At 44.2% G+C, this 144,179-nt stretch overlaps 1 protein-coding gene across 1 annotated transcript; it reads left to right on the top strand.

Annotated features, from left to right (window-relative positions):
- The first annotated feature begins 44,697 nt into the window (after nucleotides 1-44,697).
- Nucleotides 44,698-91,789, top strand: LOC119459149 (boophilin-H2). The gene is made up of 4 exons (XM_049671193.1): nucleotides 44,698-44,751; nucleotides 47,291-47,479; nucleotides 87,885-87,938; nucleotides 91,534-91,789. Exons 1-4 carry the CDS (start codon nucleotides 44,709-44,711, stop codon nucleotides 91,722-91,724), a joined length of 477 nt encoding a protein of 158 aa, XP_049527150.1. The 5' UTR covers nucleotides 44,698-44,708; the 3' UTR covers nucleotides 91,725-91,789.
- The last annotated feature ends 52,390 nt before the right edge of the window (nucleotides 91,790-144,179 follow it).

Raw genomic sequence — 144,179 nt, 5'->3', positions numbered from 1 at the left:
AGTGCCTGTGACTTGACTAGCCACTGTCGTGTGCCTGACTGTACCCACCATGAAGGCCTACGTATTTCTGGCTCTCCTTAGCACCGCATATGGTGAGTTCCGAACCAGATTGATTGTATATATTGCCGTAAATTGTATGTAACAGGAAGTATAGTGCATATCGGAAACAACTATATGAAAACCTTTGAATGGCCTTTCACATTCACCTTCACATCGACTTTTGAGAAATCTATGTGGTTTTTATGAAAGGAAGCATAAGCAAGGGCTGACTACAATTTATTATTCAAGTTCATGCAAGACGAACCTTATGAGAACAGCGCTGTGCCGGTTGAATTATTTTTGGAAAGAGCATCTGGGTTTTTGTCAACTCTACGAAGCATAAATTTAATTAGAACCTGAATTTTTCACAAGACTAGCTGAAATTATGTAAGCTGCACCTGCTAGAATATTTTCAACGTACAGATCTGATGATAAATTTACAGCTTGCGCAAGATTGCTAAATATTTTTGTAATGTTGTGCAAAAGACCTGGTCATAAATAAGTTAGATGTATCAAACTGCGGCCATTTCGGCTGCTATTGCTGCATTATAAGGTGCAGTATAAAGAGTTTTGCAACATTTTCATTGTTGTGTTACAATGTTGTAAACTGGCTATTGTAGCTTTTATTATATTGAAATAAAAAATAAGACACCTATTGCATAAGTTCCCGAATTTTCTTGATAGAGTTACTAGATTTTCAATTTAAAATCCAACAAACGTCTTTAACATGTGAGCTGTGGTTGCCGAGAAAGACGATTTACTTGTTCGCATGCATTTATTCTGGAGCTCCGGATCTAAAAATTCTCCTAATGATGGTTGCCAAAGTTGTGGCGTTTGTTTACAAGTAGGTGAATAAATACAGCGAAATGAATCCCAATGTCTATAAGCTACCAAGCAACTACAGATAAATATAGCTATAGCAATAGAGGAATTTACTAATATATGCTCATACTGAATTAGAAGGGAAAACACTTATGTAACGGCTTATCGCTCAAAAATATACTTCAGTAAAGTCTTCAGTGCTTTTATTATATTATCACGCTGCAGTTATGGGGAAGAAAGAAACACCCCCAAAATTGTAGGTTAAGAATGTAAGTCTTTATTGCGCTGACTTGTACTCCAGAAAGACAAGCAAAAGTCAAACAAAAGCGATAATAGCGAGGAGAGTTGTCTGTAGGCGGATCAGAACGGATGGGTGAAGTATATTCGCTATTTATACATATCTCACCTTACATCATACGTACGCTCCTAAACACTGGAATGCAGAACCTTATCTGCGTCGCGCGCTCAATCAGATCAGACAAGATTCCAGAAATATTGAATACCGTAGGAGAGTCTTGCGCCTAACGATAACTTAATTGGTAGCGGTGACAATGTGGTGAAAAACAGTCACTCGAAGATAGTGATGGAATGTAGGCGTGACAATGCAATCTGGTTTATGAACACTATTTTCTAATATTTTGCCCAGTACAATGCGGTGTTATTAACATTTTTATATTTTGCATATTTTCCTTAAAATAAAACAATAAACGACCACAGTGTATATTAACGCTACTTTAGGGAGGAATACACGTGTTTCCTAAATTATAGTATAATTATGAAATGCTTTATATGAAAGTTGCTGAAGTTTTGGCATGTGATTGGAAGTAATCATGAAGCTAATACGTGCTAGCTGCAAGAAATATGAAATAAAGCCTTGATAAGGAATAGAGATGGTGGTTGTCCTTCGTTTTCATCATAGCTGACTTAAATTTCATTAAAAAATTCATTGCCCAATGTCTCAAAATGATTTACCTCGCTGTGTTATAGTGCTAATAGTAGGTAAGCGCGAAAACGTGGAGTTAATAAAACAGTACGAAACATAAACATCATATATGGACTCAGGGCATTGAAGTACTGGTACAAATTTGTTTGCTGACGGCCACATTACGAGACATGGAATGACAAGTTGACATTGCTAGATATATTCTTGGAATCTTAAAACACATATATTTGCTTCTGTTGTGAAACGAATATGGTCGCTATGCGGAAACTCCTTTGTTTGATAAACAATTCATTTTGGACAAAATAACCACATACTCCACAGAGCAGATGTCTAGTGTCGAACGTGAATAACGTTGGCTGTCGGTCTACTAAAGAAGCATTTAAACACCTCAGACAAACCAATCCCCATTGCACCATTTTCTATCACACATAAAGTAGATACACAAATTAGTGCCTATTTGCCCGTCTCTGTTCTTGGCAAATAATTCATACCTTAATATTTGTACAAAAATAATGATATTTTGATGTATCCTACGTAACACAGAATTAACCACGAAACAGCACACTACTATTGGGGTCACTGCGAATCTGCAAAACCTCTTCTTATGGAAAATGGCAGGGCGTACGTACTTATCAAAATGCTATGTCCGTAGCCACATAAGGATGAGCGCTTGCAAAAGCACTATATGTTATAGGGCTTCGGCTGCAGCAGCTGCTTTTTGTGAACACAGCAGGTCATAACATAACATAGCAGTCATAAATGGTCTCTAAATTTTACCTTCAAGTTCGCCTGCTCGAAAAAAAAACTGCCATCGCTTTGTTTCTTTCAGCGGCCGCAGATTTCAAGCTCCAATGTGCGGAGAAGGCCGACAGAGGTCCCTGCGAACTTGACCTGCCGAGGTGGTGGTACAACATGGATGCTGCAAGATGCGAGGTGTTCAACTACGGTGGCTGCGGCGGCAACGCTAACCTGTACAAGACGAAGCAGCACTGCGAGGAGACGTGCATGGATAAAAAACGTGAGTGTGCTAATCTGTCCACGTGCAAAGGGAAAAGCAGAGGAAATGTTGTGCAGGGTGGGAGGGGGGAAGGTGCAGGAAGTGTGAGGTTTGACCTAACGTATTTATCAGACAGGCGCCCTTGGGCTTCTTTTTCTTTCTTTTTTTGTTTTATCGAGCGCAAAATAAGTTGAGTACTTTTCCACGCGTACTCATGAAGGTAAGTATAAAAAGAAAGCTTTAGTGATTTCATCACCGGCGATATTTTGGGATACAAGGAAGCAGTTATTCGCTATAAATATTACTCCAAACACATTCTCGGGAGAATACTCAGAGGTGCTGCACCGTTCAAAAAACAATTTTACCAAGATATTTTTCACATCTTCCTCCCAGCGCTACTTAAAGTAATGGCTCTGGTGGATCAGAATAGGATGTTCACGAAATGTCCAACGAAGTAATGACCCATTAGGCTTATACTGCTTTCTTTCTTTATTATTTACAGTCCTAATAAAGGGGAAAATGTGGATACGAAGAGAACAGCTAACGCTTCTGGTGGGAACCAATCATACCCGGGAAACAATAGGACAAAGCTTCCTTGAGTTCTGCAATGCCGGCTTTTTGGATCCAACGAACGCTGAAATCCGTCAGCCGCTGGATGTCTATGAAATTTTATCTAAGGAAGGGTAGAATACAAAATGCGAGCCTTTCGATTCTGCCAAATTGCTGTGCGGCACGACATACGGTGAGAAGCTGGGGCGTCTACCACGCTTGCGCCAATTTTTCCTTCTCTATGATTACCTTCGTGAAGTGCTCGTAAAATACAAAAATCTGACGACACCTAACCACCTTTTCTTATAAGTAGTGCATGCGAAAGCATTAATGTCAAATTCAACGCCGCTGAGCGGTCCTTCGAGTTATGCGTTGCGAGTAATGCTCCATAGCGGTAAGTGCTGCCGGAGCCAGCAAGCAACAGTAAAGTCCTTATATAAGGAAAGTACCGCCACCCTTTGATAAACGCCGCTTCTCTCTCTCCTGTATCTCCGATTGGACGATGATAGCGCGCGCTTTACACTTCTTTATGTTCAGTTTTTTTTCCGCCGCAGAGCCATGGTGAAAGTCCTTTCGCAGGCAAAAAGTAAAGAAAAAAAGCAAGCGCTTTATTAGAAGAGGGTAAGAGTAGATGGCGGTACTTTTCTTTATTAGGGACTTTAGGCAACAGCAGCCTGCGACGCCACCGCCGCATGCCACCGACGTCCTGTGCTGCGGTAGACCGAGGAAGCAGCAGCGGCCACCAAGGCCGGCCGGCGCGCGCTGCAGCTAAGCCTAGCAGGGGTGAGAGAGGGAGATATATGGAGCGCGTGCCGGCTTCCAAGAATGACACTGTGGCACCCGCACGCGCGCGGCACGCGATTGCCTCGTCCACGACAACCCGTCTCACCCCGCGCCACTGCGTCGTCGTATGTGCTCCGTCGAGGCGGGCTGGTTACGTGGCGTCGCTGCGATGCACTCTCCCCTCATGCTACACCGTTTCGGTCGCCATGCAACGTCAAGGCGCGCCCGTGACGGGGAGTTGCAGCCAATGGGAATTTAAGTGCCGTTCCGCTGTTACAGACACCGGCTTTTTCGCTGAATGGGCCATTTGATGCCTTCGCATAAACAGTGAGCAATTAAACCAGTATACTCACTGTGCAGTTCCAAAATTAAGCAAACTTCTCAAGGTAGACATGTTTACTACGAGCTCGTCAGCCTGTGTAATGTCATTTATTTTCTTGGTTATGCCGTAAACGGCTCAGTTATACGTTTGGATTGATATTTAACGAAATCACTATCCTTTATTATTAAAAGGATAAACCGATATTCTTTCATAATCATACCAAGAAAACATCATTAGAAGTGGCCCTACTTTTGCAATATTGTAGTAACAACTCTGCTTGCACTCCTATTCCATTCTCTAAACAAAAACGTATTTGAAATTTCCTGGCATGGAACAGATAGGTATACGTGAGAAACTGTTGTGAGATTTTCGTGAATACTTTCTATTTGCGATGCCTAATGTTCTTATCAATTTGATAATTTCTTGTACATGCTCATGGTTACAATGTTTTCTGATGTGATACTACTGTTAATCTAACTGTAAAACTGAAGCAAATATGACCTTGATGCAAATGCGTAAAAGTTTCGCTGATAACAATAGCATCTTAAGTAGAGAAAACAAATAATTCGGGCTACTTCATCGCCATTTTTTTATGTCTTATTTCTTCACGCTACTTTGTGCAGTTAGCTTTAGTGGAGTAATTTCCTTGGCCGCCGTATTTCGATTCGCCATTCAAGACATAACGCAGCATTTCTATCGCTAGATGCTTTGCCCATCTTGCTCAATTCAGAAGCAGTCTACCGTACCTTCTGAATTCTCAGCCAAGCACCATTTTATCTGTTTGTCCTAAACACAGGCTAAAACAGTATTTACGACAAAATGGCTGTTGACGACAAAAGCTGCGACATTTGCGCCTAATATTTCAATTCATCGTTTTAAATATTCCAACATGCTGCTGATCATAAATTTTTAACCTGGGTTTTGAATTATTTGCAACTAACCAGTTTCGATATCTTGCAGCATTCTATTAATATCATGGATATTCTAACCTCAGCTGGCTGCAGTCCGAGAATGCACTGTGGGTTGAAGTGTCGTGTACTACCTATTATTTGTATTCGATTGACTGCAAATACTCGCGTTATAATTGCAACATTATTATAAATAATATTTTTGCTATTATATCTGTCGTTTATGTTTATCAAATATTGTTCGCTGTTAAACGTAGGAAAATGGGGCCGCAAAGAGGACTAAGCCACATACCAAGATTTGTACGGACTGTAGAACAGTATGAAACTAGCAAATGGAAGTCTGCCCGCCGTGGTGGCATACTACCTTTGGCGTAGCGATGCTAAGCTCGAGGCCGTGAGATGGAATCCTGGGCGCGGCGGCCGCATTTCGACGGGGGTGAAATGCGAGAACGCCCGTATACTGTGCATGGGGTGCCTGTTAAGGAATCCCTGGCCCTCCAAAATTTATCCAGCGTCCTCCGCTACGATTTTCCTCATATTCATATAGTAGTTTTGGCGGGTAAAACCCAAGAATTTAGTTTTGTATTGAAAGTGCAACACAAGCTTTCAGTTTCGTGGCCTTTAGCAGGCGTCTCAAAGAGTGTATTTTTTGCTCTTTTCCTCAGCTGCGCCCACAGTAGATGTGCCGGTCGAGGGAGTTACTCGAGAAATAGAGATGGGTAAGTTCGCACGTCCATATATAATATTTGCTGTGCACGATATTTGCTGCTTTACCTGCGCCTTTTCTGAATGTAACACGATTATATCGATGGCACCAACTCAGCGTTGTGACGAGACTAGAAAATTTGCATGTATAACTTGCTGTAAGCCTGTTTAAGACATAGGGAAGTACTGATCCCTCGGAGAGGAGCCTTGGTTGGGCAGTGAACGTAAATGTTCTGTTTATTCAAACTTAGAGGTGGCAACACACGACGTTCTGATTCTTTGAAGAGTGCTTGATTTCCTACTTTTGTACTTTTTGAAGAAATTCGCGATACAAGCTGCTCTGTGATCTGCTACAATATTTCAGGCCTAATGCTTAAGTAGCCTGTGTTTTTATACTTTCCCGTAGTGCGGCTTAAAACTAATTAGCGGTTGTGAGTGTTGGCGGATACTGGAATTTTATGTGATCATACCTAGGACGCAAAGTGTTAAATTTGAAAAGCTTCATTTGATTCGTTCATGATTCGTCAAATAAAACAATTCCTTGTTCCAGCAGGAACTAGGCGCATCCACTTTCGTTTGCATTAAACCTTACAAAGATTCTCAGGCAAGCTGAGAATCCAGTGCACATAAAACAACGTTCAATAATACGCTCAAGTGTAGCCTTGGCCAGAAAATTTCAGGTGTCCTCCTAGAGCTTTTGAAGAAAAATATTACATAAATTTTTTGTTCAAAAGCGCCTCAAACTTTCGTGTGACTCTGTGTTGAATGAAAAGCACTCATAGATTCTGATAGCTGAAAACCACTGATAGAATGAAGCCACTGATAGAATTTGAAAGAGCTACGCAAAGCTCGTGTCATAGGTGAAACAGAAATCTCGGGACAATATTAGCTAGTGCTTTTTAACTCTCTTCTTTCTCCAGTTTCTCCTTTATTTGTATCTCAATGTTGTTTGCCTGTTTAACCTCACTACCTTTCCTTCTCCATCTCTTCACTACACTGTTCGTCTGTAGAGAAGGTTCCGCTAAACACGATCAATAACAATGTTGCTAGCAGGCAGTCAAAACAAGTATCTGGCCTTGAAAAATCACTTCGGTATTGACCGCCTACTGGTAGCGTAAGCAGATCTAACGCTACCAACGCATATTAAAATAATTAAAAAGTGCAGAGATATAATGTTACAACTCCAAAAAGCTCACACCTATCGAATAATAACATCTCCTACAACAAAGTATTGTCGTCCCTAATTTGCATTCGCAGAACATACCGGTGTCTTCAGGAAACGTCTGGCGAAGGCGAAACACTTCTGAAAATGCAGTGTCCTTGTGTTTGTCAAGCAGAGCCTTGCGCTTTTCCACAAATTGTGGGTATTCTAACTAGTATTGTTTCACATCACCAGTCATCCGTGACTGACAGATTTATTCAAGCAGAAGCCTACTTACTACAGAGTATTTGCACGCGTTCATCGGGAACACTGGTTTGTTAACTCAAGCTACGACTGCCACCCTCGTCATCGTGTTCCTTCTGCCATGCTTGCAATCTTCAAATGGAGAGGAAGTGTGCTTATTCTCACTGTAATAAGATCGCACTCAAACAATGTTGAAAATAATCTTGTTTAGAGGGAGTAGGCTTAACCGTTTAGTCTTCACAAATGTAATTTTCAATATCACAAGCACATGACTTGCTATCACATCACGCGTCTGCGACGTAATCAAAAGAGCCCCAAACTTTGGAGCAGATATGGAGTGAAGTGTAAGATTAATAAAGTATTCACTTTTTTTAGATTTTTGATGTAATGATGATGTATAGTGTTTACTGGCGGAAGGGCCAATTATGGCAAAGAGCGCCAGTTAGATGTTTGGCGTATGCAATTGTGCAGGCTGTTTCAGCACACACTTTAAAAATGTTTGAAAATTGCCTGTGGCAGATACTACAATTCTTGCCCGGTAGCTGGTCTACTAGTAAAGGAGGAAATTATTTGCACAAGAAATCGAAATTCATAATCGACTAATTACCAAAAATAAAGGGGGTAAACGAAGCTTGCGGCAAGACATCACTGTCATGGGCGTTCCGGAACGCTTCATATGCCCTAAACTCGGGGTCGGCGGCTCTTCGCTGACGTTTCGCCTGTATTTTGCAAGCCCTCACGTTAGAATCACCACGTCAACGACACTCTCTTTCCCGGGCGAGTTCGCGCCGCTGTTGCTCAAACGCAGCCTGCTCCTCGGCGGAACGCACCACGCTTGGTATTCCCATCTGGGCGCCGAAACTGATTTGAGGCGAGGGAAGCCCGGCGGAGCCTACGCCAACCCCCTTTCCTTTCCCTGACCGTGATAGACCAAACGACCCTGATTGGTCGAGCGCGTCATGTGACCCGGCGCCGGCGCAGCTTGCACCGCACCTGCTCTACTCTGGGAGCGGAGCTGAAATATGAGGCCTCGGTATGAGCCGCACGTGGTTTATTTCTTTCCTTCTCTCTTTCTTTCTTCCTTCCTTGTTTTCTTTCTTTCATTCTTTTTTTCTTGTCCCTGGCTCATACCCGCATATCCAACGTGGGTATTCGCCACACGTGATTTTATAATCCTTAATCGTGACGTCACTAACGAGATTGTGATGTTATTATTAATGCATGATGTGTTAGTCATACATTCATACTTTTCCATGCCAATTTTAGTATATACCAAGTGAACTAGACGCGGGTTTTTCACAGCTTTTCGAAAGTGTTTTAGCGTGACACAAACAGCACCACCGCCGACAAATGTGAGGCAATACAAGCTTGGCTTGAATGAATAGATTCTAGGGGGTGAGACTGCAAGGCATATCCACATGAAAAGAATTGTGTGGATGACACCATTTACGAGATATGCGCGGTCAAACTTGGTGTAAATATGCACGGTCGTTCCACTTACTTTCTCCAGAAAACGTCATTTTATGCATTGAAACACAAAAGTAACTCGGCCTCTAACGCATTTCTCCGCAAAGTTCGCAAATTAATATTTTGAAATTGGTTTCATCCTGAGAATTCGTTAGAAGTGGATTCGCATTGCTACTCCCCGGCTAGAATTTGTCTAATTACAATGTGTGCGATAAGGTAATTAGTATAAAACTTATTAGTGAATTTATATTATTTGTCGATTATTCACTTCAATTTTTTGTACAAGTCAGGTCCGCCTCTTCGAGTAAACCAGCTCACGGACTTATTGTGCTCTCCGCCACTGGCAGTTAAAAATTTTTGAAAGTGTTCGTTCAAAGACACGGTATAGCTTCTGAAGGTAAGGTATGCAAAAAGTAGCGGGCACAATGTTACTACTAGTGAAGATTCACCGCCGTGTTTGTATGGTTTTATTAAATTTGCGATAGATTTGGCAGGTGATTGATGCTAACTCTAACGGTGTCTCTTTATCTTCTGTTAAGCGAGGTATTTGGAGGCGCGACATCTGACTTTTAGTACCGTGAGTACGTTTAGGATGGCAGATATCCATCGTGACCATGTTCACCGTTTGTTACAATTATAAAACGGTAACACCCGGCAGTTATTAATTCCTAGAATGTTCTATGCAGGGCATATTGAGAGCATGTGCCGCCTTCCGCCCCACCGTGGCCCATGCATGGGTAATTTGCAGCGATTCTACTATGACAACGAGAGGCAAAAGTGCCGCCCCTTTGTTTACGGAGGCTGCCAGAGCAATGGAAACAACTTCGAAACATACGTCAATTGCATGAGTGTTTGCAAGGGAAGCCTGTCGCCCTAGACAGAGCCACAACTGGTGAATGCATGTACGTGTGCTGATTTCTTGCAATAAAATTATTTTCGTAAAAAGTATTTGCTTCCTTTATAAACGTCAGTCAGAAGCGCAACCTTTCAGGCAACACGGGACAGCAAAAGGAAAACGAGCTGGGAAAACAAATATTGCGTGCCCGCGTTCTAAAATTCATAAATAAGGAGCAGCACAACTGCATTCAGCAATACGTTGCGTGGCAGATGTATTGTATTTTACCTCTTAGAGCTCACAGTGTTTCTGCTGCAAACCACAACAATCCAGCCGTTGCCCCCCACACGTCACGATGTTGAGCAGGGTCGTGGCTATACTGGTGTCCACGCTTTTATGCTACAATCTTATTTTTTTAGCTTTGGCTGGCCTACGATTCGAAAAACAAGGTACCCATGTGATATCTATATTAAGAAAGCAATGCTGTTGCAACTTTAAAATTTTCAGGTTTAATGACCCCAAATTGCATTAGCCAGTAGCTACAATTACTTCAGCCGAGATGCTCGCCCTTCTGAGCTTGCTCATATCAGCTGATCTGCGAGGTCAAAACATTTCTCGAGCGGCTCCGCGTGGTGAACATTTGTACTGCATGTCGCAGTTGAAAAGGGTACCTCATGCTGGGCACAAAGGATAAGATCGTAACTAAGAGTAGAGTGCCCATAATACTGCTAATTGGAGGTCGCAGGGAGAGAGAGGCTTTCCTCCTGCAGTCGACAAAAAATAGGCGGCTGCTGCTGCTGATGATGATGGTGATGACAAGAATCTCCATAATACACGCGTGCCAGAAAACTCGCGGTGTTAGAAAGAAAGTGTTTCAGGGAAGGAACAGTGGGAAAGCAAGGAAAGCAGCAGTGCGCCTTCTTGTGACGACAACCGGCATGCCACGATTGAATGTCTTCGCCTCTTCATTGCGCGATGAGCCCCTTAAGAAAGGCTGACGGCTTCCCTTGCAGGAGCCGAACTTTGTCGTGAAGTACAGAAAAGGATGCGAAAATCCCTGGAATGGTGGCCTCGAGGGTACCATTCCTTTTTGATGTAAAACGTTTTTAGCCGTTTTCAATCTCACTTAAGAAAAACTTCAAGGTATGATATCCGGAACGTTTTCACGGTAATCGCTGTGAAAAAGGAACGGGAGAAAAGCGAATACTAAAAAGGTCGCAGCGCTCTCAAAACCGAATAATGCTTGTTTCGACGTAGGCAGCAGCGTTTAAAGAGGAAGTCACATGAGCAGAAAATAAAAGGAAATATGCAAAGCAATGTTTCGGAAATCTCGCACGGTCATCAGCACAACATCTGCAGAGCGAATAATATATCGGAAATAACGAGACACTTAGGAAGGACTTAGAGATGAAATATCTTTTTCTGTCAGCGTAAAAATGACTAACACTTAAATTGGCACCAGAGTGGCAAATTAGCCTCCATTTTCGCGAGTTCCTATACTCCCCTACTTAACGATAATATTTCATTTTTCTTCTTTTCAAAAACAGTACACTCACATGACAGGAAGTTCGCACCTAGCCTAGAATACGTATTATTTTCAACAAACTCAACATGACGTTTTAATTATACATTGATGCATAATTCTTGCATAATTATTTCACACAAGGGCAATTCAATACAATAAGAAACACATTTTACATATTCCACAGAGTTATTTAGTGCTTTATACCACGACCACCTTTTGCCGGCCACTGAGAAACTTTTATACGAAGGCCAGAACAAATGCTACCTGACTTATTGGGAGAGGAAAATGCCACTTGTAGACCGTATTTCCATGTGTGATCCAATTTTTTACCGCGCACTTCGTCGCCGCCGTTTATCGCATTTTTTTGTAACGCGAAAATGCGCTAGCGATGACATATAATTCATACGTCCTGTTTTAGATAGAGTTATGCCTATGCTCAGAGATTATGGTAGCGTTTATGAATAAAGAACAAAAGATTTCGACCCAACACCCGACGTCCGCGCTTGCTACTTCCATCGCCGCCGAGTTCGATTCACTTGCGGGCGCCAGTTCACCCAATAATGTATTTCAGTTTATTGCTGGACTACAATCGCGCTCTACCTACCTGCACACCGCCACTATTAAGTGGTAATATCGCCCTTCAATATTTTCTAACCTTTGCGACAACTTATTCACGTATGAGATAACAACCATATTGTCTTTGGATGTCGACCAATAACGTCTAACCGATCAGCTGGGCTAGTCATCACCGCGCTCGCCTTCAGTTTTTTTTTTATTTTGCGACAAGCCGTTCAGATAAATTCCCGCCATGGTGTAGTGGCTATGGTGTAGTGCTGCGAAGCCCGAGTTCGCGAGATTAGATACCAGCCGCTCTGGCTGCATTTCGATGGGGTGAAATGCAAAAACACCCCTGCGCTGGGTAACGTCAAAGAAACCCAGGCGGTTAAATGTATTCTGGGCGTTTCATTACCGCGTACGTGCTTCATAATCATATCGTGGTTTTGGCTAGTAAAACAAAAGTATTTAATTTTTCTTCCACACTGGAGCGATAACACAGAACTTGTACGTTGCTGCTACATTAGTGGAACGAAGCCACAAGACTGGTAGGCAACGTATTACAAGTGAATCATTCCTTCTAATCAAAATATTTCTTGCTAACGTTGCAATTTAAATATTTGATTGGGAAAATAGTAGGTTTCTTAGAAGCGATGAGTTTCAAAGGACAAGACGTGTTGGATGGCGCCTGCCTCCTCGCCGAAGCAAGGAGCTTGAGCAGCTCCTCTTTTGTTCTAATAGCACGGACTAACACCTTCGCATGAAGTGTTCTAAAGTTTGCGCTTAATACCGTGCCGCCTGTCGAAATCACTTGCTGGTGGGCATCACATGCTTAAGGCCGATGAAATAAGTCTGCTGCGGTGACGTCCATCTTGCCATAGTTTAGAATAAAAATTACTGCAAACGGAAGGGCAGCGGCCACCGCTATCGGATCAGGGCAAATGCGGGACTTAATTTATGCATGAGCATGTGAGAGACCCTTCGTAAGACTGGCGTGTAGATTGCGTGTCAAGCGTAGACATGTACTTGAGAAGATTTGCCACCGCTTTTGTGCAGAAAATCATTACAACACGGATTTCTCAGACCATTAATGCGCGAACAAGAGTATTATGATCTAAGGGATTCAAAGAAAGCGTAGACAGCTGCTTTAAGCATTTGAGATATAACTGTTTATGTTGAGAAGAGGTTGAGTAAGACTGCAAGAAGAGGTTGAGTAAGACTTCATCGGTGCAGTAAGACTGCACCGATGAAGAAGAGGTAGAGGCGGCTCCAGCTGTGCCTTGTAATATGCAAGGTTACTGAAGCGTCAGGAAGGCTTCACTGCTAGGGTACGGACCGTGGGACACTTCACTTTATTTTTTTCCTTAAATTTATGAATATGCCCTCTCAAAATTTCTGTTGGCATTGAGTTGACTATTGCTTTGTGTTAAATGTTTGACTTTCCCCCATTTTGCGTTTCGTTTGACGCACATTTCAAACAGTCTAATGTGGCCCCTCTGGGTACGAGTCTTGTTTTGAGGCAACAACAACAACAACAGTATGCTGGGAGGTTATCCCAGCATACTGTTGTTGGGAGGTTATCCCAGCAAACCTAACCTCCCAAACATATTGGGAGGTTATCCGCCGTTCTCCCCTCAGTTGGGTTGTGGTATTTTTGCGAATGCTTGATTTCGTCGATGACTGCGCGCGAATACCATGTTAGGGGCTAGCTGACGACCTTATCCCTTGCGGAACAAGTCATTCAGTTGTTCTTTGCATAGGGCAGGTCATTCTCATGCATTTCGAACCAGGTGCGCGTGGTTCCTGTCAAACAAAATACCACATTGGCCAGCATAAGCATATCCTGCCACCTGTTCTGTTTGTTGACACGCTCATAACATGAGCGTGTCAACAAACAATATTCGACGTCCATGTTACCAGTGCCACAGAAGGTGCCTGGATCTTTTGGAAACGGCAAGATTTAATAAAATGGAAACAGCTTCTGCGCGGTAAGGGTTGGCACAGTGGGTGCTTCACTGGTCATCGCCGAGCGAGCAACACGGCTACCGTATCGAAGTTTCGTGCTTCGGTGATGGTGATGATCAGGCAGCGTACCCAGCGCCTCCATCAAAACGCTCTTTGTGGCCTCCACCAGCGCCATTGAAGAAGCGATCATATTTAGTAGAGCAAGCAAGGCACACAAAATGCTTCACGGCACCAATTTTTTGTGGGTTAGGTCTGATTCCGACACTGTTACCACGGTAACCACGCAGTGTGATTTCGCGGCGACCAAAAGGGCACTTGGATTAGTGTAGCATAAACCGGTGCGGCAGAACACTTGGACAAGGTCCGACAGGCACTGAATATGGCTGGGAAATGTGGCTGAAAAACAATAACGCCCTCTAGGTTATTGTAGGCTCTGAGGAGCGAATCCAGCATGCGCTCCAATGTCGCTGGCTCATTACATAGACCAAATGACATAACTTTAAACCGGTATAGCCCGTCAGGTGTTATAAATGCGGCTTCCTCACGGTTCATAGGATCCACGGCAACCTGCCAACAGCCACACCGCAGGTCGACGTACGAAAAATAGCTGGCTCCATGGACGCAGTCGAGGGCATCATGTATGCTTGGTAATGGATATGCCTTGTGTTCAAAAATAAGCTTCACAGAATTTTTAAAAATCGCCTGTGGCAGGTAGCATATTTCTTATTGTAGAGCTGGGTTCTTCGAACAGGCGGACATAAGTAGCACTAGAAATCGAAACACACATTCAACTACTTAACAAACATTTACTAATAAACGTCTTAGATAATTAAATTAAGAACCATATTGCAATTTACGAATTGTAGCCAGTGAGTTTTCAAGACGCGAGCACTTGAAATAAATTTCCAGGTTGACACCCGTTTCGAGATATTTCCCAAAGTGTGGGACGAAATGCATGGGCGTTCCAGTTACTTTAGTGCTTCAATGTATTAAACAGAATTTTGGCAAAATGTAAGTGGAGCAACAGTGCACTTTTACGGCGAGTTTGATGGCGCATTTCTCCAAACTGTTGTCATTCTGGAAGTTCATTCCAAGTGGATGCGTGTCTAAAGCCCCCCGCCTACAATTCGTAAATTGCAATATGTTTCATAAAGAAACCTAGAAACTGTCTTCGCTTCTAGGTTACCGGACATAATTAGTATATTTTTTTATTTGACATTCCCCAACAAAATTCTATAAACTGTCCTTGTTTCTTGGTTACTGGACATATTTAGTATATTTTTTATATTCGCCAACAAAATTCTATAGTAGCATGAGCTCTTAATTATTTTTCTTTTCTGCTACGTCCCACTATTTTTTAGCATTCCTTCAAGTCATCACAATGGCAAATGGCGACTCTTTTAAGTACACATATTGCTTGCAGAAGAGCAATGACAGAGAAATTGCCGAAGGCCACTTTTCTCCGTACTCGTTGTTGAAAATACTTTAAGGCCATGGTTTTGTCACGGATGTGTGTTTTTCTCATTCTGTTTTTGATAGGTGTTTCACTTTGTCATACCCGCTGTTGCCAATGATACCCCCACTGATGATAATCCCAATGGCTGTGTGCCGGAATTAGCGCGTTATGTATAAGCGCGACGTATAACCTTTAAGGATTCCGAATGAGTTTCTTTTATCAAAACATTTGTGATATTAGGTAGCCCTGATAGGCGAGGTTTGTACAAATGCTGCTCAATAAACTCAACTAAAGCATGTGAAATATGCGCGTGCAGGCTCGTTCTGTTCTTTTTACTGTCAGCCATGAGAAGGTAGAAGCGGATAACGAGGCCATGAGATGTCCTCTTTGATGAAAATGGCATCGGAGAATGGTGGGACATTTGCAACCCACTTTTTTTCTCGCATAAAAATGTTTTTAAGCTTTTCGACTTGACTTATCATAATCAATAACTCACTAAAATTACACTCGTAGCTCAGCGTCAGCCAAAAAACAACCTCTTCTTTTTTTCTTTGTGTCGACCAACAAGGAGAAGGAAAATAGGGAAAAATACGGGGACAATAGTCATAAAAGCGGTAGAATACTTAATTATTACCAATATAAACGTGATCCTCATCTATATGAATGAAATTAACGCTGCTTTTGTCCCCTTGGAAGCGTTAAGTACATGGTAAAAGACGACAATGCGCTTGAAATTTGATCCGTAATGTGAGCAATGTGACCACCAACCTAGGATCTAGTATGGCGCTTAGATATTGCACCTGCACGGCCTTGTTAAACTAATACCAGTAAACAAATGACAAGAGTAAGACAACCTTTAAAGTTATCTACTTCGTAAGTCTAATTTATTCAAAGCATGTGTCAACAAAGTTCACTCACTCACTCACTCACTCACTCACTCAAAGCATGTGCTCCTTAGCATGTTGCTCAGTGTCAGTGTACTTTCTTTTCACCCAAGATATTGTGAAAAACGGCTCTACATATATGTTTACACGATAACATCTTGAATTATCTAAAATAAAAGCGTTTCAGGAAAAGCTTTTTATTGCAAGAAATCAAACTACATCTCTGCGAGTTTGTTTTATCATCGCAAACTGCTGCACACTCTACGGGAGTAAACTTCCCTTACAAACTTTCATGCAATCGAAGTATGACTGAAAGTTGTTTCCATTGCTCTGGCAACCTCCATAGACAAAAGGGCGGCAGGATTCCGTCAGGTGGTTATAGTAGAATCGATGCATATTGGCGAGACATGGACCACGGTGCGGCGGACGGCGACACATTTCCTTAACCCGCACTGTGAGCAAAAGTACAAAAATGAATAACGCTGTGTCACTGCGTGAAAGTAATAAAGGTGTTATGGCAAGTATCTGTCACCATTCGTAAAACCTCTAATTTGGTAATAACTCGATTGTCAGCCCACGAGGCATACCATCTAAGGAGATCAATTAGGATCCTTAACAAGTATAAGCACTGGAGTTGGAATCGTGACTATTAGTGTAATCTAAAAACGGAAATATAATGTATACTTACGTAGAATATCGTAACGAACACCCAATATACTTTTTCATTTCTAGACTCCGTGTAACACGAAGTTTTCTTGCAGTCAGTTTTGTCGAAATTATTTAGTTTCACCGCGTCATTCATGTAAGAAATATTGATGCCAATTGATTACAAAGTATACCGAGGAGGTAATACTTTTATTTCGCTGGTACCCCGCAAAAATGAAAATGGCAAAAAACAGAATGTGACCAGATCGACGTAGAATGATATTCACACCATGCCGCCTTATCAAGTGCATTCGTGGACGTATTTGTTTTCTTAAATCCCCACAGAATTAGGTTCCAGCAGCAATGTTTGTGCGCACAAGATAATATGACAAAATTATTTTGACAAAGAAAAATTATGTGCTAAATTATTCAATCTTCAACCAACCGTAAATATTCATTTGGCACTAGCCGAAAAAACGATATCCCCGGTAGGTCTGGGGACAATTATGCATTTCTTTCGGGTGTGATTCGCCTTCAGTCTGCGAAGTGCTTATGCCTTCACACTCATCAAAATATGGTAAAATATCGATTTCTTTTTGTTCACGTATATACTTTTGTGCTTTTAAAGTAGTAGAAGCAGAAAACTTCACCTCTAGCTTGTCTGATCAGCTGGGACTACGCATATATATATATATATATATATATATATATATATTATATGTATGTATGTATGTATATATATATTATCATCTTCGACAACATGGCGATGACTTCAGTCAAGTAAAAACAGAGATTCAATATATTGAAGTAGTCTTAATGATGTAGCATTCAGGTTTTTGCAACAAGCTATCGAGAACCAGCTGCATTATAGAATTTATTCTCCACTTAGAAACGTTTATTTTCACAGAAGTGCCAGATTTCTTTTAATGTTTTTATGTACTCTACAAAGACAATATAGTCTCTGCGAATTTTCAAAGAACTTCCTCAATTGCTGGCAGCTTACGACAATAAAAATGCAGTTGCACCAATGAAGAAACAGAATTTCTCGTGCGGCCATATTTAAAAATGGACTTCCAGCAAAAATCTTACTGCTTCATGATGTGCTGTTTGGTTTCACCTTTTTAAGAATCTACTACTACTTCTACTACTTCCTACATACATTATTTAGTTTAGTAGTAGAAGGCGATATACGTGAATTTATTTGTCAGTTGTTTTATACGTTAACACGATTAAGAAATCTGCGCGAGAATATGACTTGCAATAGTGTGCATAAATGAACATTATTTTCATATAACTGTAGATACTGCAACGACACCATCAGCGATTGCTACAAATGTAGATGCGAATTTTTGCAGTTTTGACTCGATCACTGTGCATGCACATGTGCCTATTTCGTTCCTGAATAACAAATATCGGTAGCGTAGCTGTACTAAAACAAGCGATATGCATCCCGCAATCTGAAATGCACACATTTAAAATTCGATATAAGAAACTTAACCAGTGATGTAACATTCGTATATTGTTTCGAGAATAGTGGAAGACCATGCAACATGTGCCACAACCTGCTACCGAGAGTAGGTTACAAATAGTGGGAAGAGGCCACACATGATCAGGTCTACTCGACTTCTCTGCCTTTCCACGAAGTTCTGCTTGCTCCGTTCAATATGGCGCACTATTTTGCTAATTTTCTAGTCCCGCTCCAATATACTTGAGTGCAGTTTCCCTTCATGCGATGTTTGTGGATGCGCGTACTTCATATGCTAACTTCCATGCAAGAAAATCTGGAAATTTATCCACAGAGTTTAAGGGGGGGGGGTGCATGCCTCAAAAACGTTTTGCTGGCTAAACGACATTTACTATAGTTTGTGGTAGATAGACTTAACATAATATCATCAACACGAGCCTGAATTTTTTTCACGTAACCTAATGCAATTTTCCATTTAATGAATCATACTATCTGGAGCAAAATTCTTGGGCCTTTAACAAAAGTCCTCCATCAAATATCCTGTGCACTTCTACTACACTATACACGCATAAAGGAAGTCACGATTCATACAGAAGCAAGCAAATATCGTTACAGCCAATGTGGCTCTTGATCCCTCATTTCCCTCTAGTCTGCAATCTAAACCTGATGGGTACTCACCCTTTTCATTTGCACATGTATGCTCGCAAACTTCCTTCGTGTCATATCTGTTATGGTTTCCACCACAGCCGCCGTAGTTAAACTGCTCGCATTTTCTTGTTTTTGTGTTGAACCACCACCTTGGCAGGCTGAGGTTGCAGATCCCTCTGTCCGCATTCCCAGTGCATTGCAGTTCAACATTTAAAGCTGGATAAATACACAAAAAAGGTGAGTTTTCAATTAGTCCCCGTGAATGAATTCATCAATTCGGGCGTTTCTATAACGATTACATATTCAAGGTGATGTGTTCACAAGAACCATCATGTGTGGCGGGAGCCCAAATGGCGGTAAAATACCTGGAGTATTGCGTGGTCTCTGGTTACCAATTGTGCGCTTTATAGATGCTTAAAAATATAACTCAATTTCCGTATTCAGATAGCATGTTAAATAACAATTCGTCATGTCGTTTAAGTAAACGTGGCAGTCCCCAATACATGGATTTTGTGCAACCGATTTCCAATGCGACGAGGCGCTTATACGTTGTACACAGTAGCACAGCCACACTAACGGGATTCGACGTCATTCGTAGGAAAGCGCAAACACGCGAGGCAAATTTTATTTTGTGCGATTGCTATTTCCCGTTAACCCAGGAATTCTTTTAAGAGATGCCTACACAATTTTGTACGATAACCTAATGCATCAACAGCAAAAGCATTGATGAATGTTATGATATTTTAGGTTACATGCATCTTTAAACACTTCTGATTGGAATTCAGCTGCAGGTTTGAATAACGGGCGCAAAATGATTTAGTAAAATGAGTTGGAAGGTCTACCTATCGGTGTTCTTGCTCGGTTTGAGTATGTAGTTCTATCATTGTTTCGCGCAATGTGTTTCACCGGGAATAATTTCCAAGTGGCTCGATGGGTGCTTTTCGAGCCTGCTATAGACATGAAATAGTTGGCATTCTATATTTGACCCTTCTACAGCGAGATTTCGTATGGAGTTCATATTGTGTAAACTTGAAAAATCACTAAATACTTCAAAATCTTTAATCTGTTTAGTTGCTATACAAATATTATAATTTTGAAGATGCGAGAATAGCGCTGAAAATTCCACAAACAATATTGGATCCAGACCTGGTTGAAACACAGTGAAGAAATCGCTGGCTACGATCGCAATGACTTTGAGAACACTAATTAAATTATTGTTGTGAATGTAGACCAAATAAGCAATAATTAAAGAGCAAGGTCGCCTAGATCATTGGTCCTAGTACTGCTCGAAGCAGGATACTCTCGACCATAGAGTTAGTATACTAACTCTAGAGGAAAAGCTGGGCCAAAAAAGCGGGAAGCGCAAAGGCGCCGCCATATTGCTACGACTCATTTTTGCAGAACTAAAAATAGTCAGCATATTAAGCAAGAGCAAGCACTTACACGTAGAACGTAGGCACGGACAACGTTTGAAGTTGATTCCGTATATTTTTCAGAAACATTCGATGGCTATTTAGAAAAGTTTTGTGCAAAATTTAAGGTGCCGTAAATGATGCGTTTGCAGGCACCTTAACTAGATGGCGCTACCATACTGACGGAGGCTTGGAATCGCGTTGATTGCGCCCCTTATCTGAATAGCACCTCGTCGTCTGCGCCTGCGCGCCAGCATAGAGTAGCAACATGGCAGCGCCCTTGCGGTTCCCGATTTTAATACATGGGCACTATGGGCAGCTTTTCCACTAGAGTTGGTTCGATTAACTCTAAGCTCTCGACTTCATCGTTAGTCTCAATCAGGTTCCACAACTTCGTGAAGCTCATGAAGACAAATGATTTCACAATGAAAGTATGCTTTGTTCGTAAACTCCGTGCATGTTGCGGTGAAATTATCGTAGTATTTGTCAAGGGCAGTTTTTTCTCAGGAAAGTACAGATTACAGACTACAGATTGCAGTTGTCAGGGCCAGTTTTTTTTTCAGAAAAGTAAACATTACAGACAAACAAGTAAAAATCAACAGCATAGTGTTGTGGTAGAAATTAATGCAATGGCTGTAACTAAAAAACAAAACACTGTATGTACGTAGAAATCGAGCGAGAAAAGCACAGAATGAATATACTCAATCATTATGTGCTTACATTGGTCAATTTCTCCATTGTACGAAGGTATCTATCACGTATCTGTAGTTATTCAATAGATTCGATATTTTTGTGCACTATTTCACATATTCATAAACAATATCCTAGCCTCTTGAGCATTCCCCAAGGAAACGATTTGCTTTGTTGGCTGAAATAGCAATGAACGTCTAAATGAACATCAAAAGGAAATATAAACAACTTTTTTATATAAATGGCTTTTATAAGCACATTACTTCTAACGGCATGAATATTTCATACCATATAAGATCACAACTCACCACAAGCTGTGCTAAGGATCACCAGAAATACGTAGGCCTTCATGGTGGGAAATTTTGCCACACAAGTGTAGCTGGACTACTCGCAGGCGCCGTCTTTTATACCGTAAAGGGCAGTAGGGAGAAAAAAAAATGTGTGACAAGTATAATCTGTAACAATAAAGGGCTCATGATAAGAGAGCATCTCATAACCAAGTCTGTAGTGCAACCGCGACACAAAGGCAGAGATAAAAAAGTTCACACAATGTCAATGGCTCAGTAATCACAGTAAATCAAGATATGCCGCATTGTGTTCGGGTAATGGATTCGAGAAACTTGCCTACCTTTCGCATTCATAAAGATACAAAAAATGCAATTTTAGGGGTTGTTCCCAGCATGTCCAAATAATCAAGTTATTCTCCTGCACAGCGCAGTGGATTTTATCGAGAACAGTCCCATAAGCGTGAACTTTCAGAGTGAACCTCCTGCGCGACTGGGCATCGTGTCGCGAGGCTTAACTTCACAGACAGTGTGTCTCACGATGCAACTTCGATGGAGGCGAAATGCAAAAACGCCCGTGTGCTTGCGTTGTAGTGCACGTTAAAGAAGCCTAGGTGGTCCAAATTAATCCGGAGCCCTACACTACGGCGTGCCTTATAATCATAACTGGTTTTGGCACGTAAAGCCCCATAAAAAGAAGAAAGAAGTACTTCGTTTTATGGAACAAGTCCACTCTACCCTTGGGCACACCGACAGGAAGGCTGTCGATGCCAACCTTGATTACATTGCAAGATCAGAAAGATTTAGATGATAAAATCAGGGCCTAGGGTTCCGAAATACTTTGACAAATTTGATGACTAGCTGTTTATTACTTTTTTTAGTCTTCATTTATTTCTTTATTCACGTAATGTGATGTATTCCACCTATTCATTCTCTTATGCGTATACATTCTCAAATTTAGGTTTGCATTATTTTATAAATCTCCTTTCTCATTGTTATATCGAACTACGCGGTTCTTGGCCAATCTCCCAGAGTGGGTATGTGCCACTAATACCAAGGCTCTACATCTACATCTACATCCACTGATTATATAACCTGCTTCGTGATTATATCAGAAACAATGTTCGTTATACATGAAGGAAATATATTTTCTGGAGAATGAAGTGCTCCTATGGACCATATCAGCTCTAATATGTAAAGAAAATTGTCAGCGCTTCCACTCCGTGAAGATGGTTGACCAGCGAAGCTGAAACGTGCGGCCCCGGTGTGTGTAACCTCCTAATTTCTCAATTATGAGGTTACACACACGTTCGGCTGCCTCGGACAGAACGACGTCACTGTCTCGAGTTTAGCCGATGACATGGTTAGCAGCACTCGCCCGCCATTGCCGCTTGCGATTGTTCGTAATTAAATTGCTTCAAAATTAAATCCGTCCGTTACGTAAGACAATGAATGGTTCATACCCCCTTAAGCAATGGATCACATCCTTTAGACGCGGCCAGCCCATTATGACGACAGGAGTGAAATTCTACGCGCTGGAATGATGAGCAGCAACGGAGCCAGCTGTAGAAGAAGACGACGAATGCGGGAGCAGTGGCACGAGCGAGTGCCGAGCACGAGCACGAGCGCAACCCGAGTGGAGCCAACGAGCCAGCTGCGGAAGAAGACGACGACGCTCGAGCCAGTGCTGATGATGATAGTTCTCTGTGGACAGGCGACGGACAGACGCTTTTTTGTTTCGCCTAACAATATAAAGCTTCGCTTTAAAACAACAGTTGGTAATTGACGACCTTAAGGGGTCCTGAATCAATCACATTAGGCTTGGTAACAAAACGCATTCCGCGGGTGGCATACGCTGCCGTGAACATCGCAGCCAAATTTTGAAGTTGCAGGTGCCGCGCACGAAAGCGGAGCGCGAAGTCAAGTTTTCTCAAACGCTCTTTTTTCAACAGAAGCCTGCTCCTTAATATTTTCTTAATGCTTTATTTCGTAGTATAGTATATATCCATACGCGGCGGGCATTGGCTAATGGCTGACATCAATCAACAAGAGTGTTTCGATCAGATCGGTTCTTCTTACTGTTTCTGTGCATATATATTCACAAAGTTCAATAAACAGGCTGAAGTATGCGAAAATATCTTTTAAATTTTCGATAATAATTAAGAACTTTCGGGAGAAGCCGATTATCGACTGCTCAGTCTCTGCCACGGTCGCCAGCGTGGGAAATAATCTTTGGTCACCCTGCTTACGGGTATCGTAGCCATCGCGTCTCGAACCACGTGGGACTTAAGATCTGAGCACACGCACGTTTGCCGGCGTGCGCACACTCCTGGCCGCTCTTGCTTAGATGCCGTGGCCGACTTTGCTTCGTATTGAGCTATGGATAGCGCTTCGAAATGCGCAAGTTAGATGTGCCTACTATTTCTCTGTAAACTAGGCGCAAGAGAAAGCCGGTACGCACCTCGTAGCACAGCCAGACTGGAGAATATTAGCGCGAGCGCGCAATCAAGCCCCGTCGTGCACAAAGAAAACGCTGCGCATAAACGCACTACAGTTGAATGTAGCTGCACTCTGCTGCGTAGTGTTGATGGTGGCGGGACAAGAGGAGAGCTTTCTTTCCCGAAGACGGGTCTCCTTCCACAGCATCCAAAACTTTCCACGCTTTCAGACAACTTCAACTCTCGCCTAATAGCACGTGCGTCTCCAAGAGCAACAAGGCTTTGCGTTCGGGGAGCAACGCAACTGGCAACTCCGTTGAGCGACAGCACGCGCCCTGTGCATCGGCGTCGTTGTGTCTGCGCTAACGGGCCGACCACCATCAGCTATCAACCATCGACCACCGCGAAAAACAATAGAGAAAGCCAAAGAATGTTGTTGCCTTAAAAACAAACGCAGTTCAGATTCAAAAATTTCGGGGCGCACAGGCACCTTCTACTCACCCTCAAGCATCTTACACCTGCTTCGCAAGCAACGGCTTTTCGGTCTACAGCGTGACTTATTCATTGAGCGCCTTCCATGAAGCGTGGTTTAGGTGCTGCACGTGGCGCCCGACAACATCGCCCAGCTTCCAGGCCGAGTACTCGACTGCTCGTGGTCGTCGACAATCTCTGCCTTCGCTGGGCAGTTGCCAACACATTCACCAGACGATACGCAACTGTTACTCATCGATAGGCACGTCTACGAGCTAAAACCATCACCTGGGTACTCTAACACTCATGAACCAGCACGTCAACGTCGTTCCCCCACCTGCTGGTCATCCCCGCCCAGTTTCCGCGCCAGACCATCTACCAATACTTCTGGTACCACAGCTCTGGGACTGGACCACTACTTCTAGGATCGTACGTACATTTGCATCACCGCCCGCCTGTGTACACGGCCGTTCTCATGGGTGCAAAAGTAAAGCCGGTGCCTAGTGGCATTGATTGTACAACAATCTGCCCCCTCTACCTCAACGATCGCGCCAGCGGTCACCGTTTCCTAATAATATATACGAGAGTGGACTGCAACATGCGCCGTGCCTCCGTAGAGGATCGCTGCTTCCGACAGTCAGCCTCTCGACTTCAGGTGGTCAACAGTTCACCCAGTACTGCCACCGCTTTCTAACTATGAACCTTGTACTGCACCGCACCATCTGCTGACTCTTAATTGTTGCGGGCGCAAACTGGGCACCATCAGTTTGCACAAATTCATCGTAGATGATTTTGGGCGGCGCTCTACTGACGCAACCACACGCCTTTCAGTGAATGGATTGCTCTCCTACACCATCAGCAGGAAATTTAACATTTTTGATGACTTCAGCATTCGATGACATCTTTGCTGATTGCTCTGCGATAACATGACCTCACGCCAATGAAATTCAAAGCACAACATCTGACGCGCGAATACCTTGCCCGCACCACATACTTCTTCTTTCGTTGTTGGTATTCATGATCATTTTAATGGCATCATTGAAGGATAATTAGGCGCAATAAAATGGTCGACATGGTAAAGAGCGCGCTGGAACCGCAAGAAAGGCAGCCCTGCTATTGCGTCAGGAAAAAAAAGCCCTGGAACTACGTGGGTAACGTATTTCGAAGGATTGCAAATTGCTGCCGATACTGATACGAAAAGTCACGCCAAATCCTTACCATATAGCTATGATCCTTGCAGAAATGTGCTAGGTTGTACACAAATCGCATGCTTCCAAAATCACGCAATTACTATTGTTTATTCGTCATCATCATCATCAGCAGCTTATATTTATGCGCACTGCTGGACGAAGGCCTTTCCCTGCGATCTCTAATTACCCCTGTCTTCAGCTAGCTAATTCGAACTTGCGCCTGCAAATTTCTTAACTTCATCACAAAACCTAGTTTTCTGCCGTCATCGACTGCGCTTCCCTTCTCTTGTTATCCATTCTGTATCTCTATGGTCCACCGGTTATGCATTCAACGCATTACATGGCCTGCCCAGCTCCATTGGTTTCTCTCAATGGTAATTACAATATCAGCTATCCCTGTTTGCTCTCTAATCCACACCGCTCTCTTCCTGTCACTTCACGTTAGGCCTAACATTTTTCGTTTCGTCGCTCTTTGTGCGGTCCATAACTTGTCCTTGAACTTTTTAACACGAAAGTGTTTTATGCCGGGGTCCACCAAGACTTCACTGACGTATTTCCGTCACGGAAATACGTCATAGAACATAATACAAAGAAAGAAACCAGAAGAAAAAGTTCCACAAACATGCAAAATTTGGATATCGAACCCACGACCTCTCGGTCCGCGACGATAGATCGCCGAGCGTTTAACCCATTGCGCCACAAACGCATTTGCAGAGAGCTACACAGACGCGCCTTATATATCTAACACTCCTCCGTGTACCCGCGCTCTTGCTCGGGGCGGTGCCGCCGCCTACGAGCAGAAAAAGTTGTCGCAGTTTCACCTGAAAGGCGTAGCATCAATTGCGATAGCAAATTTGTAGAGAGCTATATGGAGTAATGATATTAGCTTTATCAGCTGTATAAACTTGGACATGCAGCAGCACCGGCAACACGCAGAACTGTTGTCGACGCCGTCGGCGTTTTGTCCGCGTTCGGTCAAAATGCGTGCGGCGTTGGTGACTGTTGCCGGAGCCTCTGATATAAATAGGCACTTGGTGCCGCAGCTAAACGTCGCCTCCCTTCCCTCCCCCCCCCCCCCCCCTCCCCCACGGCTTCTCGCGCGTCGGTAGAAGGCGCGTTTGCTCTACGTATATGGTGATTGTAAAGGAGGAAAGAGACGCCTACTTCTGCAGCCCTTAAGGGAGCACGGCGCAGAACGCGCGTTTGTTCTCCGCCGTGCGTTCATTCCCCGTAAAAGCGCGCGCCCCTCGAACTCTTTCACTCGCACATACAGCGTTCGGCGCGCGGCGCCGATTTCATCTCCATTGACGTCATACGGAACCTCACGGCGACGGCGACGGCAGAAATCTGCTTTTGAGTGTCCATATAATTGCTATCGCAATAAAAGAGAAGTACTGCATTATGACACTAACGCGCACCGACAGTGAACGCTTCGGTGGTCTCAGCACTACGACGCCTCGATGCCAGCATTCGAAGGGACGCTGGCATCAAGAAGCACTACCAACGCTACCTAGGTGGCGTTCACCGTACTCAGCACAGCGGAGCGTGGCCTCCGCAATTAGCTCTGAAATTGTTTCTGAAGTTGATCGCGGAGGCTGCAATTACGACGCGCTGTACGCGCTGATTTGACTCGGTGACGATTCAGTTACGTGCTTTGTCTTGCGCGTTGTATTAGTGTGTCAGTTACGTGCTTCGTCTTTCGCGTTGTGCTAGCGTGTGCAGCGTAGTGCAGCTTCCATATGCACGACGGTTGCTCATGGTCATCGACGTTGGTAGTCGTGATGGAGGAGACGTGCCACCAGGCGTCAGCGTGGGTGCATCAACGCCTAAGGGCGCTTTAGCCACAAAACACCAATAGACATTATATATCAATGTGCAATAAACATTACACTACTTCTGTGAAGACACGTTTCACTTTCGTGTTCTATACCGATTCCTATATAAGAGGGATCAACCACATTTTTTTTGGTAACCTCCAAGTTTCTGCCCCATATGTTAGAACCGGTAGAAGGCAATGATTGTGCACTTTTCTTTACGACGACAGTTGTAAGCTCCCATTCAGTGATGTTTATTACTTCATAGCAATAACACATGCTGAAGTATCTGGGAAATAGAACACGAAAAGGTTACGAAGCTAAGTAAGGTACTTTTAACTTAAGTGGTAATATGCCTAGAAAGAACAGATATAGCACCGATGACGTAAACAATGTGTCTTGCATAGTTGCAAAACCGATGGGTGTTTCCGGAACATTACCCCAGACATATTCTCCTGTTCTATATTCGTGTGCATATATAACAGGAATCGAATCTAGTTCGTGTCTATTTTGGAGAAATCATTACACAAAGTATGGCATAGAAAAATGAGCTTCAGTGCTACAAATATTTCAAGAGGAGAGTGTATATGCTGTAGAGAAAGCAGCATTGCCTTTATTTGAAAGCTGGTCTGAGCTAAACGGCTAAATTAAATGTGTTGAAGGTGAGAATAGCTAGCGGCGAGACTGCTGAACCGAAATTTAAGAACACCACACAGTCATTTAATTTTAAATTACCCTTGCAGTCTTAAAATAAATCAAGATGACAGTATACATTTGACGGAAATCGGGTGCTCTGAATCTTATAGACTTCAATGAAGCTTGTGGTGCACGTCAAGTATTGCGGAGATGTAACAGTGATGTATTATAATAACAAGTGGTTGAGAAGACTAGAGAAAATGCAGTGGAAGAGTGGAGCTTTATTGGTGGCTTGATGAGATTACGACATTGGAAGCATGGATTAGTCAGCTCATAAACTCCAGGCGCAAGCCACGATGACATTGAGGGAAATCCTTGCTTAAAGGGAACAAAAGGGCTAATGATGAGATCAAAATTAGTTGAAAACTATGATTAAATTGTCCCTATGTAGCATGACCCAAATATTTCCCACAGACAATAAAGTCAGTCGGTTGCGCACTTCTGATAAGTTCACCTCACTAGGCCGTTATACTCCCAGCTTTAAATTATCAATAGGCACAGCTATCTGAGCGAGATAACATGTTTCCCAGGTATTGCACCACGCTTCTAAAGGGCTGCAATGACTCTTGGAACTGATGCAAAAACGGCACTCTTCTATAGTGCATGAAATTGCACTACAGAGCACTTGGCGAAGATTGCTGCCAGCGCCTCGAATGGAGACAATGGTGGGAGGGATCCAGTATTTACTAAGGTCTATTGTTATCACAAGGTGCAAGACAAATCACCCCCACTGGGCCGTTGGCCTCAGCAGCCATATGATATCTTGTGACACAACAGCCACGACCACATGTGTGTTGGATCCTGGCGTGCTTAGCTGCGCGTGGCTTAGCTATTTCCGAGGAAAAAGGGATATTCGAGGTTTAACTGGTGCCGGGTATTTGTACCTTCGAGGCCTCACGGTGGAGGCAAAACACCCTTTCGCCTCGGCTTCACGCAGACATCACCCCGTATGGAATCATCTGGAGGAAATTGGTAGTCGCCCATTCCTGTCTGCCTCGTCGACCTTTCACTTTCATCTCTTCTTTACAACTTATCCTGTCTCCTCCTCCTTTTGTGTTATTTTCGAATTTTCTGGCGGCTAGGGTGAACCTTTTGTTGGATAAACATGAAAGCTTGGTGATGAAGTATTTGGTTATAGGGGCTGTGTACAGATGGTGTTTGCAGGCCTTGTGTACGCACAAATGGTGTTGGGCTCCGCGACTGGTGGCTGGCACCGCTGCCAAAATCATTAAAATGTATATGGTTTCCTCATTCCCTCAGATCTATGTTCCTCCTCTTGTAGACAGAGAGACCACCGAGAACCATTTAAATTTTTTTGTAAAGCACAAAGAAACGTTCTGATGCTTTAATATAATTCCTTATCAGAACACTGAGAGGACCGTTATAAAGATTTTACCCTTCAGTGTTGCTGAGCAGTTATGGACGAACTACCAGCAAAAAGTAATGATGTTGCAATTACAGTTCCCTGGAGCAGAAATGTAACCACGTTAGTTATGTTGACAAGTTGCAGCAAAGTAACATGTTACGGTCACTACTGCAAAATGACGTCGTTATTCTCTTCTTACCGTGAAAACAGTTTACGAAATCTAACAAAGGCAAACAATGTATTTTATTAGGCGGAAAATTCAGAATACGAGTGAAATAGTCAAGTTACATGCGTCATAAACGAAGGAGAAGGTACAACGCAAAGGCAAGGCTAACAGAAGTTTAAGAAGGTCTGTCTCAAACTTGTATTCCCTCATTTAGGTGGCGTTTTTGTTTACAAAACGTGTTTTGTTTACAAATTAAGTTGCTTCTCAAAGCTTTAAATGGAAAGTATTACCATCTTTGTAGTGAAGACGCCGTGTCATTTGCTAAATAGACGGTTGGCAGGTGCCCAGTACAGAATGACCGTGTTCCATGCGACGAACAACTTCTTTATGTTGGGGTACGTTGCCTGCTCGCTCAGGTCAACTCCCGGATGACTTAGACACTGGCGAATATCTGCATAGGACGGGGACGCTTGCGACAGCTGAAATATAAGTCGCCCTACCCGCTTGCTTGGTATGTACCAAACGCTTCAAGCCTATCGTACACTTCTTCGAGAAGGCCCAAGTTCGCGGCCCTTCGCTCTCCATCCTTCCAAGCTTTAATTTGTGGTGAACCGTTGGCGCAAGCGCCAAATCAGGGTCCTCAAGTATTCTTGCGAAAACGTGTGTTGACAAAGAGCGCAAAATTTTTTCCGCGCTATTCGAGTAATTAAAGTTTTAAATCATATAAGAGTGAAACATTTTGTATCGTAGGCAGTTACAACAGATATTTCGCTAGTCTATTAGAACACATGACTTCAGGTATTATATACTGTGCACCAGACCATCCCTAAGATAAACAAGGGTTTAGATCTTGAGAGTGCTGAAAGCGAGTCTGCTAGGGAGTATGACATGTGACCACCAGCAAACGACATAAACAGGCTTGGCTAGAGTACAGTAGTACATGAGTGGTTCGAGGGATCGCTGATACCACAGCAGGGAATGGAGTGATGGCGGCAAGGCGCCCAGGTACATATACCATTTTCCTTGGAAAACGTTCAGTGCTTTCGCTACTGCGTGCATCACCCAGAAAAATACGAATGGTCAGCACTGCTGCTGCCTTGAAGTGAAAGTGAATATCGTAAAATACTTTGCACTATTCAGCGATGAAGGTGAACCACTCGTGCTGTAGCTGCGTAAACGATCATCATCATCAGCAGCAGCAGCAGCCTATATTTATGTCCACTGCAGGACGAAGGCCTCTCCCTGCGATCTCCAATTACCATTGTCTTGCGCTAGCTGATTCCAACTTGCGCCTGCAAATTTCCTAACTTCATCACCCCACCAAGTTTTCTGCCGCCCTCGACTGCACTTCCCTTGGAAACGATAGGGAGTCGAATATTGCGCACTTCGCTGTTGACGTGCTCGATCTATGCTTACGCCTCCCATTTTAGGCGCTGTGCCGTTGCAAGAAGATGTCATCGTCTTTTTGTTACAAAGCGTTATCAGCGTATATCCGCCTTTCCTCTGGATTTTTTATTTCTTTGATAGAACGTCATTATTTATTTGTCTGCACCACTGAACAAGATAAGTAAGGAGAGGAATCATCCCACCGACGCCAGATCGGGCGAGCAGTGATCTAACGGCCTGCATATGGCGAGAAGGAAAGCGGTTTCCATTACCGCGCTCTAGATTGCACAAAGGTAATACAACGTCAATTCACACGGTCGCGAAGGCGAGGCTGAAATTCGGTTCCAAGCCAAGGAGCAGCGACATCAATTATGGTCGTGCCATTGAAGCGCGACTACATCTCTAGAGGCAAAACACTAGTTGCTTAAAATTATGCATCGAATACGTCTGCAATGGAAACATTTGAAAGAGTACAGACAATTTCATTCGGATTGGAAAATGGGAAGTGACAGGCTGTCTGCTTTCATCCATGAATAATTATGGATACGAAACTGTGAAGGCTTTCTGAAGTTTTCTCGTGGCGATGAATGCTGAGATGTGCCGAGATTGTATTACCGTATTTACCACTGCAATGTCGTAAACGCTCGTATGCGTAACAGTAAAGGCTATATATGTATAGTGTTAACATTATACGATTTGATCAATAACTTCATTTTCTAACTGCCTCTTCACTACATATTAAGTTTTAGCTATGTCGTCAATACTAGAGGAAATGTACAGGTGGCACGCGTGCTGTGTTAGTGAAGATTAAAGTGGTGTTTTTGTGAATTATTTCAATGTAATTCTGGTTTTATCTTAACACAAAAATAACAGATGTGTGTTGGTACTAAGAACACATGGATATGCTAGTTCGTTCAAAATCTGGGTGAACCTACTGCTATGAATTCATGGAAAACTCTCAGTGCTCATCAGTGTAATGCGCGCCTTTATAGAATAAGGTCTATAAATATACATGGGTGTACTCAGGTTAGATTGCGATGCGGCGTTGTGACGAATGTTCCCACTTACTACGTTTCATTTGATTTGTTGTGCTCAGTATATGCGATGTCATAGCGATGTAAGCTGGCGCAGTACACTAATTGGCGCAAAAAGCCTCAAACGGGAATTTTTTTTTCCGCCATGAAGTTCGCCCTGCAAAATGTAGATGGCGTTGCCGTACCTCCACATGCCGCCATTGTAGGACATATTGGCTTCTATGGCACATTCACTGCCGCCTTGGGTAATATTTGTTAGCCCTTGCGGTGCAGCGCAACCAGTGGTTTGCGCACATAACTCATAGTAACGAGCACGCCGCTTAACACTGTCTGCTCACCCAGTCAGTTACTCGCGCAAGGTTGTGCATCGAAGCCACGCACTAGTTTTGTTTGTCTAACGTCCACGACAGCAGTGATTTGGACGTGCTTCGGCAAGCGGCTGACGGAACGGACGCGCGAACACAAATCCCCTACCTCCGAGATGGTGCCGGTCCACCAAGCAATCTCGGGGCTCGAGTGGAGGTGACAATGTCTATAAACTTCCTGCGACAGATGGCTCGTCAGATGCGCCAGATTGCAGAGCACGGGGCGTGGCCTAATAGTGACATTATCTGACCGCAAGGCAGGGGGAAGTTTTCCTCCTCGGTCATCTTGCTTGTGGGCGCACCCGCAGGATTTTAGTCGGTGTAACGGAGTAACGTAGCCGTTACCCTATAAAAATACCACTGTTAAAGCTGCAAATTACTCGAATTGAAAAACGTACCCAGTTTCATTTAGAAATTACCCGACAATGTAGCTGTTTAGTGGTGACGGCTCATTAGTATCCAGTCAGTGCCCAAGGCTAAATGTCCCACTGACCCATCATTAGAAGACTGGCAAGAGCGGAACCTAATTCAAGCATCAATAAGAAAGGTCACATGTGGCAATAAAGAAATTTTTGCCAAGCATTTGACCCTCCCTTTGCATCGACTTAACGGCCAGAATCCCTTGAAACAGGCTACTCAAAGACAACCATACTGTAGATTTCGTTGCGCATGTAGTTGCTTCAACTGCCACTAATTCGGCCATAGCCCGCAAAGCTGCAGAAGGGCAAGCTGATGCGGCGCGTAAGAGGGCAAAGCTGCAACAAACTGTGGCATCAGCCCAGTTCACAAATAGAGCCACCATAGCTATTCCACCAGATTCTTTGTCGCTAGCATTAAGCACATGCTCTGCCTTCTCAGAAGCACCATTTAGCTACGGGCTGGTAGGCTCCAAGGAACTCCTCCCTCACAACACTCACACAGCTCCTAAAGGCGCGTGTGTAGAGACGGAGCGACGAGGCCTTCACGCCACTCTACGGATCCCGCGAAAAAAAGATAAAACCAGCATTACGGGACCCGGAATTATCTCTGTAAGCTTTGGACACACAAATATGACAGGTGCTTAAAGACCTCCTTCATTTTAGTCCATAGGTGCTGTGCGTTCAAAATACACGCCAGAAATCAACAAACAAACTTTGTCAGGCCAAATGACACTTCCCGCAAATACACCGGCGACGCTGTTGCCTTGTCGGGTGGGGTTGCCATGATAGTCGATGAAGGTGCAGCTTGTCGACAATTACATCGCTGAACGAGCCTTAAGGCAGTTGCCATCCGGACGTTGCTGTTTAATGAGCTATTTAGCATTAGCTGTCTGTACGTTCCTCCCAGCTATAGATTTTCCAGAACATTATTTGAAAATATTATCGACGAACGTCTCGAACTGTTCATAGTCGTAGTTGATTTAAATGCACATAGCGCTCTGTGGGAAGACTGGTTGCGATGCGAGAAGCCGCCGGGTAGACAACTTTCACTTCTAAATTTCATGCCTGCCCATTAACAGATAGCCAGCACTCTTTGGCGTTGGATATAGAACAATCCCTCTATGCATAGTTTCGATGCACTCATGTCGTTGGAATGGTATTAGAAATTCGTACTAATTCATGATAATCCGTTTGGATAATTTTGAGTTAAACAAAACGGAATGAATGCTTTCCACGCGTTTACCGATGGAAGCTTGACTCTCGTAACTGGCGACTGTTCCGTCAACTTGGATAATCCAGCCATGAGGGAATTGTTTCTTTTAAATGGTGCTGTAATGTACTTAACAGACTGTATAATCGACGCTACTGCGGAAAACATCGAAAAATCTCAGGGACAGTGTAACAAACGTCGCATCTCATGGTGGAACGAGGAATGTGGAAAAGCATGGGGAAATCAAAACAAAGTCTCGGGACTACTTTGTGAGCCTGCCAATTGTTGAAAACCTGATTAACATCAAACAAGTAAAGTAATAGGGCAGAAGAACACAAGGTATTTTGAAAAAGTATATCTTCAGTGTAACTTTTTACACCTACGAGAAGAGTGACACAGTGTGAATAATTTAAAAGGCCGCCAAACAGACCCTCTGTATTTAGTGACTAGCCAAGGCGACAGCCTGTAAGACCTGGATGACTTTCTGGGGGAACACATCATACCTCTCGCGCATCGTAGTACATGAAACTTTACTTCGTTTCAAAGAGCACGCAGAGCGAAAGCTCCTTGAACGCAAATGTGCACTAAATAAGGTATATAATTGTCCATTTCATATAGCTGATCATCAGGCGTCTCTCATTTGTTGCAAATCCGTACCAGGTGGCGACCACATTATCTATATAATACGGTAGGTATACAAGCTTGTTTTAGAAGTTTTATGGAAGAAAGAAAATGGTAAAGAGATGTATGCTAGAACGATAAGCATATATACCAAAACTGAGTTGATAAAGCAGTCTAGGTGAATATGTGTCATCGCGCGCTTTCAAAGTAGATGTCAATAAATCATAATCCTTTTTCTCCTCCTCCTCATCATCAAATGATGATGTTTACTGCAAAAATGAACACACTTTTGTCTCTCTTCAATGTCATGTGGGCTGCCGGGTACATTCCAACTCCTTATTATCAGTATTATCATCCCCATTCTTTCCCCGCAGGGGCGTCTGCGCAAGCAGGCGTTTGGTGTGTTGCGACACCACGGATCCGAGCACACGAGGGTTGGACCCTCCCACGTTTAACTAGCGTGGCTTAGCCGTATCCGGGGAAAAGGGGATCCTGGGGGTTGAGCCGATGCCGGGTGTTTGGACCTTTACGGCCCCTCGGCGGAGGCAACACACCTCTTTGGCCTTCGCTTCACGTAGACGGCACCCCCGGACTGACCCACCCGGGGGAAATCGGTAGTTGCCCTTCCCTGTCTCTCTCTCCCTCCAACCTTCGCCTTTCTCTCTCCCATTCAATCTTTCCTGTCCTCTCTTCATTTCCTATCACTTCCGACTTCGCGGGCAGCAAGGGTTAACCTTGTGCATTATATCCTGCCTTGGGTATATGTATTTGGTTATAGCGATGGCGTACAGTTGGCGTTTGCAGGACCTGTTCCTTACAGATTCTGCAGCGTCCCCTTGTCGGGCTCCATGGTGGGTGGCTGGCGCCACCGCCGAAACACATTCCACATATATGGATAACTCCTTTCCTGCACTTGCTGATCGCCGGCCGAAACGGGGGCGCACCGAAGTATTTCAATTTTTTGGTCACAAGACAGAGATTTTTCCACGATTTCACGTGATCCATAGTGAGAAGCCAGAGAAGAACGCAAGAGCTGCATCACCTTTTCTCGTTGCGAAATGCTTGACTGAAACCATAGGACCAGGCTACAAGGCTACAAAGTTGGCAAGTGGAGATCTCCTCCTGGAACTCCGCGACAAAAAACAACATGACAAGTTACATACCCTAGTGTCTTTTGGCGAAATACCAATTACAGTAACCCCGCACCGCACGATGAACACCACTCGTGGTGTAGTCTCAGATGATGATCTCATGGACCTAACCGAAGCTGAACTTCTAGAAGGCTGGAAAGATGAAAATGTGATCAATGTAAAACGAATTAAGATGAGGCGAGATGGCTAAGAGATCCAAACGAAACACATTATTCTCACATTCGGTACAAGTGTTCTGCCCGAGACCATAGAGACAGGATACATAAAGATCAGAGTGAGGCCCTACATTCCGAACCCTCTCCGTTGCTTTAAGTGTGAAAGATTTGGCCACAGTTCGCAGAACTGCCATGGCCGTCTGACCTGTGCGAAATGTGCCCACGAACATGCATCCGAATCCTGTGAAAACAAACTGCAATGTGTCAACTGCGATGGCGAGCATGCCGCCTACTCGCGGTCGTGCCCGTCGTAGAAGAAAGAGAAGGAAATAGTCACAGTAAAAGTCAAACAAAACATTTCATTTAAAGAGGCACGAAGGCAGGTGTCCCGCGTGCCAAAAACCAGCTTTGCCGATGTGACGCGCCAGGGGGCAGCGCCGCAGCGGCTTCCGGCTGCTGTCCGGCCCGCGCGTAGTGAGCCGGCGGTGAAGCCATCTGCCCCCTCGGCGGCTGCAGCTAGCCCTGCTCCGCCATCCCAGAAGGGGCCATCGACCTCCGGGCTGGTGGCCTCCAAGGTCTCGCCCCTCGAGACGAGGCCTTCACCGCGAACAAACCGCTCTCAAGAGCGGGTGTCCAGCGTGCCGCATGAGCCGATGGACACATCTTCAAGCCAGACGGCGCAGCCAGCGCCTAAGGAGCGGCGAGAATCTTTCGACCGCTCCAAAAAAAAAAAAAAGCCCGCATCACAGGGCCCGACAAGGGCTCTGTAGGTTAAGTTAGTGTTTTTACACGAGACACACAGCACAAACATTATCTACAACATGACCACACAGATACTACAGTGGAACGTCAGAGGACTACTTCGTAACCTCGACGACATCACAGAACTCATGCATAAATTTAATCCGAAGGTGCTGTGTGTCCAAGAAACATACTTAAAACCTACACAGTCCAACTTTCTAAAACAATACGCCATTTTCCGTAAAGATTGTGACAACGCTTCTGCCTTGTCCGGAGGTGTAGCCATAGTTGTAAATAAGTCTGTTGCTTGCCAACAGTTTGCCCTTCACACGCCTCTCGAGGCTGTATCTGTGCGAGCAATTTTATTCAACAAGCTTATAGCGATTTGCTCCATCTACATACAACCCAACCATCACCTCACTAAAACGGAATTTTACAGCCTCATCGACCAGCTCCCAGAGCCATACATTATCACTGGTGATTTTAATGCTCATCATACCCTTTGGGGAGACTCGCGATGCGACGCGAGAGGTCGACTCATTGAAAACTTCCTTGTTAACTCCGGTGCGTGCCTCTACAATAAGGAGGAACCAACATATTACAATATCCATCATAGTTCATATTCATCAATAGACCTGTCAATTGGCTCTGCCTCACTTTTCCTTGACTTAGAATGGCATGTAATTAAACACCCATGCGGAAGTGATCATTTCCCAGTAACCCTAAACTTAGTAACCGAACATGACTCTCTTCCCCATGTCCCTCGCTGGAAACTGTCCTCAGCTGACTGGGAATGCTTTAGGGAATCCACGTACTTATCACGAGATTTTATAAACAATTTTACTATAGATCATGCCGTATCATATTTTACTGCTTTTATCATTGACGCCGCTGAGAAGTTCATTCCTCAAACAAGTGGCACTTCATTCAAAAGACGGGTCCCCTGGTGGAATAACGATTGTAGACAGGCACGAAGGAGACAAAATAAAGCTTGGGGCAAACTACGTGAATGTCCTACGGCTGAAAACCTAATAGAATTTAAACATGTTAAATCTCAGGGAAGAAGGACGCGAAGACAGGCTAAGAGGGCAAGTTGGGAGAGGTTTCTCTCGGGTATCAATTCGTATACTCAAGAGGCAAAAGTATGGGACCGGCTAATGAGGCTAAAGGGAAAAGAAATTCATCCGTTGCCGCTAGTGAATGACGAAGCGAACAGCTTGGAAGACCAAGCTGACGCTCTTGGCGAACACTTCGAGCGCGTGTCTAGTTCAAATAATTATTCCGAGGCATTCCTAAAATACAAACAAATCGCAGAACGCAAGGCTATTGACCACAAATGCAGACAGAACGAACCCTATAACATGCCTTTTAACATCGCCGAATTGAGAGCCTCCTTGACTGCATGTCGGAGCTCTGCCCCTGGACCCGACAGGATCATGTACGACATGATTAAACACATTCACAGTGACACTCAAATAACACTACTCGCACTTTTCAATGTTATATTGGCTACCGGGTACCTACCTACTGCATGGAAAGAATCCCTTGTCGTTCCGATTTTGAAACAAGGTAAAGACCCCCCATTAGTAACAAGTTACCGCCCAATAGCCCTCACAAGCTGTATCTGCAAACTCTTTGAAAAATGATAAACCGTCGCCTTTTACACTTCCTTGAGTCAAACAAAATTCTTGATCCATATCAGTGCGGCTTCAGAGAAGGACGGTCTACAACCGACCATCTCGTGCCCATCGAAGCAAACATTCGTGATGCCTTCATACGCAAACAATACTTCTTGTCCGTGTTTCTCGATATGGAAAAGGCGTACGATACGACCTGGCGTTACGGAATCCTGCGCGATCTGTCGGCAATGGGCATCCGTGGTAATATGTTAACCATTATTGAAAGCTACCTACACAACCGCACATTCCGGGTTAAAATAGGTAATGCACTGTCGCGTCCATTTATACAAGAAACTGGTGTGCCCCAGGGAGGCGTGCTCAGTTGCACACTGTTTATCGTGAAGATGAACACACTTCGTGCCTCATTACCACCGGCTATTTTTTATTGTGTCTACGTGGACGATATACAAATGTGCTTCAAGTCCTGTAACCTGGCCGTGTGCGAGAGACAGGTACAGCAGGGGTTGAACAAAGTGTCTAAGTGGGCAGACGAAAACGGGTTCAAAGTTAACCCCCACAAAAGTTCTTGTGTTCTTTTCACAAGAAAGAGAGGCCTGATCCCAGATCCTTGTGTAGAATTGTGTGGACAGCAAATTCCTGTGAACAAAGACCACAAGTTTTTAGGCATCATACTTGACTCCAAGCTAACGTTCATTCCGCACATCAAATATCTCAAAGCAAAATGCCTAAAAACAATGAACCTAATGAAGATTGTATCTCATACAACATGGGGTAGCGACAGGAAGTGTCTATTGAACCTTTATAAGAGTCTGATTCGATCACGACTAGATTATGGCGCTGTAGTATATCATTCTGCCGCCCCAAGCGCACTAAAGATCCTAGATTCCGTTCACCATCTAGGTATCCGCCTGGCCACCGACGCTTTCAGAACAAGCCCTATTGAAAGCTTATACGTAGAATCGAATGAGTGGTCACTCCATCTGCAGAGAACATACATCAGCTTCACGTATTTCCTCAAGGTCCACTCTAATCATGAACATCCGTGTTATAAAACTGTTAACGATCTGTCATGTACTACACTTTTTCATAACCGACCATCTGTGAGACGTCCTTTCTCACTGCGCGTGAAGGAGCTTGGCGAAGAGATGGATGTCCCACTTCTTGAACACTGCCTAATGCCTCCAGGTAAGCTCTTACCGCCCTGGGAGTGGCAGGTGATAGAATGTGATATATCCTTTGTAGAGGTCACAAAGCATGCTCCTGAACTTGAAATCGCAATGCATTTCCGTGAATTCCAATCGAAATACTGTTGCTCTGAATTCTACACCGACGCGTCAAAGTCACATGCTGGCGTATCTTACGCGGCTGTCGGTCCATCTTTCTCTGAATCAGACGTATTGAACCGATATACAAGTATCTTCTCTGCAGAAGCCTATGCAGTACTGTGTGCGGTTAAACACATCAAGAAATTAAAACTACAGAAGGCAATAATATTCACGGACTCTTTAAGTGTCGTAAAGGCACTAATGTCTTTAAGGAAACACAAAAATCCTGTTTTTATTGAACTTTACTCATATTTGTACAATATCTACTCATCGGGTAGACAAGTGACAATATGCTGGGTTCCTGGTCATAGATCCATCGAAGGTAATGTGCTAGCAGACCAAATGGCCACATCAATTACACCTCAAGCTACTAATCTTAGCAGTACTATTGCCGTCGCAGATCTCAGGCCTTTGTTGCGAACGAAACTGCGAAGCCACTGGCAACGCATGTGGGACAGTGAAACAAATAATAAGCTCTACTTGCTTAAGCCACAGTTAGGTTTCTGGCCCTGTACAACTAAAACACGACGAACTGATGTCCTACTCTGCCGTCTCAGAATAGGACACACATATTGAACTCACAACTTTCTGTTGACTGGTAACGAGCCTCCAACCTGTGGTCGATGTGGTGAGAGGCTGACCGTCCTCCATGTCCTCCTGGAGTGCCGGGAAGCCGAAACAGAGAGAAGGAAACATTTTCCTCTTGCATACCGATACCATATCCCTATCCATCCCAATATGTTTCTTGGCAAAGAACCGATTTTTAATACCAAAGCAGTCCTAGGTTTCTTGAATGACGTGGTACTACATGTAATTAGCCCTAGATATTCGTAGCAGATCCTCCCGCCAGAGGATGCTGTTGCGATAGTGTTTAGTATAGCACATGCCTCCAGGCCTTTATGTTCAAGGGCTCTGTTGAGGCAATAGTGCTTCATGCCAATTTTCGCATCGGACATATTTTGGAAATAGTAATATTTATTTGCAATGCATATTCAATGTTCATAGCACACGCCATTAGTCATTCCCATAATCTTATTACCTGTAGATTTTATGCACTTTACAGCGACAATTTTAGGCCCCTTTACAGCCACGTCATATCCACCACTCGTAATCCATCGCATCAATTTAAACTCATTAACACTGGCCCGGCGCTCTTTGGCCATTATTGGCCCTTGCGCCGTTAAACCCCATATATCATCATCATCATCATCCCCATTCTTAAAGAAGTTAAGGACCCATCCTTAGCGAGAAGTTACAGGCCGATAGCTCTGACAAGCTCTTTGTGCAAAGTATTTGAAAACATAATAAATCGTCGTCTAATCATCTTCTGCAAACTAAAAAATTACTAAATAAATTCCAATGTGGCTTTAGAGAAAGTAGATGAAGAAATCACCCCCTTGTTCGCATTGCGGCTAACACTAGGGAACCATTCATGCGTAAACAGTTGTTTTTGCCACTATTTCTTGGCTTGGAGAACGTGTATGACACCACATAGCGTTATGGGACTCTACGTCAACGTTCTGAGGTGTGTGTCCGTGGCAACATTTTAACTATAATCGAAAGCTACTTGTCTAACTCTCCTATCCATGCAGTGGTTGGCCAAGCTTTGTACAGGTATTTCACCCAAGAAACTGTTGTTCCGCAAAACGGCATCCTTAGTTGTAGAGTCTTTAATGTGATAATGAGCTCTCTACGCACAACTTTTCCGCGCAGAATGTTCTCCTCGGTATCATCGACGTCGGGCCGATAAGTTGAAGTCGTGGAACCTTCCGATCTGCGGATGATGTGTCGAGCATATGGCTTAAATAGAGTAGGTAAATGGGCAGATGAAAACGGTTTATGTTTAGCCCACTGACAAGTACATGCGTTCTTTTCAAAAATAAGAGAGGAATAGTACAAGACGCTGCTATTCTCTCGCAGTATGTATCTCTAAGCACAGAACGCAAGTTTCTCGGCATCATATTGGACTCAGAAGTTAGATTCATTCCACATATTATTGTGCTAGAAATTATATGTAAGCTCCAAGCGCATTTTTTCCGTCGCCGTCATTGTCGCCGTGAAGTTCCGTATAAAGTCCAATGGTGACAAAACCGTCGCCGCGCGTCGTATGCTGTATGTACGAGTGAAAGCGTGCGAGGGCGAGTCGGCATCTTAATCTCGGGGAGTCGGCAGTCGGGGGAGTCGGCAGCTTAATCTAGCGCACGCGAGAGAGCAAGACGGCTGGAAGCGCGCGCGGTCCTTGTTTACGCGCGAGGTACGGGGAGGAGGCAACGTAGACGGTGTGGAATGTGCGTTCTGCTCTTGCTGCTGCTGCTGCTGCTCACGGAGATGCCGCACGGGTGCCTGTCTCGAAAGCGATCTGTGATGTGGCCGAAGTGTGCGACCGCGGGAGCTTTATCTTCAAAGCGATCTGCGATGGATACAAAGTGCATGTGCCGAGTGCCGGTAGCTTCGTTTGCGCTGTGCTTTCGACATTTAGTTTGTGTTGAAGCGAGAGCCAGCGCGAAGGTCAATTTGCTCGCTGCCGCTGGCGCGCTTTCACACTCCAGTGTTTTGACGAGTTTCCGCGGTGATCGAGCGAGATGTGTTCATGTTTACCTGTGCGTGCGTGACACCGTGCTTGTCTATTTAGTTAGTAAGCAAATATTTACAACCTTATACGGCCGCCGATAAAACTACTATCCTTAATTCGTATAGCTGTCTACTAATTTGCTATCGTAATCGATGCTTCGCCTTTCGGGCGAAACTGCGACTTGTTTTAATTCTTGAGGACTAAATACCTGAGGACAATGAACTTGTTGAAACTTCTATCCCCAAGGGTCGGTGGTTTGAAATGCCCTTTCAACGTCTACAGGAGCCCTGTTGGCTCATGTATGGAATACGGCTTGATAGTTCATCAGTCTACTGCACCCAGCTCTCCAGCTCTCCAAAGAATTTTATGTAACAATCACTCAAACTACCCCTCAACCAATGAAGTACAAAACAAAATTGCATTTGCCGGAGGAAATCGGGATATAAATCCGTGAGGTTGCCGAAGTAGTAATTCTACATAATTTTCTAATAGCTGCGAGATTTGCTGGGTAATTAGTCACAAAGTTAATGTACAGGACAGTGATGGCTCATAGCGAAATCATTATTCTCGCTTCATACATATGTAAAACGTCGTAGTTCAAGCTTCAATTCGAGAATTCTACACAGATAACGGATATAACTGTACTGTTTAGGACTACAAGGCGATCTTCAAATGTTGTAAGAATGCATTAGAAAGAACAAAAATGATACGAGCTCATTACCGGCAGCACAGGACCCGTGCGCACGTTTTTCAATTCAATTCAATATTGGAGTTTCACGTGCCATAGCCACCATATCAATACGAGGCACACCGTAGAAGGGGACGTGTGATTATTTTGACCCCCTAGGGTTCCATAACGTGCACCCAATGCACGGTAAAAGGGTGTTTGAGCGTTTACTTTAGAACACCATCGTTAACCACGTGCAGTACATTCGTCTTGTTCTAAAATACCATTTCTGTTCGTGAACCCTCGCTCAAGTTACGTATGCGCTCCTCTCATACCACAAGCAAAACTACACAAAACCACTGTCTTCAATTGACGTAGCACGACGATGTTCTCGCACTTTGAAATAATGCGCCGAACAAAGAAACTTGCCTTGGTAATAAATGCGAATGCATTATATAGAGTGTATCAGCCATAGTTTCCAAAAAATTTAAAAGGTTGCCTGTGCCAGATAGCACAATTGTAGTTTGGTCCGCTTGAAGAGGCCCACATTACGTGAAAACAAATTGAAATGCATAATCGACTAATTAACAAAAAACTACTATTATTTAACTAATTACCTCATGGCCCACCATACTGCAATTTACAAATTGTAGCCGTGGAGTTTGCCAGGCGGTTCCACTTGGAACGAATACTCTAGATGACACTAGTTTCGAGATTATAATTCCCGAACTTTGCGCAGAAATGCATTGTCATTTCAGGTATTTTCATGACAAAACGTCTCTTTGTGCATTGAAGCTCAAACCTAACTGGAACACAAAGTTCGGGCATTATTATCTCGAAAATGGTGTTATCCTGAGAATTCGTACCCAGTGCATTTATCTTACTAACTCTACGGCTAGAATTTGTAAATTGTACTATGGGCCATAAAGTAGGTATTGAAAAACCTAATTAGTAAATTTTTGTTAATTAGTCTTTTATGCGTTTCTATTTTTTTGCAAGTAATGACCGCCTCTTCGAGTAGACCAGTTTATAACCTGGAATAGTGCTATCTACGACAGGCAACCTTTAAAAATTTTGGAAAGTGTTTGCTGAAACTCCCTCTATGCCCAGTGAAGTTAAAAATCCGGCGTCCACCCGGCGTTAACATACGATGGCACCAAAACCCACGTGACGAATTATTCACCTCACGTTCCAATGACAAGTAAAACCAACCTGGCTCACTCCAAAAATTGACTTGACTCACCCCCAAAATTTGAGTGGCCAACCCCCAAAATTGTCTGTGCCCAATTGGAAAATTGAGCTCACCCACGTTCGAAACCAACCTGGCATTCTCCCAAAATTTACTTGGCCCACCCACAAAATTTACTTTACCCAATTCGGAAACTAAGTTGACCCACGTATAAAACCGACCTGGCCCACTTGCTCAATTGATTTGGCCCACTGCCAAATTTTGGGTGGCCCACCCTCAACACTGATTTTGCCCAATTCGAGCACATGACTATCACTGACTGTCACATCATTTGATGTGACAGAGTCATGTGATCAAGCGCCTGAAGTTGCAAGGTCGCCTGACCAAGTGATAACAATATGGGACAATGTCACATGACATGCACGTCGAAATAGCAGGGCCTCCGAGGATGCTTTCGCATTCGCACGTAAGGACGCTTAAGTGCCTTTGTAACTTCTGTTTCGTTATCAAAGCGACATGCTAGACACGTGTGAGAAATCTATTCGTGTGAAGAAACCCTGAAATATCTTGCTTATTCTCAATTAAGGACGTCGTATAATATCTTTCCATTGGTTACCCTGTCCCGTGGTTGCACAGCACACTTTATTATGAAGGGTTTCCTATCTTGGGCCCTTTATTCTCACAGATATCTCCCCTTGCGCGATTATTTCAACCTATTGTCTTTTAGCGTATAAAAGCCAGTGCCTGCGACTTGACTAGCCACTGTCGTGTGCCTGACTGTACCCACCATGAAGGCCTACGTATTTCTTGCTCTCCTTAGCACCGCATATGGTGAGTTCCGAACCAGACTGAATGTATATATTGTCGTAAAATGTATGTAACAGGAAGTATAGTGCATATCGGAAACAACTATATGAAAACCTTTGAATGGCCTTTCACATTCACCTTCACATCGACTTTTGAGAAATCTATGTGGTTTTTATAAAAGGAAGCATAAGCAAGGGCTGACTACAATTTATTAATCAAGTTCATGCAAGACGAATCTTATGAGAACAGCGCTGTGCCGGTTTGAATTATTTTTGGAAAGAGCCTCTGGGTTTTTGTCAACTCTACGAAGCATAGTTTTAATTAGAACCTGAATTTTTACAAGAGTAGCCGAAATTATGTAAACTGCACCTGCTAGAATATTTTCAACGTACAGATCTGATGATAAATTAACAGCTTGCGCAAGATTCTTAAATAGTTTTGTAATGTTGTGCAAAAGACCTGGTCATAAATAAGTTAGATGTATCAAACTGCGGCAATTTCGGCTCCTAGTGCTGCATTATAAGGTGCAGTATAAAGAGTTTTGCAACATTTTCATTGTTGTGTTACAATGTTGTAAACTGGATATTGTAGCTTTTATTATATTGAAATAAAAAATAAGACACCTATTGCATAAGTTCCCGAATTTTCTTGATAGAGTTACTAGATTTTCAATTTAAAATCCAACAAACGTCTTTAACATGTGAGCTGTGGTTGCCGAGAAAGACGATTTACTTGTTCGCATGCATTTATTCTGGAGCTCCGGATCTAAAATTCCTCCTAATGATGGTTGCCAAAGTTGTGGCGTTTGTTTACAAGTAGGTGAATAAATACAGCGAAATGAATCCCAATGTCTATAAGCTACCAAGCAACTACAGATAAATATAGCTATTGAAATAGTGTAATTTACTAATATATGCTCATACTGAATTAGAAGGGAAAACACTTATGTAACGGCTTATCGCTCAAAAATATACTTCAGGAAGTCTTCAGTGCTTTTATTATATTATCACGCTGCAGTTATGGGGAAGAAAAAAACACCCCCAAAATTGTAGGTTAAGAATGTAAGTCTTTATTGCGCGGACTTGTACTCCAGAAAGACAAGCAAAAGTCAAACAAAAGCGATAATAGCGAGGAGAGTTGTCGGTAGGCGGATCAGAACGGATGGGTGAAGTGCATTCGCTATTTATATATATCTCACCTTACATCATACGTACGCTCCTAAACACTGGAATGCAGAACCTTATCTGCGTCCCGCGCTCAATCAGATCAGACAAGATTCCAGAAATATTGAATACCGTAGGAGAGTCTTGCGCCTAACGATAACTTAATTGGTAGCGGTGACAATGTGGTGAAAAACAGTCACTTGAAGATAGTGAAGGAATGTAGGCGTGACAATGCAATCTGGTTTATGAACACTATTTCCTAATGTGTTGCCTAGTGCAATACGGTGTTCTTAACATTTCTATTTTTTTAATATATTCCTTAAAAGAAAAAAATAAACGACCACAATGTACATTAACGCTACTTTAGGGAGGAATACACGTGTTTTCTAAACTATAGTGTAATTATGAAATGCTTTATATGAAAGTTGCTGAAGTTTTGGCATCTGATTGGAAGTAATCATGAAGCTAATACGTGCTAGCTGCAAGAAATATGAAATAAAGCCTTGATAAGGAATGAGATGGCGGTTGTCCTTCGTTTTCATCATAGCTGACTTAAATTTCATTTAAAAAATTCATTGCCCAATGTCTCAAAATGATTTACCTCGCTGTGTTATAGTGCTAATAGTAGATAAGCGCGCAAACGTGTAGTTGAAAAAACAGTACGAAACATAAGCATCACGAGTGGACTCAGGGCATTGAAGTATTGGTACAATTTTGTTTACTGACGGTCACATTACCAGACATGTAATGACAAGTAGACATTGCTAGATATAATCTTGGAATTTTAAAACACAAATATTTATTTCTGTTGTGAAACGAATATGGCCGCTTTGCGGAAACACCTTTGTTTGATAAACAATTTATTTTGGACAAAATAACCAAGTGCTCTACTGAGCAGATGTCTAGTGTCGAACGTGAATAACGTTGGCTGTCGGTCTACTAAAGAAGCATTTAAACACCTCAGACAAACCAATCCCCATTGCACCATTTTCTATCACACATAAAGTTGATACACAAATTAGTGCCTATTTGCACGTATCTGTTCTTGGCAAATAATTCATACCTTAATATTTGTACACAAATAATGATATTTTGATGTATCCTACGTAACACAGAATTAACCACGAAACAGCATACTACTATTGGGGCCACTGCGAATGTGCAAAACCTCTTCTTATGGAAAATGGAAGGGCGTACGTACTTATCAAAATGCTATGTCCGTAGCCACATAAGGATGAGCGCTTACAAAAGCACTATATGTTATAGGGCTTCGGCTGCAGCAGCTGCTTTTTGTGAACACAGCAGGTCATAACATAACATAGCAGTCATAAATGGTCTCTAAATTTTACCTTCAAGTTCGCCTGCTCGAAAAAAAACTGCCATCGCTTTGTTTCTTTCAGCGGCCGCAGATTTCAAGCTCCAATGTGCGGAGAAGGCCGACAGAGGTCCCTGCGAACTTGACCTGCCGAGGTGGTGGTACAACATGGATGCTGCAAGATGCGAGGTGTTCAACTACGGTGGCTGCGGCGGCAACGCTAACCTGTACAAGACGAAGCAGCACTGCGAGGAGACGTGCATGGATAAAAAACGTGAGTGTGCTAATCTGTCCACGTGCAAAGGGAAAAGCAGAGGAAATGTTGTGCAGGGTGGGAGGGGGGAAGGTGCAGGAAGTGTGAGGTTTGACCTAACGTATTTATCAGACAGGCGCCCTTGGGCTTTCTTTTTCTTTTTTGGTTCTCTCGGGCGCAAAATGAGTTGAGTACTTTTCCACGCGTAATCACGGACGTGAGTATAAAAAGAAAGCTTTAGTGATTTCATCACCGGCGATATTTTGGGGTACAAGGAAGCAGTTATTCGCTATAAATATTACTCCAAACACATTCTCGGGAGAATACTCAGAGGTGCTGCACCGTTCAAAAAACAATTTTACCAAGATATTTTTGACATCTTCCTCCCAGCGCTACTTAAAGTAATGGCTCTGGTGGATCAGAATAGGATGTTCACGAAATGTCCAACGAAGTAATGACCCATTAGGCTTATATTGCTTTTTTCTTTATTATTTACAGTCCTAATATAGGGGAAAAGTGGATGCGAAGAGAACAGCTATCGCTTCTGGTGGGAACCAATCATACCCGGGAAACAATAGGACAAAGCTTCCTTGAGTGCTGCAATGCCGGCTTTTTGGATCCAACGAACGCTGAAATCCGTCAGCCGCTGGATGTCTATGAAATTTTATCTAAGGAAGGGTAGAATACAAAATGCGAGCCTTTCGATGCTGCCAAATTGCTGCGCGGCACGACATACGGTGAGAAGCTGGGGCGTCTACCACGCTTGCGCCAATTTTTCCTTCTCTATGATTACCTTCGTGAAGTGCTCGTAAAATACAAAAATCTGACGACACCCAACCACCTTTTCTTATAAGTAGTGAATGCAAAAGCATTAATGTCAAATTCAACGCCGCTGAGCGGTCCTTCGAGTTATGCGTTGGAGTAATGCTCCATAGCGGTAAGTGCTGCCGGAGCCGGCAAGCAACAGTACAGGCCGTATATAACGAAAGTACCGCCATCCTTTGATAAACGCCGCTTCTCTCTCTCCTGTATCTCCGATTGGACGATGATAGCGCGCGCTTTTCACTTCTTAATATTTAGTATTTTTTTGCGCCGCAGAGCCATGGTGAAAGTCCTTTCGCAAGCAAAAAGTAAAGAAAAAAAAGCAAGCGCTTTATTAGAGGAGGGTAAGAGTAGATGGCGGTACTTTTCTTTAATAGGGACTTTAGACAACAGCAGCCTGCGGGGCCGCCGCCGCATGCCACCGACGTCCTGTGCGGCGGTAGACCGAGGAAGCAGCAGCGGCCAACAAGGCCGGCCGGCGCGCGCTGCAGCTAAGCCTAGCAGGGGTGAGAGAGGGAGATATATGGAGCGCGTGCCGGCTTCCAAGAGTGAGACTGTGGCACCCGCACGCGCGCGTCACCCGATTGCCTCATCCACGACAACCCGTCGCACCCCGCGCCACCGCGTCGTCGTATCTGCTCCGTCGAGGCGGGCTGGTGACGTGGCGTCGCGGCGATGCACTCTCCCCTCACACAATACCGTTTCCGCCGCTATGCAACGTCGAGGCGCGCTCGTGACGGGGTGTTGCAGCCAATGGGAATTTAAGTGCCGTTCCGCTGTTACAGACACCGGATTTTTAGCTGAATGGGCCATTTGATGCTTTCGCATTAACAGTGAACAATTAAACCCGTATACACACTTTGCAGTTCCAAAATTAAGCAAACTTCTCGAGGTAGACATGTTTACTACGAGCTCGTCAGCCTGTGTAATGTCATTTCCTTTCTTGGTTATGCCGCAAACGGCTCAGTTATACCTTTGGATTGATATTTAACGAAATCACTATCCTTTATTATTAAAAGGATAAACCGATATTCTTTTATAATCATACCAAGAAAACATCATTAGAAGTGGCCCTACTTTTGCAATATTGTAGTAACAACTCTGCTTGCACTTCTATTCCACTCTCTAAAGAAAAACGTCTTTGAAATTTCCTGGCATGGAACAGATAGGTATACGTGTGAAACTGTTGTGAGATTTTCGTGAATACTTTCTATTTGCGATGCTTAATCTTCTTATCAATTTGATAATTTCTTGTACGTGCTCATGGTTACAATGTTGTCTGATGTGATACCACTGTTAATCTAACTGTAAAACTGAAGCAAATATGACCTTAATGCAAATGCTTAAAAGTTTCGCTGATAACATTAGCATCTTAAGTAGAGAAAATAAATAATTCGGGCTACTTCATCGCCTTTTTTTGATGTCTTATTTCTTCACGCTACTTTGTGCAGTTAGCTTTAGTGCAGTAATTTCCTTGGCCGCCGTATTTCGATTGGCCATTCAAGACATAACGCAGCATTTCTATCGCTAGATGCTTTGCCCACCTTGCTCAATTCAGAAGCAGTCTACCGTACCCTGTGAATTCTCAGCCGAGCCCCATTTTATCTGATTGCCCTGAACACACGCTAAAACAGTATTTACGACAAAATGACTGCTCAAGTTCGCTGCGACATTTGCGCCTAGTATTTCAATTCATCGTTTTCAATTGTTCCAAACATGCTGCTGATCATAAATTTTAACCTGGGTTTTGAATTATTCGCAACTAACCATTTTCGATATCTTGCAGCATTATATTAATATCATGGATATTCTAACCTCAGCTGGCTGCAGTCCGAGAATGCACTGTGGCTTGAAGTGGTGTGTACTACCTATTATTTGTATTCGATTGACATGGAAATACTCACGCTATAATTGCTACATTATTATAAATAGCATTTTTGTTATTATATCTGTCGTTTTTGTTTATCAAATATTGCTCGCTGTTAAACAGTAGGAAAATGGAGCCGCGAAGAGGACTACCAGCGATAAGCCACATACGAAGATTTTTACGAACTGTAGAACAGTATGAAACTAGCAAATGGAATTCCACCCGCCGTGGTGGCATAGTACCTTTGGCGTAGCCATGCTAAGCCCGAGGCCGTGAGGTGAAATCCTGGGCGCGGCGGCCGCATTTCGACGGGGGTGAAATGCGAGAACGCCCGTATACTGTGCATGGGGTGCCTGTTAAGGAATCCCTAACCCTCCAAAATTTATCCAGCGTCCTCCGCTACGATTTTCCTCATATTCATATAGTAGTTTTGGCGGGTAAAACCCAAGAATTTAGTTTTGTATTGAAAGTGCAACACAAGCTTTTCAGTTTCGTGGCCTTTAGCAGGCGTCTCAAAGAGTGTATTTTTTGCTCTTTTCCTCAGCTGCGCCCACAGTAGATGTGCCAGTCGAGGGAGTTACTCGAGAAATAGAGATGGGTAAGTTCGCACGTCCATTTATAATATTTGCTGCGCGCGATATTTGCTGCTTTACCTGGGCCTTTTTTGAATGTAACACGATTATATCGATGACACCAACTCGGCGTTGGGACGAGACCAGAAAATTTGCATGTATAACTTGCTGTAAGCCTTTTTAAGACATAGGGAAGTACTGATCCCTCGGAGAGGAGCCTTGGTTGGGCAGTGAACGTAAATGTTCTGTTTATTCAAACTTATAGGTGGCAACACACGACGTTCTTATTCTTTAAAGAGTGCTTGATCTCCTACTTTTGTACTTTTTAAAGAAATTCGCGATACAAGCTGCTCTGCCATCTGCTACAATATTTCAGGCCTAATGCTTAAGTACCCTGTGTTTTTATACTTTCCCGTAGTGCGGCTTAAAACTAATTAGCGGTTGTGAGTGTTGGCGGATACTGGAATTTTATGTGATCATACCTAGGACTCAGAGTGTTAAATTTGAAAAGCTTCATTTGATTCGTTCATGATTCTTCAAGGAAGAAAACAATTCCTTGTTCCAGCAGGAACTATGCACATCCACTTACGTTTGCATTAAACCTTACAAAGATTCTCAGGGAAGCTGAGAATCCAGTGCACATAAAACAACGTTCAATAATACGCTCAAGTGTACCCTTGGCCAGAAAATTCCAGGTGTCCTCCTAGAGCTTTTGAAGAAAAATATTTAAACTTTTTGTTCGAAAGCGCCTGAAACTTTCGTGTGACTCCGTGTTGAATGAAAACCACTCATAGATTCAATAGCTGTTTGCTGAAAACGATTGATAGAATGAAGCCACTGATAGAATTTCAAAGAGCTAGGCAAAGCTCGTGTCATAGGTGAAACAGAAATCTCGGGACAATATTAGCTAGTGCTATTCAACTCTCTTCTTTCTCCAGTTTCTCCTTTATTTGTATCTCAATGTTGTTTGCCTGTTTAACCTCACTACCTTTCCTTCTCCATCTCTTCACTACACTGTTCGTCTGTACGGAAGGTTCTGCTAAACACGATCAATAACAATCTTGCTAGCAGGCAGTCAAAACAAGTATCTGGCCTGGCAAAATCATTTCGGTATTGACCGCCTACTGGTAGCCTAAGCAGATCTAACGCTACCAACACATATCGAAATAATTATAAAGAGCAGAGATATAATGTTACCACTCCAAAAAGCTCACACCTATCGAATAATAACATCTCCTACAACCAAGTATTGTCGTCCTTAATTTGCATTCGCAGAACATACCGGTGTCTTCAGGAAACGTCTGGCGAAGGCGAAACACTTCTGAAAATGCAGTGTCCTTGTGTTTGTCAAGCAGAGCCTTGCGCTTTTCCACAAATTGTGGGTATTCTAACTAGTATTGTTTCACATTACCAGTCATCCGTGACTGACAGATTTATTCAAGCAGAAGCCTACTTACTACAGAGTATTTGCACGCGTTCATCGGGAACACTGGTTTGTTAACTCAAGCTACGACTGCCACCCTCGTCATCGTGTTCCTTCTGCCATGCTTGCAATATTCAAATGGAGAGGAAGTGTGCTTATTCTCACTGTAATAAGATCGCCCTCAAACAATGTTGAAAATAATCTTGTTTAGAGGGAGTAGGCTTAACCGTTTAGTCTTCACAAATGTAATTTTCAATATCACAAGCACATGACTTGCTATCACATCACGCGTCTGAGACGTAATCAAAAGAGCCCCAAACTTTGGAGCAGATATGGAGTTAAGTGTAAGATTAATAAAGTATTCACTTTTTTAGATTTTTGATGTAATGATGATGTATAGTGTTTACTGGCGTAAGGGCCAATTATGGCCAAAGAGCTCCAATTAGATGTTTAGCGTATGCAATTGTGCAGGCTGTTTCAGCACACACTTTAAAAATGTTTGAAAATTGCCTGTGGCAGATACTACAATTCTTGCCCGATAGCTGGTCTACTAGTAGAGGAGGAAATTATTTGCACAAGAAATCGAAATTCAAAATCGACTAATTAACAAAAATAACTAATTAGGTTTTTAATAAATACGGTATGTATATTGCAAAAATCACCAGGTTTCCCCTGTCGAGAAAAGGGGGTAAGCGAAGCTTGTGGCAAGACATCACTGTCATGGGCGTTCCGCTTCATATGCCCTAAACTCGGGGTCGGCGGCTCTTCGCTGACGTTTGGCCTCAACATCCCACTCCCGCAAATCGGGGTCCGCAGCTCTTCGCTGACGTTTCGCCTGTGTTTTGCAAGCCCTCACGTTAGAATCGCCACGTCAACGACACTCTCTTTCCCGGGCGAGTTCGCGCCGCTGTTGCTCAAACGCAGCCTGCTCCTCGGCGGAACGCACCACGCTTGGCATTCCCATCTGGGCGCCGAAACTCATTTGAGGCGAGGGAAGCCCGGCGGAGCCCACGCCAACCCCCTTTGCTTTCCCTGACCGTGATAGACCAAACGACCCTGATTGGTCGAGCGCGTCATGTGACCCGGCGCGGCGCAGCTTTCACCGCACCTGCTCTACTCTGGGAGCGGAGCTGAAATATGAGGCCTCGGTATGAGCCGCACGTGGTTTATTTCTTTCCTTCTCTCTTTCTTTCTTCCTTCCTTGTTTTCCTTCTTTCATTCTTTTTTTCTTGTCCCTGGCTCATACCCCCGTATCCAACGTGGGTATGCGCCACACGTGATTTTATAATCCTTAATCCTTAATCCGTAACTAACGAGATTGTGATGTTATTATTAATGCATGATGTGTTAGTCATACATTCATACTCTTCCATGCCAATTTTAGAATATACCAAGTGAACTAGACGCGGGTTTTTCACAGGTTTTCGAAAGGGTTTTAGCGTGACACAAACAGCACCACCGCCGACAAATGTGAGGCAATACAAGCTTGGCTTGAATGAATAGATTCTAGGGGGTGAGACTGCAAGGCATATCGACATGAAAAGAATTGTGTGGATGACACCATTTACGAGATATGCGCGGTCAAACTTGGGGTAAATATGCACTGTCGTTCCACTTACTTTCTCCAGAAAAGGTCATTTTATGCAATGAAACACAAAAGTAACTCGGCCTTTCACGCATTTCTCCGCAAAGTTCGCAAATTAATATTTTGAAATTGGTTTCATCCTGAGAATTCGTTAGAAGTGGATCCGCATTGCTACTCCGCGGCTAGAATTTGTCTAATTACAATGTGTGCGATAAGGTAATTAGTAAAAAACTTATTAGTGAATTTATATTATTTGTCGATTATTCACTTCAATTTTTTGTACAAGTCAGGTCCGCCTCTTCGAGTAAACCAGCTCCCGGACTTATTGTGCTCTCCGCCACTGGCAGTTAAATGTTTTTGAAAGTGTTCGTTCAAAGACACGGTATAGCTTCTGAAGGTAAGGTATGCAAAAAGTAGCGGGCACAATGTTACTACTAGTGAAGATTCACCGCCGTGTTTGTATGGTTTTATTAAATTTGCGATAGATTTGGCAGGTGATTGATGCTAACTCTAACGGTGTCTCTTTATCTTCTGTTAAGCGAGGTATTTGGAGGCGCGACATCTGATTTTTAGTACCGTGAGTACGTTTAGGATGGCAGATATCCATCGTGACCATGTTCACCGTTTGTTACTATTATAAAACTGTAACACCCGGCAGTTATTAATTCCTAGAATGTTCTATGCAGGGCATATTGAGAGCATGTGCCGCCTTCCGCCCCACCGTGGCCCATGCATGGGTAATTTGCAGCGATTCTACTATGACAACGAGAGGCAAAAGTGCCGCCCCTTTGTTTACGGAGGCTGCCAGAGCAATGGAAACAACTTCGAATCATACGTCAATTGCATGAGTGTTTGCAAGGGAAGCCTGTCGCCCTAGACAGAGCCACAACTGGTGAATGCATGTACGTGTGCTGATTTCTTGCAATAAAATTATTTTCGTAAAAAGTATTTGCTTCCTTTATAAACGTCAGTCAGAAGCGCAACCTTTCAGGCAACACGGGACAGCAAAAGGAAAACGAGCTGGGAAAAACAAATATTGTGTGCCCGCGTTCTAAAATTCATAAATAAAGAGCAGCACAACTGCATTCAGCAATACGTTGCGTGGCATATGTATTGTATTTTACCTCTTAGAGCTCGCAGTGTTTTTGCTGCAAACCACAACAACCCAGCCGTTTCCCACCACACGTCACGATGTTGAGCAGGGTCGTGGCTATACTGGTGTCCACGCTTTTATGCTACGATCTTATTTTTTTAGCTTTGGCTGGCCTACGATTCGAAAAACAAGGTACCCATGTGATATCTATATTAAGAAAGCAATGCTGTTGCAACTTTAGAATTTTCAGGTTTAACGACCCCAAATTGCATTAGCCAGTAGCTACAATTACTTCAGCGGAGATGCTCGCCCTTCTGAGCTTGCTCATATCAGCTGATCTGCGAGGTCAAAACATTTCTCGAGCGGCTCCGCGTGGTGAACATTTGTACTGCATGTCGCAGTTGGAAAGGGTACCTCACGCTGGGCATAAAGGATAAGATCGTTACTAAGACTAGAGCGCCCATAATACTGCTAATTGTAGGTCGCTGGGAGAGAGAGGCTTTCCTCCTGCAGTCGACAAAAAATAGGCGGCTGCTGCTGCTGATGATGATGGTGATGACAAGAATCTCCATAATACACGCGTGCCAGAAAACTCGCGGTGTTAGAAAGAAAGTGTTTCAGGGAAGGAACAGTGGGAAAGCAAGGAAAGCAGCAGTGCGCCTTCTTGTGACGACAACCGGCATGCCACGATTGAATGTCTTCACCTCTTCATTGCGCGATGAGCCCCTTAAGAAAGGCTGACGGCTTCCCTTGCAGGAGCCGAACGTTGTCGTGAAGTACAGAAAAGGATGCGAAAATCCCTGGAATGATGGCCTCGATGGTACCATTCCTTTTTGATGTAAAACGTTTTTAGCCGTTTTCAATCTCACTTAAGAAAAACTTCAAGGTATGATATCCGGAACGTTTTCACGGTAATCGCTGCGCAAAAGGAACGGGGACAAAAGCGAATAATAAAAAGGACGCAGCGCTCTCAAAACCGAATAATGCTTGTTTCGACGTAGGCACCAGCGTTTAAAGAGGAAGTCACATGAGCAGAAAATAAAAGGAAATATGCAAAGCAATGTTTCGGAAATCTCGCACGGTCATCAGCACAACACAGAGCGAATAATATATCGGAAATAACGAGACACTTAGGAAGGACTTAGAGATGAAATATCTTTTTCTGTCAGCGTAAAAATGGCTAACACATAAATTGGCACCCGAGTGGCAAATTAGGAAGCCCTCCATTTTCGCGAGTTCCTATACTCCCCTTCTTAAAGATAATATTTCATTTTTCTTCTTTTCAAAAACTGTACACTCACATGACAGGAAGTTCGCACCTAGCCTAGAATATGTATTATTTTCAACAAATACAACATGACGTTTTAATTACACATTGATGCATAATTGTTGCATAATTATTTCACACAAGGGCAATTCAATACAATAAGAAACACATTTTACATATTCCACAGAGTTATTTAGTGCTTTATACCACGACCACCTTTTGCCGACCACTGAGCAACTTTTATACGAAGGCCAGAACAAATGCTACCTGACTTATTGGGAGAGGGAAATGCCACTTGTAGACCGTATTTCCATGTGTGATCCAATTTTTTACCGCGCACTTCGTCGCCGCCTTTAATCGCATTTTTTTGTAACCCGACAATGCGCTAGCGATGACATAGAATTCATACGTCCTGTTTTAGATAGAGTTATGCCTATGCTCAGAGATTATGGTAGCGTTTATGAATAAAGAACAAAAGAATTCGACCCAACACCCGACGTCCGCGCTTGCTACTTCCATCGCCGCCGAGTTCGATTCACTTGCGGGTGCCAGTTCACCCAATAATGTATTTCAGTTTATTGCTGGACTACACTCGCGCTCTACCTACCTGCGCACAGCCACTATTAAGTGGTAATATCGCCCTTCAATATTTTCGAACCTTTGCGACAACTTATTCGCGTATGAGATAACAACCATATTGTCTTTGGATGTCGACCAATAACGTCTAACCGATCAGCTGGGCTAGTCATCACCGCGCTCGCCTTCAGTTTTTTTTTTATTTTGCGACAAGCCGTTCAGATAAATTCCCGCCATGGTGTAGTGGCTATGGTGTAGTGCTGCGAAGCCTGAGAGCGCGAGATTAGATACCAGCCGCTCTGGCCGCATTTCGATGGGGCGAAATGCAAAAACACCCCTGCGCTGGGTAACGTCAAAGAAACCCAGGCGGTTAAATGTATTCTGGGCGTTTCATTACCGCGTACGTGCTTCATAATCATATCGTGGTTTTGGCTAGTAAAACAAAAGTATTTAATTTTTCTTCCACACACAGGAGCGATAACACAGAACTTGTACGTTGCTGCTACATTTGTGGAACCAAGCCACAAGACTGGTAGGCAACGTATTACAAGTGAATCATTCCTTGTAATCAATTACATTTCTTGCTAACGTTGCAATTTGAATATTTGATTGGGAAAATAGTAGGTTTCTTAGAAGCGATGAGTTTCAAAGGACAAGACGTGTTGGATGGCGCCTGCATCCTCGCCGAAGCAAGGAGCTTGAGCAGCTCCTCTTTTGTTCTAATAGCACGGACTAACACCTTCGCATGAAGTGCTCTAGAGTTTGCGCTTAATACCGTGCCGCCTGTCGAAATCACTTGCTGGTGGGCATCACATGCTTAAGGCCGATGAAATACGTCTGCGGTGACGTCCATCTTGCCATAGTTTAGAATAAAAATTACTGCAAACGGAAGGGCAGCGGCCACCGCTATCGGATCAGGGCAAATGCGGGACTTAATTTATGCATGAGCATGTGAGAGACCCTTCGTAAGACTGGCGTGTAGATTGCGTGTCAAGCGTAGACATGTACTTGAGAAGAGTTGCCACCGCTTTTGTGCAGAAATGCATTACAACACGGATTTCTCGCAGCATTAATGCGCGAACAAGAGTATTATGATCTAAGGGATTCAAACAAAGCGTAGACAGCTGCTTTAAGCATTTGAGATATAACTGTTTATGTTGAGAAGAGGTTGAGTAAGACTGCAAGAATAGGCCGGTACCGATGAAGAAGAGGTAGAGGCGGCTCCAGCTGTGCCTTGCAATATGCAAGTTTACTGAAGCGTCAGGAAGGCTTCACTGCTAGGGTACGGACCGTGGGACACTTCACTTTATTTTTTTTCTTAAATTTATGAATATGCCCTCTCAAAATTTCTGTTGGCATTGAGTTGACTATTGCTTTGTGTTAGATGTTTGACTTTCCCCCATTTTGCGTTTCGTTTGACGCACATTTCAAACAATCTAATGTGGCCCCTGTGGGTACGAGCCTTGTTTTCAGGCAACAACAACAACAACAGTATGCTCTACTTGAGAGCACGCGAAACATATTGGGAGGTTATCCGCCGTTCTCCCCTCAGTTGGGTTGTGGTATTTTTGCGAATGCTTGATTTCATCGATGACTGCGCGCGAATACCATGTTCTTTCTTAGGGGCTAGCTGACGACCTTATCCCTTGCGGAACAAGTCATTGAGTTGTTCTTTGCATAGGGCAGGTCGTTCTCATGCATTTCGAACCAGGTGCGCGTGGTTCCTGTCAAACAAAATACCACATTGGCCAGCATAAGCGTATCCTGCCACCTGTTCTGTTTGTTGACACACTCATAACATGAGATGGAATATTCGACGTCCATGTCACCAGTGCCACAGAAGGTGCCTGGATCTTTTTGAAACGGCAAGATTTAAGAAAATGGAAACAGCTTCTGCGCAGTAAGTTGTGGCACAGTGGGTGCTTCACTGGTCATCGCCGAGCGAGCAACACGGCTACCGTATCGAAGTTTCGTGCTTCGGTGATGGTGATGATCAGGCAGCGTACCCAGCGCCTCCACCAAAACGCTCTTTGTGGCCTCCACCAGCGCCATTGAAGAAGCGTGCATATTTAGTAGAGCAAGCAAGGCACAGAAAAATGCTTCACGGCACCAATTTTTTGTGGGTTAGGTCGGATTCCGACACTGTTACCACGGTAACCAAGCAGTGTGATTTCGCGGCGACCAAAAGGGCACTTGGATTAGTGTAGCATAAACCGGTGCGGCAGAACACTTGGAGAATGTCCGACAGGCACTGAATATGGCTGGGAAATGTGGCTGAAAAACAACAACGCCCTCTAGGTTATTGTAGGCTTTGAGGAGCGAATCCAGCATGCGCTCCAATGTCGCTGGCACATTACATAGACCAAATGACATAACTTTAAACTGGTATAGCCCGTCAGGTGTTATAAATGCGGCTTCCTCACGGTTCATAGGATCCACGGCAACCTGCCAACAGCCACACCGCAGGTCGACGTACGAAAAATAGCTGGCTCCATGGACGCAGTCGAGGGCATCATGTATGCTTGGTAATGGATATGCCGGGTATTCAAAATTAAGCTTCACAGAATTTTTTAAAATCGCGTGTGTCAGGTAGCATATTTCTTATTGTAGAGCTGGGTTCTTCGAACAGGCGGACATAAGTAGCACTAGAAATCGAAACACACATTCAACTACTTAACAAACATTTACTAATAAACGTCTTAGATAATTAAATTAAGAACCATATTGCAATTTACGAATTGTAGCCAGTGAGTTTTCAAGACGCAAGCACTTGAAATAAATTTCCAGGTTGACACCCGTTTCGAGATATTTCCCAAAGTGTGGGACGAAATGCATGGGCGTTCCAGTTACTTTAGTGCTTCAATGTATTAAACAGAATTTTGGCAAAATGTAAGTGGAGCAACAGTGCACTTTTACGGCGAGTTTGATGGCGCATATCTCCAAACTGTTGTCATTCTGGAAGTTCATTCCAAGTGGATGCGTGTCGCAAGCCCCCCGCCTACAATTCGTAAATTGCAATATGTTTCATAAAGAAACCTAGAAACTGTCTTCGCTTCTAGGTTACCGGACATATTTAGTATATTTTTTATTTGATATTCCCCAACAAAATTCTATAAACTGTCCTTGTTTCTAGGTTACTGGACATATTTAGTATATTTTTTTATATTCGCCAACAAAATTCTATAGTAGCATGAGCTGTTAATTATTTTTCATTTCTGCTACGTCCCACTATTTTTTAGCATTCCTTGAAGTCATCACAATGGCAAATGGCGACTCAATTTAAGTACACATATTGCTTGCAGAAGAGCAATGACAGAGAAATTGCCGAAGGCCACTTTTCTCCGTACTCGTTGTTGAAAATACTTTAAGGCCATGGTTTTGTCACGGATGTGTGTTTTTCTCATTCTGTTTTTGATAGGTGTTTCACTTTGTCATACCCGCTGTTGCCAATGATACCCCCACTGATGATAATCCCAATGGCTGTGTGCCGGAATTAGCGCGTTATGTATAAGCGCGACGTATAACCTTTAAGGATTCCGAATGAGTTTCTTTTATCAAAACATTTGTGATATTAGGTAGCCCTAATAGGCGAGGTTTGTACAAAGGCTGCTCAATAAACTCAACTAAAGCATGTGAAATATGCGCGTGCAGGCTCGTTCTGTTCTTTTTACTGTCAGCCATGAGAAGGTAGAAGCGGATAACGAGGCCATGAGATGTCCTCTTTGATGAAAATGGCCTCGGAGAATGGTGGGACATGTGCAACCCACTTTTTTCTCGCATAAAAATGTTTTTAGGCTTTTCGACTTGACTTATCATAATCAATAGCTCACTAAAATTACACTCGTAGCTCAGCGTCAGCCCAAAAACAACCTCTTCTTTTTTTCTTTGTGTCGACCAACAAGGAGAAGGAAATAGGGGAAAATACGGGGACAATAGTCATAAAAGCGGTAGAATACGTCGTTATTATAGAATATAAACGTGATCCTCATCTATACGAATGAAATAACGCTGCTTTTGTCCCCTTGGAAGCGTTAAATACATGGTAAAAGACGACAATGCGCTTGAAATTTGAACCGTAATGTGAGCAATGTGACCACCAACCTAGGATCTAGTATGGCGCTTAGATATTGCACCTGCACGGCCTTGTTAAACTAATACCAGTAAAAAAATGGCAAGAGTAAGACAACCTTTAAAGTTATCTACTTCGTACATCTAATTTATTCAAAGCATGTACTTAGCATGTTGCTCAGTGTCAGTGTACTTTCTTTTCACCCAAGATATTGTGAAAAACGGCTCTACATGTATGTTTACACGATAACATCTTGAATTATCTGAAATAAAAGCGTTTCAGGAATAGATTTTTATTGCAAGAAATGAAACTACATCTCTGCGAGTTTAGTTTTATCATCGCAAACTGCTGCACACTCTACGGGAGTAAACTTCCCTTACAAACTTTCATGCAATCGAAGTATGACTGAAAGTTGTTTCCATTGCTCTGGCAACCTCCATAGACAAAAGGGCGGCAGGATTCCGTCAGGTGGTTATAGTAGAATCGATGCATATTGGCGAGACATGGACCACGGTGCGGCGGACGGCGACACATTTCCTCAACCCGCACTGTGAGCAAAAGTACAAAAATGGATAACGCTGTGTCACTGCGTGAAAGTAATAAAGGTGTTATGGCAAGTATCTGTCACCATTCGTAAAACCTCTAATTTGGTAATAACTCGATTGTCAGCCCACGAGGCATACCATCTAAGGAGATCAATTAGGATCCTTAACAAGTATAAGCACTGGAGTTGGAATCGTGACTATTAGTGTAATCTAAAAACGGAAATATAATGTATACTTACGTAGAATATCGTAACGAACACCCAATATACTTTTTCATTTCTAGACTCCGTGTAACATGAAGTTTTCTTGCAGTCAGTTTGTAGAAATTATTTAGTTTCACCGCGTCATTCATGCAAGAAGTATTGATGCCAATTGATTACCAAGTATACCGAGGAGGTAATACTTTTATTTCTCTGGTACCCCGCAAAAATGAAAATGCCAAAAAACAGAATGTGACCAGATCGACGTAGAATGATATTCACACCATGCCGCCTTATCAAGTGCATTCGTGGACATATTTGTTTTCTTAAATCCCCACAGAATTAGGTTCCAGCAGCAATGTTTGTGCGCACAAGATAATATGACAAAATTATTTTGACAAAGAAAAATTACGTGCTAAATTATTCAATCTTCAACCAACCGTAAATATTCATTTGGCACTAGCCGAAAAAACGATATCCCCGGTAGGTCTGGGGACAATTATGCATTTCTATCGGGTGTGATTCGCCTTCAGTTTGCGAAGTGGTTATGCCTTCACACTCATCAAAATATGGTAAAATATCGATTTCTTTTTGTTCACGTATATACTTTTGTGCTTTTAAAGTAGTAGAAGTAGAAAACTTCACCTCTAGCTTGTCTGATCAGCTGGGACTAGGCATTTATATATATATATATATATATATATATATATATATATATATATATTATCATCTTCGACAACATGGCGATGACTTCAGTCAAGTAAAAACAGAGATTCAATATATTGAAGTAGTCTTAATGATGTAGCATTCAGGTTTTTGCAACACGCTATCGAGAACCAGCTGCATAATAGAATTTATTCTCCACTTAGAAACGTTTATTTTCACAGAAGTGCCAGATTTCTTTTAATGTTTTTATGTACTCTACAAAGTCAATATAGTCTCTGCGAATTTTGAAAGAACTTCGTCAATTACTGGCAGCTTACGACAATAAAAATGCAGTTGCACCAATGAAGAAACAGAATTTCTCGTGCGACCACATTTAAAAATGGACTTCCAGCAAAAATCTTACTGCTTCATGATGTGCTGTTTGGTTTCACCTTTTTAAGAATCTACTAGACTGCCCCCTAACCCACGCCCTACATACATTATGTAGTTTAGTAGTAGAAGGCGATATACGTGAATTTATTTGTCAGTTGTTTTATACGTTAACACGATTAAGAAATGTGCGCGAGAATATGCCTTGCAATAGTGTGCATAAATGAACATTATTTTATATAACTGTAGATACTGCAACGACACCATCAGCGATTGCTACAAATGTAGATGCGAATTTTCGCAGTTTTGGCTCGATCACTGTGCATGCACATGTGCCTATTTCGTTCCTGAATAACAAATATCGGTAGCGTAGCTGTACCAAAACAAGCGATATGCATCCCGCAATCTGAAATGCACACATTTAAAATTCGATATAAGAAACTTAACCAGTGATGTAATATTCGTATATTGTTTCGAGAAGAGTGGAAGACCTGCAACATGTGCCACAATATGCTACAGAGAGTAGGTTACAAATAGTGGCAAGAGGCCACACAAATCAGGTCTCCTCGACTTATGTGTCTTTCCACGAAGTTCTGCTTGCTCCGTTCAATATGGCGCACTATTTTGCTAATTTTCTAGTCCCGCTCCAATATACTTGAGTGCAGTTTCCCTTCATGCGATGTTAGTGGATGCGCGTACTTCATATGCTAACTTTAATGCAAGAAAATCTGGAAATTTATCCACAGAGTTTAAGGGGGGCGCATGCCTCAATAACGTTTTGCTGGCTCAACGACATTTACTATAGTTTGTGGTAGATAGACTAAACATAATATCATCAACACGAGCCTGAATTTTTTTCACGTAACCTAATGCAATTTTCCATTTAATTAATCATACTATCTGGAGCAAAATTCTTGGGCCTTTAACAAAAGTCCTCCATCAAATATCCTGTGCACTTCTACTACACTATACACGCATAAAAGAAGTCACGATTCATACAGAAGCAAGCAAATATCGTTACAGCCAATGTGGCTCTTGATCCCTCATTTCCCTGTAGTCTGCAATCTAAACCTGATGGGTACTCACCCTTTTCATTTGCACATGTATGCTCGCAGACTTCCTTCGTGTCATATCTGTTATGGTTTCCACCACAGCCGCCGTAGTTAAACTGCTCACATTTTCCTGTTTTTGTGTTGAACCACCACCTTGGCAGGCTGAGGTTGCAGATCCCTCTGTCCGCATTCCCAGCGCATTGCTGTTCAACATTTAAAGCTGGATAAATACACAAAAAAGGTGAGTTTTCAATTAGTCCCCGTGAATGAATTAATCAATTCGGGCGTTTCTATAACGATTACATATTCAAGGTGATGTGTTCACAAGAACCATCATGTGTGGCGGGAGCCCAAATGGCGGTAAAGTACCTGGAGTATTGCGTGGGCTCCGGTTACCAATTGTGCGCTTTATAGATGCTTAAAAAATATAACTCAATTTCCGTATTCAGATAGCATGTTAAATAACAATTCGGCATGTCGTTTAAGTAAACGTGGCAGTCCGCAATACATGGATTTGGTGCAACCGATTTCCAATGCGACGAGGCGCTTATACGTTGTACACAGTAGCACAGCCACACTAACGGGATTCGACGTCATTCGTAGTAAAGCGCAAACACACGAGGCAAATTTTATTTTATGCGATTGCTATTTACCGTTAACCCATGAATTCTTTTAGGAGATGTCTACACAATTTTGTACGATAACTTAATGCATCAACAAAGAAAAGCATTGATGAATGTTATGATATTTTAGGTTACATGCATCTTTAAACACTTCTGATTGGAATTCAGCTGCAGGTTTGAATAACGGGCGCAAAATGATTTAGTAAAATGAGTTGGAAGGTCTGCCAATCGGTGTTCTTGCTCGGTTTGAGTATGTCGTTCTATGTAGCGCATACTCTTCTATCATTGTTTCGCGCAATGTGTTTCTCCGGGAATAATTTCCAAGTGGCTCGATGGGTGCTTTTCAAGCCTGCTATAGACATGAAATAGTTGGCATTCTCAAATTTGACCCTTCTACAGCGAGATTTGGTATGGAGTTCATATTTTGTAAACTTGAAAAATCACTAAATAATTCAAAATCCTTAATCTGTTTAGTTGCTATACAAATATTATAATTTTGAAGATGCGAGAAATGCGCTGAAAATTCCACAAAAACTATTGGATCCAGACCTGGTTGAAACACAGTGAAGAAATCGCTGGCTACGATCGCAATGACTTTGAGAACACTAATTAAATTATTGTTGTGATTGTAGACCAAATAAGCAATAATTAAAGAGCAAGGTCGCCTATATCATTGGTCCTAGTACTGCTCGAAGCAGGATACTCTCGACCATGTAGTTAGTATACTAACTCTAGAGGAAAAGCTGGGCCACAAAAGCGGGAAGCGCAAAGGCGCCGCCATGTTGCTACGACTCATTTTTGCTGCACTAAAAATATTCAATATATTATATGCAAGAGCTAGCACTTACACGTAGCACGTAGGCACGCACAACGTTTAAAGTTAATTCCTTATATTTTTCAGAAACATTCGATGGCTATTTAGAAAAGCTTTATGCAAAATTTAAGGTGCCTAAAAGGATGCGTTTGCAGGCAGCTTAACTAGATGGCGCTACCGTGCTGACGGAGGCTTGGAATCGCGTTGATTGCGCGCCTCATCTGAATCGCACCTCGTCGTCTGCGCCTGCGCGCCAGCATAGGGTAGCAACATGGCAGCGCCATTGCAGTTCCAGATTTCAATACATGGGCGCTATGGAGAGCTTTTCCTCTAGAGTTGGTTCGAATAAATTCTAAGCTTTCGACTTCATAGTTAGTCTCAATCAGGTTCCACAACTTCGTGAAGCTCATGAAGACAAATGATTTCACAATGAAAGTATGCTTTGTTCGTAAACTCCATGCATGTTGCGGTTAAATAATCGTAGTATTTGTCAATGCCAGTTTTCTTCTCAGGAAAGTACAGATTACAGACTACAGATTGCAGTTGTCAGGGCAATAATTGTCAGGGCTAGTTTTTTTTTCAGAAATGTAAACATTACAAACACGTAAAAATCAATACCATAGTGTGATGGTAGAAATTAATGCAATGGCTGCAACTAAAAAACAAAACACTGTATGTACGTAGAAATCGAGCGAGAAAAGCACTGAATGAACTTTCTCAATCATTATGTGCTTACATTGGTCAATTTCTCCATTGTACGAAGCTATCTATCACGTATCTGTAGTTATTCAACAGATTCGATATTTTGTGCACTATTTCACATATTCATAAATAATATCCTAGCCTCTTGAGCATTCCGGGAACCAAGGAAACGATGTGCTTTGTTGCCTGAAATAGCAATGAACGTCTAATGAACGTCAAGCAGAAATTAAACAACTTTTTTATATAAATGGCTTTTATAAGCACAGTACTTCTAACGGCATGAATATTTTATACCATATAAGATCACAACTCACCACAAGCAGTGCTAAGGATCACCAGAAATACGTAGACCTTCATGGTGGGAAATTTTGCCACACAAGTGTAGCTGGACTACTCGCAGGCGCCGTCTTTTATACAGTAAAGTACAGCAGGGAGAAAAAAATGTGTGACAAGTACAATCTGTAACAATAAAGGGCTCAAGATAAGATAACATCTCATAACCAAGTCTGTAGTGCAACCGAGACACAAAGGCAGAGATAAAAAGGTTGACACAATGTCAATGGCTAAGTAATCACAGTAAATCAACATATGTTGCACTGTGTTCGGGTAATCGGATTCCAGAAACTTGCCTAACTTTCGCATTCATAAAGAAACGAAAAAAAATTACAATTTTCTTTGGGTTGTTCCCAGCATGTCCAAGTGTGTGAAAATGGTGGGGTTATTAAACGCACCACATCAACGTCAGAGGCGGCATCGCAGTGATCACTTGCCAGAGTTGTGTACTTATATTTGTCTACAGCAGACAGATGCGTTCGTATACACATCATTACCTCAGTGAATTCTTCTTCACAATCTACTGGAATTTCAAAAGACAAACTTATTACATATGCGCTACGAAGGTCTTTTGACAGCCATTACATAATAATTGTGACTTTGCCGCCTTAAGGGTAGCTGGCGTTATTCCTACAATAACCAAGTTGTTCTCCTACACGGCGTAGTGGATTTTATCGAGAACAGTCGCATAAGCGTGAACTTTCAGAATGAACCTCCTGCGTGACTGGGCATCGTGTCGCGAGCCTTAACTTCACAGATACAAGTGTGTCTCACGATGCTACTTCGATGGAGGCGAAATGCAAAAACGCCCGTGTGCTTGCGTTGTAGTGCACGTTAAAGAGCCCCAGGTGGTCCAAATTAATCCGGAGCCCTACACTACGGCGTGCCTCATAATCAGAACTGGTTTTGGCACGTAAAGCCCCAGAAAGAAGAAAGAAGTACTTCGTTTTATGGAACAAGTTCACTCTGGTACAGCGACAGGAAGGTTCTCGATGCTATCCAGGATTACATTGCAGGATCAGAAAGATTTAGGTGATAAAATCAGGGCTTTGGGTTCAAAAATATTTTGACAAATTTGATGACTAGCTGTTTATTTCTTTTCTTTAGTCTTCATTTATTCCTTTATTCTATTCAAGTAATGTGATATATTCCACCTATGCATTCTCATACGCGTATACATTCCCAAATTTAGGTTTGGATTATTTTATAAATCTCCTTTCGCATTGTTATATCGAACTACCCGGTTCTTGGCCAATCCCCAGAGTGGGTATGTGCCACTAACACCGATGCTCTACATCTACATCTACATCCACTGATTGTATAACCTGCTTCGTGATTAAATGACAAACAATGTTCGTTATACATGAAGGAAATATATTTTCTGGGGAATGAAGTGCTCCTATGGACCATAGCAGCTCTAATATGTAAAGAAAATTGTCGGCCCTTCCACTCCGTGAAGATGGTTGACCAGCGAAGCTGAAACGTGCAGCCCCGGTGTGTGTAACCTCATAATTTCTCAGTTATGAGGTTACACACACGTTCAGCTGCCTCGGAGAGAACGACGTCACTGTCTCGAGTTTGGCCGATGGCATGGTTAGCAGCATTCGCCCGCCATTGCCGCTTGCGATTGTTCGAAATTAAATTGCTTAAAAATTAAATCCGTCCGTTACGTAAGACAATGAATGGTTCATACCCCCTTAAGCAATGGATCATATCCTGTAGACGCGGCCTGCCGATTATGACGACAGAAGTGAAATTCTACACGCTGGAATGATGAGCGGCAACGGAGCCAGCTGTAGAAGAAGACGACGAACGCGGGAGCAGTGGCACGAGCGAGTGCCGAGCACGAGCACGAGCGCAACCCGACTGGCACCAACGAGCCAGCTGCGGAAGAAGACGACGACGCTCGAGCCAGTGCTGATGATGATAGTTCTCTGTGGACAGGCGACGGACAGACGCTTTTTCGTTTCGCCTAACAATATAAAGCTTCGCTTTAAAACAACAGTTGGTAATTGACGACCTCAAGGGGTCCTGAATCAATCACATTAGGATTGGCAACAAAACGCATTCAGCGGGGGCATACGCTGCTGTGAACATCGCAGCCAAGTTTTGAAGTTGCAGGTGCCGCGTGGGGCACGAAAGCGGAGCGCGAAGTCAAGTTTTCTCAAACACTCTTTTTTCAACAGAAGCCTGCTCCTTAATATTTTCTCAATGCTTTATTTCGTAGTATAGTATATTTCCATACGCGGCTGGCATTGGCTAATGGCTGACATCAATCAACAAGAGTGTTTCGATCAGTGCGGTTCTTCTCACTGTTTCTGTGAGAAACAGACTCACTATTCACAATAAACAGGCTGAAATAAGCGAAAATATCTTTTAAGATTTCGATAATAATTAAGAACTTTCGGGAGAAGCCGACTATCTCCTGCTCAGTCTCTGCCACGGTCGCCAGCGTAGGAAGTAATCTTTGGTCACCCTGCTTACGGGTATCGTAGGCATCGGGTCTGGAACCACGCGGGACTTAAGATCTGAGCACACGCACGTTTGGCGGCACTCGCACACTCCTGGCCGCTCTTGCTTAGATGCCTTGGCCGACTTCGTTTCGTATTGAGCTATGGATACCACTTCGAAATGCGCAAGTTAGATGTGGCTACTATTTCTCTGTAAACATGGCGCAGGAGAAAGCCGGTATGCACCACGTAGCACGGCCACACTGGAGCATATTAGCGCGAGCGCGTAATCAAGCCCTGTCGTGCACAAAGAAAACGCTGCGCATATACGCACTACAGTTGAATGTAGCTGCACTCTACTGCGTAGTGTTGATGGCGGCGGGAGAAGAGGAGAGCTTTCTTTCCCGAAGACGGGTCTCCTTCCACAGCATCCAAAACTGTCTACGCTTTCAGACAACTTCAGCTCTCGCATAACAGCACGTGCGCCTCTAAGAGCAACAAGGCTTTGCGTTCGGGGAGCCACGCAACCGGCAACTCCGTTGAGCGACAGCACGCACCCTGTGCATCGGCGTCGTTGTGTCTGCGCTAACAGGCCGACCACCATCAGCTATCAACCATAGGCCACCGCGAAAAACAATCGAGAAAGCCAAAGAATGTTGTTGCCTTAAAAACAAACGCAGTTCAGATTCAAAAATTGCGGGGCGAACCAGCACCTTCTACTCATCCTCACGCATCTTACACCTGCTTCGCAAGCAACGGCTTCTCGGTCTACAGCGTGACTTATTTATTTATCGCCTTCCATAAAGCGTGGTTTTGGTGCTGCACGTGGCGCCCGACAACATCGCCAAGCTTGCAGGCCGAGTACTCGACTGCTAGTGCTCGTCGACAATCTCTGCCTTCGCTGGGCCGTTGCCAACACATTCACCAGACGATACGCAACTGTTACTCATCGATAGGCACGTCTACGAGCTAAAACCATCACCTGGGTGCTCTAACACTCATTAACCAGCACATCGCCGTCGTTCCCCCACCTGCCGGTCATCCCCGCCCAGTTTCCGCGCTAGAACATCTACCAATACTTCTGGTACCACAGCTGCGGGACTGGACCCCTACTTCTAGCATCGTACCATTGCATCACTGTCCACCTGTGCACGCGGCCGTTCTCATGGGTGCAAAAGTAATGGCGGCGCCTAGCGCCACTGATTGTACAACAATCTGCCTCCTCTATCTCAAGGATCGCGCCAGCGGTCACCGTTTCCTAATAATATTTTACGAGAGTGGACTGCAATATGCGCCAGGCCTCCTTAGGGGATCGCTGCTTCCGACAGTCAGCCTCTCCACTTCAGGTGGCCAACATTTCACCTAGTACTGCCACCGCTTTCTAACTAGGAACCTTGTGCTGCACCGCACCATCTGCTGACTCTTAATTGTTGCGGGTGCAAAACTGGCCTCCATCAGTGCAGAGTTCCTTTCTTTGCTGATTTGGGCGGCGCTCTACTGAGGTAAACACACGCCTTTCAGTGAATGGATCGCTCTCCTACACCATCAACAGGAAATTGAACATTTTTGATGACTTCAGCATTCGATGAGATCTTTGCTGATTGCTCTGCGATAACATGACATCGCACGAGCCAATGAAATGCAAAGCACAACATCTGACGCGCGAATACCTTGCCCGGACCACATTCTTCTTTCGGTGTTGATACTCATGATCATTTTAATGGCAACATTTAAGGATAATTAGGCGCAATAAAATGGTCGACATGGTACAGAGCGCGCTGGGACCCCAAGAAAGGTAGCCCTGCAATTGCGTCAAAATCAAAAAGCCCTGGAACTACGTGGGTAACGGATTTCGAAGCATTGCATGCTGCTGCAGATGCTGATACGAAAAGTCACGCTAAATGCTTACCATATAGCTATGATCCCTGAGGAAATGTGCTAGGTTGTACACAAATGACATGCTTCCAAAATCACGCAATTCCTATTGTTTATTCGTCATCATCAGCATCAGCAGCGTATATTTATGTCCACTGCTGGAAGAAGGCGATCTGTAATTACCCCTGTCTTCCGCTAGCTAATTCCAACTTGCGCCTGTAAATTTCTTAACTTCATCACCCCACCTAGTTTTCTGCCGTTGTCGACTGCGCTTCCCTTCTCTTGTTATCCATTCTGTAACTCTATGGTCTACCGCTTATGCATTCAACGTATTACTTGGCCTGCCCAGCTCCATTTGTTTCTCTTAATGTCAATTAGAACATCAGCTCTCATTTGATCTCTAATCCACACCGCTCTCTTCCTGTCACTTCACGTTAGGCCTAACATTTTCGTTTCGTCGCTCTTTGTGCGGTCCATAACTTGTTCTTTAGCTTTTTTCGTAACCTCCAAGTTTCTGCCCCATATGTTAGAACCGGTAGAATGCAATGATTGTACACTTTTCTTTTCAACGACAGTTGTAAGCTCCCATTCAGTGATTGTTTATTACTTCATAGCAATGGCACATGCTGAAGCAGCTGGGAAATAGAACACGAAAAGGTTACGAAGCTAAGTAAGGTACTTTTAAGCTTCAGTGATAATATGCCTAGAAAGAAAAGATACAGCACCGATGACGTAAACAATGTGTCTTGCATAGTTGCAAAGCCGATGGATGTTTCCGGAACATTACCCCAGACATTTTCTCCTGTTCTATATTAGTGCGCATTTCAACCAGGAATCGAATCTAGTTCGTGTCTATTTTGGAAAAATCATTGCACAAAGTACGGCTTACAAAAATGAGCTTCAGTGCTACAAATCTTTTCAAGAGGAGAGTATATATGCTGTAAAAAGAAAGCAGCATTGCCTTTATTTGAAAGCTAGTCTGAGCTAAAGGGCTAAAGAAAATATGTTGATGGTGAGAATAACTCGGGGCGAGACTGCTGAACCGAAGTATCAGAACGCCACACAGTCATTTAATTTTAAATTACCCTTGGAGTAGTAAAATAAATCAAGACGACAGTATACATTTGACGGAAATCGGGTGCTGTGAATCTTGGAGACTTCGACGAAGCTTGTGGTGCACGTCATGTATTGCCTAGATGTAACAGTGGTGTATTACAATAACATTGTGGTTGGGAAGACTAGAGAAAATGCAGTGGAAGAGTGGAGCTTTATTGGTGGCCTGATGGGATTAGGACATTGGAAGCATGGATTAGTCAGCTCGTAAACATCACGGCTTGCGCCGTGATGACATTGAGGGCAATCCTTGCTTAAAAGGAACAAATGGGCTAATGATGACATCCAAATTATTTGAAAACTACGATTACATTGGCCCTATGTAGCATGACCCAAATATTTCCCACAATTGGGCTAATAATGAGATCGAAATTAGTTGAAGACTATGATTAAATTGGCACCACGTTGCGTGACACAAATATTTCCCACAGACAATAAAGTCAGTCGGTTGCGCACATCTGATAACTTCATCTCACTAAGCCGCCACACTCCCAGCATAAAATAATCAATAGGCACAGGTAGCTGAGCGAGATAACATGTTTCCCAGCTATTGCACCACGCTTCGAAACGGCTGCAATGACTCTTGAAACGGCTGCAAAAACGGTACTCTTCTATAGTGCATGAAATTGCACTACAGAGCACTTGGCGAAGATTGCTGCCAGCACCTCGAATGGAGATAATGGTGGGAGGGATACAGCAATTACTAAGGTCTATTGTTATCACAAGATGCAAGACAAGATCACCCCACAGAGGACGTTGGCCTCAGCAGCAATAGGATGTCTTGTGACACCACAGCCACGACCACATGTGTGTTGGATCCTCGCGTGCTTAGCTGCGCGTGGCTTAGTCATTTCCGAGGAAAAGGGGATATTGGAGGTTTAACTGATGCCGGGTATTTGTACCTTCGAGGCCTCACGGTGGAGGCAAAACACCCTTTCGCCTCGGCTTCACGCAGACATCACCCCGTAATGGAATCATCTGTAGGAAATTGGTAGTCGCCCATTCCTGTCTGCCTCGTCGACCTTTCATCTCTTCTTTACAACCTATCCTGTCTCCTCCTCTTGTTTTATTTTCGAATTTCCTGGCGGCTAGGGTGAACCTTTTGTTGGATAAACATGCAAGATTGGTGATAAAGTATTTGGTTATAGGGGCTGTGCACAGATGGTGTTTGCAGGCCTTGTGTACGCACAAATGGTACTGGGCTCCGCGACGGGTGGCTGGCACAGCTGCCAAAATCATTTAAATGTATAATATGGTTTCCTCATTCCCCCAGCTCTATGTTCCTCCTCTTACAGACACAGAGACCACCGAGAACCATTTCAATTTTTTTTCTAAAGCACAAAGAAACGTTCTGATGCTTTCATGTAATTCCTTATCAGAACACTGAGAGGACCGTTATAAAGATTTTACCCTTCAGTGTTGCTGAGCAGTTATGGACGAACTACCAGCAAAAAGTAATGATGTTGCAATTACAGTTCCCTGGAGCAGAAATGTAACCACGTTAGTTATGTTGACAAGTTGCAGCAAAGTAACATGTTACGGTCACTACCGCAAAATGACGTCGTTATTCTCTTCTTACCGTGAAAACAGTTTATGAAGTCTAACAAAGGCAAACAATGTACTTTATTACGCGGAAAATTCAGAATACGAGTGAAATAGTCAAGTTACATGCGTCAAAAACGAAGGACAAGGTACAACGCAAAGGCAACGCTAACAGAAGTTTAAAAAGGTGTGTCTCAAACTTGTATTTCCTCATTTAGGTGGCGTTTTTGTTTACAAAACGTGTTGAGTGTAAAATAAGTTGCTTCTCAAAGCTTTAAACTGGGAGTTTTACCATCTTTATAGTGAAGACGCCGTGTCATTTGCTAAATAGAGGTTTGGCAGGTGCGCAGTACAGAATGCCCGTGTTCCATGCGACGAGCAACTTCTTTATGTTGGGGTACGTTGCCTGCTCGCTCAGGTCAACTCCCGGATGACTTAGACACTGGCGAATATCCGTATACGTCGAAGACGCTTGCGGCAGCTGAAATATAAGTCGCCCTATGCGCTTGCTTGGTACGTACCAAACGCTTCAAGGCTATCGCACACTTCTTCGAGCAGGCCTAAGTTCGCGGCCCTTCGCTCTCAATCCTTCCAAGCTTTAATTTGTGATGAAACGTTGGCGCAAGCGCCAAATGAGGGCCCTCAAGTATTCTTGCGAAAACGTGTGTTGACAAAGACCGCAAAAATGTTTTCACGCTATTCGAGCCATTAAATTTATAAATTATGTAAGAGTGAAACATTTTGTATCGTGGGGAGTCTTCTTCTTTCTGGGGTTTTACGAGCCAAAACCAGTTCTGATTATGAGGCACGCCGTAGTGGAGGGCTCCGGATTAATTTCGACCACCTGGGGTTCTTTAACGTGCACTACAACGCAAGTACACGGGCGTTTTTGCATTTCGCCTCCATCGAAATGCGGCCGCCGCGGCCGGGATTCTACCCCGCGATCTCGTGCTCAGCAGCGCAACGCCTTAGCTGACTAAGCCACCGCGGCGGGTATCGTGGGGAGTTACAACAGATATTTCGCTAGTCTATTAGAATACATCTCTTCAGGTATTAGTTATATACTGTGCACCAGACCATCCCTAAGATATACAAGGGTTTAGATCTTGAGAGTGCTGAAAGCGAGTCTGCTAGGGAGTACGACATGTGACCGCCAGCAAACGACATAAACAGCCTTGGCTAGAGTACAGTAGTACATGAGTGGTGCGAGGGATCGCTGATACCATAGCAGGGAGTGGAGTCATGGCGGCAGGACGCCCAGGTACATATACTGTTTTCCTTGGAAAACGTTCAGTGATTTAGCTACTGCGTGCATCACCCAGAAAAATACGAATGGTCAGCACTGAAGTGAAAGTAAATATCGTAAAATACTTTGCAGTATTCAGCGATAAGGGTGAACAGCTCGTGCTGTTGCTTTGGAAACGATCATTATCATCAGCAGAAGCAGCCTATATTTATGTCCACTGCAGGACGAAGGCCACTCCCTGCGATCTCCAATTACCCTTGTCTTGCGCTAGCTGATCCCAACTTGCGCCTGCAAATTTCCTAACTTCATCACCCCACCTGCCGCCCTCGACTACGCTTCCCTTGGAAACGATAGGGAGTCGAATATTGCGCACTTCGCTGTTCACGTGCTCGAGCTATGCTTACGCCTCCCATTTTAGGCGCTGTGCCATTCCAAGAAGATGTCATCGTCTTTCTGTTAGAAAGCGTTATCGGCGTTATCCGCCTTTCCTCTGGCTTTTTTATTTCTTTGCTAGAACGTCATTATTTATTGGACGGCACCACTGAGCAAGATAAGTAAGGAGAGGAATCATCCCACCGACGCCAGATTGGGCGAGCAGTGATCTAGCGTCCTGCATATGGCGAGAAGGAAAGCGGTTGCTATTACCGTGCTCTAGATTGCACAAAGGTAATACAAAGTCAATTCACACGGTCGCGAAGGCGAGGCTGAAATTCGGTTCCAAGCCAATGAGCAGCGACATCAATTATGGTCGTGCCATTGAAGCGCGACTACATCTCGAGAGGCAAAACACTAGTTGTTTAATATTATGCATCGAATACGTCTCCAATGGAAACATTTGAAAGAGTACAGACAATTTCATTCGATTTGGAAAATGGGAAGTGACAGGTTGTATGCTTCCATACATGAATAATTCGGAATACGAAACTCTGCAGTCTTTCTGAAGTTTGCTCGTGGCGATGAGTGCTGAGATGTGCCGAGATTGTATTACCGTATTTAACACTGCAATGTCGTCAAAACTCTCGTATGCGTAACAGTAAAGGCTATATATGTATAGTGTTAACATAATACGATTTGATCAATAACCTCATTTTCTAACTGCCTGTTCATTAGATATTAAGTTTTAGCTATGTCGTCAATACTAGAGGAAATGTAGAGGTGGCACGCTTGCTGTGTCAGTGAAGATTAAAGTGGGGTTTTTGTGAATTATTTCAATGAAATTCTGGTTTTACCTTAACACCAAAATAAGATGTGTGTTGGTACTAAAAACACATGGATATGCTAGTTCGTTCAAAATATGGGTGAACCTATTGTTATGAATTCATGGAAAACTCTCAATGCTCATCAGTGTAATGCGTGCCGTTAAAGAATAAGGTCTATGAATATACATGTGTGTACTCATGTTAGATTGCGATGCGGCTTTGTGACGAATGTTCTCACTTACTACGCTTCATTTGAATTGTTGTGCTCAGTATATGCGATGTCATAGCGATGTAATGTGAGCTGGCGCAGTAGACTAATTGGCGCAAAAAGCCTCGAATGGGGAATTTTTTTCCGCCGTGAAGTTGGCCCCACGAAATGTAGATGGCGTTGCCGTACCTCCACAAGCCGCCATTGTAGGACATATTGGCTTCTATGGCACATGCACTGCCACCCTAGGTAATCTTGGTTCATCCTAGCGGTGCAGCGCAACCAGCGGTTTGCGTACTTGACACATAGTAACGAGCACGCCACTGAACATTGTCTGCTCACCGAGTCAGTTACTCGCGCAAAGTATTGCATCGAAGCCACGCACTAGTTTTGCTTGTCGAACGTCCATGACAGCAGTGGTTTGGGCGTGCTTCGGTACGCGGCTGACGGAACGGACGCGCGAACACAAAGCCCCTGCCTCCGAGATGGTGCCGGTCCACCATGCAATCTCGGGGCTAGAGTGGAGGCGACAATGTCTTTAACTGCCTGCAACAGATGGCTCATCAGATACGCCAGATTGCAGAGCATGGGGCGTGGCCTATTCGTGACATTATCTGACCGCAAGGCAGGGGGAAGTTTCCTCTCCTCGGTCATCTTGCTTGTGGGCGCACCCTAAGGATTTTAGTCACTGTAACAGCGTAACGTTGCCGTTACCGTATAAAAATACCACTGTTAAATCTGCAAATTACTCGAATTGAAAAAGTACCCAGTTTCATTTAGAAATTACCCGACAATGTAGCTGTTTAGTGGTGACGGCTTATTAGTATCCAGTCAGTGCCCAAGACTAGCTAAATGTCCCACTGACCCATCATTAGAAGACTAGCAAGAGTTCAGCCTAATTCAAGCATCAATAAGAAAGGTCATATGCGGCAATAAAGAAATTTTTGCCAAGCATTTGAACCTCCCTTTGCATCGAGTGAACGGCCATAATCCCTTGAAACAGGGTACTCAAAGACAACTAGACTGTACATTTCGTTGCGCATGTAGTTGCTTCAACTGCCACAGATTCGGCCATAGCCCGCAAAGCTGCAGAAGGGCAAGCTGATGCGGCGCGTAAGAGGGCAAAGTCGCAAAAAACTCTAGCATCTGCCTGGTTCACAAACGGAGACACCATAGCTATTCAACCAGATTCTTTGTCGCTAGCATTAAGCATTGCTCCGCCTTCTCAGAAGAACCCTTGAGCTACGGGCTGGTAGGCTCCAAGGAACTCCTCCCTCACGACACACACACAGCTCCCAAAGGAGGGTGTACAGTTCCTACTCAGACGGAGCGACGAGGCGTTCACGCCACTCTACAGATCCCGCAAAAAAGGGTAAAAACAGTATTACGGGGCCCGGAATTTTCTCTGTAAGCTTTATATGGACACACAAATATGACAGGTGCCTACAGACCTCCTTCGTTTTAGTCCATAGGTGCTGTAAGCTCAGGAGACACGCCAGAAATAAACAAAGACAAACTTTGTCAGGCCAAATGCCACTTCCCGCAAATACACCGGCGACGCTGTTGCCTTGTCGGGTGGGGTTGCCTGATAATCGTGAAGGTGCAGCCTGTCGACAATTACATCGCTGAACGAGCCTTGACGCAGTTGCCTTCCCAACGCTGCTGTTTAATGAGCTATTTAGAATTAGTTGTTTATACCTTCCTCCCAGCTACAGACTTTCCAGAACATTATTATAAAATATTACCGACGAACTTCTCAAACTCTTTATAGTCGTAGGAGATTTAAATGCACATAGCGCTCTGTGGGAAGACTGGTTGCGATGCGAGAAGCCCCCCGGTAGACAACTTTCTCTTCTTCTAAATTTCATGCCTGCCCAATAACAAAGAGCCAGCTTCTTTGGCGTTGCATGCAGAACAATCCCACTATGCATAGTTTCGATGCACTCCTATCGTTGAGTGTTATTAGAAATTCCTGATAATCCGTTCGGGTAACTTTGAGTGAAACAATACGGGAATTCTAGATTCCCCGCGTTTACCGATGGAAGGTTGACTCATGTAACTGGCAATGGTTCCAAGAACTTGGATAATCCAGCCGTGAGGACATTGTTTCTTTTAAATGCTACTGTAATGTACTTAACAGGCTGTATAATTGACGCTACTACGGAAAACACTGAAACATTTCAGGGACAGTGTAACAAACGTCGCATGTCATGGTGCAACGACGAATGTAAAAAGCATGGGGAAATTAAAACAAAGACGGGGGACTACTTTTAGAGCCTCCCAATCGTTGAAAACCTTATTAACATCAAACAAGTAAAGTCACAGGGAAGAAGAACACAAGGAGTCTTGGAAAAGTATACTTCAGTGTAATTTTTTTACACTAACGAGAAGAGTGAAACAGTGTGAATAATTTAAAAGGCCGCCAAGCAGACCCTCTGTATTTACTGACTAGTCAAGGCGACAGCCTGTAAGACACGGATGACTTTCTGGGGGAACACATCATACCTCTTGCGCATTGTACTCAATGAAACTTTACTTCGGTTCAAAGAGCATGCAGAGCGAAAGCTCCTTGAACGCAAATGTGGACTAAATAAGGTATATAATGGTCCATTTCATTTAGCTGATCATCAGGCTTCTCTCATTTGTTTCAAATCCGTACCAGGTGGCGACCATATTATCTATGTAATTCTGCAGGTATACAAGCTTGTTTTAGAAGTTTTATGGAAGAGAGAAAATTTTAAAGAGATGTATGCTAGACCGATAAGCATATATACCAAAACTGAGTTAATAAAGCAGTCCAGGTGAATATTTGTCACCGCGCCCTTTCAAAGTAGATGTCAATAAATCATAATTCCTTTTCTCCTCCTTCTCATCATCAAATGATGTTTACTGCAAAAATGAAAGCAATGGTATGTGGGCTGCCTTTTCAAGGTCATGTGGGCTGCCGGGTACATTCCAACTCCTTAGAAAGAAGCTATTATCATCCCTATTCTTAAAGAAGTTAAGGACCCATCCTTAGTCATAAGTTACAGGCCGATAGCTCTGACAAGCTCTATGTGCAAAATATTTTAAAACATGATAAATCGTCGTGTAATCATCTTCTAGAAACTAACAAATTACTAAATAACTTCCAATGTGGCTTTGGAGATAGTAGATGAAGAAATCACCACCTTGGCTGCTTGCGGCTAGCACTGGGGATGCATTCATGCGTAAACAGTTGTTTTTGTCACTTTTTCTTGGCTTGCAGAAAGTGTATGACACCACATAGCGTTATGGGATTCTACGTGAACCTTCTGCGCTGTGTGTCCGTGGCAACATGTTAACTATAATCGAAAGCTACTTGTCTAACTGTACTTTTGGTGCAGTGGTTGGTGAAGCTTTGTCCAGGTATTTCACCCAAGAAACTGTTCCGCCAAACGGCATCCTTAGTTGTAGAGTCTTCACGGTAAAAATGAGCTCTCTACGCAAGACTATTCCGCGCAGAATGTTCTCCTCGGTATCATCGACGTCGGGCCGATAAGTTTAAGTCGTGCAACCTGGCTATCTGCGGACGATGTGTCGAGCATACGGCTTAAATACGTAGAGTAGGTAAATGGGCAGATGAAAACGGTTTCATGTTGAGCGCACTGATAAGTACATGCGTTCTTTTCACAAATAAGAGAGCAATAGTACAAGACGCTGCTATTGAGCTCTCTCGCAGTATATATCTCTAAGCACAGCACATAAGTTTCTCGGCATCATATTGGACTCAAAAGTTACATTCATTCCGCATATTTGTGCGATAGAAACTATATATGGACACTCCAAGCGCATTTTTGCCGTTGCCGTCGTCGTCGCCGTGAGTTTCCGTATAAAGTCCAATGGCGATAAAACCACCGCCGCGCGTCGTACGCTGTGTGTGCGAGTGAAAGCGTGCGAGGGTGAGCGGCAGCCGCAGCTTAGTCTCGCGCACGCGAGAGAGGAAGGCGGCCGGAAGCACGCTTTCCTCGTTCACGCGCGAGGCACGGCGAGGAGGTGGCGTAGACGATGTGGAATGTGCGTTCTGCTCTTGCTGCTGCTGCTCACGGAGATGCCGCGCGGGTGCCTGTCTCGAAAGCGATCTGCGATGTGGCCGAAGTGTGCGACCGCGGGCGCGTTATCTTCAAAGTGATCTGCGATGGGTACAAAGTGCATGTGGCGAGTGGCAGTAGCTTCGTATGCGCTGTGCTTTCGACGTTTAGTTCGCGTTGAAGCGAGAACCAGCGCTAAGGTCAATTTGCTCGCTGCCTCTAGCGCGCACACACACCCCAGCGTTTTGACGAGTTTCCGCGGTGATCGAGCGAGATGTGGTCGTGTTGACCTGTGCGCGCGTGACACCGTGCTTGTCTATTTAATTAACCAGTGAATATTTACAACCTTATACGACCGTCGATAAAACTTCTATTCTTATACTTCCTATAGCTGTCTACTAATTTGCTATCGCACTCTAGCTTCGCCTTTTGGGCGAAGCTGCGACATGTTTAAATTCTTGAGGACCAAACGCCTGAGGACAATGAACTTATTGAAACCTTTATCCCCATGCGTCGGTAACACGAAATGCCCTTTCAACTTCGAAAGGAACCCGGTTGGTTCACGTCTGAAATACAGCGCGATAGTTCATCAGTCTACGGCACCCAGCTCTAACGATGGTGGACCCTATTTGCTATTAGGCCTATTCATATCGCGACCAAGTGCATCCATCTTACTAACTCCACTGTTAGAATTTGTAAATTGTAATATGGGCCATAAAAACTTAATTAGCAAATTTTTGTTAATTAGTTGATTATGCGTTTCAATTTTCTTGCAAGTAATGATCGCCTCTAGTAGACCAGCTGATGAACTAGAATAGTGCTATGTACCACAGGCAACCTTTAAAATTTTTTGAAAGTGTTCACTGAAACACCCTGTATGCCCAACGAAGCGGGAAATCCGGTGTAAACCCGGCATTAACATACAATGGCACCAGAACACACATGACCAATTAATGACGTCATGTTTCAAGTAAAACCGACCTGGCCCACTTCTAAAATTGATTTGACTCACCCCCAAATTTTGGATGGCCAACCCCCAAAATTGGCTTTGCCCAATCGGAAAATTGCGTTGACCCACGTTCGAAACCAACCTGGCCTACTCCCAAAATTTACTTTCCCCAGCCCCAAAATTTACTTTACCCAATTCGGAAATTAAGTTGACCCACGTACAAAACTGACCTGGCCCACTCCCAAAATTCATTTGGCCCACCGCCAAATTTTGGGTGACACACCCTCAAGATTGATTTTGCCCAATTCGAGCACATGACCAAAAGATGGCGTGATGTGACAGAGTCATGTGATCAAGTAAGAACCATAAGTTGCAAGGTCGCCTGACCAAGTGATGACGTTATGTGACAATGTCATGTGAGATTCACGTCGAAATAGTAGGGACGTCGACATAGTCTGCACTCCCAGGATACTTTCACATTCGCATGTAAGGACACTTAAGTGCCCCCGTAACATCTTTTATATGCTAGACACGTGTGAGAAATCTATTCGTGTGAATAAACCTTGAGGTATCTTGCTTATTATTAATTAAGGACGTCATAATATCTTTCCATTGATTACCCTGTCTCGTGGTTGCACAGCATACTCCATTATGAAAGGTTCTCGTATCTTGGGCCCTTTATTCTCACAGATATCTCCCCTTGCGCGATTATTTCAACCTATTGTCTTTTAGCGTATAAAAGCCAGTGCCTGCGACTTGACTAGCCACTGTCGTGTGCCTGACTGTACCCACCATGAAGGCCTACGTATTTCTTGCTCTCCTTAGCACCGCATATGGTGAGTTCCGAACCAGACTGAATGTATATATTGCCGTAAAATGTATGTAACAGCAAGAATGGTGCATATCAGAAACAACTATATGAAAACCTTTGAATGGCCTTTCACGTTCACCATCACATCGACCTTTGAGAGGACTATGTGGTTTTCATAAAAGGAAGCATAAGCAACGGCCGATTCCAATTTCCGAATCAAGTTCATGAAAAACGAAGAAATAATCTTATCAGAACAGCAGTGGACCGGTTTGAATTACTTTTGGAAAAACAATCTTGATATTTGTCAAGTCTACGAAGCATAATTTTATTTAGAACCTGAATTTTTCACTAGAGGAGCCACTATTATGTAAATTGCACCTGCTAGAATATTTTCATCGTACAGATGTGATGATAAATTTACAGCTTGCACAAGATTGTTAAATAGTTTCGTAATATTGTACAAAATACCTGGTCATAAAAGAGTTCGATCGTATCAATCTGCCCCAATTTCGGCTGCTATTGCTGCAACATTAGGTGCATTATAAAGAATTTTGCTACATTTCCTTGTGTTACAATGTTGTAAACTGGATATTCGAGCTTTTATTATATTGAAATAAAAATTAAGAAACCTATTGCATAAATTTCCAAATTTACTTGATAGGGTTACTAGATTTCGATGGAGGCGAAATGCAAAAAAGCGTGTGCTTGCGTTGTAGTGCACGTTAAAAAACCCCAGGTGGTCAAAATTAAGCCGGAGCCCTCCATTACGACGTGCCTCATAATCAAAACTGGTTTTGGTACGTAAAACCCCAGAAAGAAGTAGGATAACTAGATTTTCAATTTAAAATCCAACAAACGTGATCAACATTTGAGCTGTGGTTGCCGAGAAAGACGATTTACTTGTTCGCATGCATTTAGTCAGGAGCTCCGGATCTAAAAATTCCTCGTCATGAGGGTTGCCAAAGTTGTGGCATTTGTTTACAAGTAGGTGAATAACTACAGCGAAATGCATCTCAATGTCTATAAGCTACCAAGCAACTACAGATAAATATAGCGAATGCAATAGAGGCATTTACTATGCTCATACTGAATTAGTGGGGAAACACTTATATAACAATTTTTTCGCTCAAAAATATAGTTCAGGAACGTATTCAGTGCTGGTAATATATTATCACGTTCCCTTGAAGGGGAAGAAGAAAACACTCCGAAAATTGGAGGTTATAAAGGAAAATCTTTATTGCGCGAACTTGTACTCCAGAAAGACAAGCAAAATCAAACAATTACGATAGTGGCGAGTAGAGTTCTCAGTCTGCGAATCTGAACAGACGGGTGAAATGCATTCGCTGTTTATACATATCTCACCGCACACCATACGTACGCTCTTAAACAGAGGAATGCAGAACCATATCTGTGTCGCGCGCTCAATCAGATCAGACGAGATTCCAGAAATATTGATTACCGTAGGAGCGTCCTTTGCTTAACAATAACTTAATTGATCGCGGTGATAATGTGGTGAAAGACAGTCACTCGAAGGTAGTGAAGTAATGTAGGCGTGACAATGTAATCTAATTTATGATCACGATTTCCTAATCTTTTCCACAGTGCAATGCGGTGTTAATTAACATTTTTGTTGTTTTTGCATATTTTCGTTAATAAAAAACAATAAACGGCCACAAAGTATAACAGTACTTTAGGGAGAAACACACCTGTTTCTGAAAGTATAGTATAATTATAAAACGCTTTATATCAAAGTTGCTGAAATTTTAGCATTCGAATGGAAGTAATCATGAAGCTAATACGTGCTAGCTGCAAGAAATATGAAATCAAGCCTTTTATAAGCTATAGAGATGGCTACTGTCCTTCGTTTTCATCATAGCTGACTTAAATTTCTATAAAAATTCTTTGACCAATGTCTTTAAAATGATTTATCTCGTTGTGATATAGTGCGAATAGTACATAAGCGCGCAAGCGTGGAGTTGATAAAACAGTACGAACATAGACATCAGAGGTGGACTCAGGGCATTGATGTATTGCTACAATTTTGTTTACTGACGGCTACTGACAAGTTGACATTGCTAGATATATTATTAGAATTTTAAAGCACTTATATGTTTATTTATGTTGTGAGACGAATATGGACGCTATGCTGAAACTCCTTTATTTCATAAAAAAATTATGTTGGCCAAAACAACCACGTGCTATATTGAGCAGATGTCTAGCGTCGAACGCGAATAACGTGGGTTGTCGGTCTACTAAAAAAGCATTTCAACACCTCAGAAAATCCAAGCTCCAGCGCACTATTTTCTATCACGCATAAAGTTGATACACAAGTTAGTGCCTATTTGCACGGCGCTGTTCTTGGCAAATAATTCATACCTTAATATTTGTACACAAATAATCATATTTTGATATACCCAACGTAACACAGAATAAACCACGAAACAGCATACTACTTATTGGGGTCACTGCGGATGCGGCACACCTCTTCTCATGGAAAACGGATGGGCGTACGTACTTATCCAAATGCTATGTCCGTAGCCACATAAGGCTGGGCGCTTACAAAAGCACTATATGTTATAGGGCTTCGGCTGCAGCAGCTGCTTTTTATGAACACAGCAGGTCATAACATGACGTAGCAGTCATAAATGGTCTCTAATTTTTGCCTTCAAGTTCGCTTGCTTGAAAAAAACTGCCATCGCTTTGTTTCTTTCAGCGGCCGCAGATTTCAAGCTCCAATGTTGGGAGAAAGCCGACAGAGGGCCCTGCGAGCTTGACCTGCCGAGGTGGTGGTACAACACGGATGCTAGGAAATGCGAGGTGTTCAACTACAGTGGCTGCGGCGGCAACGCTAACCTGTACAAGACGAAGGAGCACTGCGAGGAGACGTGCATGGATAAAAAACGTGAGTGGCTTGATCTGTCCACGTGCAAGTTTTGTGCTGAGTGGGGGAGGTGCAGGAAGTGCAGGTTTGGCCTGACCTATTTCTCTGGCAGGCACCCTTGGGCTTTCTTATTCTTTTTTTTGTTTGTTTGCTGTAGCGCAAAATGAGCTGCGAACTTTTCCACGCGTAATGATGGAGGTAAGCATAAGACGAAAGCCTTAGTGATTTCATAACCGGCGATATTTTGGGGTGCAAGGAAGCAGTTATTCGCTACAAATATTACTCCAAACACATTCTTCAGAGAATACTCAGAGGTGTTGCACCCTTCGAAAAAAAATTGTAACAAGATATTTTTGACATCTTGCCTAATAGCTACCGTAAAGTAATTACTTTAGTGGACCGGAATAGGATGTTCACGAAATGTCCAACGAAGTAATGACCCATTAGGCTTATATTGCTTTTCTTTCTTTATTATTTACACTCCTAATATAAAGAAAAAGTGTATGCGAAGAGAACAGCTATCAATTCTGGTGGGAACCAATCATACCTGGGAAACAATAGGATAAACCTTCCAAGAGTTCTGCAATGCTGTCTTTTTAGATTCAAAGAACGCTGAAATCCGTCAGCCGCTGGATGTCTTTGAAATTATATCTAAGGAAGGGTAGAATACAAAATGCGAGCCTTTCGATTCTGCCAAATTGCTGCGCTGCACGACATACGGTGAGAAGTTGGGGCGTCTACCACGCTTGCGTCAATTCTTCCCTCTTTATTAAGGGGCACGTGACTGCGGCTAGCCTCGCGATAATCCCCAAATCGTTCAACCACCGCCATCGCCTACTCCGGTGCCCGGGACATTCGGGGTACAGGGGAACGAACAGGCTAACGCTTTAGCTCGAGCGTCTACTAACCGAGCGATGGCGTCCTCTTCGAACCCCAACCCCTCACACTATCCCTCACAAAATCCCACCAATTTAAATGCAAAAGACATCCTTGCTCATCAGCGCGGAGTCCGCAGAAAATACCCGCCGCCTCACCCACAACTTAGCGGGGAAGAGGCCGCCGATTGGCGCAAAATACAGACCGGGGTATTCCCCCATCTAAAACTGCTAAATGCCATGTATCCCACCCGCTATAGGGCCACATTCCCTTGGTGCGGTGGCATACCTACACTAATACATGTGACCTGGGAGTGTAGTAAGCACCCTCATAGGCCCACTAATAATATCTCAATGGAGCAGTGGGAGGCACAGCTCGCCCGTTCCGACTTGGCAGGACAAAAGTCCTTAATTAGCCAGGTCAGGCAGGCGGCAGAGGCCAGTGGGGCCCTGGACTGAGGGGCTCCGACCACCGCTATACTTAATATATTTTCCAGCCAAATAAAGTTTCTATATATACATTCTTCCCTCTTTATGATTACCTTCGTGAAGTGCTCGTAAAATACACAAAACTGAAGACACCTAAGCACCTCTTCTTATAAGTAGTGAATGCGAAAGCAAGAATGTCCATTTCAACGCCGTTGAGCCGTCCTTGAAGTTCTGCGCTTGGAGTAATGCACCATAGCGGTACGTGCTGCCGGAGCCAACAAGCAACAGCAGCCTGCGGCGCCAGCACCACATGCCACCGACGTCGTATGCGACAGTAGACCGAGGAAGCAGCAGCGGCCACCAAGGCCGGCAGGCGCACGCTGCAGCTAAGCCTTGTGGCGGTGACAGAGGGAGAGATACGGACCGCGCGCTGGCTTCCGAGGGCGAGACGATGACACCCGCACGCACGCGTCACGTGACTGCCTCGTCGACGACAACCCGTCTCACCCCGCGCTGTCGCGTCGTCGAATCTGCTCTGTCGAGGTGGGCTGGTGACGTGGCGTCGCGGCGATGCGCTCTCCCCTCACGCAACACCGTTTCGGCGGCTATGCAACGTTGAGGCGCGCCCGTGACGTGGCGTCACAGCCAATGGGAATTTAAGTGCCGTTCCGCTGTTACAGACACCGGCTTTTTCACTCACTGGGCCATTTGATGCTGTCGCAAAAAAAGTGAACAATTGAACCAGTATATTGACTGTGTAGTTCCAATATTAAGCAAACTTCTCAAGGTAGATATGCTTATTACCAGCACGTCTGCCTGTGTAATGTCACTTCATTTCTTGGTTAGGCTGTAAACGACTCAGTTTCATCTTTGGATTGATATATAACCAAATCATTATTCGTAATAGTACAAGGATAAACCGGTATTTTTTTATAATCATACAACGAAAACACCATTAGCAGTGGCCCTACCTTTACAATATTGTAGTAGCAACTGTGCTTGCACTTCTATTCTATTCTATAAAGAAAAACGTATTTGATATTTCCTGGCATGGAACACATGGGTACACGTACGAAACGCTTGGGAGATTTTCGAGAATCATTTTTATTCGTGACGCTTAATCTCCTTAACAATTAGGTAATTTCTTGTTCATGTTCATGGTTACAATGTTCTCTGATGTGATATCTCTGTTCATCTAACTGTAAAACTAAAGTAAATATGACCTTGATTTAAATGCTTTATAGTTTCGCTGATAATATAAACATCTGAATTAGAGACAATATATAATTCGGGTAACTTTACTGCCTTTTTTGTCTTATTCTCTCACACTATTTTGTGCAGTTGCTTTTAGTAGAGCAATTTCTTTGGCCGCCATATTAGGATGGGCCATTCAAGACATAACGCAGCATTTCTATCGCTAGGTGCTTTGCCCGCCTTGCTGAATTCTGAAGCAGTCTACCACGGTTTCAATTCGCAGCCGAGCACCATTTCATCGGTTTGTCCTGAACACATGCTAAAACAGTATTTACGAGAAAATGACTGTTCAAGTTCACTGCGACATTTGCGCCCATTATTTCAATTTATCCTTTCAGGTATTCCCAACATGTTGCTGATCTTAAATTCCTAACCGGTGTTTTGAATTGGCTGGCTCCAGTCCGAGAATGCAGTGTGGGTTGGAGTGTGGTGGACTACCTATTATTTATATTCGATTGACATGTAAATACTCACGTTATAATTGCTATAATATTATAATTAATATTTTTGTTATTATATCTGACGTTTTTGTTTATCAATTATTGTTCGCTGTTCACTTAGGAAAATCGGGCCGCAAAGAGGTCTAGCAGCGATAAACAACATACCAAGATTTTTACGGACTTTAGAACAGTATAACGCCATGAAACTAGCAAATGGAAGTCCGCCCGCCACGGTGGCATAGTAGCTTCACAGGGCGTGAGGTGAAATCCTGAGCGCGGCAACCGCATTTCGACGGGGGTGAAATGCGAGAACGCCCGTATACTGTGCATGGGGTGCCTGTTAAGGAATCCCTAACCCTCCAAAATTTATCCAGCGTCCTCCGCTACGATTTTCCTCATATTCAAATAGTAGTTTTGGAGGGTAAAACCACAGAATTTCTTCTTTAATGGAAGTCCAACACAAGCTTTTCAATTTCGTGGCCTTTAGCAGGTGTCTCAAAGGCTGCGTTTTTTGCTCTTTTCCTCAGCTTCCCCCACAGCAGATGCACCTGTCGAGGGAGTTACACGAGAAATAGAGATGGGTAAGTTCGCACGTCGATTTATAATACTTGCTGCGCACGATATTCGCTGCTTTACCTGGGCCTTTTCTGAATGTAACACGATTAATTGATAACATCAAGTTATTAAGTGCTGTAACGAGACTAGAAAATTTGCATGTATAATTTGCTATGAGCCTGTTTAAGACATAGGGAATTAGTGATCCCTGGGAGAGGAGCCTTGGTTGGGCAGTGAACGTAAATGTTCTGTTTATTCAAACTAATCATAGGTGGCAACACGCGACGTTCTTATTCTCTAAAGAGTGCTTGATCTCCTACTTTTGTACTTTTTTAAAGAAATTCGCGATACAAGCTGCTCTGTCATCTGCTACAATATTTCAGGCCTAATGCTTAAGTAGTCTGTGTTTTTGTGCTTCCCCGTAGTGGGGCTTAAAACTAATTAGTGGTTATGGGAGTTGGCAGATAATGGAATTTTATGTGATCATACCTAAGACGCAGACTGTTAAATTCGGAAACGTTCATTTGATTCGTTCATGATTCTTCAAGGAAGAAAACAATTTCTTGTTCCGGCAGGAACTATGCGCATCCACTTTCGTTAGTAATAAACCTTACACATAAAAGGACACTGGATTCTCAGCCAAGCTGAGAATCCATGCACATAAAACAACGTTCAATAATACGCTCAAGTGAACCCTTGGCCGGAAAATTCCAGGTGTCCTCCTAGAGCTTTTGAAGAAAAATAATACATAAACTTTTTGCTCGAAAGCTCTTCAAACTTTCGTGTGATTCTGTGTTGAATGAGAACGCCACTTGGTCACGATGTCGCTGATAGAATTTCAAAGAACCACGCAAAACTCGTGTCATAGGTGAAACAGAAATCTCGGGACAATATTAGCTAGTGCGATTTAACTCTCTCCTTTTTCCAGTTCCACCTTTATTTGTGTCTCAGTGTAGTTTGCCTGTTTTACCTCACTACCTTTCCTTCTGTATCCCTTCACTACACTGTTGGTCTGTACAGAAGCTTCAGCTAAAAATGCTCAATAACGATGTTGCTAGTAGATAGTCAAAACAAGTATCTGGCCTTGCAAAATCATTTTGGTATTGACTGCCTACTGGTCGCGTAAGCAGATCTACCGCTACCAACAAATATCAAAATAATTATAAGGAGCAGAGATAGAATACTACCACTCCACTAAGATCACACGTATCGAATAATGACATCTGCTCCACCAAAGTATTGGCGTCCCTAGTTTGCATTCGCAGAAAATGTCGGTGTCTTCAGGAAACGTCTGGCGAAGGCGAAACACTTCTCCTGAAAATCCAGTGTCCTCGTGTTCGTCGAGCAGAGCCTTGCGCTTTTCCGCAAATTGTGGGTATTCTAACTAGCATTGCTTCACATCACCTGTCGTCCATGACTGGCGGATTTATTCAAGCAGAAGCCTACTTACTACAGAGTATTCGCACGCGTTCATCGCGAACACTTGTTTGTCGACTCAAGCTACGACTGCCACCCTCGTCATCGTGTTCCTTCTGCCACGCTTGCAATATTCAAATGGAGAGGAAGTGTGCTTATTCTCACTGTAATAAGATCGCCCTCAAACAATGTTGAAAATAATCTTGTTTAGAGGGAGTAGGCTTAACCGTTTGAAGTCTTCACAAATGCAATTTTCAATATCCCAAGCACATGACTTGATATCACATAACACGTCGGAGAGGTGATCAAACAGCCTCAAGCCTTGGAACAGATACGGAGTGAATTGTAAGGGGGTAATAAAGTAGTCACTTTTTTAGATGTTTAGCACATGCAATTGTGCAGGGTATTTCAGCGAACACTTTAAAAATGTTTTAAAATTGCCTGCGACAGATAGCACAATTCTTATCCGAGAGCTGGTCTACTAGTAGAGGAGGACATTACTTGCACAAGCAATCGAAATACATAATCGACTTATTCACAAAAATTCACGAATTAGGTTTTTAATAATTATGATATGTATATTCAAAAAAGCACCAGGTCTTCTCCTGTCGAGAAAATGGTGGTAGGCGAAGCCTGTGGCAAGACATCACTGTCACAGGAGCGACAGTGATGTGCCTTCATGTGCCCTAAACTCGGGGTCGGCGGCTCTTCTCTGACGTTTGGCCTCAACATCGCACTCCCGGTACTCGGGGTCCGAGGCTCTTGGCTGACGTTTCGCCTGGGTTTTGGAAGCCCTCACGCTATAATCGTCACGTCAACGACACTCCCTTTCCCAAGCGAGTTCGCACCGCCGTTGCTCAAACGCAGCCTGCTCCTCGGCGGAACACACCATGCTTGGCATTCCCATCCGGGCACCAAAACCGATCTGAGGCGAGGGAAGCGCAGCGGAGCGCGCGCCAACCCCCTTTCCTTTCCCTCCCCGCGATACACCAAACGACCGTGATTGGTCGAGCGCGCCACGTTACCCGGCGCCGGCGCAGCTTTCCCCGCACCTGCGCTACTCTGGCACCGAGCTCAAATATGTGGCCCTGGTATGACCCACACGTGGTTTTTTCTTTCCTTCTCTCTTTCTTCCTTCCTTCTGTTCTTTATTTGCTTCTTTCATTCTTTCTTTTTTGTCTCTTGCTCACCCGCGTATCCAATGTGGGTATGCGTCACACGTGATTATCCTTAATCGTGGCGTAACTGACGAGATTATGATATTATAATTGCATGAGGTGTTAGTCATACATTCATACTCTTCTATGTCCATTTAAGTATGTACCAAGTGAACGAGAAGCGAGTTTTCGACATGTTTTCGATAGGGTTTTAGTGTAACACCGCCACCACTACCGCCGACACTTGTGAGGTAATACAATCTTCGCTTGAATAAACAAATTCTAGCGGGTGAGACTGCAAGCCATATCCACATGAAAAGCATTGTGTGGATGACACCATTTACGAGATTATCGCGGTCAAACTTGGGGTAAAAATGCGCTGTCGTTCCACTTAATTTCTCCACAAAACGTCATTTTATGCATTGAAACACAAAAGTTACTCGGCCATCAACGCATTTCTCCGCAAAGTTCGCAAAATAATATCTTCAAACTGATTTCATCCTGAGAATTCGTTTGAAGTGGATCCGCATTGCTACTCCCCATCTAGAACTTGCAATTTACAATGTGCGCGATAACGTCATTAGTTAAAAACTAAATTAGTGTATTTATATTAGTTGTGGATTATTCAGTTAAATTTTGTGTACAAGTCATGTCCACCTCCTAAAGTAGACCAGCTCAGGGACTAATTGTGCTCTCTGCCACGGGCAGTTTTCTAAACATTTTGAAAGTTTTCGTTCAAAGACATGGTATAGCTTCTGAAGGTAAGGTATGCAAGAAGTAGCGGGCACAATGTTACTACTAATGAAGATTCACTGCCGTGTTAATTGTTTTATTAAACTTACAACACATTTGGAAGGCGATTGATATTAACTCTAACGATGTCTCTTTATCTTCAGTTAAACGAGGTATTTGGAGGCGTGACAGGTGATTTTTAGTACCGTGAGTACGTTTAGGATGGCAGATATCCATCATGACCATCTTTACCGTGTGACGCTATGACCAAACGGTAACACCCGGCAGTTATTCATTCGTCGAATTTTCTATGCAGGGCATATTGAGAGCATGTGCCGCCTTCCGCCCCACCGTGGCCCTTGCATGGGCAATCTGCAGCGATTCTACTTTGACCACGAGAAACAAAAGTGCCGCCCCTTTGTCTTCGGAGGCTGTCAGAGCAATGGAAACAACTTTGAAACATACGTCAATTGCATGAGTGTTTGCAAGGGAAGCCTGTCGCCGTAGACAGAGCCACAACTGGTGAATGCATGTACGTGCGCTGATTTCTTGCAATAAAATTATTTTCGTAAAAAGTATTTGCTTCGTTTATAAACGTCAGTTGCAAAGACAACCGCTCAGGCAACACGGGGCAGCAAAAGCGAAACGAGCTGAGAAAATAAATATTGAGTGCCCGTAGTCCAAAATTCTTACATAAGGAGCAGCACAACCAGCACTCAGCAATACGTTGCGTGGCAGATGTATTGTCTTTTAGCTCTTAGAGCTCACATTGTTTCTGCTGCAAACCATAACAACCCAACTGTTGCACGCCACACGTCACTATGTTGAGCAGTGTCGTGGCTATGCTGGTGTCCGCGCTTTTATGCTCCGATCGTATTCTTTTAGCTTTGGCTGGCCTACGATTCCAAAACCAAGGTACCCATGTGTTATCGATATTAAGAAAGCAATGCTGTTGCAACACTAAAATTGTGAGGTTTAATCACCCCAAATTGCTTTCGCCAGTAGCTACGATCACTTCAGCGGACATGCTCGCACTTCTGAGCTTGGTCATATCAGCTGAGCTACGTTGTTAAAACATTTCTCGAGCGGCTCCGCGTGGTGAACATTTGTATTGCATGTCGCAGTTGGAAAGGGTGCCTAACGCTGGGCACAAAGGATAAGATCATTGCTATGACTATAATACAATGACTAGAATTGCTTGACTAGAATGTCCTTAATACAGGTAATTGGGGGTCGCAGGGAGAGAGAGGCCTTCGTCCTGCAGTGGACATAAAGATAGGCTGATGATGATGACTAGAATGCCCATTATACACGTGCGCCAGAAAACTCGCGGTGTTAGAACGAAAGCGCGTTCAGGGAAGAAACAGTGGGAAAGCAAGGAAGGCAGCAGTGCGCCGTCTTGTGACGACAACCTGGATGCCACGATTGAATGCCTTCACCTCTTCTTTGCGCAATGAGCCCCTTAAGAAAGGGTGACGGCTTTGCTTTGCAGGAGCCCAACTTTGTTGTGAAGTACAGAAAGCGATGCGAAAATGCCTGGGATGATGGCCTCGATCGGACTGTTCCTTTTCACTCAAGAAAAACTGCTAGGTGGGCGATCCGGCACGTCTTCATGGCAATCGCTGCGCAAAAGGAACGGGGCCATAAGCAAACAACAATAAGGGCGCAACGCTCTCAAGTTAGAGGAAAGCTTATTTCGGAGTAGGTGCAAGCGTTTAAAGTGGAAGTCACATCACCAGAAAATAAAAGGAAATATACAAATACTTCTGAAATCTCGCATGGTCATCAGCAGAACATAGAGCGAATAATTTATCGGAAATAACGAGACACTTAGGAAGGGCTTAAAGATGAAATATGTTTTTCGGTCATCGTATAAGCTAACACACAAATTGGCACCCGAGTGGTAAATTAGGAAGCCCTCCATTTTCGCGAGTTCCTAGACTGCCCTTCTAAATATAATGTTTCTTTTTTTTCTTTTCAAAAACCAGCTGTACACTCACATGACAGGCATTTCGCACCTAGCATAAAATACGTATTATTTTCAACAAACACAACATGCTGTTTTATTCATGCATTGATGCTTATTTAGTTCTTCCAAATGTATTACTTCAGACAGGGCAATTGAATACAATAAGAAACACGTTTTACATATTCCACAGAGTTATTTAAGTGCTTTATGCCACAACCACCTTTTGTCGACCCCTGAGAAACCTTTATACCAAGGTCAGAACGAATGCGGACTGACTTATTGGGAGAGGAAAATATCACTTGTAGGCCATATTTCCACGTGTGATCCAAGTTATTACCGCCCACTTCGTCGCCGCCTTTTATCGCATTTTTGTAACTTTGCAATGCACTAGCGATGACAGGTCATTCATGCGTCCTGTTTTAGATAGATTTATTCGCGTGCTCAGAGATTATGGTAGCAGTTATGAATAAAGAACAAACAAATTCGACCGGACGCCCGACATCCGCGCATGATACTTCCACCGCCGCCGAGTTTGATTCATTTCAGTTTACTGCTGGACTGCACTCGCGTTCTACCTGCCTGCTCACCGCCACCACTAAGTAATATAGCTTGCAACATTTTCTAACCTTTATGATAACTTATGCACATATGGGATAACAACCATATTGTCTTTGGATGTCGCCCTCGCCTTCAGTTTTTCATTTTGCGACAAGCCGTTCAGGTACAGTCCCGCTCTGGTGTAGTGGATTAGGTGCAGCGATGCTAAACCTAAGGGCGCGAGGTGACATAACAGCCGCAGTGGCCGCATGCGGGCGAAATGCAAAAAACACCCCTGCATGAGGTGCAGAAACCCGGATGGTAAAACATATTCTCGAGTCGCCATTACGGCGTGCCTCATAATCATATCGTGGGCTTGGCATGTAAAAGTGAAGTATTTAATTTTTCTTAGCACACAGGAGCAATAACACACAACTTGTACCGCGATGTTTTCAGTTTGAACATTTATGGAAAACCACAATACTAGTAGGCAACGAATTACATGTAATTCATTCCTTGTAATCAATAACATTTTTGCAAACTTTGCAACATGGTATTTAAAATCATATTTTTTCACTAGGCAAGGGTCGCTGTATGCAATTACATATTAATTTACAATTATTGTGACCTGGATGCAAGAACCTCTGTATTTGGCATAGATGTTATCCTGAAATTATAGCCGTATTGAAAAAGTGCTGTTGTGAACCACGCGGCAGCTTTTGCATTAAGCATATGTATTTGCAGTCAACATCTATAGCTATACGTTGGGCAATAGCAAGATGTCATATCACGCAGACCAACACGTGAAATTATTTAAAGCCAGTGGTTTTAGGCTACTTGGAACAATGTAGTTCAAGACATATTAGCTATGTGTAAACACATGAAATCGACAAGAAATGTTTGCAAGAAAACGCTCCCTTTGATAACATTTTGTTTCACATTTTCATGCAATATACGCACGAAGCGGCAATATAAGAAATACTAGAACGGTTAAACAATAAAGCAAATATAGATTTCGGAGTTTGCAATAATGCTATCAGCCATGCAAGCCCATACACAATCACCACTGAAAATGCAGCTCTATCAAAAGCACTCGCTTTTCTCATAGCCCAACTGATGCTACCTTGTCAGTCTTCAACAATCGCATGCATCTTGCGAGCCTCTGAAATTGTAATTGTCATGTGATCAATTCGATCATATCTCTCCAAATCCGCCGAAGTCGTAGAGACAAGCACAATTTCTGCAATGGGGTTTTTCAGACAGGGTGTTTCTAAGAAGACTTTCGGTAATCTTGAGGTGTGCCAACTGGAATTTGAGGGTATGCATACATATACTTAGACGAGTCCAGTGAAGTTTGTGCATATCCTTAAGCCGTGTTTGGTTACAAACTATCGTTATCACATTATTCCGGCTATCGCGTGTATCATTCAGACAATATATAACCCGTTGGGAAATGCCTGTACGGGGGTGCATTTGTGTCTACTGAATTTTCGCTGCAGCGTGAGTTGTTAGCATTCAATATAGACTAGGTTGACACCACTCGGCGTAAATAAAAGGCTAGAATAGAGTAACTTGCAAGAGGTTATTATAACGAATATTAAAAGCAACTTGCGTGGTTAATAGCAATCTGCGTGCCTGGCATGTACATTAAAGACGAACATCGCTGCAATTGGCAAGTTGTGGTGTCTTGCCCTAATTGCACGACTTGAAAACCTTTGCGATTGCCGGATGGTTTGTATTTGTACTAAAGTTGAGCAGTAGTGCAGTTTAAGAAGTTTCGAAGCACGTTTAGGTATGAATAGCAGGCGCGTAGCCAGGGGGGGGGGGGCTGATGGGGCTTCAGCCCCTCCCCGAAATTTTTTCGCGCTGGCATGCACCGCCGACCAAAACTACCACCGACGCCGGCAATCATGCTGGATTTTGTCTACAATGTCCTTTTCACGCTCGCAAAGACATTTCGGCACGAACATTGCGAACTCGGGCTGGATTTCGTGACAACGCCCTTTCACCTGGAGTCACGTAACGCAAGGAGCCCCATCCGAGCACAAACTTTCAACGACTTTTCGATAGCGAGCGGGCGCGTTGCGGCATCTCGCAGCGGCCGCGGAATAAACAGAGCGCATGGATTTCAATTAAGTAAACTATATGGGTATAAAGTTCTCATAAACTTTTGACGGGAAAGGTGCGCTGACATTTCCAAAGGCATGCTTTAAAAGAGTTTCAATTCTAGAACTTTATGGGGTTAATGTTCTTATAAACTTGGGCCAACATGCGCCCACTGGAACGCTCGTGTCCAAGCCGTTCCATAAATGGAAGTGCGCGCTCGCAATCTCCCACACACACGAAAATACGAAATATCACCGTGACTGTCAGCTAGAAGCTGATAATTTTCTCCAAACATTTTCAGGAAGCGTGCCCAATGTGATTGATCAGCTGGACCAGGGCAGGCAAAGTAAAATATGAGAAAACAGAAGAAAGTGAATAGCCTATTATAGAGGATTTTTTTTATTGCGATAGCAATTATATGGACACTTCAACCGGATTTCTGCCGTCGGCGTCGCCGTCGTCGTCGCCGTCGCCGTCGCCGTGAGGTTCCGTATAGATTCCAAGGGCGATAAAATCGTCGCCGCGCGCCGTATGCGCCAGCGAAAGAGCGCGGGGGACGCGCGCTATCACGGAGGGCGAACTCCCCCGCGCGCTATCACGGAGAGCGAACGCACGATGGAAAGCAAACGCAACCGTCGCCCGAAAGGCTGTGGGGGTATTGGAGGGAGGGAGGCGGGGCGGCGCTGTGCTCCGGCATCAAAGGCGTATCTTGCCACTCAATCTCCCACGCGAAAGCAAGAAACGGGAAGAGGGGGGGGGAGGGGGGAGGGGGGCGGGGGGCAGCTTCTCCTCTGCCAACAACTTCTCCTTTGCCTGGCGGTGCCGGTCGCCCGCACCGTCTCTTATCTCCACACGGCTCTGACCTCTGTATGCTCTGTGCATTCGCCGCTCAGTTTCCGTTGAAGCGATAGACCGCGCGAACCTGCGCTTGCTGCCAGCGTTTTGACAGTCGTTGGCTGCGGTCATTCAGTGTGATCTATTCATGTTTGCTTATGCGCGCTGACACCACGATTGTTAATTCAGTTTGTAAGCCAATGTGTATAAGTTTATGCAGCCGATAAAACTACTATCCCTACTCCGAATTGCCCTCTACTAATTTGCTATCGCAATCGATGCTTCGCCTTTCGGGCGAAACTGCGACATTTTTTTTTGCGGGCGACAAGGTCTGACTCTCCGTGGCCATAGGGACAGGGGCCCTATGGATTTAAGCAATGCTCCTGCTGGAAATACAGGCATTTTCAGAGTGCTTCGTCGCATGCGAGCTGATTGTGGAGATACATATCTGAAGAACCATTTGGAAAGTTGCCCCAGTATTACCTCGTATTTGAGCCCAGACGCACAAAACCAAATTATGGAAATTTGTGGTAACATTATCAAAGAAAGATTAGATTCAAAAGCAGGCTGCTTCTCCATACTTCCTGACAAAACGATAGACATCGCTGGAATCGAACAGCCTCCTGTTTCTGCAAGGTACCTAAGCAAGTATGCCAACGACATCAAGGGAGTGTTTTAGGTTTTAGCACCGGAATAGATGCCCATCTCTCACTGCGACAGCAGGTTCTATGTAAATGTGTAAATACTGCTGCAGCTTCTAGTCACACTTCCAGTGACCACTGCCAGCGCAGAGAGAATATTTTGTTAACAAGAGTTTACTAAAAAACTACTTACGCTCTACAATGTCTGTGGAACGCATGGTTAGGCTGGCGCTTCTAAACACCCACAGAGAAGTCGGCATCAGCGTGTCCGAAGTCATTGACCGCTTCGCTCAACTTTCCCGCCGAAAGAAGTTTGTCCTTTAGATAGCGAAGCAGCAAAAATCAATGCAAGTAAAAAGCACTGGGTAATTCAGGTCCATAACTTCTTAATTATGAAAACGTATGACCGTTCATTAGCTTTTAAAACCACAGAAATTTTCGCCGTTTATTCTAGCAGTTGGCATCATGATCACAATTATCACGCGAATACAAAAATTACGAGGATACCAATAACCAATTTTGACCGACCTTGCTCATTGAAAGCCCGGCCCACGCGGCGTTCGCCAAAAACACACTCGGATATTGGGTAGTTCAACTTACCGCATCATCTGTGACCTTCGTTTGTTCTTTTCTTTCCTTTTCAGCTACCTGCTTTTATTTCTTTTTTGAAACGAAGGAATACCCTCCTTTAATTTTTGGTGCAGAATAATTGTTGGCACCTTGCAGGCAGTTAAATTACACATTTTCGTACTGATTTATGCATTATTCTTCTATTATTCTACCCACATGGCACTGTCGCGACCGCTGCATGGCCCAAGTACATATCACGATTTCTGCGATCATAGTTATGTTCTTGCCTAGATCATTTGTCTTTCTGTGCGCAACGTTTACTATCTGTGACTGAGCAACATGTTTATTTGTCTTATTTGACGCATTATATACACTGACGTTTGCTTAAATACGTAGATTTATTGGAGACTCATACGTATTCTTATATATCTTATTGCGAGATTTTGTGTATACAAGCAGTGAACTTTGTTTCCAGCGACTCTTTTTTTGCCCTTTAGCGAGTTGTATCTTCGCATTTGTATATTCCATTCTATCTTCGCATTTCTAATATATATTTTGCAGAACTCCCACTTTTTATTTGTACTCACTGCTGCGAGTATTATTTCGGTGTAATTACAATACACGACGAATTACAGCTGCTCCTGCGCAATCGATTGCAACGAGGGATAGCATCATTGAGGTTTCTTCCTGGCCGTTGCATATGTAGAAAAATGCAAACAAGGTTCTTGAATGACAAAGATTCATCAAAATATTTTCCTCAACTTATTCATTTCATGGCCTTTACGTTTTTCATATAAGCTGCATGCACTGATTTGCTGGTTTCGAACTGATATTGGCCCTTTTCGCGGCGATCCCGTGGGACCTGCCATATTTGATCACGTGGTGACGCGTCCATTGCTTGCCTCAACTGCCTCCGTTGCCTCCTTGTTTACAATGGAAGTGTATGACGCCGGCGCGGCATAGAAAACCTCTGTTTTCGGAGATATCGTAGACGGTGACTAGGTGGACGACACGAAGCTTTGATCACCTGCAGCTTCAGATAACATGCAAAAGCGCTTTCGGAGCTGATTAAGCTATGTCCAAACGGCGCAAGCAGTGTATATGGTGCTTCTTCTAAAAGCGGGGCTAAATATGCCTTCCACGCTTTGCGATAAGGAATTCAGTCAGGATTAGTGTGTTTTGCTCTTTGTTCTTTATTAGGCAAATATTTTGAAGCAGTGGCCTGTCAGTTTCTGACTCAGTGAAGTTCCTCGGTGCGGCCACTATCTGATTAGTAAAGCGAAGCTTTGTACCTCTACCAGCCAAGGGTTCTGTCGTGTCTGTCGTTGTAAGCAAAAAACGATCCCGACGAACCACTAACAATTGCAGGTATATCAGTATAGCTTACTTGAATTCAGGCATTCAGCGTACAACTAAACACTCGTTTTCGCATGAAAAACCACAAAAACAAGCTTCAAAGTGATGAGCCAACATGATGGATGATAAGGGCTGCGGGCAAACAACGGAAACAGACTCGGCGCGGTCCGTAAGATTAGATTGCAGCTGTTGCAAAGCTTATGCAGCTGCTTGAAAGAGGGTTGACGTCATTCGAAACCCTTCCATTTCGTCTTGGAAGAGTTAGCACTCGTGTGCTTCACCTATGCAAAACAACCAACCACCATTCGCGGAACGGGCATTGATTTAACCTTGGCAAAGAATGTAACTACAGTGAAAACTAAAAATTTGAGTGTATATCACACCGATCATAAAGCAGTAGTGAACATTGTTGTGAAGTAAATAATAATGAAGGCCGTGGTTAAAGTTACGTTGTAGTGTGTGAAATATCAAGTGCGCCGCAGTCACCGTGGTTGGAAAGGTGGTTGACCACCTACAGGGTGGATTGGCGGGCAATTTTTTTTCTGCCTAATCGCTCGCGTTTGTGCTCAGTTCTGAATCCGATAGATTTGTTCTTGCTGCGCACAAGGCTTGAAACGTAGCTGTTTTGTACATTTTAATACATTGTAGCAAATATATATTACAGCCAGTAACTTGCTTACTCTTGTGGACCGTCACGAAACATTCAGCTTCGACCATTGGTCCGCCATAGGTGTAGTCCGTCATTTATTGTGTGTATACAGTGCGCATATATTCAAGTGTGCGTGCATTCACTTATTCTTGATACGTCGGCGATAGAGTGGGCGTAAGTTTTCCTGCATTTGGACAGATGTATATAGATAACGTGTGCGAAACTTACTATTACAGGAAGCGGTGCTACTCCCTTTGTTATTGTTTAACGAGTGGTACTCACTCTTGCCGACGTTCTGGGGATGAAGGTTAGTGATACAAGGTTCTTTGAAGGTTAGCGATACAAGGCTGGCGGATGATCGAATTTCTGTATCCTCGCGGAAAGCCGTAAATCTCGAAGTTACCGTAACACGTTCGGACATTTGCAGCAGCGGTCCGCGAACTTCGCCACACAGATTCATTCTATTCCTTAATATGCCAGTGAATATTTTTGCAGCCAATTACTGCACACGTCTTCAATCCACATTATTCAATCTAGCATGATTGGAGCACAGTGTGTTAGTGAAAACTCAGTTGCATTTCCGACAGCTGATCGCACAAAAGCAAGGTAGAAGCGGTAATGGTTTCGTATTCGTGCGTGGTCGCTGAGGAGAGTTATGGCGCGCCGCCGTGAGTGCCATCTCGTTTCGCTAAAACAAACTGCTCCGCGAAAAGGGGCAGTATTTCTAAAGTTCATGTGATGTTTTCTTTACTTATTAATTAGACAAAAAAAACACGGAAGCATTGATATCAGTTATTTCTGCCGCAATTTTTGGGGCATACGAATATATTCTTTTATGAAAACATACATATTTTATTGGACAGTGCATAACGTTGAATATTTCGTTTGCAGCATCTAATATACAATGAAATTGGCAATGTAGTTATTGTTCATGCATTTGATCCCACGACAAATTCTATAAGGAGGAGGCCGCGCTGCAACCTGAGCCCCCCCGAACAAAATTTCTGGCTACGCCACTGATGAATAGCTCTACAAAGCTTAGATATTTAAGAGGATATACGTAAGCGTGCTTCTCAAAGGGGGGATGGTACCTGGTCATATGACTCTCGCGTTTATGGCGAATATTTCAGCTTCCACTCGCTACAAACTATTCAAAATTTGCACAGCTATTTAAATATGTTTGTGCTTCTTCCATATTAACACGCATGCGAAGAAGTTAAATATTATGGAATTTGTAAAAAATATATTTGAAACGATATTGTTACTTTCGGGAAGGAAGATTTAAGGAATAAAGATTCCTTCTAGAGCAACGAAAGCGCTCTCACGTCTTCTTTACAACGTTTTTTTTTTACTGAGCCAAGAAAGAAAAATTTCATAATTGTATTCCTGAAATACATTTTTTTAGATTTTACATTCTAACTAGTTTCTGATGGAGAAAGTTGTGAATAAAAAAGTTTTCATTCGAAAATTTTGTTTTCAGTCAGTCTCTGGAATGACCACTGAGGAATTGTCGATTGAAATTTCAAGGAAGTGTGTTTATTCGTTGCAGAGAAAATGTTCCTTATATAGGTCAAAACAGGGTTTTCAGAAATCTTGATTTAAGTTTTTACTATTACACCATCATCTGGAGTGTAGTATGCAGCCTCATCAGCATCAGATTTCTTTCAGAAGCCTTTCCTGGCACTTGCCTTGGCCTCTCTTCTTTATTTGCTATCTGCAGAGACCCAGAACACAGCCTTGTCTAATCGAACAAGATCCATCCGATTGAGGGCAACTTCTCAAAACACTGCTACTCCGACCTCTTTAGCCCACACTGTTCACTTCTCCTTATTCAGCCCAATTCTCAAATATTCTAATAGTTGAAAATTGTCAATGTGAAAATTGTAGAGGAACATGAAATACTGTCGACACAGTTGCTCAATAGATGCTATATAGAAGCGTTTTTCCGAACGGGAAAGAAGTCCGCGAATACACGCGAAGTGCCTCGCATGGCCTGTCGCACGGCAATATTTGTGAAGTTTAATAATTATTTAAGACATATTTAATTAGGCGGAATGCAGAAAGGAATTTGAGTATTTCCAAGCGACGGCAAACAACATTTTGCCGTCGCTTTGTTTATATTTTAGAAGTTTGGCTCAAGTTACGTGAAACTGATCATATGTACTAAATCATCATACACATCATATTGCTACACGCGTGTGGTATTTGGTTGTTTGAACGAGGCGCGCGGGCGCCATGACTCGAGAAAAGAAGAGGAAGAACGAGCTGGGCTCGCGCTGTGAAACTAACCGGTCAGCGCTACAACCGCTGTTGTTAATACAACCTGTAAATAGTTGCTCGTCTTACTGAGTCGCCCGTCGCGTAACATTCTCGTGGAGGTGGCACGTTCCCCGTCCTCGCCACGGAGCTCCGAAGCGGCCGCACCATCGTCTTCTCAGCCATGGCGTTCGATGGAAACACCCCGTCGCCACCTACACCTGCGGCGCCAACCACAACGTACGTTACGGTTCCTAGTCTCCGTGATCCTGGGACATTCTCCGCCCAAAATGGCGTTGACGTCGACCACTGGCTCAGCATGTATGAGCGTGTTAGCCGAAGCCACCACTAGGACCTTACCATCATGCTTGCCAATGTGATCTTTTATCTGGACGGGACACCGCGTGTCTGGTTTTGCACCCATGAGGTTGAGCTATCCAGCTGGGACACTTTCAAAGTGAGGCTTCGCGACCGATTTGGTAACCCGTCAGGCCGCCAACAGGCTGCGCGAAAAGAGCTTGTTACCCGTGTCCAGTCGTCGACAGAATCGTATGTCTCCTACATACAAGAAGTGCTCGCGCTTTGCAGGAAAGTCCACGAACACATGACCGAGCTTGACAAGATGGGCCACATCCTAAAAGGCATCGATGACGACGCCTTCGATTTGCTCGTCTATAACGACGTTTCTACTGTCGACGCGATCGTCAAAGAATGCCGCCGCTTCGAGGTAGCCAAAAGCCGCCGCGTCGTCCCCCAGTTTTTCCCGGCTCCCAAACACCCCTGCCACGTCCTCTTGCTCCGCTCTTCCTGCCACACGACCATTTCAAGAGAACGTCACGCGTATCGTTCGCCGTGAGATTGAAGCGGTGAGTCCGGCCCCCCCCCCTTCATCCATGACCCCTCGACGGTACCTTTGACCCAGCGGCCCCTAGTATTTCCGTTATACAAGCAGTGGTGCGACAAGAAATAGGAAACCTTGGCATCCCTACCGCCTGATCTATCTCCCGACCTGATTCGGCACCCATTCCTCTGTCCAGAACCTTTAATGACCAGTATTACGCTCCCAGACCACACAATCCTGCTGAATGGTGAACACCTGACGACAAACCGATCTGCTTCCGCTGCCACCGATTTGGTCACGTATCCCGCTACTGCCGCACCACCTGGATTCCGCCGTACTGGAGCTCATTCCCAACTCCTCGCTCATACGCCGACGCTCGCCGTTACTCTCCTCGCCGTCCATACCCTACTTCTGATGCCCCTGTCAGCTGCTCCTCCGGGCGATCACCGTCGCCTCAACGCCGTCGCTCCCCGTCACCCCAACATCGCCGCTTTTCCTCACCAAGCCAGCGGACGCAAAACTAGGACATGCAGCTCTTGGAGGTAGTGCTGCATCACGCTCGTCCTGTCCAAATCCTCTGTTGACGCTTCTCACGAAGACGAACCTAATTGAAGTAGACGTAGATGGTGTCCCGTTGACGGCATTGATTGATACTGGAGCCCAAGTATCCATAATGAGCTCTAACCTATGTCGTCGCCTCAAAAAAGTTCCTACGCCTGCCGTCACTCGAGCCGTACGCGTCGCCAATGGCGCCACTGTTGCAATCTGTGGTATGTGCACTGCTCGCGTAGGAATTGCTGGCCGCCAAGTTCCAGTCTTGTTCACCGTGCTGACCAGTTGCCCTCATGACCTGATCTTCGAGCTCGACTTTCTGACGACACATTCTGCCCTCATCGACAGTTCCACCGGTACGCTGTGCCTCGAGCTTCCTATTCTTTCCGACGTTTGCCCCGAACAACCGCACACCCTATGCACTACAGCGTTTGTTCCGTTACCTCCAAAAGCCCTAACCTTCGTCGAATTGGCCTCAACGGCAACCGTGCCTGATGGCGACTATGTCGTCGCCCCTATTCGTGATGCCCTCCTGGCGCGCGACATCTCTGTGCCGCACTCCGTCGTTACCCTTGCTGCTAATCGGATGTGTCTCCCCGTTATCAATTTTGGCTTGACGAAGCAAGTGTTACCTGAAGGCATAGCGGTGGCCACGCTCCGGTCAGTGACAGACGACCACGTCACTTCTTTTGCGGACGACGCGTCTCCAGATCCTCCTGATTGCCCGCAGGATGCCTTGAACCTCGACGGCCCATTACGTCCCATGGTCGCTCCGGACCTCGCCCCTGACCAAGCAGCCGCCCTATATCGCCTTTTGCTTTCCTACCGCGACATATTTCACACTGACAATCGCCCACTTGGTCAGACGTCCCATGTTAAGCATCGGATAAACACTGGTGATGCTGTTCCCATTCAACGCCGACCGTATCGCGTGTCCACGGCAGAGCGGCAAGTTCTTCAGCAGGAAGTAAACTAGATGCTCGCCAAAGACATTGTTGAGCCCTCGTCGAGTTCTTGGGCGTCGCCGGTCGTGCTCGTCAAAAAGAAGATGGCACGTGGCGTTTCTGCGTTGATTACCGCCACCTAAACCGAATCACTAAAAAGGAAGTTTACCCTTTAGCACGAATTGACGACGCTCTTGATTGTCTTAACGGTGCCAAATACTTTTCATCCATTGACCTTCGATCTGGTTATTGGCAGATTTCCGTCGATGAGCAAGACCAAGAAAAGACCGCTTTCATCACTCCAGATGGCCTCTACCAATTTAAGGTTATACCGTTTGGTTTATGCAATGCCCCCGCCCCATTCGAACGGATGATGGACTCTCTGCTTCAAGGTTTCAAATGGTCAACTTGCCTTTGTTTCCTCGACGACGTCCTTGTGTTTTCTCCTACATTTGAGATGGACCTTGAGTGCGTCGCAGCTATCCTTGACGTCTTCCGCAAGGCTGGGCTCCAATTAAACTCATCGATGTGTGTCATGAGTCACCGGCAAGACGAATGAAATGATGCAAAAAAAATAGACGAAGAGGCTGGCGGAAGAAACAGCCAAGGGACCCACAGGCGAGAAGCACGTGAAGTGCGTGAAGCGCGAGAGAGAAAAAAAAAGAAATGAACAAAAAGGGGACGCAGGCGATGATGAGCTGGCATTGCTGACGTGGTTGCCAAGCAGTTGCATCTCCAGCTGTGCTCTGGAGACGGGAGGCAGCAGCTTCAGGGACCATAGATCGAAGAGGGGACGTTCGCGAGTTGGCCAGCGACAACTCCAGCTCCTGAGCCCCGACTGCGTCGCCGTGGCTGTGTTCCGCGGCCCCGGTCCAGCCCCACGCTGCCGTAACCAGTTGCTGCCCTTTGCCACGAAGGCAATCGCCAACGCCACATCAGCGGCACAACGGCCGACTGGCCCAGACCGCGTCCTGTGTCACGCGGGTCCCTGTGGAAGACCACAACCTCATCGCCCTCGACGGAGGTCGACGACCACGCTGCGTCGGAACCACGCAGGCCAACGTCCTTTGCCACGCTGGGCCGGAGTCCGACAGCACAACTGGCGACGGTCAGAACGTTCGTTTGTTCGTGACTTTGCGTTGGTTAGTTGAGCGGAGGACTAATATCTAGAGAGCGATTGTTTGTTTTTTATATGTATAGCTAGATTTTGGAGTGTTTGTCTATGTATAGTGCTTATAGTGTGTCAGGGTAGTTTGCTGTTTGTTTTTGTTCAATATATTTTTTTGTTTGAGATTAAATGTTCTACGTATTTGCTTTCTGTCTCTGTCCATTTCTGGAGCGCTGAAATTCGTGACAATTGGCGAGCCTGCCAGGATTGATTTTTCCTGCCCCGTCGACGAGTTTTTGTGGTACGGAAATGGATTGGGACAAGACTCTAGGCTTAGTGAAAGAGTTGGGTTTTTCGAAGGACGAAGCCCTGAAATTTATTGAGAAACAGAGAAAGATCTTTGAAAAGGAACGACAGGCCGAACGTGCGGAAGCGCGGGAAATGCATGCGAGGGAAAAGGTAATTTTAGAACTCACACTGAGATTGGCACAAGCAACGGAGTGTCACCGTGATGACGAGAGTTTGGCGTCAGTGTCCTCCGGCTCGACAGTCTCCAAAAGCCAACAAAATATGTCCGCGTAAGCTAATGGCACCTTTCGATGAAAATCGTGACGACTCGGATGCATACTTGCACCGGTTTGAAAGGATAGCCCTCGGACAAGGCTGGGACCGAAGCGAATGAGCCACAGCCCTAAGTCTTTGCCTGGTAGGCGAGGCACTGAGTGTCTTTGGGAGGATGACCGCCTCCAACTCCCTAGACTATGACAATGTTAAGAGGGCACTACTACGAAGATTTCGACTTACGGCGGAAGGTTTTCGCGAGCGATTCCGAAACTGCAGGCCGGAAGACGCAGAAACGGGAAAGCCATTTGCGTGTCGCCTGTCAAATTATTTTGACCGGTGGGTGGAAATGGCCGATGTCGCGAAGACTTATGAGGGGGTCCGTGATTGCATGGTCAGGGAGCAATTCTTGGCTTGCTGTAGCAATAATCTGGGTGTCTTTCTAAAAGAGAGAAAGTTGAATTCACTCAACGATCTAGCCGAACACGCTGATCAATTTTTAGAGGCACAGGGACTGAGAAACCTAGGAAGAATAAAAGAGGACTTAGCCAGAGGGAAAGTTGACGAGGAAAAATACGAGCCTCAGGGAAGCATGCGCCCACCCCAGTTAAGGTGTTTCCTCTGTAATCGTATCGGGCACCGTGCCGTTAACTGTCGCACAGGGAACAGCCGTCCCCACCAACAAATAGTGTGTCAATTATGCAATAGAAAGGGACACCGTGCGGAAGAGTGTAGGTCAGGCACATCACAAAAAAACAGCGTGCATAATAGGCAAGTCTGGAGAAGCCGACTCGCAACCAAACTGTGTAGAGGTGAACCAAACTCAAGAGAACCAACAGGTACCGAGAGAAAAGCGGAAAGAAGAAGACCCGAAGGAACAAGCTCTATATACCTGTCGTAGAAGGATACGTTCATGGACAACGGGCAACAGTGCTAAGAGACAGCGGCACAAATACAGTTTTAGTAAAGAGGAGCCTGATACGTGACGAAGATCTGACAGGAGTGCTAACGCAAGTTACCTTGGCTGACAACACAGTGAGGTACCTACCTGAAGCCCGTATCCAAGTCTCCACACCGTATTATTCCGGGTGGCTTAAAGCAAAGTGTCTTGAAGAGCCATTATACGATCTCATTCTAGGAAATGTATCTGGAGTACGAAGAGTGGATGATCCAGATCGGAGTTGGAAGAGAAGTACAGTTATCATAGATAGAGAGATGAATGACTGTGGTGAGCAACCACGCAAAGTGCGCAAGCAACAGCTGTACAGTAACGATTCACGAGAAGCGGCAGCTGGGGTATGCCGTCCAGTTATATCGTCGGCTGTACGAACCAGAGCCCAAACACAGAGCAAGGCACCCATGTCAGCCTTGAAGGTACCTGCAATTCAGTGGTTAAAAATCACGCCCGCTGATTTCAGGGAAGAACAAGACAAGGATGAGTCGGTCAGATCGTGCCACAAGAAGATAGGAGAAATAATGAAAAGGAAAAGAAGCCGCACTACGTTTGAGTTTGTTATGAACAATGGTCTCTTATATAGAAGATGCGTATTCAGCTCGGGCAGAGAGGCTCAGCAGCTTATTGTGCCTAAGGCCTTTAGGGAGACAGTGATGGGATTAGGACATGACAGTGTCATGGTTGGCCACCAGGACGTCAAAAACACACTAGCAAGGATTACAGAAGAGTTCTTTTGGCCCGGAATCCAGAGTGACGTGAAGAGATACGTGAGGTCTTGTGATGTGTGCCAAAGGACGGTACCAAAAGGGCGAATGGGGCGTGCACGACTTGGGGACATGGTTCAAAAAGAGTGTGGGTGTAGAAAACGTGGTAATTAACCCAGCCCTTTCGGAAAAACAGGATGCGGAACTGAAGGTGCTACTGTACACGTACAGTGATTTGTTTTCAGACCTTCCAGGAAGTACAGAATTAGTAGAATGCAAACTGCAATGCACGACTGAGGAACCAGTACATGTGAAACAGTACCCTCTACCGCTGGCGGTGCAAGAATCAATAGAGAAAGAAGTGGACGAAATGCTGCGTCAAGGAATAATAGAAAGGACTAGCTCGGCATACAACGCACCCTTAGTCGTGGTCAAGAAGGCCGATGGTTCAACCAGAGTCTGCGTGGATTTCAGACGTTTGAACAATGTACTCAAGGCGGACGCCGAGCCGATACCGAGGATTGACGTTGTGTTCGCGAAAGTCGCTGGCAAGAAGTTTTATTCAAAGCTGGACCTGGCGAAAGGCTACTGGCAGGTCCCCATGGAAACATCATCCAAGGAGAAAACAGCATTTTCGTGTTCTAGCGGACTTTTCCACTTTAAGTACATGCCTTTTGGGTTAAAATCAGCTGCAGCAGTATTCACAAAACTGATGAGACGAGTCTTGCATGGAATGCAAAATGTAGAGCACTACATTGACGACATTCTGGATGCGACTGACACGTGGGAGGAGCACTTAAAACATTAGAAGAGCTGTTTCAAAGGATCAAGGGCGCGAAGTTAACCGTAAAGCCAACGAAATGTGAATTTGGCTTCCAAGCGGTTTCTTTCCTGGGGCATAAGTTAGGAATGGGCAGAATCGCTGCTAAAGAGGACATTTTATAAAAAATCCAAGCGGCAGGGCAACCAAAAACCATAAAGGAGGTTCAATTGTTCTTAGGGCTGACGGGATTCTACAGAGAGTTTATACCTCGTTACGCCGACATAGCTGCTCCATTAGTGGAACTTACCAAGAAAGGTGCTAGTAATGTTGTGAAATGGAGCTCATCACACAGTAACGCCTTCGAAACACTAAAGGAAAAAATGGCGGAACCGCCAATCCTCTTAGCCCCAAATATGGAGGAAGAGTTCGTGTTGCGCACTGATGCGTCCGACAAAGCATTGGGAGCGGTGCTCTTGCAAGAAAAAGATGGGGTTTTACATCCAGTATTTTATGCCAGCAAGAAGCTTAATGATGCGGAGAGAAATTATTCTACAGTAGAGAAAGAATGTCTGGCATTGGTATGGGCTGTCAAAAGGTTCCATATCTATCTGTTTGGCAAATGCTTTAGAGTACAAACGGACCACCAGCCGTTGCAATTCTTGAGTAAGGCTAAGTTCACAAACGAAAGAGTGATGAGGGGGAGCCTGGCTTTGCAAGAGTACAGTTTTCATGTCGAATATGTAAAAGGGAGAGAAAACGTGGGTGCAGACTTCTTGAGTAGAGCTACTTAGGTTCGGGTGTTAATACACAAGACAAGCAGTGTACATTGTTTTTGATTGTGCAGAGCGTTGTGTTTAAGTGCAGTGAAGTGATTAATCGTCTGGTGCTGTGAGGTCATGTACGGATAGCGCACATATGGAGTGACAGTGTGTTCGTTCATTTAGAACCTAGTGTGATAAGCGTGAGATGAGCAGTTCTTTGTGCAAAAAACTCTTGAAACGGGGACCTGTGTCATGAGTCACCAGCAAGACGAATGAAATGATGCAAAAAAAAAGACGAAGACGCTGGCCGAAGAAACAGCCAAGGGACCCACAGGCGAGAAGCACGTGAAGCGCGTGAAGCGCGAGAGAGAAAAAAAAAGAAGAAATGAACAAAAAGGGGACGCAGGCGATGATGAGCTGCCATTGCTGACGTGGTCGCCAAGCAGTTGCATCTCCAGCTGTGCTCTGGAGACGGGAGGCAGCAGCTTCAGGGACCATGGATCGAAGAGGGGACGTTCGCGAGTTGGCCAGCGACAACTCCAGCTCCTGATCCCCGACTGCGTCGCCGTGGCTGTGTTCCGCCGCCCCGGTCCAGCCCCACGCTGCCGTAACCAGTTGCTGCCCTTTGCCACGAAGGCAATCGCCAACGCCACGTCAGCGGCACAACGGCCGACTGGCTCAGACCGCGTCCTGTGTCACGCGGGTCCCAGTGGAAGACCACAACCTCATCGCTCTCGACGGAGGTCGACGACCGCGCTGCGTCGGAACCACGCAGGCCAACGTCCTTTGCCACGCTGGGCCGGAGTCCGACAGCACGACTGGCGACGGTCAGAACGTTCGTTTGTTCGTGACTTTGCGTCGGTTAGTCGAGCGGAGGACTAATATCTAGTGAGCGATTGTTTGTTTTTTATATGATTTCGGAGTGTTTCGGAGTGTTTGTCTATGTATAGTGCTTATAGTGTGTCAGGGTAGTTTGCTGTTTGTTTTTCTTCTATATTTTTTTTTGTTTGAGATTAAATGTTCTGCTACGTATTTGCTTTCTGTCTCTGTCCATTTCTGGAGCGCTGAAATTCGTGACAATGTGCCACTTCGGGCGCCGACAGATTACAGTGCTCGGCCATCTCGTCGATGCTCCCGGATTACAAGCCGACCCGGAGAAGGTTCGAGCAGTAACATCTTTTCCTTTACATCAGTCTGTCAAAGACGTCCGGACTTTTGCGGGGCTCTGTTCTTATTTCAGACGGTTCGTGAAAGATTTCGCAGCAATCGCTCGACCACTCACTGAACTTCTGAAGAAAGACGTGCCTTTTACGTGAGATTCCCCTCAGGCTGCCGCATTTTCACGCCTTATCACGATTCTGACCAATCCACCGATCTTGGTTCACTTTGACCCGTCCGCACCTACAGAGGTCCGAACCGATGTCAGTGGTTATGGGATCGGCGCTGTTTTAGCGCAACGGCAACACGGACATGACCGCGTTATAGCCTACGCTAGCCGGCTCCTGACAACTGCAGAGCGCAACTATTCGATTACCGAGCGCGAATGTCTTGCTCTCGTCTGGGCTGTTTCAATGATCCGCCCATATTTATATGGCAAGCCCTTCTCAGTAATCACAGACCATCATGAGCTGTGTTGGCTTTCGTCGCTCAAGGATCCTACTGGCCGGCTCGGTCGTTGGGCTCTCCGATTTCAACAATATCCCTACACAGTGACGTACAAGTCGGGACGCCAACACCAGGACGCAGATTGCCTCTCTCGCTACCCAGTCGAAGACCCGACCTCAACGTCTGAGCCTGACACCGACGCCTGCGTTCTTTCTGTTTTTCCACTGCTCCATGTCGCCGACGAGCAGCGCCGTGACCCGTCCTTGCGTATCATCACTGACCGCCTGGAATAGTCACTTGCCGACCGCTCCCTTCGCTTATTCACACTTCAAGATTGCGTACTCTACCGCCACAACGTTCACCCCGACGGCCCAGCATTACTCCTTGTGATCCCTAAACACCTTCTCTCGGCTGTTCTCCACGAACTTCACGATCTCCCTACTCCCGGTCACCTCGGTGTGTCACGTACGTATACGACCGGATCCGCTGACGCTTCTTTTGGCCAGGACTTGCTCGCTCCGTTCGAAGATACGTCGCTGCGTGTGAGAAATGCCAGCGACGCAAGACACCATCGATTCTCCCTGCTGGGTGCCTTCAACCAGTTGACATTCCCGCGGAACCATTCTTTCGCGTTGGTTCAGATTTATTTGGTCCTTTTCCTCTTTTTACCTCTGAGAACAGGTGGATCACTGTGGCCACAGATTACGCCACGCGCTATGCCATCACCCGAGCGCTCCCTACAAGCTGCGCCACAGATGTTGCCGATTTTCTACTACGCGACGTGATTTTATTACATGGAGCTCCGCGACAACTTCTCACAGACCGTGGCCGGACATTCCAGTCAAAAGTTATCGCGGACATCCTGCAGTCCTGTGCCACGAGGCACAAGCTATCCACGTCATACCATCCGCAAACAAATGGCCTCACGGAGCGTCTTAATTGCACTCTCACAGACATGCGCGCGAAGTATGTCTCTTCAGACCACACTGACTGAGACCTCGTGCTACCGTTTGTCACCTTTGCGTATAATTCCTCGCGCCACGACACAGCCAGTTATTCCCCATTTTTCCTTCTGTTCGGCCGAGAACCAGCACTGCCCCTCGAGACAACCCTCCCTGTTCACGCAGCACCCACCAGTGAATATGCACTTGATGCCGTCGCCCGCGCTGCCCACGCAAGGGAAATTGCCCGTGACCGCCTTCTGCACTCCCAAGAGAGTCAAAGGCGTTTGTACGACAAGCGACACCGAGACGTGCACTTCCCGCCTGGTTCTTTGGTGCTTCTATGGTCTCTGTCGCGTCAGGTTGGCCTGTCAGAAAAACTGATGTCTCGTTACACAGGCCCCTACCGAGTGCTTCGTGCCGTGACTGCCGTCACCTATACGACATCGCCCCTGACGCCCCATCTGCTTCCCAGTCCAGTGATATCGTGCACGTTACACGACTGAAGCAGTATCACCCCCCAGTGATGACATTTAGACGCTCCGGGACGTCGCTTCTGCCGCCGGGAGATTATGGTACACGCGTGTGGTATTTGGTTGTTTGAACGAGGCGCGCGGGCACCATGACTCGAGGAAAGAAGAGGAAGAACGAGCTGGGCTCGCACTGTGAATCTAACCGGTCAGCGCTGCAACCACTGTTGTTAATACAACCTGTAAATAGTTGCTCGTCTTACTGAGTCGTCCTTCGCGTAACAATATGTACTACATCAGATGTACTACATCATATGTACTAAATTCTGTAGAAGAATGTTTATGGAATGTTTCTAGCACTTATAATGTGACTGGCTCTTCATTACAACTCTATAAGCGTTCTATACAGGGTGTATTCACATCATATGCACTGAATTCTTTAGAGGAACGCATATAGGAAATTTAAGGAGCTAAAGTGTGGCCTCTCTATAGAATGGCTCTATATTTGCCCGCTATAAACGTTTCAACAGAAGGTGTCGTATCCTGTTGAATAATATCTCAATGTTTCTGTTTAACTCGAAAATACAAGTGCACGCATGGAAAATTGTGTACTTGATGATGATGATGTACTTGGTGTTTTGTGGCGCAAGGGCCAAGGAAAATTGTGTACTTGGAACAAACGATATGAAAAAAAGTCGCAGTGTTGCCCAAAAGGCGAAGCATCAATTGCGATACCGAATAAGTAGAGAACTATACCGAGTAAGGATAGTAGTTTTATCGGTTTTATAAGCTTGGACACATTCGCTTACAAACTGAATTAACAAGCATGGTGTCAGCGCGCATAAGCAAACATGAGTAGATCACACTCGATGACTGCAGACAACCGCTGTCAAAATGCTGGCATGAGCAAGCGCTGCAGCGGCAGTGCCAGAAGGTTCGTGTGGTCTAGGGTTCAACGGAAACTAAGCGGCGAAAGCACATCGCATACGAAGGTAGGAGCCGTGTGCAAATCGATTTCAAGATACGGTGTGCGCGACCGCCCGCAGCCGCGCAAAGTACAAGTACGCAGTTGCAGACACAGTAGAAGCCGCACCTCCTCCCTCCCGCGCTGCCTTCCCACTTTCCTCCTTTCGCGTGCGAGGTTGAGTCTCCAGTTCCCCTTGCGCCTGGTCGCAAGACACGCAGTTGGTGCCGCAGCACAGCGTCGACCCCCCTCCTTTCCAGCCTCCCACCGCCTTTCGCGCGACGGAAGAAGTCGTGTTTTCTCTCCGCCACGCGTTCGCTCTCCGTGAAAGCGCGTTCACTCGCACATACAGCATATACCACGTGGCGACGATGCTATCGCCACTGGACTTTATACGGACCTCACGGCGACGGCAACGGCAGAAATGCGCTTGGAGTGCCCATATCATTGCTATCGCAATAAAATCATATACACTACTTCAAAGCGAATTGTACAATTGAATTTGCCTTTAACTCGGTTCGATGCCCTCAGCATTGATAACATACTGATATATTGACACATAGTAAGATTCACGTGCTGTAACATATTTAGATATTTTGCTTTTTAGCTAGACTTACGTAAAAGGCCTTATTATTTCGTAAGGTGGAAGCTTGGGCGAGTTGGGGATTCAATATCGACTGCTAACTCTTGTTCTGGAAGTAGCCAAATGAGCCCCTGAGGCTGAGACTGGAACGTTGTGTTTCTGAAGGCGTACATGTTTTGTCGCAGTCTAATGCCCTCCGCAGAAACTTGCCTGTCAACAGTGTCGTGCCGTTCTTTAGAGAGCATTCCCTTTCGTTGCTAATTGCTGACAAGGAAGGAGGTTTTGCTGTTTTACCAAATGACGTGTTTGGCTGAAAAGCCTATGAGGCTATTAATTCTGTGTTCAAATGCCGTGACGACATATGGCTTTTAAAGGTAAGAACGGAAGCGAACAAACTTTGTAACGCACTGAGTCTAAGTCGGTTAGCCAGTTCAATTGACAAAAGCAAAAAGCCTAGCTTGGATTTGTTTTTCATGGTGAAAACGCATAAGGTTGACTGGCCGCTACGAATCACTATGTCTGAGAAGGGGACTTAGCGAAAAGTGGTTGCTTTGTTTTTACAGGAGAAACTTAACCTCCTAACAATTGACGACGCTTTTTTGGTAAAAGGCTCTAACAATATCATAGCGTATATTTAAAGTAATGACAAGGGCCTCAACGCCTGCTCCATTGACATCAGATACCTGTACTACTCTTTACCGCACGATACGCTGCTACAGTGCGTGGATGACTGTATTAACAACTGCGGCTCAGTCACGTTCCAGAATGCTTCTGCTGTTTCGGTCAGCGACTTCCTTGAACTGCTTCGTTTATATTTAAGGTCAACGTTTGCCTCATGGAATGAACACATTTACATTAAAAAAGCGGTGTGTGCATTGGTTCATGCATAGCACCAATTTTAAGCGACATTTTTCTCGCTTACTATTACCGACTTCTTGCTAGCCGCCTTGATAACACAGTGGTTGTAAAAGGTCGTCCGTTTTGTGGATGACTTCTTGTTAATTTTTGGTTGTGAAGGTCAAGGTTTGGAGCCTGCTGTTTCAGATGTACTTTGCCAATTCAACGAGTGCTTCTCGCACTTGTGCTGACGCATGAACTACCGGTAGAGGACTCGTTAAGGTATTTAGATTTGTGACTTAGTATCTCTAGAGATCACCTGTGCTGGAAGTACGAGCCCAGAGGGAACAAGCCACTTTTGTCTTATCTGTCAGTCAATTCCAAGCTGGTTAAACGGGGCATTGCAAATATATGCTTTATGATTGCCCTCAATAAGTCTTGCTTCCACTCTTTAACGCGCAGTCTCCTTGCGCAGGCCTCCCGCCTAACATGTGCTGGGTACCCCGAGCTTTTGTTAGTTTCAGTAGCAGAAAAGCTATTAAAGTAAATCAAGCTGGGAGACAAAGCACCAGCAGACTGCGCTGCCAGAGACAAGAGGACAGTCGCGGGGCTCCCTTACCTGCACAAGCTATCGCACAGCTTCAAGAAGATGGGCAATAAAGTAGATGTTAATGTTGTTTTTTCTGCGCCGGCAAAATTATCAGTGATCTGTAGGCGAGTGCATGCTCATGCCACACGACGAAATATTTGCACTACTAACCATAGGAAGCGGTTTGGAGCATGTGCCCTAGGTGTGACTTGCGGAAAGAAATACGTTGGCCAAACAGGCAGATGTTTAGATGAGCGATTGAAAGAGCATTTTTACAATGTTTACACTGCCATGCAAGGTCATCTTGGTATTCACTGCAGAGACTACCCTTGTGACCCTGAATTTGAAAACTGCGTTGTAATCTCCAAACAACGGGAGCAGCTTACACGTGAAATCATAGAGGCTGACATGATACCGCGGCGGGGCGACCTTTGCATCAGCATGCCGTCCATTGCCCTCACCAAAAATAAATCACGTACTTAAATAAACCTTTGTGTAGTGCTGCAACTAAACACATATAAATATATATATATATATATATATATATATATATATTTGCTAAATGTTTGAGCCTGCTTATACATTATGGCTGATGGTTCATTACACCTTTTTAAAATTATTTTCAATCGTATTTTGCAGGCTTCACCGTCGCCGAGTACAAGGTGGAACCAACGAGGGTAAGATCTAGCCTTTCCTTGCTGCTTTGCCAGGAAGTGAAGCAGCGGGCGATCATGTAAGAATGAACATGCAACATGTGAGCAGTGGCAAATCTCCATACAGGTAATGCTGGTGGTGGAAACTGGAATGCTGAGGCAAACCACAACATTTATTTGCTTACTTAAGCATTTATTTATATTTATTTATACCTCGCTAAAACCTTACACGCCTCCAGGAAGGAACTGGGTAAAATGAGGAAGAATTATTACATCAGAGGAAACATGTTTTTCTAAAAAGCAAGAAAAAGCATCATTCGCATATTACAGTAGCATGCTGAAATTTTTCTTTTATTTAGACGACTGGTCGAATTTTGCACAAATTCAACAAAAATTGCAAAATTTCTACAAACGGGCCTCTAAAGTCAAAAACAAACTCATAAATAAAAAAACGATATCACAATTGTGTTAGTTAAGCCTAATCCATAGCTAAAGTTGGGGAAATTGACGTATCGTTCACTGCTCTAAATTACAATCCCTAATTGTGAGTAGGGCGCGCAAAACACTTGTAAACATTGGAACAATTTCACGTAAGATGTAAATTCATACATCAAATTTCAGGACTTTAAACATAGCTGATACAGTCTGCAGAACTGCCATATGCGTTTTTGGTGCAGAATTGTGGATTATTGACTTAATGCTTTATTTTTTACACCTTCCTATTTCGAATAATTTTTACGCCTAGGCTCTAAATCGAAGTTCTTCCTACAACCACTACAACTTCATCATCATCACCATCATCAGCCTATATTTATGTCCACTTGCAGGACGAAGGCATCTATCTCCCTGTGATCTCCAATTACCTCTGTCTTGCGCCGGCCGATTCCAAATTGCGCCTGCGAATTTCCTAACTTCATCTCTCCACCTAGCTTTCTGCCGCCCTCGACCACTACAACTTAACTTTCTCAAATGCTACAAATTCAATTCGAGTAAGCCCTGTGATTGTCTCAAAACCATTTCTTTATTTTACATGTATTTGAGGAGAGAAATGGGAGTTGGCCCTTAGCTAACGCTCGATGCCAAGTCCGATTTGCATAATTGACAGAATTGTGCTAGATTTTTTGGTTAGTTAAAATTGCGCAATTATTCAACAATTCCTAATAAAAATTGATGGCCAAAATGTAAAAAACAACCTAAATTTTTTAAATGTAACATACGTCATCAAACTCAGTCCCGTGGTTGCCGAGAAAAATATTTCACTATTCACATGTATAGGAGCTCCTGAGCTAAATCGTTTTCGAAAGTATAGCGTGTGTCAGTCTGGTTTGTATTTCCCACCATAATTTTGGATATTAGGTCTAATCTCAACATGTTTTCACTTAAAACAAAATTCAAGCTTTTTAAGCTTTGTACAATTTATGGTATACAAGGACTGGCGGTGTTCTTTTTTCACTTTAACACATGCCAAAATGCTGTTTTTTTAAGTTTAGTGTGGTTTTGTGGGGCTGACGCATAACATTGCAGTGCATATATATTGTGCACATTCATATGAATCTACTTTAGGGCTTTAGCATCTAACCATTTATTGTGCTCTGCTTTAACAGCAGGACATCCTACAGTTTTAATGCGAAGCTTTGTTGCCTTAGTTAAGCCTGTTTTTGTCAGGTGTCAACTCCAGTCGAGTCTGCCACTGATTTTTTTTCCTCATGTCTCGTATGTTAGCACCACCACCTTGACCCGAGAAGCGCATTGGCAGCTACAGTTTGTGTGTTGCAAGTTCTAGTCTGAAGCATTATGCAGACTGTTATATAGTCTGAAGCGTGCATGTAACATGCATGAAGCATGTATCTAGTCCTGAAGTGCAATAAATATTTAAAACAGATCACGTTGTGGTTGTAGTGCCAATTTTTTGCCGCTGTATTTACTGTAATCCTTAATGCCTACAGTACAGTTCTCTAGAACCTCGTTAAAGTGCAAGAACATTACAAGCATGGACCTACGTTCTATAGAGATTTGCCTTTAGGGCCTCAAAAGAACCGCATAGAAATATTGTATAGAAATTTGTCTTTAGGATCTGGAAAGCAACTCCATAGAGATGCTCTATAGAAATTTGTTGTTAGCATCTTTAAAGAATTTGTTGGAGTAAGATGGGTTAGTTCAACCTCTTCTTTATTGCGCATTCACTCGGGGATCATTAGACAAAGAATAGCATACTCTGCCCCTGTACTACATGGAATGTCCCGTAATCTAGAAGAAACAATTCAAAGATTAATGGCCAGAAGCCTTCGCATACGTCTTGGCATTCCCCGTGCATCTGCCAATGCTTTGGTAACTGCTGAGTCCCGCCAACCAACTTTTCATCCACTAAGATTTACCGAAACTTGTCGTCACTTTTTTCGTTTGCCACACAACGCGCTAATCATCCACTATGGTAACACCTTAAAGGCAGAACCGCTGCATCTTACATTATGAAATACGGCGGTGCAAAAACTTACTACCTGCTTAGGAATACTGGTCTGCATGCGCAACTCATCCCCCATGGCGACTTGCCATTCCAGAAATGATCACTTCAATTCCTGGAGTAGGTCGTAAATGTGATATGCCCGTAGTTGCGATAAAGCAATTAACTTTATCACATCTTTACACTAACTACGTAGATCGCATTCACGTATATACCGATGGATCATGCTGGAAACAAGGCTCTACATCAGCGTTTTATATACCTGCATACCAAGAAAAGAGAGCTTATAAGCTTTGCCAATTTACAACGTCCACAACGGCAGAACTTCACGCAATACTTTCTGCTTTACGTTAGATATGTCAGCGTTCAGGACGTCTACGCTGGGTAGTTCTGAGTGATTCGCAAGCCTCATTGCTGAGTTTAAATGAAATCAGCTTAAGAAAAACAAACAGCACATTGGCATACGAAATACAGAAGACATACGTCATAGCGAAAGATCTACAACCCGACGAAACTTTCCAGTGGATTCCAAGTCACTGTGAAATCATAGGAAGTGTAATGGCTGATCACATGGCACGTGAAGCTTATCAAAAGAATAAATTATCACTAGTTTCTCTAGCAACGAGTGAAGCGCGTTTTTTATTGAACAAACTATGCGGTAAATTGTCCAAGGAAACTTGTTTCGTAAATGATGCACAGAACTCTCAATTATACAATATTTATCCCGGAATAGAATTCAATATTCCGTTTAAAATTTACCGATCTCTTGAAACAACAGTACATAGGCTTCGGATGAAAACTTCCTGCACAGGATAAGAAAAACTAATAGTGCAACATGCTCATGTGAAGAGGCTGAAGAAGAGATAGAAAACCTTCTTCTACTCTGTAAAAAACATTATGCTCCCCGTAAGAAGCTTTCAGAAAAACTACATGGCTTGGATACACGACCACTATCCATAGGAAAAATTTTGGGGCAATGGCCGACAGAAAAACTCCAAAAATCGCAAGCGCCTTAGTACAATTTTTGGACGAATCAAAACTATCACAAGAATACTAAGTCAGATATCAGTTATTGCTGGCATTGTTATTGTTAACAGGCACTATTGATTACATGTTTATTGTGTCTTCGTGTTCATGTAGCATTTGTGATTGCGCACAAGACTGTTGTATTTAGAGCACGGCATTCAACAGGTGCCTAATTCGTAAGTGCCCAACACCTTCTTTGGGAACTTGGTTTTGAGAACATTTATGCTTTGTGAACTCATGTGTTGTGTGGAACACTTCAGTTTTTGAGTATTTATGCTATGTGAACTCTCCTGTTGCGCGAACATTTATTTATATTTCAGTTGAGCCATAGTACGTGAATGTTCGTACATGTGGTTATTAGTCCAGTTTTGTGATTTTTGGCAACATTCCCAGGACAGCTTTCATGCAAGAGAAAGGAGTAGCCGGCGCCTCATATAGGCACCAACCTCTCCTTAAATACATTTAATAAAAACCTTAAGAGAAACGTTCTATAGAAATTTGTATACACGATCTTAAAGGAACTCCATAGAGATGTTCTATAGATATTTGTCTTTACGCTCTTTAGAGGAACTCCGTAGGAATGTTCTATAGAAATGTGTCTTTACAATCTGAAAAGGAACTCCGTTGAAATATTCTCTAGAATTGTGTCTTCAGAGTTCCTATAAGGACGCGGTGGCCAATAACTATTGTAACCCCCTAGGAAAATTCTATAAGAAGTAAAAATAAAAACAATAGAATTCTATTGAACAACTTCAAAATACTTTCTAAAAAACAAATGAAGATTTTTGTATAGTACATTGCATCTAGAGTTTCTGAGAGCCTAGGTCGAAACAAGGCTACTTAGATACATGTAGAGTAACCTAATGAACTTCGCGTTTCGCCAAAAAGTGTGCTTGAATGCCACAATGACGCTGTCGTGGATAAAGTGCGACAACTAAAAATTTCAGTAATTTCAGTCGAACGTAGATAATATAAGCAATCCTTCAACGTGAAACATTATCTTGTATCTAGGAACCTCCCAGACAAATAGTGACACGTCGCGTATCCAATGTGATTATTTCTAGAAATACGTGGGAGCAAGTACCGGCCTAGTTATGTAAATCTGAAGTTTGGCGGCCATTGTTAGCGCCAGAAGCTACCGGCACGGATGTCCCGATAATCGGTAAAATTACATCCGTTTATGCGGCGACCTTCTGTGAAACCACGTCAACATTGCTTCTCAGCGTTGAACGCTACAGCGATTGTAGAGGCTGGCCACGGTCCCCCCATGGCTATTCTGGTTTCTCAACACCTGCCGACATGATAGCAACGCGCAAAACCACCCTCTAGTATTCGAAGATATCTCTGTAGCGTAGAAATATTGGCTCAAGCGTATACAACAGAAAGCCTTCAGCAAAATTTTGTCACTGCCTACAGGAGCTTATGTATAAGCGTCGTCACGCATGAAACCCCATTCTCCTGATGCCTGGGCACCTTTTGGTTAGTTAGTTATGTAGGGTTTAATGGCGCAAAAGCGACTATGGCTATGATGCGCCAGCCACAGGGTAGTGCTCAATCAATACAATGCAGAGCTCAATCAATGAAATGAATAAAAAGATTAAGACCTTCCTTTACAGTTTATTTACAAGACTCGTGGCCTCTAAAAACGTCATCAATGGATACTAGTGCATGCTCTGATAGTAATAAATGTGGATGAAGTGGTGTTAGTGTTTTGTATAGTTTGCGAAAATAATTCTGTCTTTCTTTCTCAAACGCCGGACATGTGATGAAAATGTGATTCACACTGAGAGGTTCCTTGCATTGTTCACACTCCACTTGTTGTTCTCCTCTTAGTAAAAAGTTGTGGGTCAAGTGTGTGTGTCCTATACGAAGACGACATAAAATCACTTCAATAAAACGTTCTTGTTGGTAACATGATTTCCATTCTTGTAGAATAGGCTTAACGTTTTGAAGTTTGTTCTGTGCCCTGGAGTCCCATTCGTCCTGCCATTTTGAGTTAAAAGCTGTGCGACATCTGTGGATAGAATCTTTTATAGGTACCTTCATAGCTATTGATCTTTTGTGTGCCGCCGCTGCTGCTAATTTATCTGCCCTTTCATTTCCTGGGATACCAGTATGGCTCGGCAGCCACGCCAGGCGGATTGTCTTGCCATGCTCCTCTGCTCCTAGTAGCATCCGCAAAATGTCTCCTAGAAAAGGTTCACATTCAGATTTAAGACGTAGGGCCTTTAGTGCACTTAGAGAACCTGTGTATACAACTGCCTTTTTGTAATTCCCTGATACTATTTCTTTTACAGCTATAAACAAGGCTTATACTTCAGCTGTAAACACAGAGACGAACTGTGGCAGTCTAAAGCAAGATTCTGAGTGTTTCGATACAACGGCACTTCCAGTGTGTTCATGTGTTTTTGAGCCGTCCGTATAGAATTCAATATGGTCATTATATTTTTCTTGTAGTGCTAGGAAATCCTCCATTATGCGCTCACGCGGTGTTTCTTTCTTTTTGTGATGTGTGAGCGCAAAGTCACAGAAATGTGTGAAATCGCACCATGCAGCCAATCTGTTCTGTTCAGTGTCTGAGCAACGTTGAGTGCCTCGTTTGGTATTTTATATTCTTTGCATATTTCTTCAAACCGGAGAAAAAGTGGCCTTATAGTGTGCGGTTTACTCATGTAGTGTGTTCTGTTCGTGATACAGGAAACAATGGTGTGGCATATATGATTCGGTTTAGCTCTAGTTTTTAGGACATAAGAGACTGTGAGCAGGGCTCTTCGGTGTTCCAGGCAAGGTTCGTTGCTCTCGACATATAGACTTTCGACGGATGAAGTTCTGTACGCACCAGCTGCCAAGCGTAGCCCGTGATTATGTATGGGATCGAGACGTTTGAGATAGGGCTGCCTTGCTGACCCATAAACTATGCAGCCGTAGTCAAGTAAACTACGCACGACAGAGCGGTAGATACGTAAAAGGCACATTCGGTCGGCGTCCCAATGTTTCCGCGATAGAACTTTCAGGATGTTAATCGCTTTGTTGGCCTTCTTTTTAATGTTATTATTGTGGGCAATAAAGTTTAATTTACTGTCAAAAACCAGTCCTAGAAACTTATGTTCTGGTTTAAGTGGTAGTGAGCTTTGATTAAATTTTAGAACCGGATCTGGGTACAAGCCGCGCTTCTGCGAAAACAGAACGGTGACAGATTTTTGAGCAGAAAACCGAAATCTATTTTTACCTGCCCATTTTGTCAGTTTGTTAATCGTTAACTGGAGTTGTCTTTCACACGTGGATATACTTGAGGCCTGGCATGCAAATTGAAGGTCGTCAACATACAATGAATGCATGATGGAAGGCGGAATTACTGTGTTTACTGAATTCATTTTCACCACTGAAGAGCGTTGTGCTTAAGATGCAACCCTGTGGTATACCATTTTCTTGTACGAATACACGTGAGAGTTCGGAGCCCAAACGTACCTGAAAGGTTCGGTTTGACAGAAAATTCGACAAACAGTTAAGCATCCTGCCACGGATTCCCAGATTTGCCAGGTCTCTCAAAATACCATACCTCCATGTGGTGTCGTAGGCTTTCTCTAGGTCAAAAATACCGCTAGGCAGTGTTGTCTATGTAAGAATGCTTCACGTATTGTATGCTCAAGACGCGCGAGATGATCTGTTGTTGAATGACCTTTCCTATAACCACACTGGTGAATATCTAGTAAGTTCTCTGCTTCAAGGATATGTGTTAACCTGATGTTTATTACGCTCTCAAATAATTTTGCCAAGCAGCTTGTAAGTGCTATAGGCCTATAGCTGCTCGGTGACATGGGTGGTTTTCCAGCTTTTAGAAAGGGAGCTATGATAGCTGTTTTCCATTTGGCGGGAATTTTGCCTGTTTCCCAAATCCTATTAAAGAAATGAAACAGTGCCTCTACAGCAGCCTGGGATAGGTGGACAAGCATTGCGTAATGGATTTTGTCTGGACCAACTGCTGTCTTCTTTCCAGCTGAAAGTACTCTATTTATTTCATGGAGTGTTAGAGGGAGATTGTATGGTTCATCTGAGCCTCCGGTTACCGGTAGTTTTTGCTTTTCTGCCGTCTGTTTGTACTTTAAAAAGGATTGCGTGTAATTATCAGAGCTGGATATCGTGTAAAAATGGTGTCCTAATATGTCAGCTTGTTCCTGTAGGGTTATTTGAGTGCCCGGATCTGAGAGTATAGGCTCCGTACAGTGAACAGGCGGCGCTGCTGCGCAGCAGCGGTGGCGCGATGCTCAACGTCGCATGTGGCGGGCGGCGCGAAACTGGGAAGGGGGGAAGACCGCGAGATTTCGGAACTACGTATACACGCTTCCGAAAGCCGCACGTATATCCGCGATCCGCCTTCTTTTTTTTGTGAGTGTGTGTACGTGAAAGTACAAGCGTGGCCCTCTGTGATGGCACAAATAGTTTTTGCGGGGTTCAGGCCTATTAAAGGAATAGACGATTACTTTCACGGTGCAGCGTTAACCAGCGGAGACAAGCTCTACGCTGCTTCGCATGTTGCTTGTGTGAAAGAAGTGGACGGCGTGGACGTTCACGCGAACTGCCGTTCGCAACAGGGAAAGTAAGTAAACGACGTCATCCTTCACGTGAGTAAAGCTTAATGTTATACTAAAATTGAAGTCACTAAACTGGCACCCTGAAAACGTTGTAGTTGACCGATTTTTAATCGACGAGCTCACTGTTGGCAATACATGCCTCATTTCGCTCCGGCGCGTTGTACGCCGCGGCCTATCATTTGATGCCCCTGTGACACTGTTACTTTAGATTGTCATACAGCTCGATCTGGACCGCGTGCAGCTACACGCTCACTCGTAGGCTGTCGTCAGCACAGTCATGTCGAGTGAGCTAAACGATTCGGATTGTTGGATCGTGTGGCAGTGACCATGCTGTCCTCGTTGACTCGTTTGGGACCCAGTCGGAGCCACCTGCTGCGCTGATAAACGAGATTTATTAACTAGGCGATCTTAATTTACATGACGCGAATGTTCGTTTTTCATCATGTACAATGATCGAGGCTCATTAAGCCCCTCTCACAAGATACGATTTCGCTTACGAATTCCTTTCCTTGCATACGCGCTTTGCTTTTACAGTGATACATCGCAAGTGTATATCACAAGAAACCGCGCTTCTCAAGCGCCAGCGGCCGAAACGAGGATCGTTGAATTAGTGCTCGCCAGCATAAAATAGGCTTCCTTGGCATAAAATATTGCTCATCGCACATGCCAGTGCTATGCTGATCATACCGAATGCTAAGACAACGGCAAGCAGTCGCCAAATCAGCAAAGTCGTGACAAATTTCTTTTAAATGTTCAGCAGCTGGCCATGGCCGCTGGCGTCGCACAACGAGCTGTGAAACGCGCTTGTGCAGTACGCTTTACAGAACAAAACCTTCTCACAAATATCAAAGAAGCTGACTTACTTTACTCTCCTCACAGCTGCGATTCATTTCTTTCGCCGTTCGATCTCATACGATTTGCCAGGAAACCTGTACAACTTTATCCCGGGCTGGCCTTCGTGGTTGTGACAGCCCTTTACGCAGCAGTATCGCCGGTTCCACTTGCCTTTTTTTTTCACCTCCGACGCTTGCCGATGAAGCGCATGCCATTGCACCGTCGCAAGACGTATAAAAAAAGGAGGCTGATGAACAAAGCAAAACGGCTTCAACCGTGGCCGAGACGAAATTAAGCGCGCGGGAACGAATGCTCATCGAGCCGGCCGAGCTGCGGCGCCCACTTCCCAGCACTGTTGCGTCGCTGCGCCAGATGGCGCCAGAGCAGCCGCAAACTCGACTGTACGGAGGCTATAGGAATTGTGTATGGGAAGTAGTCACCGCTCAACTTCCGAACCTTATCCCACATTTTTTTCGACGTGGTTGAGCTATTGATTGATGTTATGTATTTCTGCCAGGATACCTTTTCTCCTTGATGACGGGTATACCTTGTTTTAGCTTTCCCTTGTTTGAAGGCCAGAAGGTTATCTTGCATTGGGTACCTTCTGAAGATGCACCAGGCCTTATTTTGCAGTTTTTTAGCAGTTGTGCACTCGCTGGTCCACCAGGGTTTCAGCTTTTTTCCTACTAGTCCCGTGGACTGAGGATTAGCTTGATCTGCTGCTGAGAGTATGCAATGAACAAACCTGTCATTTATTTCGTCTATTGATAGCTGGTCAACAAGCTCGTTCTGAAGGGTAGCTTTCTCTGTGAATAGAGACCAGTTAGCTAGATGTAGTTTCCAACGTGGTGGTCGAGAGGGTATGATTGGGAGTGGAGAGGTTAGCTTAACGACGGCAGGAAAATGGTCACTACCATAAGGATTGTTTATCACCTCTCATGTAAAATCGAGAAGCAAGCAGCTGGAACACAACGCCAAGTCTAGACAGCTCGTAATTCCTGTGCTTGGAGAACAGTACGTGGCAGCGCCAGTGTTTAAAAGACATACTTTGTTAGTTATAATAAAATCTTCGAGTACCTGCCCTCTAAGGTAAGTCTTACAGCTTCCCCATAGTGTGTTATGTCCATTAAAATCTCCTGCTATGACAAAGGGTTCGGGAAGCTGTTCGACAATGAGCTCTAGATCTTTGACAGTGAACTGTGTGTGTGGTGGGATATATATCGAACATACGGTGATAGTTTTGTGCGATAGAATGGTGACAGCAGCGACTTCTAAAAAACTGTTCATGGTTACTTCTCTGGCGGCGATACCACTTTGAACGACGATTGCAACACCGCCCAATAGTCGGTTAGCCTGGGCGCGGTCGCGACGTATGACCGTGTAGCCTTTTAAAAAGTTCGTGTTTTTTGGACCTAAATTGGTTTCCTGCAGACATAAAGCCACAGGAGAGAAGTGGGTTAGAATGTCCTTAAGAGAGAGAGAGAGATAAATGAGATGGGAAAGGCAGGGAGGTTAACCGGAAGGTAGGTATCCAGTTTGCTACCTTGCACTGGGGAAGGGGTAAGGGGAGACAGAAAGATAAAAAAATGCACACGCATAGAAAGAGAGGGTGATCAGAAAAAAAAACACAAACACACGCACACACACAAATGAAATCAGGAGTGTCACAGTCGTTCAAGCAGGTCGCTTGTCCGGAGGAACCTCAGCAGTGCGCTCATCGCCTTCTAGTGTGAAGACCGTGTCAGCCGGCACTCTAAGATCGTCTGCTCAGAAAGCGGCCGGTCGTCGAGGCGCGCCAGCGTCGTCACGAGCGTCTGTCTCTGGGAGCTGTAGCGGGGACAATGACACAAGATATGTTCGATTGTTTCCTCGCCGTCGCAACTATTACAGGTAGCACTGTCAGCCATTCCGATGCGGCAAGCAAACGCATTCGTAAAAGATACTCCAAGCCACAGTCGGCAGAGAGCAGTTGTCTCGATTCCGGAAAGTCCAGATGGAATATGTAGTCGGATGTATGGATCCAAGCGGTGCAGTCGAGTATACCGGAAACCTGGCATGTTCCACATAGATCGAGTGGCATCACGCGCGAGTATACGAAGCTTTGCTGCTGCATCGGTTCTTGAAAGTAGAATAGCTTCCTTCACAGCATTTTTGTGAGCCCTCCTAGCAGCTTCATCGGCCTGTTCATTGCCCATGATGCCGCAGTGGTCTGGGAGCCACTGAAAAGTAATGTCATGTCCTTTTTCTACTAGTTGGTGATATATCAGCCTTATTTCAAGCACAAATTGGTCTTGTGGTGCACGACGCAGAGCGGATAGCAGACACTGCAGGGCTGCCTTCGAATCAGTAAATATACTCCATTTTCGTGGTAAATCTTCATGAAGCATATGAAGGGTGCTGCGAAGTGCAGCAAGCTCCGCAGCAGTCGACGTTGTCCGGTGAGAAGTTTTAAACTCATAGGTCACGGCTTTTTCTGGGAAGATCACAGCTCCTGTAGATCCGTCAAGAGTTGTCGACCCATCAGTGTAAATGTGAAGGTGGTCCTTGTATGTCTCGTGCAGCATGAGTAGAGATAGCTGCTTGAGAGCTGGTGACGAGAGTCCTGCTTTTGTTTGAATCCCTGGTACCGAGAGTCGAACTTGTGGGCGAGCCAAACACCAAGGAGGTGATAGCAGCCTCTCGGCAGGCGTATAATCTTGAGGGAGGCAGTCACGGTACGTCAATATCATCCTTAATATCAATGTCCTTAATGTCGCCTAAATTGTGTATGAGGCCTCTGCTGTTCCAGTGTATAATGTACACCATCATATGAAAAAAATGTGTAGCGAAAAAATAAACGGCTATTTTAGTTGACTATTCCACAGACTAGAAGGCGACGAATGTGTTTTTCAAGTACTTTTCTTGGAGGCCGAAACTGGGTTTCGACCCTCTTTTCCTCCTCCTTGGGGAGGGACAACGGATTGCCTGGGTGGCCTGCTGACAGGAGCAGGGTCTCCCATGCCTTCAGTGTCCAATGGACACACTTCCATTGAATCGGCACCATTAGAATACTCATCACTATTGGTGCTCTGCGAGGCTGCTGGCCTCCTAAGAGGAGCCTGGCTCCTCAGCACCGTCAGTGAGGTCTGTTTTACCTCGATGTTGTGTTGGCTGCCACCAACGCTTGTCGAGGCTTCCGGACCTCCCTGGGAAGAGGCACTTGGTGCCTGTTTTGTGGGTTTGTTTGAGGGAGGGACTGCGGCCACCATGTACTGGAGTTGGACCTGTGTGCCCACAGAAACCATTTGCGGTGCCTGCCCCCTCTGCACCGCTTGAGCGTAGGTACCCTTCTGGGTGAAAGCCATCCGTTTGCGAGCTTGTTGATAAGAGATGTTTTCTTTTGTCTTGAGTGTGATTATCTCTTTTTCTTTTTTCCATTCAGGACAAGATCGAGAGTATGCAGAATGTGGGCCCTTGAAATTGTGCATTCCAATGGGTTCGTGCAATGTTCATCATCGTGATCGCTCTGGCCACACTTTACACAGGTTGGATTTCCACGGCAAGACTGTGACCCATGCCCGTACCTCTGGCACCGGAAGCACCTACGAGGGTTGGGTGTGTAGGGCCTAACACGCAGATACAAGTATGCGGCTTTAACAGCTGTAGGGAGTGTTGTGCTGGCAAACGTTAATACTACATTCTTTGTCCTGATTTCTTTGTTGTCTCTGCGGATGATGATCGTTCGTGCAGCGAGTACACCTTGATCTGCGAGAGCCTCCCCAATTTCCTCGTCAGAGCATTTAAGTAGTTCTCTGTCAGATATGACACCTCGTGTGTTGTTCAGTGATCGGTGCGCGGTTACTGAGACCCGGTGTTGTCCAATTTTCTCTAACTGTTTAATCTTGTTGCTTTGCTCTTTGGTTTCTGCTTCAATGAGTAGATCTCCTGAATTCATCTTTTTCGCGTTGTAGTTGCTGCCGATGCATTCTTGGATTGCTTTGACTATCGGGAAAGGCGACATGTCCTGGATTTTGGTTTCACTCATAGATGTGATGACGAAAAACTTTGTATATTCATTCTTCTTACTGAAAAACTCTTTATTTGCTTCGTTGCGTCCCCTTTTCAGGGGCCGATAATTTCTAGAAGGGGGGGGGGGTTCTGAATGCCATAAAAACAAAAAAAAAACTATTGGGTAGCTGGGCTGGCCACCCACCACGGAGTCCAACTAGGGAACGTATACAGATGCTAGCCATACATCGCCACTATAACCCTATAGTCCTGACCAAGAGAGTTCATTTACACAGGGTTAACCCTTGCCGCCAGGAAATTGGGAAGTAAAACGAAGTGAAGAGAAGACACGAGAGATGGAAAGAGAGAGAAAGACGAAGGTTGGAGGGAGAGAGAGACAGGAAAAGGCAACTGGCGATTTCCCCTGGGTGGGTCAGCCCAGGGGTGCCGTCTATGTGAAGCAGAGGCCGAAGAGGTGTGTTGCCTCTGCCGGGGGGCCTTAAAGGTCCAAATACCCGGCATCGGCTCAACCCCCAGGATCCCCCTTTCCCCAGACACGGCTCAGCCGCGCAAGCTACACGCGGAAGGGTCCAACCCTCGTGTGCTCGGGTCCGTGGTGTCGCAACACACCAAATGCCTGCTGACGCAGACGGCCCTGCGGGGGCACCTTTTGGAACCGCAGGGGTTGTTACACTTGTGTGCATCAAAGCAGGTAAAACAACCACTCTACCTCCGAGCCGATCATTCCTTTCATACACTGCAACAGCCAGAGTGACTTTTAGAGAAAATAGTCATATTGTGGGCATAAACGTTGGTGAAGAATATCATACACAGCTGCTATACATTATATGCAGGCTCTGCACAACTAGCTTTGGAGACACCCAAAATAGAGGCTTCGTTAACCCTTGTAATCGACTTTACAATACTGCACTTCGTCGTAGCACTTGCAGGGACCACATGCCATACCGTGTGTGTGCGAGCGTCTGCGTGTTTTCGTGTGTGTACGTGAGTGCGTGCGTGTTTCTTCTTTATTGCGAGCAGATTAAAAAAAATCACATTCTGCATATACCGCAGCTTCGCCAACTAATGGGGTATACCTTCAGATTTCAACATTACCTACACAAGCAATTGTAATTTCGAGGTAGCTGGTTATGAAAACTAATAAAACTCCAAAGATGTACTTTAGGCCATATAGTGCACTTTAAAAACAGCCGGATTTGAAAAATATGCTAAAAGTGCAATGGTAGTCCAGTGCAGAACAACCTAAACAGCCAGAAGGATGCTTTTTGAAAACAGCGAACTGAAAGTCCAGAGCTTTCCTTAATGGACATGAGAAGGCTGCACAATGGTGTCATGAAAGGGATAATTGTAATCCACCCGAGAGTAGCTGAAGCTACAAAAGAAGCCTTTTAAGAGAACTTTTGCTTCTTCTTGTGGATTAATTTACCCTCGCGTTGCGATGCACTAGCCTTTTGCTTAGATCAGATGAGTGAGCGACCGCCCTGAAAAGGCGTTATTCCTAGGTTTGAATTCTGGAGCTGAACAAAGCTTCCGACAACTGGGAAGCTTTCTGAGAAACCTGTATGGCGTTTCTTCTTAGCTTCGCACTAAATTCTAGTGGGTGAGAAGAGTTTTCCTTTCTTGACACTTCCTCCATGCTTTCGGAATTCCACAGAACTGATTTGTCGCGCAATGGTGCTACATAAAAAACATAGCCATGGCTGTATAATCGTGTCCGGCGTGGCATAATTGGTTGCGCGTAATCGGTTGCGATGTTTGAGACAGACAGAGAGGGACGGATAAATAAAAGACAGCGAGATTATTCAAGGCTCAGCCCTGTTGGGTGCCCTGTACTGGTGGAAGAGAAAAGAGGTGGAAAACATTACGTAAAGGAGAGTGTTTAGTAAAGTGTTTACGTTGCCAACGTAGTGAAAATTGTAATCGCTGTATCGCAAACGGTCGTTGAATCCAGTCGCCTTCAGGAATCGCAGTGACACTTCGGTGTCTTCGTACAGCTGTGATACGCGAGACCATGTTTCAAAGAACTGGTGGGAGAAGAAAGTTCTTCCATCTAGCTGGCGTAGAGTGGTGCGGAAACAAGCGTTTCGTTTACAAGGGACTGACATAGCACAGGTGTTCTTCAGTTTCTTTGCGACCACAGGAATTACATTCGGCACTATCGGTCATTCCAATCTAGAATGAGTGTGTGTTGGTCAATGCTACCCCTAGGTGCAAGCGACACGCTACTGTTTCTTCACTTCGCGGACGACGGTGTAACAGGCGCAGTTGTATACAAGATGGAGTGATTTAAACCGACGATGAATAAAGTCGGTTGTGTGCCAATTCTGTAAACTTCTATACAAGCTGGGCAGCATCAACTTTCAAATGAGGTGTAAAAGCAAAATGTTCCACTCGGGCTAAGGCGGCTAAGACTAGCGTGAATGAATGGTTTGTTAAGGACTTCGATGGGCTGTTGAAGGCTGCCAGAAGGCGTTGTTGGCCTGTTGGATCATCGACAGAGGACAATCCAACATTGACAGTACGCTTTGGAAATGGTGGAACGTATGTTTGAAGTTAGTAAAACGCCTACTACGAATAGGTTTCCAATTTAGTGGTTGCTTTTTGAATTGTTTTGTTTGTTTTTTCTCGCCTTTTTTCGCCATGAAAATATAATTTCAAAGTGTAATTACATGCTTTAAGGTCCCGAAAACGCATACTGGGTTATAAAGGACGCCGTAAAGAAAAACTAAATACAGGGGTTTTTAGTCTCCGAACCATCATCTGATAATGAGACATGCACTTAGTAGGACTATGGATAAATTTTAGCCACCTGAGGTTCATACCGTCCATTTAAACATGAATGCACGAGCGCTTTTGCATCCTGGCGGTATCGAAATGTAGCCACCGCGGCTGCGATCGAATCCTTCATATTGTGCTCAGCGGAAGGAGGTCATAGCCACTCCGTCACAACGGCATACCGTCGTGTAAATAAATGAGGAAAACGTGTACTGACACATTTATTCCTTACGGCTTTAGAGCAGTTTCAACTTGTAGCTGTAAACAATCGTAAGCCTTCTTAAAGTTACTATTTCCTTCCATCCTGTTGCTTGACCACTTGTGTGCGCCGATACTTATGCACTGTAACCAATTTACACCTTGAAGGCATTCAAGGATGCAAATCGGTCTATAACTCTCACCCTTACACCTTTGAAAGAGTGCAGGTGTGTATGATAGCGAAAAAGCACCCCTAAAGGTGTTAATCGGTTTACGGTGGACCAAGTATCGTCCGCTCTGAAGGTGGTTCTTCCCGCTGTACTCATGGCTTCTGTTTTCGGATCACGGAACGTAGCCGCGCTTGCGCATTCCCCAGCGTCACGTTGAGAAATATGTGTCAGCTCTTCTTATTCGGAGAACGACGTTGTTTAGCCGGCCAGCTCAGAAACGCAAAAGTCTGTGCAGGCACGGCGCGTCTCAAAGTTGTTTTCATTGCTCTTTCAGCCTCCGTAGATGAATGGGCGGCAGGAATTGGTCTTGGGTTCGTAGTAGAAGCGTGGCAAGTATGCCAGACAGGGGCCAGGGAAAGGTGGTCTCCCGCACACGTCTGCGACTGACACTGTAAAAAGAAAAACAGAAACATATACAAATTGTCAAAGTGAGCACATCATGCACGGGACAGTGGTTGTTCTATTTGATAATGTCGATACGGCACCCAATTTAAAATGTGAGTGTTGTGTGTGAGTGTACACTGTGCTGCTTCGTGAATCTGAACATCTTTTTCTTTCTTTCTCGTTTGTGTCCTTTTTGCTTGCTGGGGTTCTTTACCACCTGGGCTAATTTTCAGTCGTCTTCTTTAACAGTAGTGCTATAAAGTAGCTGGCGTTGGGCGAATTGCGTCGCTACATTACTTTGCACCTATATAGCCTCTGTACTGCGTTTGCGAAAAATTGAACCATTCCTTGTAGTTTTGAGCATCATGTATGCAAGTAGCCTAGGTTCATTGTAGGCAATCGGGGAAGTATACAAGGCAACAACGATACAGAACGTTCGTTCGCTACAGCGAATCAACAGCCTCGCTGCTGAACTACTCAAAAATCAAGTGATCTCATGCTATCACATGTTTTATGTCACAAACATGGCAATAAGAGCATAGGACGTTGGTGTTAAAATTACCGGACATTGGAATTGTGCCGTTTCTCGCAGGTACAGCCTCCTGGATTTTTAACTATATCGCGCGAGAGCATTACAACATGGTCGTGCGTCCTCCTGAAGGGAACATCGCATTAGACGATTCTTGCACAGCAGAGTGCTTAGTGCGCCTGAGCGTACCTCTGCCGGTCTCGCTTATTATCGCTGCTTTAAGATGCAAAAATTATGCTTAATGGATGCTCGCTCGATATAGTTGATGTTGAGGAAAACCCGGGGCCTCCAAAGGTGCAGAAGTCAGCTCAGGATGCCCCTGCCTCGAGTAGTATTTCTGAACCCGTCTGATCAGATGAGCACCGTCTTAATAATGCTCAAAGACATAAAGAAGACAACAGTCGAGCTTTCTAAATGTCAGTCCGAGATCAGATATCAAGGATGTGAAAACTAGCCAAAACGCCATTCAAAGCAAGCTAACTGATATTTTCCGCCGCCTTGAATAACTTGAAAGTAAATCTGATGCACTATACATTGTTTGTAATGATTTCTCCATAATTCAAGAGAGCGCCGAGCGGTTGTAAAAGCAGCAGGATGCTATATATTCTCGCGCTTGGACGAATTGGAGGATCGATATCTTTATTTATCTCGACTTGGAGGACAGAATAAGTTGATTTTTTAGGCATGCCCGATTCCCGTGAATCGTGGTTGCAAACTCAAATGAAAACTCTGGACGCTCTGTCGTCAGCGACTGAAAATGCCTTACCACCAAGCTCAGTTGAACAGGCTCATCGAATTGGGACTTTTCCAAACACGAAGTGTCGCCGCTTATAATGAAACTATCAAACTTTAAAATTAAGGAGAGCATGCTTTCATCGCGCAGCAAGTTGAAAGGTAGTAACAATCAGTATCAGGAATAATCGCCAACGAAAAGGCTAGGTAGGAAAAAGCTTCTCGAATTTCGTAAGAACCAGCCTTACTCCCCCTCATTTAAACTGCGTTTTAACAAGCTTTTCATTGATGAATGTTTCATGTATGATCCAACAAGTGACAGTGTCAAGCAGGTTAACAGTGCTGTTCGTGATCACGCACGCGTGCATGACAATCCGCGTCATCATCCTGCTACGCAGGAACGCGCGAGGGGCAATGGCATATCTTTAACAGCACAAGCCTCAGTCCTTCTTGCTAACGCTACAAGTGTGATTTGCAAGCGCGAGGCACTTGACTCGCTCGTCGACAGCTGTGATGCTGCGATTATTGCATTAACTGAAACGTGGCTGCAACCTCAAGTGCAAGATTGGCAATCTTTGACTTGTCTCGTTTTCGTACCTTCCGATGTGATCGCACTGCTCGCCTAGGCGGAGGCATACTACTCGCTGAAATGTCATCAAGTCCACATTGACTGTATCCAGGAAGTTGTGTGTGCTTGCGTTGATATCGATCAATGTAAAATTATGATGGTTGCTTGCTACCGCCCTCCCTCCTACCCACCCATTTTCACCGCTGAGCTTCATGATGTGCTTAACACACTTACTTTGCGGCATCCTTCAAACCGCATTATATTATTGGGGGACTTCAACTTCCCAACATATAATATGCTGGACTACTGATCCGTCACGTTGTTATCCATTTTCTTCGCAAAGTAATGACTTTATTGATCTCTGATCTTTATTTTTCCTAACACAATTAGTATTGTAACAAACAAGGATCTTGTCTAGCGCTGCCAACATCCTTGACTTAATTTTATGCTCTCGTCCTGACATAGTTACCAATGTTTCATGCGTAGCGGGCTTAGGCGATTACCTGGGTCTTTCGTTCAACATATTGTCTCTTATGTTAAAACCAGTTTTAAAAAAGTGATATATCACTATGACAGGGCAAATTTTGACGATATTACTTTTGAGCTAGCTAACTTTCTTGATCCTTTCTTAAGCCAATTTGATGATCGCACTGTTGATGAGAACTACATCATTTTCAAAAATAAAATATATGAGCTCACCGATAAGTTTATTCCGTCAAGTGTAATATCATGCAATGTTAAAAAGCCCTGGTTGAACTCCCAGTTAAAAAGGCTTTCGAACCGGAAGAAATGACTGTATCGAAAAGCGAATAAAAATGCACTGGCTTCGAAATGGCATGCTTATATGGAGCCTAACGACACCTAAATAGAGGCTATAAAACTTGCCAAAAAGGCATTCCACGTACACACATTGCCCATAATGCTTGCGAATCACCCTCAAAAGCTTTGGCATGTTATTAAGCCCTCCAAAGATAATTTGGCCAAGCTGATCGATTCTAGTGGTTCATGGGCACCCGATTATGTATGTCGCCATGAACTTAATTCTGTATTCTGTGACAACCTTGTCATATGTACTGATCCTATGCTTCCAACTTTTGAGTGTTGCAATTACCCAGCTATGTATTTTATGGTCATTGATCCTCTTGGGGTCGAAAATATAATTAAAAGTGGGAAGTTGTCATTAAGTCCTGGTGCTTATTTGATTAACGCAATTTTATGAAAAGTACTGTTGTTTATTCATCAGTTCTACTTTCAAAAATTTTCACGCAATCTTTAGACACCCATCAGCTCCCTGCAGATTGGAAGGTCGGGAAGGTAGTCTCACTTCACAAGTCCAGCAGCGAAAATTCGCCCCTCAACTACCGCCCCATTTCCTTCACCAGCATTCCTTGTAATGTTCTTGAGCATATTTTGTACTCACATTTAGCAAAGCCCTTAGAAAATTCATTTTTCACTAAAGCACAACATTGTTCCCGAAAAAAAACTTGTCCTGCGAAACAACTTTTTTCTTTTACTCACAGCCGTCACCTTATTCTTGACGAAGTTTCATTCGCAGACTCTGTTTTCTTTGACTTAACCAACGCCTTCGACAAAGTGTTTCACGAATTCCTTCTATTTAAACTTAGCAAACGTAGCCTTGATCCTAACCTGTTTGCATGGCTTGCGAATTTTCTACTTAATCGGTCACAGTACGTTGCGTCAACTAACCATATGTCCCCATTTAGCCCCGTAGACTCTGGTGTGCCTCAAGGGTCAGTTCTAGACCCTCTTCCGTTCTTAATTTACATTACCGATTTACCCAATGACGTTTCTTATAACATTTACCTTTTGGCAGATAATTGTGCTAACCTCTGTGAAATCTCAGACAGTTCTGCTGACAAGTTCCTACAAGACGATATTACCGTTATCTCTAACTGGTGTGACGTACGATTAATGTAACTTAACGTATCTAAGTGCAAATGTATGCGTGTAACTCGCAGCAATATTGCTCCGCCGAACTATTACCTTAATGATATTCCCCTAGAAGCTGTAACATCCTATAAATACCTAGGCGTCCACCTAATCTAGACCCTGTCCTGGTGTTTACACATTGATCAGGTAATCAACAATGCTAACCGCATGCTTGGTTATATTCGCCGAAAAGTTCAGTCTGCTCCTATATCATTAAATTAATCTTATACACAACGATTATTAGCAGTAAAATGGCCTCGTCCATCTGGGACCCACACCTTGAAACCCTTATTCAATCACTTAAACTAATGCAAAGGAATACCGTGCGTTTCATTTAGAGCAATTACAGTCGCAAATCAAGCTTAACTTCCATAAAAAACTCCTTGCTACTTCCTCTGCTCTGATCCCGACGTAAATGTTTTCGCCTTGCTTTATTTCATAAACTACATTTCCACAATTCCTACCTGCGCGATAACCTTATATCATATCCTACCTACATTTCCTCTCGCATTGATCATAGCCATAAGCTTGGAATAATTCATTGCCACGCTAGAAGCTGTCACGAATCAATTATTCCCAAAACCTTTCAAGAATGTAACCACCTTCCCGGCGCAGTTGTTGCAGTCAAGGACAACTCAATGTTTCGTTCGGCCATATCTCACATTATCACTCCCTGATGGAATTAACTAATCAATTTTGCTGTATTAACTAAAGCACTTGTGCTGCTGTGGTATTTACTTAAGTATGTTTTCTATTTTTTACCCACTCCCCTCTGTAATACTTCGGTCTTGATGGTACAATAAAATAAAAGAAAATAAAAATACTTATTCTGTACATCTCAATCATTATGATGAATCCCCACCCCGCAGGGGCGTCTGCGCAAGCAGGCGTTTGGTGAGTTGCGCCACCACATACCCGAGCACACGAGGGTAGGACCCTCCCACGTCTAACCGCGCGCGGCTTAGATGTGTCCGCGGAAAAGGGGATCCTGGGGGTTGAGCCGACGCTGAGTGTTTGGACCTTTAAGGCCCCTCGGCGGAGGCAACACACCCCTTTGGCCTCGGCTTCACGTAGACAGCACCCCCGGACTGACCCACCCGGAGGAAATCGGTAGTTGCCTTTTCCTATCCCCCTCTCCAATCTGCGTCTTTCTTTCTTCTATTTACTTCCGACTTTCCAGGCAGCGAGGTTTAACCTTGTGTGTTATAACCACCCTTGGTTATACGTATTTGGTTATAGCGGGAACGTACAGCTGGCGTTTGTGGGACTTGTGTTTACAGGTCCTACATCGTCCCCTTGTTGGGCTCCATGGTGGGTGGCTGGCGATCCTGCCGAATGAATATTATTTTTATCGCTTGGTCTTTCCCCGCTTTACCCGATCGCCCCCAGAAAAGGGGGCGCACCGATGAAGTGTTCCAGTTTTTTGGAAGACAAAAAGAAAATTTTCCGAGATACCATGTAATACATTCCTAGAAACCAGAAAAGACAGTAAGAATTATGTCACCTTTCGTAGTTGCGAAATTCCTGACGGAAACCCTTGGTGCAGGCTATGAAGTATCGAAGATGGCGAGCGGCGATCTGCTTCTGGAACTCCCTGACAAGAAGCAATATGAAAATCTGCCTAAGCTAGTGTCATTCGGGAACATCCCGGTGACAGTTACCCCACACCGTACTATGAACACAATTCGAGGTGTCGTGTCCGTTGATGATCTGATGGAACTTACTGAAGCCGAAATTCTAGAGGGTTGGAATGACCAGAATGTGATAAATGTCAAAAGAATTAAAATGAGGCGCGACGGAAAAGAGATCAATACCAAACACCTAGTACTCACACTTGGCTCAAGCAACCTTGTCGATACTATCGAGACATATATGAAGATCAGCGTTAGGCCTTATATCCCAAATCTTCTGCGATGCTTTAAGTGCCAACGATTTGGCCACAGTTCTCAGAACTGCCGCGGCCGCCTCACCTGTGCCAAATGTGCCCACAAACATCCATCCGAATCCTGTGAAAACGCTCTACACTGTGTAAACTGCGATGGGGAGCATGCCGCATACTCGCGGTCCTGCCCGTCTTGGAAAAGAGAGAAAGAAATCGTGACAATTAAAGTAAAAGAGAATCTATCATTCAAGGAAGCACGAAGGCGGGTGTCGTATCTGCCAAAGAACAGCCTTGATGAAGTGGCGCGTCAGGGGGCAGCGTCACAACGGCCACCGGATGCTGTCCAGCTCACGCGTAGTGAGCCGCCAGCGATGCCATCCGCCCCCTCGGCGGCTGCAGCTAGCGCTGCTCCGCCATCTCAGAACAAGGGGCCATCGACCTCCGGGCTGGTGGCCTCTAGGGTCCCACCTCTTGAAGGCGAGACCCTCAAGACGAACACACCGCTCGCAAGAGCAGATGCCCAGCGCCTCAGGAGAGGCGATCGACACAACCTCCAGCCAAGCGGCGCATCCAGCGCCTATGGAGCGGCGGGGGTCTCTCGACCACTCCAAAAAAGAGAAACTGCGCATTACGGGGCCTGAGAAGGGCTCTGTAATCTAAGATATTGCACACCTAAGCACACAGCACAAATCTCTTTTTCAATATGGGGAGGCAAATAGTTCAATGGAACGTCAGGGGTCTTATTCACAATCTTGATGACGTTAAAGAACTCATTCGCAAATACAGTCCCAGGGTGCTGTGTGTTCAGGAAACACACCTCAAACATTCGCAAACAATTTTCTTCCACAATATTCTGTTGTTCGTAAAGATCGTGATGATGCAGTCGTGTCATCCGGCGGTACGGCTATTATAGTTGATAGAGGTGTTGCCTGTCGAGAACTAAAATTTCGTACGCCCCTAGAGGCAGTTGCTGTGCAAGCGGTGTTGTTCAACAAGCTAATTACAATCAGCTCTGTATACATTACTCCTAACTATCAACTTCACAAAACCAAATTTCAAAATTACATAGATGAACTTCCTGAGCCATACATTGTCACCGGAGATCTAAATGCGCATAACACTCTATGGGGAGACTCCCGTTGCGATGGAAGAGGGCGCTTAATAGAAAACTTCCTGTATTCATCTGGTGCATGCTTGCTCACTAAGAAGGAGCCGACGTACTATAGCATTGCACGCAACACCTACTCCTCAATTGACTTAAGCATAGTATCCAGTACTCTCCTGCCGTACCTCGAATGGCGCGTTATCAAGAATCCTTATGGAAGTGACTACTTTCCGATAGTTCTAAATTATACAACACAGGATGAATGCGCCCCATATGTTTCTCGGTGGAAGGTTGACTCTGCGAACTGGGAACTATTAAAAGAACTGACACGTTTAGACAGGGACATTTCTGGTACTAATATCGACAATGATGTGGCTTACTTAACTAGTTTTATAATAGACGCTGCCACAAAATGCATCCAACAAACGAATGGACTGTCTAGTAAACGCCGCATTCCGTGGTGGAATGCCGAATGTTAAAAGGCAGGGAAAAAACAAAACAAAGCTTGGGGGCTGCTACGTGACTGCCCAACAGCTGAAAATCTCATTAATTTGAAACAAGCAAAGTCGCAGGTCAGAAGAACACGTCGACGAGCTAATAGAGATAGTTGGGAGAAGTATGTATCCAGCATTAATTCGTACACTGATGAGAGAAAGGTCTGGAACCGAGTAAATAAACTAAAAGGCCGACAGTCTCACCCTCTACCCCTAGCAAATACCCAAGGAGACAGCCTGTAAAATCAGGCAGACTTTCTAGGTGAGCACTTTGAACAAGTCTCGAGTGCATCAAACCACACGCACACTTTCCTGCGATTCAAAGAACACGCAGAGCGACAACACATTGAACGCAAATGTGGAAGAAATGAAGCGTACAATCGCCCATTAAGTTTAGCTGAACTTCACGCATCTTTGAATTGTTGCGACAACTCGGCGCCAGGTAGTGATCGCATCATCTATGAAATGATCAAACACTTACACTCAGAAACACTAAATACACTTTTATTCCCTTTCAATGCTATATGGGCCGCTGAATACATTCCATCTGCTTGGAAAGAAGCTATTGTTATCCCCATACTTAAACAAGGCAAGGATCCCTCTCTAGCCAGTAGTTACAGACCAATAGCTCTAACAAGCTGTCTGTGCAAGCTCTTAGAAAAAATGATAAACCGACACCTAATCTATTTCCTGGAAAATAACAAAATTCTAGACCCCTTCCAGTGTGGTTTCCGAGAAGGTAGATCGACAACAGACAACATCGTTCGCATCGAGGCCAACATCAGGGATGCCTTTATACATAAAGAATTCCTTCTTTCAGTATTTCTCGACCTAGAGAAGGCATACGATACGACATGGCGTTTAGCTATCCTTCGGGACCTTTCTTCAATGGGTGTCCGTGGCAACATGTTGAACACAATCGAAAGCTATCTCTCTGACCGCACGTTTCGTGTAAGAGTGGGCAACAGTTTGTCTAGAACATTCGCCCAAGAGACCGGTGTGCCACAGGGAGGCGTGCTTAGTTGCACGCCCTTTGTCCTAAAAATGAATTCACTTCATACAGTCATACCACGCGCCATGTTTTACTCTGTATACGTCGACGATGTGCAGATAGGATTTAAATCCTGCAATCTTGCTATCTGCGAACGCCAGGTCCAGCTTGGCTTAAACAAGTTATCTCGATGGGCGGATGAAAACGGGTTTAAAATGAACACGAAGAAAAGTACTTGCATGCTTTTCTCCAAGAAGAGAGGCGCAATGCCAATCGCTAGTATTTTTATTAATGGAGATGAACTTACTGTCAGCAGTGAACATAAATTCTTAGGAATCATCTGGGAATCAAAACTAACGTTTATACCCCACATTAAATATCTCAGGACGAAATGCATGAAAACAATGAACCTCCTTAAGCTTCTGTCCCACACCACATGGGGTAGCGACAGGAAGTGCCTATTGGACCTGTACAAAAGTCTTGTACGTACACGTTTAGACTATGCTGCCGTTGTGTACCACTCTGCCGCACCGTGCGCGTTGAAGATGCTAGATCCGATTCATCATTTAGGTATCCACCTGGCCACAGGTGCTTTCAGGACAAGTCCTATACAAAGCCTATACGCAGAATCAAACGAGTGGTCACTTACCTTGCAGAGGTCATACTCTAGCTTTGCATATTTTCTGAAGGTACACGCAAACCCTGAACATCCGTGTTACGCTACCATAAATGATATGACTTGCACCACACTGTTTCGTAACCGACCTACAGCAAAGGAGCTCTTCTCACGGCGTGTGAGGAAGCTCAGTGATGAAATGGGTGTCCCACTTTTAGAACCTCGTTTAAAAACCCCAGCAAAGCTCTTACCACCGTGGCAGAGGCAACTCATTGAATGTGATACATCATTTGTTCATGTTACAAAGCATGCGCCAGAGGCACACATCCGAATGCACTTCCTCGAACTGCAGCTAAAGTATTCATGCCCAGAATTTTATACTGACGCATCGAAGTCCCATGCTCGCGTGTCTTATGCAGCCGTTGGTCCGTGTTTCTCAGAATCTGACGTCTTGCACCCGGAAACAAGCATCTTTTCCGCGGAGGCATACGCAGTAATGTCGGCTGTTAAATGCATCAGGAAAACCAATCTACCCAATGCCATCATATTCACTGACTCCTTGAGTGTTGTAAAGTCCTTAATGTCACTCCGCAAATAGAATAACTCTGTACTCAACGAGCTTTACTCCCTTCTGTGCACTGCGTACTTATCTAACCAGCTGATTGTGATCTGCTGGGTGCCTGGCCACAGAGGCATCGAAGGGAGCATGCTGGCAGACCAGATAGCCACATCTCTTACAGCGAAAGCTAGCAACACTTTCATATCTGTACCTGTGACAGACTTGAAGCCTTTTCTCCGAAGAAAAATTAGGCCATACTGGCCGCAAATGTGGGACACTGAAACATCGAATAAGCTGCATTTAATTAAACCTCAGTTGGGTAATTGGCGACCAACAACAAAAATACGGCGAACTGAAGTAATTCTTTGTCGACTTAGGATAGGCCATACCTACGGGACCCACTCTTATTTGCTGTCTGGTGCTTAACCTCCCATCTGCACTAAATGTGGAGAGACGCTGACCGTCCTACATGTCCTCGTAAAATGCCGCAAATCAGAAGCTGAAAGAAAAAAGCACTTTCCTCTAGCTTACAAAGAGAACGTTCCCCTTCATCCAGCAATGTTCCTTCATGTGGACTCATTTTTCAACAGCAAATCACTTTTAAACTATTTACATGATTTTGATTCACTACAAGTTCTACGCCCGATACATTCGTAGCATGACCTCTTAAGGGAACAGGGTAGGCCCTATACCTCCCATGTATTTTGAGCATTACTTGAGACTCATTTTCTCAGCAACTACTGCGTGTAGCGCATTCGGGTTTGTTTCATTTGATTTGCGATCATGTCATCTTGCAGTGGAACTAGAACTAATATTATTTGTCAAAGATCAACAGTTTCGCAATTTTTTTTACTAACACAGCAAGTTTTTGTTGTTTTGTCCAAAGAAAACAATTCAGAGAAACTTAACTGCTGAGTGCATGTATACGATTCTAGTTCAGTAGCTGTGCATAGGCGTCTACTTTACGCTGGATAAAAATCAACCTGCTGTCATTTGAAGTTTTTATAAAAATGGGGCAAATGTAACGAAAAAAGTTATTTCGAGATATTGAGGGTCAAAGACAAAAACATGTTCACTTCATTTTCTTTCAAAAACAAGATGCACTGAACCATCTGCCTAATAGCCACCAGCCACATAGTCATTGCCAAAGTCAGTGTTTCGCTTCTTTGCTTGTTTTCTTGTTTCCCTGGCTTGTTTTGTCATGTGCTCAGCCTCTCTCTTGGCAAAATACAGTCGACAACGGTCCACTTCACCCAACCACATCACAGTGTTACACACTGGTGATATGCCAAATGCCTTCGGGTCGTTAACTCTTGCCATGCAACCTTCATTGAACGTGAGCACAGCATCAAAGGTGGCATGCAGTTTTGAGCATCTCCATTCCGAGGAACACATTTTCGGTGCGCGCTCCCACACGATATGGTTAAATGACTCATTAGCATTTTGTGTCTTGGCGCGTAAGCACTTTTTCAGCAGGTCTGGATGAGCTAAATGTTGGAATATTGGCTTAATAACATGAAGGAATGGTGCAGGCAAGTATTCTTTGTGCACAAAAGTCTCCTGTGTCAATTGAGCCTTGTTGTATGCTCACCAAGTGCCGGCATCTTTTGGGCAGAGCCCGTGACTTGGGTCGATATCCTTAGCCAACATGTGAAAATATGTTGCCCAAACAGCTTTCCGCATGCTTTCCAAGTCTCGAGTGTTTCTTCTTATGGCTAATCCATAATAGGTTTGTATTTTGTCAATGAAAGTGTCAGTCAACCACCCCCGTCCTGATAGACCTTTGCCATCAAATAGCTATGTGCCCTTGCTTTCTTTCTTCAACTTTCTTAGCCTGGCACCCATTCTCTTTTGTACGTGCCCTATGAACTCTCTTTCGTGATTTCCACAAAATTTACGTTTGGAAGAAACATGAGAGATTGCTAAGTTGTGCTAGGTGAAAAAAGGGAGCGTGGCCACTCGTCACTTGGTCTCGAAAACCGGGTCTTCTTGGCTCAATCAAAACGCGGAAACTATTGTGGGGCACTGGATATTGTTGAGGAAGGGCTGAGCATTCCAAAAAAGGGACAAACCAAAAATCGAATTTTAAAAAAATTTGCCCTACCCTGTGTCCTTAACAGAGGCTACTGCTGCGATACTAGCATTTGTATGGCACGTGCCTCCAAATCCTTGCACATAAGGTTCTTGATGAGGCAGCAGTGCCATTGGCACTTACAAATTTTAGAAAATCATCCTCTCAAAACATGTTTTATGTCTCACAGGACACTTTAAAGCCACTG

Source organism: Dermacentor silvarum, chromosome 7, assembly GCF_013339745.2.
Source record: "Dermacentor silvarum isolate Dsil-2018 chromosome 7, BIME_Dsil_1.4, whole genome shotgun sequence".
NCBI classification, from domain to species: domain Eukaryota; kingdom Metazoa; phylum Arthropoda; class Arachnida; order Ixodida; family Ixodidae; genus Dermacentor; species Dermacentor silvarum.
Note: the sequence above shows the minus strand (reverse complement) of the source record. Positions and strands in the feature narration are given on the sequence as shown.

Coding starts and splice junctions, on each gene's coding strand:
- LOC119459149 (XM_049671193.1), top strand. CDS start 44,709: ATGAAGGCCTACGTATTTCTTGCTCTCCTTAGCACCGCATATG. Junction 44,752..47,290: donor TCTCCTTAGCACCGCATATG/GTGAGTTCCGAA, acceptor TGTTTCTTTCAG/CGGCCGCAGATTTCAAGCTC. Junction 47,480..87,884: donor GACGTGCATGGATAAAAAAC/GTGAGTGTGCTA, acceptor TCTTTTCCTCAG/CTTCCCCCACAGCAGATGCA.